This window comes from Mauremys reevesii, linkage group 1 (genome assembly GCF_016161935.1).
Source record: "Mauremys reevesii isolate NIE-2019 linkage group 1, ASM1616193v1, whole genome shotgun sequence".
Lineage (NCBI taxonomy): Eukaryota > Metazoa > Chordata > Testudines > Geoemydidae > Mauremys > Mauremys reevesii.
The window spans coordinates 263,259,907-263,393,675 of NC_052623.1; the positions used below are offsets into that span (position 1 = coordinate 263,259,907).

General features: G+C 43.4%; 1 protein-coding gene and 1 long non-coding RNA gene across 3 annotated transcripts; both read left to right on the forward strand.

Annotated features, from left to right (window-relative positions):
* Positions 1-2,468: 2,468 nt before the first annotated feature.
* On the forward strand, positions 2,469-60,918 carry RIC8B (RIC8 guanine nucleotide exchange factor B). Of its 2 annotated transcripts, XM_039489354.1 has the most exons (10): positions 2,471-2,692; positions 7,928-7,975; positions 25,267-25,875; positions 31,488-31,582; positions 36,482-36,635; positions 38,001-38,096; positions 40,794-40,938; positions 44,702-44,846; positions 47,218-47,337; positions 60,595-60,918. In XM_039489354.1, exons 1-10 carry the CDS (start codon positions 2,606-2,608, stop codon positions 60,704-60,706), a joined length of 1,611 nt encoding a protein of 536 aa, XP_039345288.1. In that variant the 5' UTR covers positions 2,471-2,605; the 3' UTR covers positions 60,707-60,918. The 2 variants fall into 2 exon arrangements, with proteins under 2 accessions (XP_039345292.1, XP_039345288.1); XM_039489358.1 differs by lacking the exon at positions 25,267-25,875 and having other exon boundaries at positions 2,469-2,692; positions 60,595-60,729.
* A 7,209-nt stretch (positions 60,919-68,127) lies between these two features.
* LOC120383590 lies at positions 68,128-74,330 on the forward strand. Its single transcript, XR_005588492.1, has 2 exons — positions 68,128-68,343; positions 73,227-74,330. It is a non-coding gene; the product is annotated as an uncharacterized LOC120383590 (long non-coding RNA).
* Positions 74,331-133,769: the final 59,439 nt, after the last annotated feature.

Here is a 133,769-nt window from a genome sequence, read left to right on the forward strand (position 1 = left end):
ACCCTGCACTCTGCCCTGAGGCACCCCCTCCCGTGGCAGCTCCCCCCCAGGGGAGCCATGCGGCAGCTCCCCACTCCAGCTCACCTCTGCTCCACCCCCTCTCCGAGCCCTGCGGCAGCTTCCCGCCCCCCTGCCCTGAGGCACCTCCCCCATGGCAGCTCCCCACCCACCCCGCCCTGAGGTGCCCCCCGTGGCAGCTCCCCCCAGCCCAGGGAGTCGTGCTGCAGCTCCCCATCCCAGCTCACCCCTCCTCCACCTCCTCCCCAAGCACTCCGTCGCTGCTTCAGTTCTCCCACCTTGCGCACGCCTGGGAGGCGGGAGAAGTGAAGCAGCGACAGCGTGCTCGGGGAGGAGGCGGAGCAGGGGTGAGCTGGGGCGGGGAGTTCCCCTGTGTGCCGTCCCCCCCTTACTTGCTGCAGGCGGCCCTCTTCACACCCCCCGCTCCAGCTCCCTCCGCCTAAATGCTGGGGCGACCGGGGCAGCTGAAGATCTGGCCACCGCGGTCGCCGCCAAAGAAAAGGCCGCCCCCCCCCCAAATCCTAGTGCCCTAGGCGACCGCCTAGGTCGCCTAATAGGTTGCACTGGCCCTGAATGCTTCACAAAAAATATAGAAACACAAGATCTCTACCCTTGTGTTTTGAGAGCTCATCCTGCATTTTATGCTCACCCATAACTCCTGTTGATCTCAGATTGACCTCTTGCTCTTTTAATGCAGCACGTGACATAGTGGGCAGGGGAGTGGAGCGGGGAGCTGCTGGTTGTGACATGCTACCATTCCATGGACACTAATGCTAGTCAGGCCACTATAAACGCCCATCACATCATTAATCTATCTGCAAAAGTATTTACTGTGCATAGGCAATTTTGGAGAGCCAACCGTGTTATCACTTGAGAAGGAGAGCGTAATTTTTGTTTCTAAATGGAAGCTAAAATTCTCACATAATAATATGAGTCCAGGAGGTGAGACTTGAGGAAAAGGCACCGACTATACTGAACTCTTGATAGTCACAAGAGAAGGTAACACCACAAAGGTATCAGGCTTATCATTCACTGACAGTGACGCTGCTTTGCTTTCTTACTGTAGAGCTGTGGTTCTCAACCACGGGTATGTGTACCCCTGGGGGTACGCAGAGGCCTTCCAGAGGGTACATGAACTCATCTAGATATTTGCCTAGTTTTACAACAGGCTACATAAAAAGCAATTGTGAAGTCAGTACATACTAAAATTTCATACAGACAATGACTTGTGTATACTGCTCTATGTACACCTCTACCCCGCTATAACGCAACCCAATATAACACGGGTTCGTGTATAGCGCGGTAGCAGTGGGGCTCTGGCAGTGCTTTAAAGGGTCCAGGGCTCCGGCTGCTGCGGGGAGCCCCGGGCCCTTTAAATCACCGCTGGAGCCCTGCTGCCCCTACCCCAGGGCTGTGGCAGCAGGGCTCCACCGGCAATTTAAAGGGCCCGGGGCTCCCCGCAGCAGCTGGAGCCCTTTAAATCACCACCAGGGTCCTGCCGCCCCTACCCCAATATAATGGGGCTTCAGCTATAAGACGGTAGGGATTTTTTTTCTCCCCACGACTGCGTTATAGTGGGGTAGAGGTGTACTATACACTGAAATGTAAGTACAATATTTACATTCCAATTGATTTATTTTATAATTCTATGGTAAAAAATGAGAAAGTATGCATTTTTTCAGTAGTAGTGTGTGCTGTGACACTTTTGTGTTTTTATGTCTGATTCTGGAAGCAGGTAGTTTTTAAGTGAGGTGTAACTTGAGGGTATGCAAGACAAATCAGACTCCTGAAAGGGGTACAGTAGTCTGGCGAGGTTGAAGTGTGTAGAGTGTGCCACAGAATCCAAAGACTCTGTCCAATGGTGTGGTGTGCATACTTGCACAAGTGGTAAACCCCCTTGCGGGACCCATATTTGCAGCCTCCTGCAAAAAGACATAAATGTTCGAGAACCTGCAGCCGGGGCCCAATGCATGTTGTTATCAATTGTATTAGCCACCACGGTAGGGACATGTCATGATGGCCATCCGGCAGCTGGGGAAACTGAGGCACGAACGAGTGGGGGACAAAGCACACACAGCGCACGTCAGTGGAGACTGTGATAATTAAAGCTTCTCCGCCTTCCCGCCCCCGCTAACACCTCCATAGGCACAGCCCGTACGGACTACAATTCCCAGCACGCAACACATCACGAATAGGCGGCGGGTCCCGCCATGCAGGGCCGTTTTGCTGACGCACTGTACGCTGGGAAATGTAGTCTCTGTCAGCCTCGGCCTTGCCTGAGGGGGCGTCCGGGGCTTCTGCCCCGAATGCGGAGGGAAATAGAGCGCCGCCAATAGGAACGACTAAATGGGCAAGAGCCCGCCTCCTCCTGGCCCGCTCTAGCCAATAGCGATCGAACTCTCCCTTCGCCTCTTCGCCCCGCCTACCCAGCTGGGGCGGGGCGGGGCCAGGCCGTTGGTTTCCAGGGCAAACGTGGCGTCACTGGCGGTGAAGGGTGGAAGGTCGGGGCGCAGCTGGGTGGGTGTTGGCTGCCGCTGGCGGAGGAGCTGCGGCTGCGGTGCCCGCGGCTCGGGAGCGCCCCGCAGGCATGGAGTTGGAGACGGCGCTGGAGGCCGTGAGGGGGCGCGGCGGGGCCGAGGGCCTCGAGCGGGTCCTGGGCCGGTACAACGAGAAGGTAACGGCCCCCCCCCGGGAGTCCCGCCTCCCAGTCCTCGAAATAACCCACCGCCGCGGCCCTCGGTATAACCCCCCCCCCGTCACTCACACCCCCTCGTGTAACACCCTCGAGCCGCCCCGCCCCAATGTCGCTGTCACCCCCGCTCCCAGCTCCCTGGGCACAGCGCTGCCAGCAGCCTCCTCTGCCCTGACCCGCCCGCTCGCTGCCCTCCCTCCCTCGCCGCCCCGTGTTATAACCGCACTTACCCCCCAGCCCCGCCATAACCCTCACCAGCCCCCGCCCCTCGTTAAACTCTCCCACCGACACCGCCGCTCGGGGCTGCTCTGCATGCACCGCATAACCCCCCGTTACTCCCTGAACTGCCCGCTTCATGACTCCAAATGACGCCCCTCCATTGGTCACTGACACCTGTTATCTCTCCTTACTCCAGCTCCCCTTTAAACCCCTGCTTCCTGATTCCCCCTTCCCTTGTGCATCCCTGTTCCTGCCTCAGATACCTTAGTATATTCCCATTCTTTCCTATTTTCTCCCATAATTATTGTTCTTTGCTGGAGCCCCTCGTTACTGCCTCTAACCACCCCCTTTTTTTTTACCTTGTAAATTTCCACAAATTAACAAACACCAGTTATCTTTCTTAAGTGATCCCCAAATACACCTCACTGAAATATTGCCCTTTGCTCCTTCACCTGGTCTCTACTCCTCTCATTTCTCAGTCCATGTGCCTTCCACTGTCTCTACCACAAATACCACTTAGTTCCACATGAGAAGATATTTAATTACACAATGCTTATATGACTTACACATGCTCATACACACTCTCTCGTTTTCCAAGTGTGTGTGTATGTATGTGTGTATCTATATGACACCCATGCAAGAAATCAAATCAACCACAAGATCTTTATTACCCTCTCTCTCCACTCCAGTCAAAACCATGCAGTTACTGGTACCACAGGCTGATGGCAGAGTTGAAAAAAATCATGGTATTCTTATTTGTGATTGGGATTTTATTTTGTGAGGAGTCAGTAATGAGGCTATTTCAGGTCAGGTTAATATTTACAAATGTGTGGTGATTTATAGCTTCTCCTCTCTCTACCCCTCTCCCACCCATTTGTCATTCCTTAGGTTTAGAGTATGCCATGTTTGTTCAGTGCCTAGCATGAAGGGCTCTGATCTTGATTGGGACCGTTAAGCATTATCCTGATGTATAATTACAGTGTAAAATACTCTGACGTGAATGTCTTATCACCTTGCCTAGGCTATAAATCACCATGCACTGTATGAATTCTGTATGCCTATTAACCTTCCCTGTAATGTCCTTATTATTTACCCCTCACTAAATAACAGCCACATTCAGAAATAAGAATCTTAATTTTTTTTAGCTTTGCCATCAGCCTGTAGTAGTACCAGTGACTGCAAGGTTTTGATAATATGACTGCAGAGTTGGTGGGGGAGTGGTTGGGATTGTGCTTGAGTCATTCCATTCTTTTCTCCTGGAATATGATGTTGGGTAACTTCTTGGATAGAGTTATCTTGTTACTCATCCTGCTTGGTGTATATGTGAGGCCCCACTAGGTGATGTGGAGGCCAAGTGGTCTGTGTGACTGCTGTCAGTATGTGAATAACAAGGAGCTCTGTCACTTTCATAAAATCCAGGAGGCGTAGTTTATTAAATTTGCTTGTGTACCTGGCCAAGGTAAGGGCATAAGTGTGCAAGAAAGCCAGCTGAAGCTCAGTTCAGAAAAGGCTGAGCAGAGGATGCTGGCAAGAAGCATCTAGTGAGTGGTGGCAAAGGGCATGTCTGCTTCCGTTACCACAGGGGTATGCCCATGTGAAGTCAAGGGATTTGGGGATAATTTTGGATTTCCTAGTAGCATGAGATCCAGAAGTGTAGTTTTTCACTTGTTGCGCTAGATCAGGAGTTCTCAAACTTCATTGCACCATGACCCCCTTCTGGCAACAAAAATTACCACACAACCCCAGGAGGGGGGACCGAAGCCTGAGCCCTGCTGGGGGAGGGGGGACAGGCAAAGCCAAATCCCAAGTCCCTCTGCCTCAGGGGCGCGGGGGCAGGAGGGCAACATTGAAGCCCGAGGGCAAAGTTGAAGCCCAAAGGCTTCAGCCCTCGGGGGGGGGGGGGGCGCGGGAGGCAGCTGTAACCTGAGACTTGCCATCCAGGGATGAAGCCCTCAGGCTTCAACTTTGACCCCAGGGGTGGGGCTTGGGATTTGGCGATGGGGCTTCAGCTTTGGCCCCAGGCCCCAGCAAGTCTAATGCCAGCCCTGGCAACCCCATTAAAACGGAGTCGTGACCCACTTTGGGGTCCCAACCCACAATTTGAGAACTGCTGGGTTAGATGATTGGTTCTATTTTTGTCTGATGTGGACTTCATGACATCTAGATTGTTGTTGTGGTGTAAGAATGCCAACTGTCTAATCGCACAAACCAAGACAGCCTTGCCCCTCACTTCCTCTGAGGCCCTGCCCCCTGCTCACTTCATCTCTTCCCCTCCCATCTTTCACTGGGCTGAGGCAGGGGATTGGGGCTCAAGAGGTTGTGCAGGGGGTGGGGCTGAGGAGTTTGGAGTGTGGGAGGGGGCTCTGCTCTGAGCCTGGAGCAGGGGGTTAGGGTGCAGGAGGGTGTGCGGGGTGTGGGCTTTGGGAGGGAGTTTGGGTGTGGGAGGGGGCTCAGAGCTCGGGCAGCACGTACCTCAGGTGGCTCCCGGAAACGTTCGGTCAGGCTCAGGGGCAGCTCTGTGCGCTGCCCCTGCCTGCAGGTACCGCCCCTTCAGCTCCCATTGGCTGGGAAGCTCGACCAATGGGAGTTTTGGAGGCAGCACACAAACTCCCCTGGCCATCTCTGCTCCTAGGATGTGCTGGTCGCTTCCAGGAGCTGCATGGCGCCAGGGCAGATAGGGAGCCTGCCTTAGCCCAGCTGCGCCGCCGACTGGACTTTTAGTGGCCTATTAAAATCTCCCAGATTGCTTTCAATAGCCACCGGGAGCTCGAGGCCGATTCCAGGAAACTCCTAGCCACTCTGGGAGGGTTGGCAACCCTAGGTGGTGTGGTCTATCTTTGAAGATCATTTGACATAGAAAGTAGGTGCCTAAATCCTTATTCCATCAGACCACTTTACAGCTGTTCTCCAAAGTCTGAAGTATCTTCTAGCATGCTTTTGGATGCAGTTAAAGGCTTATTTTGAACTCTAAATCTGCTGGGTGCCATTACAAACTGATAGGTGTTTTTTTTCATGTGCCTTAAGAAATCTAGCTATTACTCTAGGCACACTTTTCAAATTTTTAAGAAAAGAAAACCCAGCAAATTCTAAAAGCAGCAGATAACTTTTGTTTTGTAGGAAGATAAGTTATTTCTTTAATAGAAGGACCCAGTTCTGTGTGTCTCTAACTTTTAAGAGCTGTTTCTTGGTGGTTGCAGATGGCTGTTTAAAAGAGCGTTTATTTAGATGCTCATTCCTTCTCCTTCCACTCCCTGGCCCCATCTGCAATGGGTACACCAAATGTGTGTTTTCTCTCTTGCTCAAAGATACCTTACCCCTACTAAAGGTTTCTCTAGTCTTTTCAAGGTGTCATATCAATAAAAAGATGCTGCCAAGGTCTGGGCCCCTTCCTTTCACTCGGATATCTATGATGAGACGGTGGTATTTGTTTGAACTCTTACCATCTAGCTCTAATAGATGTTGGGCTTAGGGGAGTCCCACTTAATACTGAGCCAGATTTTGTTTCCCTAAAGACACATATCCAAAGCCTGTCCTCTGCTTCTTTCTACCCAGAGACCTTCTGCTGGTACCTTCATGACCATTAAGTGTAGTTAAAAAAAGCTACCACTTCTTGCATTGTTGGGCAGGTCTGATGTGAGGGGAGTAAAAGGAATCATAATTTGACCTTGAGAGCATGTTGTTGCTTGAAGAGACTGATGCTGATAACTTTTGATAGTGAGTTAGACGTCCAGTTTTTGCCAACATAGGTGAATGCTTGGTGCCATGCTAGGGAGAGTGCCTGTAGACAAGCTATGTAAAGCAGTCATGCTTGTCCTTTGGATCATTTGTATGAAAGGTAGCAGCTTGTCATTTTTTCCTCTTATAGTGTTAAAGGACAGAGATAGTAAAGATTCAATATTCATTTTATTAGATAAAATTACATAGCTTAGCAAGAGTCTTACACTCTATTGCTTTCCATCTTGCTTTAGCATTCTTAAAGACCAAATATTGTTAAAATAACAAATCGGTGTTCTCAAGTTAAAAAAAAAATTCTAACAATATTTTTTGCCACTTGAGTGTTGATTAATTATTAATACAGTTCATAATATTCTAAAATAGAACTGGAGTACTTGCCACAAGTACTTCTGTTCTTGCGGATACAGACAAACACAGCTGTTGGTCTGAAACCTAAAATAGAACTAATGTCCATCACTAGCTCAAATTCTGTTAGATCACACCTTCCTCACACTTAGTTGTACCTATAACGAAAGAACACTAGGTAATGCATTTAGACAACCAGTAAAAATTAGAAATTGAAGACGTCCAGTTTTTGCCAACATAGGTGAATGCTTGGTGCCATGCTAGGGAGAGTGCCTGTAGACAAGCTATGTATGAAGAACATGTCAACAGATCTTGTACTGTACTCACTTTTATTTGAATCAGCATTTTCTGGGTGAATTATTTAAAAAATACCCCAAACTTGGAAAGTCTACCTAAAGCAAAATTTCCCAACCTACAAATGAGATGCACCACTTATGTTTGTAAAGCCCTGAGTAACTAGATAGCCTTGCTGTTTTACACATGTAACTAATCCTCAACACCTGTATAAGGTTAAAAGATGGAGATAATACCTACTTACACACAAGGGAAACTGCAGTTATCTCACTGGCCTGATTCCACTGCCTATTGAAGATTGTGACAAAAATATTCCTGATTTCAATGGGGTCAGTCTTTGGCCCTAAGTGACTTGGCCATGACCACAAAGGGAGTAAAGGTTAGAACTACTTAGCGCCTGGATCCAGGCTTATAGAACAACTATAGAGGTAATTGGGGAACAATTTAGAGGCACTTATTGCAAGCTTACTGTAGTCTCACAGTTGGATGCAGTGGGTTACATTACATGATTCAAGAAAGTCCCTTTGCACCCTATCAATTGAGATTCATGTTAAAACTGTGAAATTTGTTCTAATCATATTATGGCAATTATTTTACATTTAACTTATTTCTTTCTTTCTCCAGAATAGGGCCACTTTCAAATTTGATCCTGCAGATGAGGAGAAAAGAAAGGTAAGCAAAACAAACCTTTCTACTTGTGCATGCCCCCTTTCAGGCAGTCTTTCCTTTGCTCTGTGTTTACAGTCCGCTACCACTGAGGTGACACAACCGGCTGTAGTTTGTCACGCTTATGATATGCATGTTTTGCCTTGCTGTGCTTTCGGAAAAAGAAACTTAGAGTTCCAGAAGACCTGATGAAGAAAAATAACAAAAGAGCCAAGTAATCTTGTTGGAGGTTCTGATTAGGAAAAAAAACGAAGGGATCACTAACTCAACTGAGCAGGTAGAAGCAAATGGAATTCCCCCTTCTTGGAAGATTTGGGTTAGTAGAAAATTTTCCATTTCCCATTCGTCAAACAAGACATTTGCCTACTTAGTGAGTACACAATACCATTTTTCTCTCCCAGGAAGTGAAGAGCTGTCAGACTGTGCTTCTGAATACACCATTCTGAAAGTTTTGTGGCTTCTTGAATAAGATGGTCTGATCTCAGCCTCTGTCTGTATAATATGTGACTGTAAAATTGTCCATGAGAACTTGGATTGAAGAGTCCTTGATGACAAGCAGAAAGGTTTGCAAGCTAATCTCACTACTCTCAATTCTAGTATGTTTATGTGAATCACAGATTCTAGATGTGACCAGACGCCATGAGGACACAAGTAATATGTGCAACCCAGCCTATTTTGGATAAATCAGTTACCAGAGCTTCGGACATGACTGGAGAAGCAAATGGAATTCCCACACATATATTTCCCTTTGTCATCTATCATTCTATCAAGGCTCCAGGATTTGATCTGGAATCAGTACTTTTAATGACAAATCATGGAGTGTTGGTTTCTAAGCTGGCTTGATCCATGCTTGAAATGGTCCGACACACAATCTGGCGAATAGGCTTACAAAGGTATATGAATCAAAAGTTTGAAACTCTTTCTTCTTCTAGGCAGAGAGTAAGTACAGATGTGAAGGATACAATTGTTTTATTTGAAATATGTTCAATAGAAAGAATGCTCTCACTGCTACTCAATCTAGAATTCGTCAGAGTTCTCTTGTAGATCGGGACAGATCCAGATTTTACTTCATGTTGATCCCCAAACCCAGGGATGAAAATAAATTAATCACTTTGCTTGCCACTGCAATGACTTGCATTTGTGACTTCCCCTTTACAAGCCAGTTGTCCAGATAAAAGTAAATGTGCAATGCTTGTATGCATAAATGAACTGCTAGCCCTGGCAGGCGCTTCATAAACACGCACAGTGTCAATGACATTCTGAAAGGAAGTGCCAGAATGGATAACTCCCTAGAGCCATAAAACTTGGCATTTGTGAGTACACTTGCACCATCAAAAAAAATGTCCTGTAAGTTGAGGGTAATGAATTAATCCATGGTTTTTAGTGCTGGGATAATTGAAGCGAGAGTTACCATGCAGAACTTGGTGTGTTGAATATATTTGATGTTCCTGAGATCTAAAACTGAATGCCAGACACTTTTTTTTTTTTTTTGGTATGAGGAAATAAAGAAAATAGAAGCCCTTCCGATGTACTAATTCTAATGCTCCTAACTTGATGAGGTCATCTTTCGTCTGGCATGTGGCATTCTCATGAGACTAGTCCCTGAAAAGGAACTGGGAAGTGGGGCAGGAAGGAAGAAAAGGTTTGAGATTGAATGGCATAACAATCCTTGCCTCCTTAAAGGACCCATCAATCTGTGGTGAATGGCATCCAAGCCTGCAGGAAAAAAGAGACAGGAATTAGTGTGACGTAAAAGGGCATAGATCTTTGTAGATTAGTACAAGATCCTTGACAGTTGCATCGAATCTGATGTCTCTGTGCCTGATCCAACTGAGTAGTACAGGAGAGGGTAATTGAGCTGACTTCTTTTAATATGTAGATCTTTCTTTAAATTGTTCAGAAGGCCTCTGTTGTTGAAAATATGAAAAAAGACTATTGAGCTTTCCTATATCTGGAGATGGAAGACTGAGGACAAAATTCCTTGGTTTTGGAGTTCTATAAAACAGGGCTTTGGAACTGTGCTCCGGCTCCAGGCAAAAACCTGCAGCTCCATCAATGTTATAACTGAACTGAACAGATTCTGACCATTTCAATAGCAAGTCTTCAATTGCTGGTTGAACTTCTTTTGGTAAAACTAAGGCAGATAACCATGACATGTGTCGCATTACAATACCTGTAACCATTGAACGAGCACCAGAATCAGCAGCATCTAATGCCGTTTGAAGAGAAATTTTAGCAATAAACTGTCCTTCTTCAGAAATAGCTTTAAATTAATCTCTATGCTCTGAGGATAATTTGTCCTTAAAATCTGAGTCTATCCCATTGCAGTTATCATGTCCTGATAACTTGCTATCCTGGCTTGTAAAGATGTTGAATACATTTTCTTTCTGAAAAAATGTAGTTTTTTTCTCCTTGGGAGTAGATTTTTCCAGTGTATTGCTTTCTCATTCTCTGCAGCAACAACCAGCGATGATGCTGCCAGATAAGTATAAAAATACTCAAATTTTCTGAATGGCATCTGATATCTCTCGCCATCATGAAGTGGTGAAAGTAGCTGAATGGAGGCACGGGTAGCCCAGATATCTTTTGGTGAATCCAATATCTCTTCATTATAGGTGTTGCAACTTTGACTTGGGCTGCTGATTGTAGAATATCAAATAATTTATATGCTTTTTCCTGAACTATATCCAAATGAACTGTGTGTACCCTATATGCTTCAAGAACAGAAGTACTTGTGGCACCTTAGAGACTAACAAATTTGTGAGCCAGGCTGCCAGTGCTGGGCGCCCATGGTGTCTGTCCAGCAAGTGCCACCCGCTCTACAACTAGGTGAAGGCAGATCGCCAAGTGTGCGCTACCCTGCCACAACCCCTACTTCAGCCCAGATGAGCACGCCTTCACCGCCTTTTGGATCGGCCTGTGGTCTATGCTCTGCTTCCTCTCCACCTTCGCCACAGTCTCCACCTTCCCCATTGACATGGAGCGGTTCAAGTACTCGGATCGCCTGTTTTTGCAAATACTGACTAATGTGGCTGCTACTCTGAAACTATATGCTTCAGTAATTCCTGAAAAGTTTTTAAATCTCCAGCTGAAAGTGGAGTAGCCTGTGCAATGATTTCATCAGGTAAGAAAGAAGAATCAGGTATAGGATCAGATTGATTGTCCCGATGAGCAGGTATTTCATCATCACTTTAAAATTTGTTGTTCCTTTGCATCTTGAACTAGACAAGGAAAATTATTAGAATTGAGAGTCTGTAAACTGAGAGTCACAAATAGATCCCGTATATTGTGGGAGAACTTGCTCCTGAAATTATGAGTATTGAGGCCATATGTGAAAGAGATGTGGCCAGTTCAGAGGAAACCAAGGTGCATAGTGAGAATGAGCATCCTTAGATGTAATAGGAAGCTGCTTCTCATTATTTTCTCTGTTGATATTTCTTTTTAATGGAAGACTCCTATCAGAGGCTGCAGAGGATTTGGTGTCGTTGGCTGAAGAAAACTCTGAAGCAGGAACCATGACAGTAGACTGAAAAATAAAAGTGGGACTTGCATCCTTAATTTTATTGAAGTGTTTCAAAGAAGTTTTCGTAACTGGTACCCTTGTTTATTTTTGTGGCGAAGATGTGGAAGGTACTTGAACCAGGGAAATCTCCAAGACTGGTGATTCAGATTCTGAAGTGACCTTGAGGTTTGGTGAAAAGACACACAGAATTACTTGGAACTGCAAAGTTATTTGTAAAAGACATCTTCACTGGGGATGTTGCAGATGTCTCTTCCCTCATTGAATATCCCTCAGTAGTTGAAACCTTTGGTGCAGAGGCAGGACTTGACTGAAGTTGCCAGTGCCAACAGAGGAGGCACTGCAGAGAATTGTCTTGAGCACTCCAATGCCAAGCGGGATGATGATGATGCAGTTGGTGACAGAGGAGTAAGTTTAGATGACCTTTAGAACTCTTCTTCCCTTAAGCTCTTTTTGTAGAGGAGGCAGACATCTGCATTGACTCTCTGCTGTGGCGTAATACTGAGGATTCCAGTCCCGCTCCTTTCCCATGGGTAGTAGCGGTTCCTTTTGAAAACCCTGTTCATGCTCGGTACAGGTAATAATGCATTCTTTGAAAAGCTCAGCTGGTCTCAAACTGTGGGTTGGGACCCCAAAGTGGGTCACAGCCTTGTCTCAGTGAGGTTGCCAGGGCTGGCGTTAAACTTGCTGGAGTCCGAGACTGAAGCCGAAGCCTGAGGGCTTCACCCCTGGGCTGTGGGGCCAAGGCTTCAGCTTATGCCCTGGGCAGCAGGGCTCAAGTTACAGCCCCCTCTCCCGGGGCTGAAACCCTCAGGCTTTGGCCCCTTCTGCCCAGGGCAGCAAGACTCTGGCTTTGGGCTCAGGGTGGCAGGGCTCAGGCTTTGGTGTGTCCCCTGCTGCACTCTCCTTTTTTTTTTTTTCCCTGATCTGCCACTAACTGAAACAGTAATAAGTAACCAACTATAAACAAACTGTTAACTTCCAGCCTAAAGACTCTGTATAATACAGATGGACACTGTTGTTCCAACTCATTACCTAAAGCAGTTCAAAGGAACTGAATGGAGGTCGAGGTTGCTGTACCCTTTATTCCCTGGGGATGGGGGGGGGGATGGTGGGAGCACATGCATGACCCCTATTGGGCATTGCTAGAGAAAACATTCTGAACTGCTATTCTGGGAGATGTGGACACCATAAGTGGGTTCAGTTCTTCAAATAACTTCACATAGCAACTGGTTCTTTGAATAACAAGAACATTCAAGAAAATTAGGATTATCTAGACCAGGGGTTCTCAAACTTCATTGCATTGTGACCCCCTTCTGACAAGAGAAATTACTACATGACCCCAGGGCAGGGGCAGGGGGTGAAGCCTGAGCCCCACTGCCCAGCATGGAGGGCCAAAGCAGAAGCCCAAGGGCTTCAGCCCCAGGCAGGGGGCCTATAACCTGAGGCCCACCACCGGGCTGTGGGGCTTGGGCTTCAGCCCTAGGACCCAGCAAGTCTAATGCCAGCCCTGGCGAACCCATTAAAATGAGGTCCCGACCCACAGTTTGAGAACCACTGAGCTAGACCACTTATACAGGAACAATCTGTCTTCATGAGTCAAGCGCAGAAATGGATTCCAAGGTAATATGTGAATTTACCCAATACACAAAAGCTAGAAAAAAAGTATTTTTAGTATCAATATATGGGAATGTTTGAGGGTACAGTGGGTTTAATATCCAACATACTTCCAGTGAAAACTAGATATGGTACCTGAAGATGTTAGTTTCTAGCTATCAAAGTAGTTAATATATATTGCAATCTTAATCATAGATTTTTATTTATATAATTTAGAACTAACAAAAACAAAATGGCTAAGATGACTTGACATAGCTATGAATAAATAATAGTTCTATTGAAAATGTTTTAAATATATTGTTACTACTATGTACACTGACATTCTATGCCTCTATATAAACCCAACTAAAAATAAAGAACTTTAAATAATGCACAAGTCCCTCTGTATATTAGTTCTCGAATTCCCTTCCTGTTGACTTGGCTTCTGTTCCATGCTCTCAGTAATTTTCTGGTGGTGTCTCGCCTTCCTTCGTTCTTGACATCTTATTCAACACCCTTCCTATAAACTGCGAAACTTGTTTCCAGCTGTTCATCTAAAAACTCCTAAATTGTAAGGATTCCGATATTCTTGGTTACTTGTGGTAGCACTGCATGGGTTTGACACTGTAACCTGTAGTCCTGTGGAAGGGGTTAAGTGTATTAAGTGATTGCATATTCAAATATAAGCATCAGTGTTCTTGGCACCAAAATACAAACATACTTGCAGTTATTTGAATTGATTATCCAACTGTTCAGCTCATATAACTTTATAAGTGTGTGTAACTGGATCATGTCTTCAAGTTTTTTAATGTGCTTTGTTGGCATCATGCTATATGCTGCAGGGTTGTCCGATTGCTTTACAGCTTTTTTTTGCAGTCCATTCTCTTTACTACTACACTGCTTTAAGCAAAATGGTGTTTACTCAGGGCCATTATTTAAGATTTTCTGTCAGAGAACCATCTTTGAATCCTCTTAACAGACAAGGTCTTGAAAGCTTTTGAAGGGAACATAATCTTTAAACTTGGGGCTGGTCTACACTAATGCTGTAAGTCGACCTAAATTACATAACTGAAGTCGACCTAACTTAGGTCAACTTATAGGGTGTCTACACCGTGCTATGTCAACAGGAGATGCTCTCCCACTGACTTACCTTCTGCATCTTGGGAAGGTAGAGATCACCTCTATGGGAGAACGTTCTGCCATCGACTTAGCTTGTCTCACCAGACCCACCAAATCAACGCCGCTGCATTGATCACAGCAGTGCCGATTTATCAGGAAGTATAGACAAGCCCTTAATGTTGTAAACATGACCACAGTGAGGCATGATTGGGCTCACTGATTTAATATGCAAATTCCTTAGTATGTATTTGAAGTATTTTTGCTGTCTCCATGAATCTTTTCTCTCTCTCCCTCCAGTCTAGATGTGTCTGTGCACATGATTGGAGACCGTATGAACTAGGGCTTCTAGGAGCAAAGTTTCCTTGGAAATCAAGCTTCTGGAAAACATGCACTCACTACTTTCAGTTGTGGCCATTAACTTAAACTGAAAAAATCATAATTTGCCTTCATGTTTTGTGATCTTTGGACTTGTCCTACAAAATCTTGTGAGTAGTCCTTATGCTAAGTGATTATCCTTGAGGAAGGCTCGGCAGGATTGGACCCTTTATTTATATATATTTTCTTTCTTCTGTATGCAGAGTTTAAAAGGTGACCTGGCGGATGGCAGGGGGGGGGGATAGGCACTGCGTTTTCATTGGCTAAGCGGTTGAAGGTGCATTGCATGACAAGTGGATAAAAATCAGTTGAGAGATTTGGAAATACTATATGTACATATTTACCATTTTTTCCACAGTGGGGTCCATCTGTCTAAAAAAAAAAAATAGAAACATGATAGCTTGATTTTTTTTCAAGTTTTCAGCTGTTTTTCTTGCCTTTTTTTCTTGAAATCATCCCAAGCGCACAAGATTTTTTTTTTAACAATAAAATATATAGACTATCAAACAAGAATGGCATAGAAACATGGGACTCATCTGAGTCAATTTGGTTTTATTAACTCTTTAAAATCTAATCATTACTGCACTCTGATGTATATCGCTATCTTATAGTACTTGGGAGCTAGAGGCACTTGACTTCATCTCATGAAGTGTACTCAGTGCATACTGATATTGCAGAATTACACATACTTGTGAATGGAAATAAAAAAATAAAGCATATCTATAAGGTTCTTACAATATCTGCTTAAAGGATGATCGGACCCCGAGGTAATGCCACACCTCAATTAAAAAAAAAAAAAAAAAAGCAATGTTAGCATAACCGAACTTAAAATGAAAATTTGATTTTCTGGGATCATGTCTTACCTGTTGTGCCTAAGTATTATAGGACCGTCCAGCCAGAGGATGACTTTACAGTCTCCTAGTGGCTGCAGAACCTAGGCCTGCAGTCTCTTACTGAACCATGTTTTTCTTGTGTGGGGCAGTGAACTGAATCAGGCTGGAATTGTAGAATCATTCTATTGAATATTTCAGTAAAACAAATAACCAGCCTGATAACCTAGTGTGGTTCTTAACTTGTAGTGGGCCTGGAACCCTCTCATGAGGTAGCAATCTAATTTTTTTTGTTGTTGTTGACAGTGACATTTTTTAAAGTTGGGGAAATGGCGGCATTTTTGTTACTAGAGCTGTGGTTTCCTAATACGTTGTGATATTTCTCTCAGTGACTTTTCACAGCCAGAAGTAGTCTATAAGCTTAACAATACTTTTGCTGTAACAAAGGAAGTAAATTTGTCCAAGATACTAAGGAAAACTGTTTATATTAAAAGGGAAAAAATTGAGCTTAAATAATCAAGGAGCAGCAGCCAAATGCAAAAAGAGCTCCAATAAGTTAGTTTCTTGTGGTCCCAAAACTTCCGCAGGGGAGTAATTTCTATTTTTCTCTTGATTCTTTTATGATCAGCTGTTTAAACTTTGGTAGCATTGTTTCTCTAACCATGGATTTCTCTCTTCCTTTGCTTTACTTTTTTTTGTGCCTTATCAGCTGACTCTTGTATGTGATGGTTTAGTAGCATTTAATTTTTTCTACATGATTATCACATTTGTGTAAAAACAACCCCCCCACACACACACACACACCTCTTTAAACCATAACCCCTGTGCTTCCTTAACCCTTGCTGTCATTCACTCCATGGTAGAAATGACCCTCTTTCTCTCTGCATTTTAATTCTAAATTTTTTTTTCTTGCTTCTCCATCTCTAGGCTCCCTATTTTCCCCTTACTTTGTTAGAACTATTGCCTGCACAGCCTCCAGACAGTAGTACCTCCCCTTCCTCTGTCGTCTTTGTGTGCCAGCCCCACGTGGCCTGTCAGGTCCCCAGGTCACTGCAGAGTCTTGCCCTCTCTGCTGTCTGGGGGGCAGGGGTGGGTCATTGCAAGCACAGTGGGGAAGAACCGTCATGTCAGTGTGCTTTTGGGGCTATAAATGTGCCACTAGCACCTGCCAACTACCTGTTAACACAATCCCCTCTAACCACACACTCCCATGAATCTACTAACTTCGCCAACAGCTCAGCAGTTCTATATTCTGTTCAGCATCTTCCATTTCAGAACCAATTTGAGTTTTACTTTAATTCAGAGTGTAGTTAATTCTCAGAAACTCTCAAGAAATCTAGAATGCTGTATCTCTATAGCAGTAGTTCTTAACCAGGGGTATGTAGAGGTCTTCCAGGGGGTACATCAACTCATCTATAAATTTGCCTAGTTTTACAACAAGCTACATAAAAAGCTCTAGCAAAGTCAGTACAAACTATAATTTTATACAGACAATGACTCGTTTATACTGCTGTATATACTAAACACTGAAATGTAAGTACAATATTTATATTCCAATTGATTTATTTTATAATTGTATGGTAAAAATGAGTGAACAATTTTTCAGTAATAGTGGCTATGACACTTTTGTATTTTCGTCTTATTTTTGTAAGCGAGTAGTCTTTAAATGAGGTGAAACTTGGGATACACGAGAGAAATCAGACTCCTGCAAAGAGGTACAGATATCTGGAAAGATTGAGAGCCACTGCTCTAGATATACACTATGATTGACTTACTTATATGGAAGCTGGCACCATTGAGAAAACATACACGAAAATACAAAAAAAATAGGTGTACATGAAGAACTCATGCTGACTGAATTAGCTGCTACCACGACACTTAAGACATAATGCTCCGTGTAAGTGGATTTACAGAAATAAACTGAAACTATTGTTAAACATTTTAAAAACAACAAGAAGTTGGGGCCTCTGTATTCTGCGACTCTGCAACCACAGAATTTGCTGTGAACGCTAGCCACTGTTACAAAATTGTGCTCCAGAATCTAAGCTTTCATGTATCATTTTTGACAGTGTTATGAAAATAACTTGCACTGAAAAGAAACCAATGCAGTACTGACATCTTGAGAATACACTGAGCTTGAAATAGTACGTGTAAAGAGCATTCACTTTCTCACTCAGCCCAATAGTTGCTTCACTCTAAAACCTAATGCCATAAAATGCTGATCATTTTAGCAGAAATAGCCAGCTATTCCACTTATACAGCAATCCCAAACAACCTTGTTTGGTGTTGAAATCCCTAGCTGTCTCCTAGTTGATTGCCAGAAACTCCTAACTTCTTTCTTTGACAAATTCTATAATCCATTATGCATGGTCAATGCAAAACGGGGGGGGGGGGCATATATAGAATGAGGGCTACTGTACTTATTTCACTGTTCATCTTTATTTTTAATTCACTAGCCTGTCCCCTCACCATACCCCCTTTAAAATAACTTTTTATGGGCCCTAGTTTTGCATCTGTTTTGTGTGTGGGAGATCCTATTGACTTCATTAACATTCTACCCTCTGAGCAGCTGCTAAAGTAGATTGTATTAAATAAATTAAAAACTTGCCCATCTCATGAACCCCCTACTGAGAGCTTAATTAAAATCAACTGAGAATTTAAAACTATGAAAAACCTTGGTTAGAAGACACAATGAACTACAGAGACTTAAGCCAGTCCAGGAGAAGGCAGAATGACTTTATGCCAGTTACCGTTTATTCAAGTGACTGGGAACATCATGTGCTCTGGCACATAATCTCTGAGGCCAAAGATGCGGGTGCTGCCAGTGCTCTCATACTATAAAGCACATGAAACTTCATAGCAAACCTGTGATGTGACTGATTTCCTCACCATCACTGCTCTCGCCCTCCCCTTTCCAAAAACCAATGTGGACCATGATTTAACTATTTGAGGCCTTTTTAAAATGGGACATTTTCTTAAAAAAAAAAAAAAAAAGCCATATAACTGTAGAATTGTTAAGAATATTTTTTTAAAGGAGGTGGATGTTCCATCACTCTCCCGAGTCAAATCCTCTGGCTCCACAATGCTGCATTAAAATCATAAAGCTTTACAATTGAGCCAATATCGATTTAGCTTTAAAGCAGAAGACCTGACATTTGAGGTTACTGATAATCTAGATTAAAAATTCAACAAAGGCATATGGCTAAGTATGAGTTTGGGAGTTTTTCACACAACCTACCAGGACCCTGAACTGCATTCCTTGGGCACTCTGAACTTCCACTGAAATTTGTGGAATTTAGGATGTGCAAAAGAATGCAGGGTCAGTCCCAACTGCATTGCTTATCAGAGGCAAGATAAGTGAAGATGGTTTAAAAACACACTACTTTAGGGTAATATTTAATTACTACTTTTTGCTGGATTTTCCTGCATTTTTGACAGTGTCTGCTCTGGTACAGGAAAATAGGATCCGCATGCAGTTCAGAGCGACATAGTTGTAGAGGCAAATTATTTTCTTTAATCTCGCATTAAAGAGGAATAAACATCTATATATTATTTGAAAAGGGTGCTTCTATATGCTTTAGGCCCCTTTGACATAGCTCAAAAATGCAAGTAGATCAAATATAAGAGAACCTAGCAAACTTTGGAAGTAGATACTTATTTTTAGCAAAACTCTTACTGTTAACCCTTAAATTTCAGTTGGTTCCTATAACTGTAAACCATCCATAGTCACGCTGTTCTACTCGGTAGGCTAGTCATGTTCAGCTACTGGTTTCTATATTGCAGTAATGGTAAGTATATTTTTCAAGTTCCTGATATCCAAATGGAAAGAGTGATTCACTAAGGGGAACAACAAAAAAGCCCGATCCCCATGTGGCTCATTACGTTTTTTTGTTCTTAGCATGATTGTAAACTAGCTACAACAAAGCAAACTGAGTTTGCATAGATCAGAAAATGCCGGTAGTGAGGGGAAAGTTGGAGAGGGAACGCATTGAATGGATCAGCAACATGTTGGAAGATGTGCTAAAGCAGGGCTAGTGGAGCCTAGCTGATGTGTGGGGAGTGGGCTAGCGGGTATTCAGATTGTGACATAATATATACAACTGCCTAAATGACTACTTACATATATTTTTCCTATTTGAAAAACTAGGAAATTCAATGGCAAACTGTTAATGCAGAGATAAGGTTGCTGGTAGTCTCTCCTTGCAGAACATTGAGTTGAGCAAAGCTCAAATTTCTGAAAGCCAGGAAATGCACAGTTTAGGTTGCCCATGCAACCTTAACTCTGCCATCTTTCAGCAATGCCCCAATATGTCTTGTTAACACCCAGACACTTGCTCTGTCAGTCCCACAGTTGCTGAAATTGCTGTTCACCTCTTTTTGCAACCCATTTATTCTCATCCACGGGATTCCATCTACCACTATTAAAGAACAAAAAAGAAAAGAAAAATTACCCACTTGGTTATCTCAGAGACCACCTCTCCTACAACAATGTTTCACAGTGTCAGTTTAGATCAATAAGCAGTCTTTCTGCCACTGTGGATTACAGTACTGTGTCAGCAGAGACAGAACTTTCTTGATTGAATCACTCTAGCAGAAAAAGGGTCAATTTATTCTGTTCCTGCTATTAGCAAGTTTCTGTTTGTAGTCCCCAGTGCTGCCCGCTCTTGCTTGTCTGGATTATTTATCAAAATATAGCAGATTCAGTAACTGCTCCTTCTGATTTATAAGCAAAGATAATTATACAGAAAACTTTTTAATTACATTAAAATATTCGTGAAAAGTCAGTTGAGCTGTAGAGGTTGATTTGACCATTACTTCCGAACTATGATCATTTTTGTTTTTGTTAAAAATTTGAAGGGTGAGATCTTCAAAGTCTTCAGCATTGGCCAACTTTTCCCACTGAAGTCAGAGTTTTATCACTAACCTCAGTGAAAGCAGTTAGGCCAATGTTGAGTGCTTTTGAAAATCGCACTCTTAAGCTTCCTTTTTTGTATGTCTTGCTGATTTCTCGATATTTCATAGACATGGTTTAACAATACTAAGTATTTCAGAGAGAATAAAATTGTGTTTTAGTGACTGTCTATTTTGGTGTTCATGATGTAAATATAACCCCATCTGTGCTGATCAAAAATGATTTCCAGATATTCTTTTAGAGGCAAAGAATGCCGCAAACTGGTAGGTCTTTAAACCAAAACATTCCAAGTGTACTAAGTAGCTATGTGTGACAGTCAATAATAAATTTGTCTCACGTTTTGATTATAATATCATATGCTTTCCTGTTTAACAACTTGGTGTATCACGCAGCATTGTACCACAGTTTGACCTGCCTAATTTAGTTGAATAATACATTGTTGCAACATGACTCTTCATTCCCTTAATCGTTACTGTAACGAAACTCCCTCTAGTGCATCATCTTTATCTCTCGGTCTGGGTGACGAGCATTTATTTTAGTGCTGAAAAATCCAATTCCTGTGACATTTCCTTAAAGTAGGAAACTGTTACAATATATTAGTATTCATAAGAAACTGAGAAGTGTGTGTGTACATGGCATATATTTCTGGTAATAAACTGATTCATACTGCACCAGTAAAGTTTTTTTTTATTGCCACTTCTGTGGGAAGACTTTCATAACTAGACTCGTGACTCTGCCACCCATGAGTAAGGTTGTCATCCTGAGTTTGTGGCAATAAAAAATTTATGGCGCCCTGTTCCATCATGCAGTCTCTTCTATTCTCTTTCCTCTCTCTTGGTTGATTTGTCTGAGTTTGTAGAAAATAATCAGAATAATGTGTTTAAATCTTTCTGTAAGTGAAATGTTGTTTTTCTGACCTTCTGATTCTTAAATCACTTGTATTTTTCTAAACAGCAATGCAAATTAACTGCCTGTAACATAGAATACTATACTTATCTTTTGATCACTGGACAATCTTTAAGTGTCTTGATCAGGATGGCCTAAGGCGGCTGGGGGGTTCTCTCTGGGAGTGTCCCCATCCCCTCTCCTTATGACCCTTTGACCCCCCTCCCTCCCCTGTTCTTTTTTTATTTGTCCCCCCACTTGTAGGTTTTTCGTGTGGCCCTGTGGATCCTCCCCTTAGGCTGGGGGGGGATCCGTTAGCATGGGGCGGGCTTCCGCCCGCCCCCTCTCCCGGATAACCCAATAGTACTATGTTTTGCAGGTATTATTGAAACTCTCCTAGCTATGACTGCGTATTCGTTACCTTGTTACTAAAAGTCTACATTTCACTGTCTCATCTTGCTAGTTTTAATATGCCCTCTTTTGTCTGTTAGCATACAGACCATTAAATACCAGTTTGAGTTTCCCTCAACTTTGACTGGGTCATTAAATCTCAAATAAGGGAGGTGTATGCACATGAAAAACCATTTAGCTACAAGCTTAGCAGGAGAGGTATGTAGTATATTCCAAATGTTTAAGACTACTAAAACAGTATTTCTTTTTTTAAACTAAAAATATAATGGTCTATTATAAGGACCTCTCTGCTTCCGTAAAAGTAACCAAAGTCTTGCTGTGACACAATAGGATTAATGTGTAGAACCCAGGTATTGGTGAAACTGCACCTTGCTTGTGACTGGGAGATGTGCTGTCATCTGTAGCTGTATCTATTTATTTTGGTTGTATGTATAAGAAAAACCTTTAATGATAGTCTCTGAATGTTTTTGTAGTACACCTCTACCCCAACATAACAGGACCGGATAGAATGCAGTAAAGCAGCACTCTGGGGGACAGGTCTGCACGCTCCGGTGTATCAGCGTGTCAGCATGTCTGGCTCTGACATGCTGCTCTGAGCAGCGTGTTAAAGGTGCCAGGCCAGGGATAAGGGGCAGATAGTCTCGGGGGATGGTCGGGACAGGGAATGGGGGTGGTGGATGGTTTGGGGGTTTTGGGGGTGGGGAACGGGGGCATTGGATAGGGCATGGGAGTCCTGGGGGGTGATTAGGGATGGGGGGGAGTCTCTGGAGGGGGTAGTCGGGACAAGGAGTGGGGGGGGGTTGAATGGGTTGGGGGTTCTGAGGGGTCAGTCGGGGGTGGGAAGTAGATGGAGGTCAGATGGGGGTGGGGCAAGGCTGCTTGGAGAGGCACAGCCTTCCCTACCTGGCCCTCCATACAATTTTGAATCCTGATGTGGCCCTCGGGCCAAAAAATTTGCCCACCCCTGCATTAGACGTTCTCATCCCTCCCGCCTATTTTAATCTCGTTTCTAAATTGTGTGCAGTATAGACTAAGCTTAAGTTGTCTCACTAGTTGTATTTTGGAAACATTGTAACTCTGCGCTGACATTTTCTAAACAATTAAAAAAAATTGTTAGCATTAATACAATGTTAAAATACCATTGACGTGATGGCAAATAGTTCACAGCCATGGAAATGAAAGGCATGGACAGTCAAAGAAAAATTGGAAGCTTTGGACAGACTGAAATCAGGAATGAGCCAAGCGAAGGTCTCAAAAGAACTAGGAGTGGGGGAATCAACATTAAGAGGGTGGATCAAAGATGAGGAAAAATTACGATCAATGCTAGTTGAACTGGATGAAAATGAAGGCCTGGAAAGGAAGTGCCTAAAAACTGACCAGGGTAACCAACTAGATAGACCACTATTTACGTGGTTTACCCAAGAATGTGCTGACGGCACGCCAATTTCTGGTGACATTATAAGGAAACAAGTGGAGAAATTGAAGAAGGATTTCGATTTTAGACTCTTGGGCGAGGACGTTTCTGGACATCAAGGTAACAAATTTAAAGCTAGCAGTGGATGGCCTAATCATTTTTAAAAATGTCATGGCATTTGCCAAGTTGCAATTTCAGGAGAGATGCGCTCCGCAGATATAAAAGCTTGCAACAAATACCCACTAAAGTTACAAGAGATCATCATTGAGGGTGGCTATGCTCTGGAGCAAATCTGTAACGTTGATGAAACCGGCTTATGTTACCGTATGCTGCCAGATAGAACACTTGCTTCTAGGACTGAAGACCAAAAGGCCTAAGGTTTTAAGGTGATGATAGAGAGAGTGACAATACTTTTCTGCGTGAATAAAACTGGTTCACATAAACTTAAACCTCTGTGCATAGGCAGATCCAGATCACCTAGGGCTTTCCACTATAAGAATATGGATTCGCTTTCATTCATTTATTGCCATTCAAAAAATGCCTGGATGATATGGGATATTTTCGAGGAATGGTTTAAGAAACATTTTGTATCAGCTGTCCGGAGCCACCTACGCAGACAAAACCTGAAGCCAAAGGCATTTCTCCTACTTGACAACTGTCCCTCCCACCCCCCAGTTGAGACCTTAACCAGCAAAGATGGGAAGATAAAGGTGAGTTACCTTCCTAAGAACACGACATCCAAAATACAGTCCCTCAATGAAGGCATTATAGCCACATTTAAAATGAACTATCATAAAGCCTTAGTAAAGAAAATGGTTGAGGACAACAGTAGCATAATAGATGTAATCAAGAAATTGAATTTGCTGGATATATTTAACTTAGGCAAGACAGCCTGGCTAGGAATCACTCAGTCAATGATAGAGAAATGTTGGCATCATGGTCTCAAAAGTGCTTTTGTCACTGAAAGCGACGACAGCCAAGATGAGGAAGAAGATGAAGATGAGAACAACTTTGAAGGTTTTATGGAAGAAGAGGCCATGGAGGCAGAAGGAGTCTACATGGAACTAATGACTCAAAGTAGGATAGCTGATGTTCAAGAGTGGATGGAGGTGGATGCTATGTGTCCAACCTATGAATGACTTACAGATGTAGATATAATTCATAATGTTACCCCTCAACCACCTGGTGCCTCAGAAAATGTGTCTAACCCTGAGGATGGTGACGAAGAACCCTCAGAGCCACCGCCCAAAGCTGCTGATGCAGTTATAGGGTTAGAGATTGGTTTTAAGTGGCTAGAAAGCCAGGATGTGGATAGACTGCAAATACTGCAGTTAAAATCCATAACTGACCTGGCAAAGAAGGCGGCTTGCAGTAGGATGAAGCAACAAAGTATAACAAGTTTTTTTCTTAAATTAAAGAAATGTTATGGGGTACATCTTAAATAAGAAAGCATCTTGTACCCCCAAAAAAGGTATTTACCATGTTATCAATGTCTCTAAAACTTGATTACTTTACCTTTTTAGCTTCATTTTAACCTTTTCTATAAGTAAAAACTCCCATCTCCAAAATGTTTTCAAACTATTTAATAGTTAACAGTTCATATTACTTAACAATCTAGGTATAAAATACAGTAGTTGGCTAAGTGATAAAGTGGCCCATGCTCCTATTTGCTAAAATACCAAAATCCTTTTTTACAACAATTTGTAAGGATGTGTAATTAAAAGCATTGTCTGATATTTTATGTGAATTTTGCATTTTCCTAATCATTACACGCAGACGAAACCTAGCATTTAGCAGTTTAGTACCTGTGTTGTTAATACTGTATCTTTTAAGTAAACTTATAAAATAAGTGTTTGTAATTAAAGGAAGGAGATACAGTTTAACCATTGTAGAACAGATTTATTTACTGCATACACCGTGTTAGTTCTAACAAAAATGATTTGCTGTCTATTAATAATGGAAATGCTTGAGGCCAAAGCAAGTTCAATATAACGCAGTTTCACCTATAACGCGGTAAGATTTTTTTTGGCTCCCGAGGACCGCGTTATATCAGGGTAGAGGTGTAGTCATATTTTGAAAAGCTAATAATAACCTAAATAAAATAAGACCAAAAGCAAGTTCCTTGAAGAAAGTGTCTGAAGTTTTATGATTTGATTGATGGCAGTAGTAAGATTTTTTGCATTCAAAATTTACAATGATTAACATTTTGTGGGTTGTTTTTGTATGTGTCCACAGAAGCTGTGTGAAGGAATATTAAACATCCTCGAAAAAGACACCAAAACGTCATGTCAAGTTGCCTGTCTCGAAGCCCTTCGGATTCTCTCCAGAGATAAGAAGGTTTTAGTGCCTGTGACAACAAAGGAAAACATGCAGATCCTGATGAGGCTGGCAAAGCTAGACATGACAGAAGACTCTTTGGAGGATGTGTCCAATTTCCCTGTTATAGTGGAAGCTTTAAAATGCCTCTGTAACATAGTTTTTAATAGTGCCATTGCACAAAAGCTCAGTTTGGAACTGAACCTTGCAGCTATGCTTTGCAATCTACTGAAAAAATGCAAGGACCAACAGTTTGTTGATGACATTAAATGTTTTGATTTGCGCCTTCTCTTCCTCCTGTCACTTCTGCACACAGATATTAGATCACAGTTGCATCATGAGCTACAAGGGTTGCAGGTTTTGACTCAAGCCTTGGAAAGTTCATTTAGCATAAGATGGACAGACAAGTACAAAGCTGCTGAAGAGCATGATGGATCTCCTTTATCACTGCAAGAAACAGATTGTGCCATTGAGGCACTCAAAGCTCTCTTTAATGTGACACTCGACAGTTGGAATGTCCACAGTGAGGTAAGGTCTGAGCTGAAATTCTTTAATCGGGCTTATTTTGTCTGCAAGAACCATAGCCACCACATAGGTACATTGGAGAAGCAGTTGCCCAGTCATCAGAGCAGGTCATTCCCTTGTTTAGGACAGTACTTAAAAGTTAAGCATATGCTTAAGTGCCCATCTGAACTAAGGCCTCAAAACGGTGATGAATCCTTAATGTTAGGAAGACGCTTTGAGGTCCTCAGAGGAAAGTAGCTATACAGTGGAGATTGGATGGTTGGTATAATACAATTTTTTTTTTAAGTTTTTAAATATAAATTCAAACATGCAGTTGAATGTCTAATGAGAATGAGGCTGGATGAGAGCTTGAGGTTTCCAAAGGAAAATAAGCACTAGTTAAGCACATTAAAATATATATTGTTGGTTAGGATAACTTTTTCTTACTTTAAATGTGTGTTGTCAGATGACCATCTCTCTGGATTACTGCCAGCAATTGTTAGGGCTGTGGAACAATGACTTGATTTGTTTTTCTCTGGGCACAATTACAAACAGAGCACCTTTTTTGAAGAAGCAGCAAAGAATCCTGTGGCACCTTATAGACTAACAGACATTTTGCAGCATGAGCTTTCGTGGGTGAATACCCACTTCTTCAGATGCAAAACGTCTGTTAGTCTATAAGGTGCCACAGGATTCTTTGCTGCTTCTACAGAACCAGACTAACACGGCTACCCCTCTGATACTTTTTTGAAGAAGTAATTCTGTTTGTTCGAGGGAAAGAGGTGTTTTTTCCTAAGGATGTTAAATGATGAGAAGCAATACATGCACCTTGTTGGTGTAATTTTTAAATAGGATTTACCTTTTCTTTTTATGAATATCAAACCAGTTGCCTTGAGAGAGCCTACGGCACCTGGAATATGACACATCAGCCTTCCTCATCCTCCCCTCTTTTTTTTTTTTTTTGTTAACCCCACTCATGTCACAGCCTAAAATTATATTGTAAGTTCTTTGGAATCAAGCACTGTAAATATGATTACAATGCTAAGTCTAGTGTAAACACCTTCTCTTTATAGTAATTTTGCCAGTATAGTTAAACCTCTAAACAAATGTCTTATTTATCAAGCAGAGATTCTTTTGTGTAAGGTCAGTGTGTTAGACTAACCTACAGAGAGATTAACGATCCTAAGAACATGAGAGCTTGGATATGAATTATTCACCTGGGAATGTGGGGCTTGAAAAGAGTTTTGAAATTAACAATTTAGTTGCATTTTTCTTCAGGGCCTCATAATTTTGGGAAATTTTTAAGTCCCAAAATAGAAAAGCTTAGGTCTAAATGTCACAGTAGATAGTGTAGTCTTCATATGGTTGGATAGTCCAAAAGAAAGCGAGGGACTTCTGTCTTGCTTTTGCTTTTGACTTACAACCTCAATACCTTAAAGAAGGTCTCTATCTTGACGTGAGAAGATGCCTTACCTTTGCCTAGACAAACAATAGCATTAAATGTGTGCGCTCAGGGGTGGAAAATATGACCTCCTGAGTGTGTGAAAAAAGTTGGGTGAAAAGAAATGATTTTATTTCCCTCACACAGAATTACCTGGTCATAAACTGTAGACTCAAGCCATGTTATGTTTTTTACTTCATGGGTAGCAACTCCTTCTTCTGAAACCTAAGTCTTGATGCTGATTAAATTCTACTTTTCCATCTAAGGGTTTCCAGTAGCATTAGATGAATGTTCTGTCTCCTGACCAAGGGACTGCAAAGGGAAATGTGGCTATGTAACATCCTTTGCTTACTGCATGTAAAGCAACTACCTCTCATGGCCCTGGGCTCCTTGCTTAAAAATATCTAAAACATGCAGGCTTAATGTGAGGTGTCATCTAAGACCTGATCATACTGGAATTGGTTGACTTGCAGGGAACTGCAGCTATCACAAAATGGGGGTGTCTATTATAATTTTGATCACCAGATCTTTCAATATATTTTCAAGACAGGATAGACCACATACTCCTGGGTCTTGCCCATCTGTTAAAATGTAGAGCAGAATTCACTGGAGCTATTGCTTGCCCTGATAAGATCAATTTGTAGCCTTAAGCCTTTTTCCCTGTCCAATGTTTCTTGGTTTTCAAAGTAGCCTAAAATAATAGTGACTTGGGCAGCAAGTTGGGCTTCCCATGTTTTTTGAAAGGAGAGTAGCCCTTCACTGTCGTCTTCCTTGAGAACATAAAGATTGAAGTTTAATATGGTATCTCCTAGCAGTCACAGTGCACTAATATCTGCTCCTGTATCTTTTTAGCTAGGCAGTCTGTAATTAGGGACTTATCGCATGAAAAGTAGTTTTAGCTCTGATCTAGTCCACTGAACTGAGCTTTTAGAAACTGTTCATTGCTTGAATTTTTCCAACATGAGCCCAATTAATAGTCCACAGGACTTTCAGAAGGCTGTTGCAATATCAAGTGAAACCATGGTCTGGCTGAACTATAGGGAAGGATCAGCAGTTAGCTGTCTTGCTAAACTCTTGGTTATTTTGTCTTCATTTTCTGGCACCTGAAAGGAAGAGTCTGAGTACAGATACTGTGGACTTGTCAAGAAGGTTGAGACTGCATCTTTCCCAATGCTCTCTTGCACTGAAACCTCAAAAATGATGTAGTTTTGTGCATGTGGGAACTGGCAGTCTCAGCAATGGCATTTCCTACTGATTCATTTGGGGGAATATCTTTAAAAAAGTGGAGGTTTCATCTCAGAACTTTGCCCCGAAGAAGCCAGTCTGAACTGAAGAAACAGCTTGTGCTGAGGGAGCATAATGAGGAAAGGGAAGTACTGTTGCATTGGATCACTCTATTTTATATCACATGAGTGTTGGGTCTCTTCTAGGCTTAGAAATTTTATTTTGTGTTTTCGAGATAAAGCTTTTATAGTAACTTATTTGCTAAAGGTTTCCAGAGTCAAATAGCACTTCAGTAAAAACTATTCTCTCTAGTTCTAAACTTTAACATTCCCAAAAGGATCCTTGTTAGGCAAAGTGCTGTTTAACATCCTTTTTAATGATCTGGAAGAAGAGGTAAACAATACGTTAATTAAGTGTGCTGGAGTTGCAGAATTAGGAGATGTTGCAAACATCAGGTAGGATGGAAAAATATAAAGGGATCTAAAGAGTTTATTCCTATGAGCACAAAATGAGATTCAACCTGGAAAAAACCCCTATCTGAAACACCAGTATTCAGTGGCAGGAGATAATTTCAAAGTAGCAATGCCAGAATAGAGTTGATATTGAGTATCAACTTGGAGGTGGTGGTGGTGGTCCAACATTTATATTACAGTAGCACCCTAGGGCCCAATCAGAATTGGATCCCATTGTGTTAGGTGCTATACAAACACTTAAGAGACATTCAGTGCCAACAGGAACTAACAGTCAAAAAGAAAATAGACATAGAGAAGGGGACGGGGTAACACACACAACTAAATGATTGTGATGGTTGTTGGCACACTTTAATTATGTATTTTCTTGCTGCTGTTTAGGGCTTTTTGGGAAGGGATCAGTAGGGGAGGTCATTTAAAAGAAATAGGGTAAAGATAGGGTGAGTGGGAATGGAAAGAGTAGACAAATTTAAATAAGGGCAAGGAAAAGGGCTGAAGGGCAAAGGAAGAGAGTAAGGAGGAATATGGAGGACAGCAGACTGAGATGTTTAAAAAGACCGAGGGAAGGGGAATAGGATTGGGAGGAGTTTGGCTGTTTGTCCCAGTTAGACTGAAGAATGTATGTAGACCAAATTTTCAAAAGCAGAGTCAGTGACATCTCTGATGCCCAGGAGTCATGAAGGAATGTTACTGCCACTGTCCCCAATTACTACAAGGGACAAGTCTCTGGCACCAAGGACTGGCTCTTCTGGGAATTTTGGCTTTGCCTCACCTTCCAGCTATGCGGGCTTCCAGGTGGAATAGATCTAGTGCCCCTAGAATGAGATTTCCACCCCACCCCCCCAACCTGCAGTGAGATACAGGAGTGTAAAAAATGGCAGTGACATTCTGGATAGCCTACAGAGAAGTGACACTTCACGGAATGAGGCTGGCTAAGGGTAATATAACACATACCAAAATTTGGTGGTTGTAAATGGCAGGGAAAGGGAGCAGATAGTTGAGGAATAAATTGGAGTTGAAATTGAGCTAAGGATAACTTAGTCTGACTATCAAGATAAATTTCCTAATTATGAAATCTATTGGACAGGAAGGGCTAGATGCACAAAAGGACTTGCGTGCCTAACTAACACTTTAGGTACCTAAATCACAGAATCTAGCCCCAGTGGGATTTACAAAACCCCCACTCCGCTGCTGCCAAAACATGTAAGCACCTAAACTTCCTCTGCTCCTAAATTTTTGCTATAAATGGTCCCTATGCCTATGTGTTTACATCGTAGCATGCTGAGTGTAGCCCCACGCTGGGCATCCAGACATCTAAGCCCTAGTGCAATTTGGACCCTGCATGCATTCCTCTGTCTAACTTGCCTGTGGGGCCTGATCCACTATGCGTGTTCAGAGCTCACCTCTCAGATTGCCCCCCCTAGATGAGTTTAGACAAAACAGGTAGAGGAGGAGGACCTTCAAACTTACTTTTAGCCCAGTGGTCTAAATGTAGGAGACCCCGTGCTCAAGTTCCCCCTCCACCTGAGGACGAAAAGAGATTTGAACAGGGATCTGCCATTTTTTCAGGTGAGTGCCCTAACCACTGGGCAATGGGATAGTCTGATGTGGGGTCCCTCATTCTCTCTTTCTCTCCTGCTGAAACTGTTCCACTGTATATAAATAATTAGTCATTGGATCCTGGATCTCCCACTGTCCAAGTGAGTTCTCGAACCACCATACTACAAAGTCATTCTAGTGCTTGTTCTCTCTCCAGCCCAATGATGCTTTCATTATTTATCCACAATACAACAGCTTCAACACCAGAGACTGAGAGAACCCCACCTCAGAATATCTCCCCCTCAGGAGAAGGGGGGAGTACAGTCACCAGTCTCCCACATCCCAGGTGAGTACTCTAACCGTTGAGGGAGATTCTCCTCCTCCCCACAGTTTCTTGCAAAAATGGCATACTCTACATTCCTATGCTAAGAGGAGAGACACCTTTTTTGTAACTGCCAGCCCTGCAAAGGGAGGAACCTCCCTGCAATCTGGACTTAGAGCCAAACCTTTTAAGAGCGGCAGGGGCTTAGGAGAAATCCCTTGTCTTGGTATTTCCCATTGGCTAACTTAAGTGGAAAGCCGCTCCGTGTAGTGGCTTTTGTGAATCCCATTGTGAGGCATCTGTCTGTCCTCATTCATTGTATAGGGAGGCTAGGTGCCTAACTCAGGCTTCGTGAATCCCTGTGTGTGTGTGTGTGTGTGTGTTTTTTTTAAAGGTGCATAAAGTTTGTGAATCTAGCCCAAATAATCTCCCAGAGGAAATAATGGATCTAGAGTAACTTAAAACTAGACTGCCCCAAGCATTCAAATGAATTCTGAAAGAGCAGTCCTGTATTGGTAGGAAATAGATTATATGATCTAATGGGTGTTTTCCATCTTTAATTTTTATTATTCTAGTGACCTGAAACCCTCATTTGCAATCGTCAAAATGAAAAATATCTTCATAATTTATATTTATATAGAATGAATCTCATCAATTTCGCTATATGGCTGCCATCCTTCGCCACTGCTTATTAACCATGGGCCCTACTGAAGACAAAACTGAAGAATTGCACAGGTTGGTAGAATTAACAGAAACAATATATTTTTGAAGGATAACTTTTTTTAGTTGGAGCACTAAATAATATTTCTCTTTAGATATTAGCAGATCAAAATAATCTCTAAAAATAATGTCCACTGTCCAAAAAATAGATAAAAGGTAATCCCTGAACTGCATAACCCTTATTAAGGCTGTTGAGAGAATATACTGAAATGTAAAAATGTACTTTTTGCAAATTTTGGGGATAAAATTATTTACAGGAATTCTAGCTGCAGCACTCCTTGAAGTTATCTTTAACTGTAATTGTCTCAGATAAATATCAGTAGAGAAATAAGTTAAAAATATTGTGTATAATTTCTGCAACTTCGATGCACTAGTCTGGAACTGTTCAGTTGGTGTTTTAAGTCACCATTAGCCCAGCATTTCTATACGGGCATACTAGTGGTGCAAGTGTAATTTACATGTATAATTTCTAATTTGCCAAAAGGTGAATCAGTTGCAATAAATTCATGCTGTTGGATCTGTGCTCCTGCATATGACTGGGTTTGGAATAGTTAAAATTCTAAATTGCCTTCCCACTGTCCTACCTATTATTTATGTATAAATGTCATTAAGCTGCCTTAGTTATCAGGTCATTTTCCTGTGCTATTTGGGGAATCTGCAGCTTCCTTGAATGTTGCTTTTGATCTCGTAAGGAATTTGTTCTATAAAGTGTTTTTTTTCTTTTCTTTCACCAAATTCTCTTGAACTGTTTGCAGGTTAAGCACACACAAAAATAAATTTATTTTGATAAGAGTCCCACTCTTGTGCATTTAGAATGTATAGTTTTTTTTATTTGGGATATTTATTTTTTATTTTTGTCTTCCTCAATGTAACAGACACACATGAGCCTAGTAGATACAAACACTTCCCCTAAGTTGTCCCCACTAGTGTTGTCTATTTCAACTTGGAAAGGCCATAGTTTTAACTACAAAATCTTCTGGAGATGATGCTTTGAGCCAACAGTTCTCAGATGAATGCTATAGGTTTCACCCCCTTAATGCTGTCAGTAAATTTGACTGAAAGTTATCAAAAGCTACAGGGTTGGTGGGGTTACTTGGTGGGAATCTACACTTTGCATCAGAGCTGCGCTCAATTGGTGCAGATTAGTCTGAGACTATTTAAGGCATATCTGCAAAATGGCCAAAGTACCATGTAATGAAATATAGTGCTGTGTGTGCCCTAAACAGCAGTATTCTCCCTCTCCCTCGTTTTTGTGTTTTGCTTTCATCCTCCCCTGAAGTGTGTGGTAGAGGAGGGAATTAGTGGGTTGTTGGGAGCTACTACTACTGGAGGAAGGCATTATTAAAGAGATGGGTCTTTGCATTTAGACCAGTGCATTGGTAGGGGCAGGTCTGGAAATACCACACTTAAGACTGCCTGCAGGATATCAGTTCTGTCCCCTTGTACTTATGCATTATGATGCAGTCTTTAATTATATGATTACATGCTTCTCCCCCCCACCCCCAATAGGGCCCCCATCTCATTCAATGCACAAACTGGACACACAAGGGGACAAAATTAAAACTTCATAAGCAACCATGAATGTGGCATTTCAAATGTTTGGCTAATATAACGTCTTCATGTGTAATAAGGCAATTTTTGAATGGGGTGGCTTTAGCCCAGTGGGATTTCCCTTATAAACCTCTGGGGGGTTTGAATACTCCATTAGTCCCCTATGGGCGTAGTTGTAAGTAAACACAAATGTTACTTTCCAGATCAGAGTTTCCGTGTGTTTGTTTACTCCTCTTTAACTTCTGATAGCACTGCTGAGCCAGTTTAGGTATAAAAAGAAAAGTATGAACTGGATTATTTTCAGGTTTATGTTTCAGCAACAGAACTCTGAACTACAATAGACTCTAATTGTAGAATCTTTATTGCTGGAGATGAGGCACAAACAAGACAGAATAGAGCTTGACTTTTAGAATCCAGATTTCAGATGGAGTCTGAAGGGCTGGCAGTTACAAAAAGTATCTCTTTACTTAAATACTGAGCACATTTTTATGGCATCTTTGAGACACAAACATATTTTTATAGTCACTCTTCAGAGTATAAACAACACTTTCAACCGAGAGTCCCCCTTTTCAACAGTGGTTATTTTTAAAAGGTTGTGTAAATCCCACATTTGGATGCTTAGATCAGTACCTACTGTCAGCATGTAAGTTTGAATCTTACACCCCTAAATGCTAGTTTTTAGTGTCCAAATGCAGGACTTGGACAGTCTGTTAAGGAGCCCTTAGTATAAAATAAGTTTATTTTGAGCTCAACATCAAATGTTGGATGCATGCCCTGAAATACAGTTTGGTTTGCTCCCGCATCATAAGCGCTAACTACAATTTGATTTTTTTTTATTTTTTACCAATAAGTGAAAGTTTTCCTATAGAAGATGCCTTAACTAATGTAGTACCTATATCGTTGTTACTATTAATGCAATTCTGTAGTAGTGTTGCTTAACACTTGAATGTGAGAAGCTTAAAGCACCACATATTAGAGCGAGTGTCATTTTTGCTCACTAACAAGGTTTTAATCAAGGCATTCAGCCATGCTAAATAGTCCTTTGCTTTTGAATTTGCATATCAGGAGGGGGCTGGGAGTCTGAGTGGGTGGACGTCATGTCCCAGTGATTAATGATCTCTAGGAAGCTAGAAAGGGGAGAGTAATATACGCAGTATTTCTACCCCCTGGAGTAGGAATGCAAACGCTATTGTGCAGATCTGTGCATAGTCACTGACTTCCTGGTAGCTGGAGAATTTCATACACTCCTCTACCACAAATAAAACTGTCAGTGAAGTGACAAAGATCAGAAAGCTGGGCTTCATTTATTGAAAAGAATAGCTCAGGCACAGTGATCCAGAAAATTAATTTTGTAGGTGTTTGGGAACTCAGTTGTTTAATAAGAAACCAGTAAAAAGGGGACTTTCTATGAAAAGGCTGAAGCTACCAAATATTTGTTGAATTGAGTTCTGTTTTATTTCTTGCTGTATGAGTGGCTAGAAACTGGATACTTTTACTTTCCTTTAAAGCATCTCTCTCTTTTAAGCAAAGTAAAATAATACAAAGACTATCAAAATTTGTTTCTTTTTTTAGAGAGGGAGCTAATATTGTGGGGAGGAAAGGTCATCACATCTACTGTTTTTTGAAACAAAAATAAAATTTCTAATACAAATTCACAACAATATTATCGTGTTATTTGAAAAGTCTTACATAATAGACTTTTCACTAGAACCACGATATCAAGTAGTAAGATACTACAGGGATGGGGGGCAATAATAATACCGAGCTAGATTTTTGTGTTTATTTTTAACTTCAGTAGAGAGACTTCTGAAAGCTTTGAGGACTTTGAGGCCAAGATTATTTACTACTTTTTGTGATTCACTATATTTGTGATTAGCAAGGCTATAAGGGTACAACTACACAGCAAAAAAAACATCCTTGCCTGGGCTGAGACTCAGCGTCCTACAGACTCGGGCTTGTGCTACAGCGCTAAAAATAACCATGTAGACATTCCTGCTTGGGCTCTGAAACTCTCCTTCTTCCCTAGGCTTCAGAGCCTCGGCAAGAACATCTGCGCTATCTTTAGCGCCTTAGAGCAAGCTCCTTGCGCTCAAGTCTGTAGACCCAGACTCTGACGCTCACTGCCATGGTTGTTTTTTGCAGTGTAGACTTACCCAAAGATGCCACTTCAGAGTCTAAATGTACAACCTGAAACGTGTTCTACAGTATTTCTTAACTGTTTTCCAGATTTATCTGTTATCTTTGCTAAATGCTGGTTAGTCATCAGTCAGTAAATATAGAGAGGGTGCTTCTCTTTCAGCACCTACCTATATAGCAATGCATTAGGGAAGTTTATAAATACAATCTAACTTTTGTTGTTCTGTCAAGAGAGCAGAATAAGGCTCTCTGATTGAAAAGATAAATAAACCAGACCATAAAGCAGAAATTCATGAAGTAAAACTCTAATATTTATTTAATTAAAGATAAACTATATAGCAGGTTCCTTTTGTTATGGGAAACCATGTTAGTCTCCATTAACTGACTTAAATATGGTTTAAAGATCAAGACACGGTCCAGTTCACTTGTATCGAATAGTACCTTCCACCATGAGTAGTCTGCTTGAAGTCAATGGGGCTATTTGTGAAGTAAGTTACTACTCAGCATGAGTAAGGGTATTGTAGTCTGACCCTCACTGTTTTGGGGATTCTAAAACTATCACTTTTTAAAATCCAGCACTTGATGACATGAATTCCAGTTTGTTTTTTAAAAAAGCCTTAAATATCTCCCGTCCGTGAGAAGTAAAGGTGCTAATATATGAAGATATATGAACAGCATTTAAGACTCCTCCCCCCCCCCAAGGATTAAATAACTGTTTTTAAAATACTCTAATACAGTCGTTACTGTAACATTTAAGTATTGTAAAACTAAAACATGTAAATTTCAAGAAACATTTTGTGACCTCCTGAAAACCAATGTGTGGGTTCCCCCTACTGGGTGAAGCATCAATTAATATAATAAACACAGTTGTTCTAGCTATGCATATACAGTACCTGCTGACATCAGTGATTCTGAAGCAGCCAGAAGTAATGAAAAGCAGCTATATTGGCCTCTCCTCCTTTAGAAATGCAAGATGGGTAGTCTTGTAAGAAATTACAAAGAATAGAGAATTAAGAACTAATGTTAAGAAGTATCTTAAGTTGTAGCTGTTTATGCATAGTTAGTACTCTGCTTTACATTTTCAGTTCTGTACACTTTTTTTTAAGCACATAAACAGTGTTGGTAATGGCATATACTTTTCAGTCAGTGTTAAAATAATCTATATATGATTTGGGTACAGCATTTAATATGTTACTAAAGCACTAACTAAATAAAAATTTCTTTCAGTAATGCAATCAACCTTTTAAGCAATATTCCAGTTTCTTGTTTGGATGTTCTCATTAGTCCATCAACCCAGGAAGAAACAGTTTTGAAATATAATGGTATGAATATGGATGCCATTCAAGTGTTGCTGGATTTCATGGAAAAAAGAATAGACAAGGTACGTGTGACACTGAAGGACTTCACAAAAGGAATGCCTCTTAGTAAGAGTAGAAATGAGCTTGAATCAGAACTCCAGATCCATACACCTTCGTCCCCTACTCCAGAACTTTAAAATGTCAAGGGGTGGGAATGATGTGAAGTTCAGTAATTTTGCAGATCAGACTCATTCTGGAATTTGAAAGTTCATGTGATAACTATATTAATATAGAACTCTTCATAAATTTATGAAAATTGTCGAGGCATGTGATGTATGACAGTAAAGCACGTGTCTCTCATTACACCAATATTAAAATAACAAGGAAAATCAAAGCTCAGAGAATATCCGACTCAATCATAGAATATATTTACAGATGATTTACAGATGATAAAACCATACTGATTTCCAATCCAGTTTCTAATGTGATGTTGATTCTGGATCCCTTGAACACAGTAAAGTTTAAAACATGGTTGTGGTTATAAAAAGTGACAACTGTGCGTGGGCAATAGATGGGAACATTATGCCTCTTGAGGTTGAGATGTCTTATTTTGTTGACACAACTTTTTATTTCTGTAAGCACTGCAGAGAATAACAACTACGTATAGAAGAGCAAGGTCAGCAAAACTTGACCTGGGCCGAGTTCAGCAGATAATTTAAATGTATGCTTAAAGTTCTGATCCAATGCTCCCTGGGTTTTGGATTAAGCCTAAATCCTTTGCTGAACATAATGTGTTGAAGTAAAGTGAATCCAAAACACAAAGAAAATTGAAGGCTGAAACTCCACCATTTAAATTGTACATTGCACCTAATGTTCAAAATACAAAGCAGTTGTAAATATTTTTGACTCCAAAGGAACTAGGTTGTCTTAAAAGCCAATTTTAGTCTGAACATTTGCAGTTTATATAACAGTCCCTTTTGAATTACTGAATAGAGCATCTGAAATTATGGATTTCGGGGAGAATTTCGGTCGTGTGTTTACGTAATTGTTTTTTCAAATTGTGTGTAGTAGTATATTTTCATGATGAGATTTTCTGTGCAAAGATTTAATTTAGAGAAACTTTATGTAAGATTATTATAAACCCCGGAAAGAAAAGATTTTAATGAAAATGCTGTCTCTGCAGTGAGTGGTGAGACCATCAACATATAATCTGTTGCTAACATTTTTAAGAATTGTTTATTATACTGAGAAGGAAAAATTTTTTTGTCATTGCAAACATAAGAATTCTTTTCCACTTGACTGCATACTAAATTAGCCACATTAATTATTTATTGTAAAGTTTCAAGCAAAGCACACCCATACTGAATGCATATAATATATAAAATATAATCTTGTCTGACTCTTGTAATTCAGCCAGTGTTTGGGTTGTTTTTATAATTCCACTTTAGGGAAGCAGCTACAGAGAAGGTCTGACTCCAGTTCTCAGTTTACTAACAGAATGTTGCCGAGCTCATCGGAACATCAGGAAGTTTATCAAAGCTCAGGTAAGATTCAGATGTAAATTTAGAAGTCTGAAAATAAAACATGCAGCAAGATCTTTCAGGCTTCTAGAGCACAGAGAAACTTATGCTTGAATATAAAGCAACTTGTATTTTAACATTTCTCTTAAAGTTGTCTATATCCATAAGCAACTGCAAGGTCTGTTACCTTCTGTCAGCTCAATGACAAAAACACTTTACATTTAAGTGTTTTCTGTGCAATGTCATTATTTGATTTCAAAGTAATATAAAGGGAATGAACATTAATATCACCTTATAAATGCAGGATAATGACTTAAATCATTAAATCGCTACATTCATCTGACGAAGTGGATATTCACCCATGAAAGCTTAAGCTCCAATACGTCTGTTAGTCTGTAAGGTGCTCTTTGTCGACTTAAATAATTGTATCAGCAAATAAAAATCCAACAATAAAATATTTGACCAGACTGAACTTTAAATTCTCCTTCAAATTAAAAATACTAAATGTAAGACTTGGGATGTAACCTCAAGGCACCTCTGTAATGATAAAATATACAGAGGGGGACTGGACAAATTGTTCAATTACAAGCTGATGCCTGGGTCCGTAGCTTAATTCGATTGCATGGGCCCAACTTCCATGGTTTATGCCACAGAGCCTTCAATTCAGCAACATTAGGGCAGAGTCTGAGGCTGTAGTGTATGAGATAGGAGGACTTTTTCAAAAGAACCTAATGGGACTTGTGCACCTAAATCCATTAGTCACTTCTGAAAAATTGCCCCATAATTAATAAAATAGCACTACAACTGTATGGAAGCCAGTCAATGCATCAGTGTTTTGGTGCCCTTCTGCTGAGCTTTAGTCCTAAATTACAGTACATCCAGCAGAAATGAATCCATAGTGTTGGAGCTTTAAGACTTAACTGCTGTATGTAAATTGTATTCCCAAGGTGAAATTCATCCCTATGCAGAGGGCTAGCTCAAGGCTTGTGCACCATTTAAGCCCTTAAAATAGGTCTTCTTCAGTGGAGCATGAGCCCCATGCTGATCCTCTGCATGGGGGTGAATTTCATCCCCATGTCTAAAAATTCAAGATTTTTTTGGTAACTTCTGCAATTTTAACTTTAACTATCTGCTGAAGTGCAATGGAAAAACTTTCAAAATGCTCCCCTGCCAAGTAAGGAGGAAGCAGAATAGAAATTGAGTCCCAGCTGCATCACTATCTCCTGTGGCTACTCCTAGGATGATGCAGCTTCCAAATTACACCCTCCTCAGAGCTGTGCCTGAAATCATAGTCTAGGTCTTTATATTCTACCACATATCTTCTCTGTATCTTTTCTTCTCCCCTCGTCCCCTCCCTCCCTCCTTTTTTTTTTCCCCTTTTCCCTTAGGGGCCCTTAAATGAAAGCCTGGTCTTTTACTTTCAAGAAATTGGCATTTGCTGCATATTCCCCACCTGAACCCATGTTCATTTGTTTGACAATCATTTCCCTAGGAACATGTTCTGATTATTACACACATTACATTAAAAGTACACTACTGAGGTTGTGAAGTCAAGCACTCAAAAGTTAGGAAATGTCAGGATTAAGATTGCCTAATTACATGATCATAATGCATAAGCCCAAAAGGGCCAAATTAAGAGTGCACAGGCAACCTTTATTATGGCATTTCTCAACTTTTGAGTGCTTGACTTTGCATCCTTAGTCATGCTCTTTTAATGCAGTTTTTTGTGTGTAATTCCCATGGTTTTTAAAAGAAGCAAACAGGGGAAAAAAACAAATTCCATCATGTGGAATCATATTGACACCCACGTGACTCATCAGCAGGGTTGGAACCTTTGGATCCACTGTGCACATCTCTGCTACTTGAGGTAAGAGAGTAACTGATCTGAATAGTAAGTTGTCGTCCTTCATGTGGATTAGCACTGGAGGGGGATGAGATGCACACTTTTTGCCATTGAGTTTCACAGATATTTGCTGATAGCAGAAGGATGGTGAGACTCAGGAATCTTGGATTCCATTCCAAGGTCTGGAAGAGTGTTCGCTTGTTCTAGTGGGCACAAGCTCTTCTGCCCATTTCCCCCTCAGCCCCATCCCCTTCAACCTTTTGTTGTCTGTGCTGTCTTCCCATTCCCTGACATCTTCTGCTAGTCCCATTTTCCTTGCCTTTTCCTTGCCTTCCCAGTCCCTGTCTCCTCTCCTCGGGCATCTCACCCCTGTCCCAGTCTCCTTTTTCAGCTCCTCATCCAATCAGTCTCTCTCTCTTCTTCCCCCCCCCCCCCCACACCTTACTGGCTCCCGGTTCTAGTCTCCCTCCCTGATCTCCTCATTCAATCTCATTGTTCCCCTTCTCTGGCTCTTTTTGGAAAGAAAACTGCTGGAGACATAGGCTAGAGCCCTGACATTATTTAGAATAAAGATGGAAGAAGAGGGGGAAACAAATGTATTCTAAGGCAGGAGTCTTGTTCAGTCGTCTGTGGAGGTCCTACAAAACCCATGCAGCTAGCTGGGCTCTAGTCACCTTTTGGAAGATAGGATATCTGCAATATAAAGTCTAGTTATAAACTTGCCACTGCTTTGCTCGGGTAGGATTTAAGCTTGTTCCATATATATATAATATTTTTCCCAATAAATCAACATTTTCAATGTTTTTCCTTTCCATGTACTGTGTTAACTTCTGCCAGGAATGTATGGTGTTTTCACTTTTTTCTTTTCATGACACTAGGTATTGCCCCCATTAAGAGATGTATCAAATCGTCCTGAAGTTGGCACAACAGTGAGAAACAAACTTGTGCGCCTTATGACACATGTCGACCTTGGAGTAAAGCAAATTGCTGCAGAATTCCTTTTTGTCCTTTGTAAGGAGAGAGGTATAAATCAATTTTGTTCCTTTCATTTTATTCTAATTACAGCAAGACTTTAGGAAGAACTTCTTATTTCTGTAACCCTCCCAATTCCAGATATGTCCTTTAGTTTAAAAGTACTTCAGAGTGGTAGCCGTGTTAGTCTGTATCAGCAAAAACAAAGAGGAGTCCTTGTGGCACCTTAGTACTGCTTGTGATACTGCTAAAATCATGCCTAATGTTTTTCATAGTTAATCAAATACACCTCTACCCCGATATAACGCTGTCCTCAGGAGCCAAAAAATCTTACTGCATTATAGGTGAAACCGCGTTATAGCGAACTTGCTTTGATCTGCCGGATTTCTCCTTTTTAAATGAAACTAACACCTTTTTAATGGCCTAGTTAATTCTGTGTTGGTGGAAGTTTTTCCCTCAAATATCTTCTTTAAAAAAGACAGAAAATCAAATTTTAATTGCTTTCCAGAGATCTGCGGCTTCAGGTAAGAAGAACGGGAGCCCTAGTTGACAAGATTATTTAGTACCAAAAATGTGCTGGGTGCTTCTGAGACCAACAGGAAGACAGCAGTCAGTGCCTCAAAGATGTAACATAATTTACTGGAAATAAATTCAGTTCAGACTAAATACCTTGATTATCCAAACTCTTTCCTGACACACATTTAATGGTTATTTTCTTTTTCGGCAATATGCTTTATGAACTCTTCAAACCGTAAAACAAATGTGTTTTCAAAGTTTGACATCTAATGAAAAATCTAGTACCAATCCAGTAAATAATGTTAAAGTATGACTGTAATTACACAGCTAGTCTATAATACAGCAACCTACGGTAAAAAATTACTTTAAGAGCTTTTCTCATCATATATAAAAATAATTTATAAATCTATAATCTCTTAATATGATAAATTTACCCAAAATTACAAGACCAGTGACTAGAATTTTTGGTTTATCATGGAATTAATTGATAGTGGCAGAACAAGCTTCTTTACACTGCCCTGCTAATCTGCTTGAACCTAGGTGTAAAAGTTTAGGTTGTGTGCCTTTTTCTGTCTTTGGCCCCTCATCTAAGAATGCCAATGGCACCAGCTTAAGTAATTCTATCTGTAAGCTTTTTGATGTAGCTGTTCAGTGCCCAAAACTCTCATTGACTTCAAGCAAAGTATATTATTTCATTTCAGTGGGAGTTCCATGTTCAGAGCAGCTGCAAAACCAGGTTCCAGGAACTGGACTGAGCAAACTAATTCTTTTTTCTTGCCACTAGGCCCCAAAATATTAATATGTAAATTACTTCTCATCACTACCAAGTTGGATTGGATTTTACCCCAGTGCAGAGGAAATGTGCAAGGCCCTTCATGCAACTTAAACTTTGTGAAAAGGGCTTAAGTAGGGGAGGAGAGGGCCCCTGTACTGGTGTAAATTTTACCCTTGATGAGTATAAATTGAGAGATACTTATTTCAAGATATAACCACCATCTTGGAATTTCTGTTGCTTAGAGCATGCCAGCAATTGCTTTTATAGCTTAAGTTCTTGTTTAATACTGGATTTGGGCATAAGCATGCTTGTGGATTACCTTTGTAAGGTATAGGGACAATCACTTTTGTAATTCTGCGTTCAGAGAAGGTGATTCTTGGAATTGCTGTTTGAAAAAATAATTTTTTTTTGCACAACCATGCAGAGTCTAGGCCTTTGCCCTTGTAGAAGTGTCCTACTTTTTCTCCTGGGAATATACCGTGGCATCTCTCTTGCTCTTTCTTTTTAATGCTCATTCTCCCTTAAGACACTACTTTTTGGTGACCTTATTTTGAATAAAGAAGGCTGAATGGACTCCATTAGGAGAACATCAGGATCTGTTCTATTGCATATTAGCCAAAGGGGTCACTGCATAGCAATGCAGCATAGTCCCTGTAAGGGCTGAGTAGACTGTATTTGCACTTCTCCAAGCCCTGTATTTTTCTTTTTAGTCTTTAATAAATTCTTTTCTATTAAAAAAAAAAAAAAGCCCCTACTGGCCTGATATGCAGGAGAATGGATTTGGAAACTGGCTTCTTATAAGAGCCCTACATTTCAAGTGCTGATTCTGTGTTGATAAAGCTTAGAAACGGACTTTGTCTCTCTCATCAAGTTCTCATTCTACTAATGTCACACACGCAGAATTTGTGGAGAAAAGTAACAATCTGCTGTAGGTTTAAAACACCACTTTTTTTCTAAAAAAATAAAATAAAAAATCCTTATGTTTGAAAAATGCTTTGTGCCATGTGCCCTTTCTTTCAGATGGCTGTACTGAGAAAAGTGACTGTCGTTTTTTCTCATATACTGGTTTTTCCCCCTTCTAACAATGGCCAGCCTTAATACTACAGAAGGAGAGGCTAAACTCTTCTGCTGTAACTAATAGGATGACCTTGTTTCCAGAACGTTAAGCGTGATGCGTTCTGCCATTGCTGAACTATGCGCTCTATAAATAATATATGCATAGTGCTGCGTACCAGAAACTTTTTTTTCAATAAAATGTTGTGCTTTCACTGTCACTGTGGATAGTATAGGTAAGTTACAGAAGCATTGGAGCCAAATCCTGCTGTCATTAGTCACTTGACTATTCACACTCAAGTCACTGGGATTAGCGTATGTCAGTCGAGCAGAATTTTGCCCATAGCTGTGAATCTCAGATTAAAAAGAGATCACATTTCTCAAGGAAGATAATCATTTTCAAGAAATTATTTCCACATCACATGGAAATACGTAAAAGTTTAAGTACTAATATTGAAAACAAAATTGAAAAACATGAAATTTTTGCCAATGGTACCAACCAAGAATTTTCTAGTTAGCTGCCATAAATAACAGTAGCACAAATACAAAAAATGAAGATCACTGTCTGTGGAGGTGGGGGTTGGAAAACCACAGAAAGTTGACCAAATATGAAAGGATTCAGTGAACTTTCTAGACCATTTAGGAAAATGTTGCTGGTAAGTTTTATCTTTGGTCAGTAGATGTTAAAAAGCTATTTGGGTTTTCATAGAAAATAAAACAAGGTGTTCTAATAGTGGCTGGAGTAATAATACTTAGCACTTATAGTCAAGATTTCCAGAGGAGTCTAAAGAAGTTAGGTGACCCAATCCCAATGATTTTCGGTGGGAGTTGGGGAACCCAACACTCTTAAGCACCTTTGAAAATCCCAGCCTACATTATTTCTCAAACCAACTAAAGCACTGTTGTTGGTTGGTTTGGTGTGTTGGGTTTTTTTGGGGGTCGGAGGTGAAAGCACTTCACAATCATTGGTTTAACTCTCTTCAGACCTCCTGTTAAGTAGTTTTATTAGCCTCTTCGTTGTGCAGATGAGGCAACTGAGATGAAATGGTAATTACTGCATGAACCACAAAAAGAGCAGAGTTTAGCGCCAGGATTAGAATTTTGGGAGTTCCTGGGTCCCAATCCTGATTCGTACCACTGGACCCCACCTTCCTGTCAAGAGTTAGAATACACACTTTCACTTATCACCACTTCTTCAGCCTCCTGAAAATTTGCCTGTTTTGTATCATTTTGTCAGACAAAACTTAAATTTGCCATCTTTATGGCTTATTAAAAAGTCAAAAGCGACTGACCTCGGGACAGATTTTAAAATGTAGTACCTCACCTCTGCCTTTTTCAGCTATTTCATAGAGCACACTGGTCACCATATAAAGACATTAGATTTTAAAACCCATTTTAAAGATACTAATATTGCACTTTGTACAGTAATTTAACTTTTAGCTGAATAAATTGATCTTTGTCTCTTTGCAGTTGACAACTTATTGAAGTATACAGGCTATGGTAATGCAGCAGGACTGCTGGCAGCAAGGGGCCTGTTAGCAGGAGGAAGGGGAGATCATTGGTACTCCGATGATGAAGATACAGACACTGAAGAATATAAATCTGCAAAGCCAAAGTACAGTACTATTTTTCCTTCCTGTTCAAGTGTAACTTTGTCTGTTGTTCATCCTTGAATGCTGCCTCCATAACTTCATCAATTGCAACAAATTTGATAAGTGATAGAGAACTGACTAGCTGTAGGCTGGGATGTTTCTGTATTAACCAGTTTTAGATATATGATGGGTAGGGCCCTACCAAATTCACGGTTCGCTCTGGTCAATTTCACAGCCACAGCGTCTTAAAATTGGTCAATTTCAGATATTTACATCTGAAATTTCATGGGGGTGTAACTGGGGGTCCTGATCCAAAAGTGGATCATGCAGGGAGAGGGGCATTCTAAAGCTGTTGTGTGGGGGTTGCAGGATTGCCATACTCACTTCTTTGCTGCCTTCAGAACTTGGCTCTGAAGGCAGCAGCTGCGGAGTTGCCTGCAGCTGGAGGAGGCTCCTGGAGCTGGAGGTAGGTCCCATCTCCCCAGTGCTGCTAGGAGCGGCCCAGCAAGGGATTCCTAACTGCTAGTCAGGGCCAGTGGTGGATTAACACCTGGGCCCATGGGGCCTGTGCCTAGGGGCCTCCCACAATTTGAAAAATGGGTGCCCCAGCCCTGGCAGGAGCCACGGAGGGGAGCCCTAAGCATAGGCGGCCCAGAGCCCTGGCAAGAGCAGTCAGGGACAACAGCTCTGATCCCCAAGGGGGTGGCTTCCCTGAGCCTGGGCAGGAGCTGCAGGAGGTGGCAGTCCCAAGTCGCGGTTGGAGCCAGGGTGAGCCCCAGCCCTGCAGGAGCCATGGGGAGGGGTGGGAGCAACAGCCCTGGAGCTTGGGCGTCCTGAGCCCCAGCAGTAGCCATACATGGGCAGGGTAGAAGCCCTGGAATTAGGGTGCCCTGAGCCCAGGCAGGAACTGCGGGGACAGCAGCCCCGAGCCCTGGCAAAAGCCATAGGGGGAGGTAGTCCAGAACTCAGCTCTGAAGTTGCTGCAGCGCATTCCTCTCACTTCTGCACTGCCTGTGGCAGTGAGTCTGGTCCTTCCCCTACACAGCTGTTATGGGGAGAGATATGTCCTGTCCCTCCCGAGCCCAGCTGATTTTAGCGAGATGAGATTTCACAGGGCAGGGCTTATTTCACGGTCCATGACATGTTTTTCACAGCCGTGAAATTAGTAGGGCCCTAATGATGGGATACCGTTTCAGTAGGCTTAGTTATTTCAAATGCCCATTGTAGTGCTTGAGTAGGATTTACTTGTTATATGGCTTTGCTCTGTCTTGCGTTAAGACACTAAATCTTCTTGATGGAAGAAAGATGTATAAATATATGTAGGGTTATTTCATTTTATTTTCAGACTCTCAAACACATTTAAAAATGTGCAGATTCCGGTCTCTTCTGGACCTTCTATTGTAAAATCTCCTTGAGTTCAGTAGGTTACAGCAACACATTTTTCCCCCCTAAATCAACATATTCCATTAAGAGAAGAAGAGAGATGGAAGACTTCAATCTCCCCATATTTTGGGGACATCTTTATAGCCACTTCCTCTTGGTCTCTTTTTCAATAACCTGACCTGAAAAGAAGTCCTGTCATCTCCAGATAATAAATTATGGGCATCTTGAATTTAAAATATATTTGTGGGCATGTAGTCTGGGATTTGCCATTTTGTTTATGTGAAACTTCCTCTACTACTTTTATTTAATATTATTTTTCATTATTTCATTTTTGGAAGTGTGATTCTGCTCTGAAAAGACATACTCTTTTAAAATATATAAAAAAATATGCTTTGTGGTATTCTGTATTTTGTGTCTTTGATTTCCATATTAAATTGACTCTGTTTTCAGGTTAAAAAAATGAGTGGGGGAAGGGGGTTCCTAGCAGCCAGTACTGTAAATTCAGCCTCTGATCTTAGTAAAGCTTGGTTCAGTAAAGATGAGTGTGAGAAGGAAATAAAAGAAGTGGTGATGCCATTTTAAGGTACCCCCGCCACATATTTAATTTGAGGATAAAGTGCACCATCAGAACTGGGCCATATGTGCCAAAAGTAATAGTTCCAGAAAATTAACTCAGAATGCCTACCTTGAATAGAATTCCTCTTTTGAATCTTGACCCATAGGCATAATGAGTACTAGTGAAACTTGGGTATTTGAGCACTTAACATGGAGCTAATATAATAAATTTAAAAGCCAACAAAATGAATATAAAACTATATGGAGAAAGACCATCTATGAAAAGAACTGCAGAATTGTACTTGCAATTCTGTCTGAAGGAGTTAAACAATTTTACAATGCTACCAGGGAGCATTAACTTAAAAACGTTATCTGTCAAAATCCAAAAAGAGACATTTTGTTTGTATGTATTTATAGATGTAAATGCTACAGTATCTTTTTTCCCCCCCCTTACAGCATTAATCTTATCACTGGTCATGTAGAGGAGCCAATGCCCAACCCTATGGATGAAATGACAGAAGAACAAAAAGAATATGAAGCCATGAAACTTGTCAACATGTTTGATAAACTTTCCAGGTAATCTAACACTATCCAAAATACTACAATCAAACAAAAAAAGCGGATGGTTTTTAATCATAGATCTTCTTAAGAGAGGTTTAGGCCCCGATTCTTCACTGTCAGAGGTGCATATTAATTTCAGTGGGACAATTTGCTTGCTTTTTAGTTATCCACATACTTGAGTGTTTGGGTTTTTGTTTGGGTTTTTTCCCCCCTGTTTTGGCCACTTTCACTGGACAGGAAAATGATGCTTACATTTTGACAGATAGCAAGAACTTGTATTTAACACAGTTCCATCTAACTCTGTTTAAACTCTAATGTGGAGAGGACCTTTGGAAACGGATGGTTCCCTGCAATAAAGCAAAGGAGCCAGGATGGAGAGACAGGTGCACTTCAAGTTGCTTCAGAAATCTGGTTTAAAATATTGACCAACATAATAAAACACCCTGAAAAACCAAGAGTCTCTAAAACCTACCTGCTTTTTGACAGGTTTACTGTTTTCCAGTCTGTCTCACTGCTGTTACTTTTAAGTAGCAGTGATGATTGTAGACAGTCTCTCTTTCTTGATATAATGTGAGTGTGCTGTTTGCACTTCCGGACCCTGGAGGGGAGAGCAAGAGTCAGGGACAGAATGGCAGGGATTGTGTTCAGAACAGATTAGGAGGAAACTGGTGTGATGAACAGAAGAAATCAAAGGTTGTGTGGAGAAAGGAGTATCATAGAATCATAGAATTCAAGATCAGAAGGGACCATTATGATCATCTAGTCTGACCTCCTGCTAGATGCAGGCCACATAAGCCGATCCACCCACTCCTTTAGCAAGCGACCCCTGCCCCATGCTTCGGAGGAAGGCGAAAAACCTCCAGGGCCACTGCCAATCTTCCCTGGAGGAAAATTCCTTCCCGACCCCAAATATGGTGGTCAGCTGAACCCCGAGCATGCGGGCAAGACTCTCCAGCCATACCCTCTGGAAAAAGGTTATATCATATCATTGACCCGTTGTACTATTTACCAGTGTGGCACTTAATTGACCTATTGACTAAGCCCGTTATCCTATCATACCATCTCCTCCATAAACTTATCTAGCTTAATCTTAAAGTCGTGGAGGTCCTTCGCCCCCACTGTTTCCCTCGGTAGGCTGTTCCAGTATTGCACTCCTGATGGTTAGAAACCTTCGTCTAATTTCAAGCCTGAATTTCCTGACTGACAATTTATATCCGTTTGTCCTCGTGTCCACATTAGCACTGAGCTGAAATAATTCCTCTCCTTCCCTGGTATTTATCCCTCTGATATATTTAAAGAGTGCAATCATATCTCCTCTTATCCTTCTTTTGGTTAAGGAAAACAAACCGAGCTCCTCAAGTCTCCTTTCATACGACAGGCCTTCCATTCCTCGGATCATTCTAGTGGCCCTTCTTTGTACCCGTTCCAGTTTGAATTCATCCTTCTTAAACATGGGAGACCAAAACTGCACACAATACTCCAAATGAGGTCTCACCAACGCCTTATATAACGGGACTAGCACCTCCTTATCCCTACTAGAAATACCTCGCCTAATGCATCCCAAGACCGCATTAGCTTTTTAACAGCCACATCACATTGCCTACTCATAGTCATCCTACGATCAACCAGGACTCCTAGGTCCTTCTCCTCCTCCGTTACTTCCAACTGGTGCGTCCCCAGCTTATAACTAAAATTCTTGTTAGTCATCCCTAAATGCATAACCTTACACTTCTCACTATTGAATTTCATCCTGTTACTAATACTCCAGTTTACAAGGTCATCCAAATCTCCCTGGAGGATATCCCGATCCTTTTCCGAATTGGCAATACCTCCCAACTTGGTGTCATCCGCAAACTTTATCAGCCCACTCCTACTCTTGGTTCCCAGGTCAGCAATAAATAGATTAAATAAAATCGGACCCAAAACCGAACCTTGAGGAACTCCACTGGTAACCCCCCTCCAACCTGACAGTTCCCCCTTCAACTACCCTCTGAAGTCTCCCCTTTAACCAGCTCCTTATCCACCTCTGGATTTTCATTTCAATCCCCATCTTTTCCAATTTAACCAGTAATTCTTCATGCGGTACCGTATCAAACGCCTTACTGAAATCCAGATATATTAGATCCACCGCATTTCCCTTGTCTAAAAAATCTGTTTCCTTCTCAAAGAAGGAGATCAGGTTGGTTTGGCACGATCTACCTTTCGTAAATCCATGCTGTAATCTATCCCAGTTGCCATCGGCCTCATGCTCCGGAACCACTCTCTCTTTTAAGATTTTTTCCATGACTTTGCATACTACAGATGTTAAACTAACAGGCCTGTAGCTACCCGGGTCACTTTTTTTCCCCTTCTTGAATATAGGAACTACATTAGCTAATCTCCAGTCAAACGGTACAACCCCCGAATTTAGAGACTTATTAAAAATTATCGCTAATGGGCTAGCAATATCACTCGCCAATTCCCTTAATATTCTAGGATGAAGATTATCCGGGCCCCCCGATTTACTTCCGTTAAGTTGTTCAAGTTTGGCTTCTACCTCAGATACCGTAATGTCTATCCCCATATCTTCATTCCCATCGGTCCCTCTATCACTATTCCTTAGCCCTTCATTAGCCTCATTAAAGACCGAGGCAAAATATTCGTTTAGATATTGTGCCATTCCAAGATTATCCCTAATCTCCACTCCGTTTAAAGTTTTAAGCGGTCCCACTTCTTCTTTCTTGGTTTTCTTCCTATTTATATGGCTAAAAAACCGTTTGCTATTGGTTTTAATCCCCTTCGCTAGGTCCATCTCCACCCGTCGCTTTGCCTTTCTCACTGCTTCCCTACACCCTCTGACCTCAATAAGGTAGGTTTCTTTGCTGATCCCTCCCATTTTCCACTCCTGGTACGCTTTCTGTTTTTTCTTAATAACCCCTCTAAGACGCTTGCTCATCCAGCTCGGTCTAAAACTGCTACCTACGAGCCGTTTTCCCCTTCTCGGGATACATGCCTCTGACAACTCTTGCAACTTCAACCTGAAGTAACCCCAGGCGTCATCTGCCTTTAGATCCCTAAATATGTTAGTCCAGTCCACTTCCCTAACTAGTCGCCTTAATTTAGTAAAGTTAGCCCTTTTGAAATCGTAAACCCTAGTCTCAGATGCACTATTGATTATCCTCCCATTTATTTTGAAACGAATTAGCTCATGATCACTCGAGCCAAGGTTGTCCCCTACAACAATTTCCTCAACAAGGTCCTCGTTACTCACCAAAATCAAATCTAAAATGGCATCCCCCCTCGTCGGTTCAGCAACCACTTGATGAAGGAATTCATTAGCTATCACGTCTAGGAAAAGCTGAGCCCTCTTATTATTACTAGCATTTGTTTCCCAGTCTATATCCGGGAAGTTAAAGTCCCCCATGATCAAGCAGTTCCTATTAGTATTTACCTCCTTAAAAACATTAAAGAGCTCTCTATCTGTCTCCAAGCTAGATCCCGGCGGTCTATAGCACACCCCAATCACTATCCCGGGTGAGGCTCTGGTAGTTTTTTTCCCCAATGTGACCATTGCCCAGACAGATTCTGTATTATCCATTGCATTGCTAGTTATCTCATTACATTTCACCTCATTATTGATATACAATGCTACTCCCCCACCTTTACCTTTGCATCGGTCTTTCCTAAACAGCACATACCCTTCCATACCTGTACTCCAGTCATGGCTACCGTTCCACCATGTTTCGGTTATTCCTACGATATCCGGTTTCAATTCTCGGACCAGGAGCTCCAGTTCCTCCATTTTGTTACCTAAGCTTCTTGCATTGGTGAACAAACATCCTAATTTTTCCTGTTGGGCTCCTCTCACTCTTTTCACCCAACTCGGTAGGGACACAGTACTTCCAGTATGACTTGTAGATCTAGTATCCGTCCCCCCCCTCTTCCTTACACCTAACCGTCCCCCTCTGGCTATATCTGTTGTTATCTTGTTGTTCTCACTCCCAATGTATAAATTTGGCGTGGAGAGCACCAGGACCTCTCCCAACCATCTCCCCAGTAGTGGGAGGGTTGGGGAGTGTATGGACAGAACGTAAGAGACTGTTAGTCTGGAATGAATAGGAGTGGAGAAAAGGTGGGGCGTATACAGTGTTTGGGGAGTAAAATTCACCAGCAACTAAGGATCAAGATGAGACACAGCAGTGGAAGACACCCTACTTCACTAGATGGGTTGGCAGACTGGCAATGACGTTTGTTATTTCTAAGTTGCTGGATAAAATTCATGCAGCAGGTGTCGATTTAGCTGATCTAGTGAAGCATCTCCTGTCGACGCAGCACAGTGAAGACACCGCAGTAAGTCATCCTAAGCTATGTCGACGCCAGCTATCTTATTCACGTAGCTGAAGTAGCGTAACTTAGCTCGACTTACCCCGGTAGTGTAGACAAGGCCTTAGGTTGTAACCTCTTCAGGGCAGGAACTGTCTTGGTGTTACATGTGTGTACGGTGCCCACTGCAACGAGACCCTGAGTCATGTTTTGACCCCCTAGGCACTACTGAATTACAAATTAAAACAAAAACCACACACTTGAGGCTGTTCTTCCCTTTTTTTTATTTATTGAAAAAAAATTATGTAAAAAGATGCCACCAGGGAGAGAACTAAAGGAAATGAAGCTTGTTTACAGGAGACTGGAGTGGTGGTGGTGTTTTTAACCAAATGTAACTTACTGCAGTTGGTCAGTTTGTAGAGATACTAAATGGAAACAGGAAGCTGCCAGTCTTGCATTCAAGAAGAGAGGAACTAATTTTAAAAGTAGTTGGATTTTCTCTTTTTTTTTTTTTGTTTTTTTTTTTTTTTGGAACTGCACACATGTGCCTGCAGTCTGAGCCTTTCAATACAGAGACTTTATGAAAAAAGTTAATGCTACCAGTTGACTACAGGGGGTCCCTGGTATATGTCTTTCCCTTACCCGTTGTTTCATATATTCATCGCTCATCAATAGAGGAATGTGTTCCAATTCACATCAGTCCTGATCCGCATATCCACTGTTTGCAGTACTGTACTGTAAGTTGCAAACGACGGATATGCTCACCGATGTGAATCAGAACACATTCCCCTATTGATGAATGACGGATATGCAACAGATATGGGTAGCCCCACTTAATATCCTGGCCCACCCCAGTCCCAGCTCTGCTCCCATTCCAGCACTTGCCCCACCTGGCACTCCAGCCACGGAGCAGGGGTTGGGAGCTCGCCTGGTGCTCCAGCCACTGAGCCCCAGATGGGCAGAGCAGGGCAAGCCCCGAGCACCTGGAGGGAGTGAGAGTGCACATTTTTCTGGGAGCCCTTGGCCAGATTGTCTATCACGCCCCCCCACCACAAGGCCATCTGGAGGGGGGAGAGGCCGTCAGATCGCTTTTAACCATCTGCTCCCTGTCACTGCCCACTCAAGTGTCCCCACCTGCCTATGCCACAACTGTACCAGCGGGTCCCCGGTATATGTCATTTTGGTATCAGTGGCCCTTTTCAACAACATAACTTCTTGTATACCGGGGACCCTCTGTAATGTTTTGTGGTTGTTTGTAACTTGCAAATTTAAACTGAAAGCTGCTTTTCTACGATTCTTGAAAATTAACCAGAAGTTTTATAAAGTCTAATTTTCTTCTATGCTGGAATTACACTTCTAGGACCACAATCTCTTAGATTCTTGGTTCTGAAGCTTATGGCCTTGAAGCAGATCACTAATGGCAGGTATACTTCCTCCTAGATGGACTGCAAATCCTATTGTCATTATAGGAAGTAACACATCAGGAAGCTGGTAGTGGAAATATTGCCATACTGAAAAGTTATAAATCAAAAGTGGCAGAAATGCCATTGCAGTCTTAACTATAGTCTAATGTCGATTGTATTTCCCTTCTCTGCTAGTGTTAATCACTTTAAAGATGCCAATAAATGATTATCACCACCTTCCAGCACCAGCATGCTTTCCATCATTTAGGGCGAGAGGTTTTAAAAAGGGAAAGAAATTCCACAGGAAAATGTGGGGAGGGGCATATAACTCCTTAAGAACTAGCATTCTCATATATATGTATATATATGGATTGATAAGTCCCTGACTGAAAATGGCAAAATCATCCCATCTGATTACAGACCATTCTAGATCTGATTTTTTTTTTTATTATTTATTGTTTTTAAAATGTGTTATCTGATTGATTGCACTCGTAGGAAATAAAAACATGGCACCTTTTTTTTTTTTTTTTTAAAGGGCATAAACTTTTACAAGCAGTCATGTGTTTGGACACAAATGTAGTGAGCTGTAAAGCTGTCCATTTTTTGACTACTTTAGTATTTTGTGTCATATTAATATTGAAAAGTGCCTGTTGTAGGAGATAATTGCATGCAACAAGGAAACATTTGAACCCATTTTATGGCATTTAGTAACGCTAAATGATGACAAGCATGATGGAGCTGAAAGGAGGTGATAAGGATTTATTGGCATCTTTAAAGTTATTAACTCTCTAGTGGAGGAGAGAAATGCAATGGATATTAGACTAGAGGTAAGGTTGTAATGGCATATCCTCTATTTTCAGTTACTTATAATTTTTCATTACGGCAGTTGTTCTTGAAGGAATCTTTTCATGATAACACTGATCAAAGTTGATTATGTGAGAGAACGCATGATTATTGCCAAGTTTGGGGAAAAAATTAATCCAGTTTTACTTCATCTAAATATAGGTAGTGTGAAGGGGAAGAGTGAATATACACATTTGTGATGTTTCAGATGGTTTTTTTTGCACCTAACTGAAAAACTGCTTTGTACAGACTGAGGGTTTTTAAAAGTATTTTTGAGTTTTTATGGTTAAATTGCAGTTTTTACAAATGAAGTGTTATCTGGAGTTTTGTTTTCCATGAAAAGGGAAAGTGGCATACAGAATGTGAGCTCATTACTCGTCAGAAGTTGGAATACATACAAGGATAGCACTCATAAAATATATAGGAATGAAGTATTAAAAAAAAATATAACCATAACAACCTATCCTAAACATAAATCGTCTTTTGATTTTTAAATAAAGTGTGTTGGTCTTGGTTTTATAAAAACTCTGTTCCGTTCACAAAAACTAAACTTTGGTACAAATTTGGCCTGACAAGGATGCGTCGTTATTGTAATGTATGTATTTCTAATGTTTTTAAATGCAAGGGGAAGGGAAGGCCTTGAAATCTCTACAGCACTGGGGAACTTTCAACACTACTTGGGCAAGGTGTTGGATAGGCTTTTGGGTGGCTGGAGTTAGCCCTGAATTTGTTTCAAATAAAACCTATTTGTAAGTAAATAGTACAAATCATCTTATGACAGCAATGAGAATTATTGGTTGCAAATCAGTTTACTCTCCATAGTAAGTCATGTGATTGAGCTTCCAAAACCACCTCCAAGCTGTGCAAAAAGATTTAACATAACCTTTCGGTGTTGCAAAAGACTAAATTTAGCCAAATTAAATCATTGTTGTGCAATTTTCCATCTGTTTATATCCTACAGTACTGGAAATATTCCATGTTAATTAAAATGTCTGATAAATATACTAACACTTTCTCCATTATAAATGATGGGAGAATTATATATTAATTGACTAATTTAAAATGTCAGGGTGTTTTTTTCCAAGCCAACCTTGTATTAATAGCAGGAATTCTTTTGGTGATGAAATGGTCCCCAATTATCACAGCTTGGGTTTTGTTGTACATTGAACAGAAGTCAACAAAACAAGTATGTAACAGAACCTGCCTAAATAGCAGCCACACTCATTAAAAACACAGCATTAATCAGGGGGTGAATGAAGAAGGCAATGGTATATAGATTCCCCCCCCCTCCTTTTCTAATCATAGAACAAAATAATGTTACATGAAAGGATCGGAACTATTATGTAGTACTCAATTATAGGGAGGTGAATAGGTCCCAAACATGCCATGTTATCAAAGGAGCAGACTGGTGTTTGCATGACGGTTGTTTCATACAGACACTGTCATTAATTCCATGTGTCAATACTTCCCAGTCATACACAGACAGACAAGAAAGAAGTACCCTTGAAAATAAGGGAATGATTTTTTTGAATTGTTATCAAGCTAAGTGGCAAGCAGGAAGCTGAAAATTGTATAGGTAAATTTGAAGGGACACTTGGGAGATCTGCAAGTGGGAGAAAAGAATGCATTTTACCAACTGCTTAATTAGGGTGTGTTTTCTATTTTGTATACTTGAATAGAATGCTTTGTGTTAGGAACATGTGTAGTACAGCAGAGTCTTTGATCTCGTTAGGGGATGTGACAGGGATGTTTACACCCATTTAAACAAATTATATTAATATGTACATTCATATATTTGCATTTATAACATATATTTAGTGGATACAGCAAAATTCACACCGCCACCCACTGCATGCGGGAAGTAACATCTCTTTCCTGTAATGTGGAGTGATCACACTTCATAGATGTGAAATTATTTTCTTTGAAGTGTGTGCATTTGTAAGGAGAACCCCAAGATGACTTTTACCTTACTTCAAACACAAGGGTACAGGTCCTCAACTGGCATAAATTGTCATAGCTCCATTGAGGTCTCTAAGCAACCAGTGCTAAATTGGTGACTCGTTGTTGTTAATGGACCTAGGACAGTTTACATGAGCTGAGGATCTGCATGAGGACTGTTGTATGCAAATGTCAGTCAGTTTTATTTCAATTGGTGGAGTTACTCCTCTTGCAAACCTACCCAACGAGTTTTGTTGTTTTGAGTAATGCACTTATTCCAGACTCATAAAGTTAGCTTTGTGGCATCCAAACATCACATATTTTGTTTGCTAATTATTCTCTTTACTTTTATTTCTTTTTTTCCTTTCCCTTCTCATTTTACCCTTTCGAAGTACACAAGTTACCGTGGGGTGGTTTGGAACTTTGCAAATCAGCCCAGCTGAGAGGAAGCACATAGTTGTGCTGGCCCTGATTCTGGGATAGAACCAGATTGACTTGGAGACTGTTGCAAACTGGTCCCATCTTCCCCTTGGAGCAAAAAGTAATAAGTTGTGCCAGCTCTCTTGTTGGCACAGCTTACTTCCTCCATGCCAGCTTAGCTGCACTGACTGGCCCATGTAATGTTGAGGGGAGAGTATGGCCCCAAAGCTCCACCCACCTCAATGAGAAGGGGAGTAGCAACCTGATAGTGGTTTCTTCCCCTCCTTCGTAATGTCTGGTAATACAGGAAGCCTGTGCAGGAGAACAAAGGGTACTCAGCAGGATTCACAATTAAGCCCTGTGGGATGAGCATTCTTGGAATGACACCCACCAGTGCAGTATGGTATACAGCCAATATAGTGGCTTGAAGGGGGTATACCATGATATGAAAAATACATGAGTTTGATCATCATAATCTCATTCATTCATATATATTATAAAATTAAAAAAAATAAAATCGGGAGGCTTTGGAGCAGAGCCCGGAGCTGGAGCGCACGGCAGCTCCAGAGCAGTGGAGCTGCAGGTTTTTGCCTGGAGCTGGAGCGGAGCCGGAGCACAGCTCCAAAGCCCTGGGAGGGGCAGGGGGGGAGTGTTTAAGGGGGTGCGTCAATCTCTTAGTTTGAGTTACACTCAAAATAGTTCACTGAGAGCATATTTAAACTTTTTTTTTAAAAAAGCTAATATGAATGCACATCTTGTTTGCATGGTGTCTTGACAGATTTTACAGTATAAGTTTTGAAAATGATTCCTTTTAGTGAGAGCAAGTTCATCTCAGGTATTATGAATGTATATTTCTGTGCAGTATGTAGAAATGAAATAGTCAGATCTACAAGGTAAATCACACAGGAAATACAAATCTTATTTTTGATAGTTTTATGCCATTTCAATTAAAGTTTCTTGTGACACTATACTTACACCCAGATATTGCCTCAGTTGCCCCAGTGGGCTAGAAAAATATGTAGATTTCTGTAAGGTTTTGTAGATTACTTACCCCCAATTGCATTTTATTTGGAAGGTTAAAAGTCAGAAAATTAGCTTGGGAAGCAAATGTCCTGCACTGCAAGCATGGTAGAAGATGGGTACTGACAGTCTTCTGAGGAAATTGTAATAAAAATACTGGGTTTTCAATATACTACATGCATCAAGGTAGATTCCTGCTGTCTAAGTTTCCCTTACCTTTCAGCCCTGGCACCGAGGAGCTGCATCAAAGCTGTTACAGCCTCATGTGTAACTGATGCATTAATCCATTTCCTTTAGATTCATTCTACAGTATTAGAATTGTAATTCTATTTTATAGATGGATATTGACAAGTCAGATCAAATAAAGATGTCCCAGATCCACTGTACCTTAAGGAGCCTGAAAATTTGGAGGACTCTCCAGACCCTGTTCTTACTTCTTGAGGAAAAGCTAGACTATTTGCCAAGATACAAGCTCCCTAGGCTTCGTAGATAGGAAGGATAGCCTTCCTTCCTACAATCTGTGTTAGAAATTGATAACTCCAGAGAAATCCAAGAGTTCTTGAAGCCTGTCAGGATCTAATGATGCTATCTGTCCAAGAGATCTTGAACCAGGAGGAAATTGGTGGTGATGCATGCTCATACAACCTTAGCTGCCAAGAACTCTGAGATCTTCAGTTTCCTTTCCTGCAACCATTATGAGTTGTCTGGAGGGCTGCTATTGCTAAAGCATATCCAGTTCAAATTATTATTTGGCTATGTAAAGTCCTTAATCCACAGTAGAGATGAGCTACTTGAGCAGCCATCACTCCCCCTAGGTCCCTTTAAAACTCCTGTGGTTGGCCGGGTTTCCCTTGTTTTTTTTCCTCTGGTTTCATATGAGTAAGACCAGGGGTATCAGGACCTTCTTATTTCATCAATAAGGGGTGAAATCATGGATCCATTGAAGTCAATGGCAAAACTGCCATTCACTTCAGGGTAGCATGGATTTTTACCCTGTGTCTATGGGACTTCTTGAGCAGACACACTGAAGTCCTACTGTAACTGTTAGTCTGGTGTATTCAGGTCTCTCATGACTGCTTTGTTTTCCCCTTTTACCACCATTTTTATTTATTTGGTCCTTTTGGCAGTGTGGCCCTTTAATATTTTTAATGTGCCCAGATACATGGTGACTTATGACCAAATGGTTAGTAAGCGACATGATTCTGTGGCTTTTGACATCTGTTTCAGATGTTGTGATGTAAAAGTGTTTTGGAAGAAAGCCTAGGAATTTCCAACAAGTATAAAGAATCAGGAATTTAAAAACTTACTCAACAAAGAACTGTGGACTTCAAGCAATGGGTGAGGGAAGCTTTTAGTATGCATGACAGAAAAGCAAATGTGTCCTTAACTGAAGCTTGACTATGAGTTACTAAGACTTAAATTCACCTGGGACTTGAACTGTAATAAGGCTGAATTGTGGGATTCAAAGGATCTTGTTACCTACTAGAGGCTTCTGACTCTTGTGCTGCATCTTTCTAGTCATCCAAATGCCTTTGAAAAGACTCCAAAGCACTTCACCAGCCGGACTTTACTTGATTTGTTGGCGGGCCTAATGGCAGGAGGGAAAACACAGGCCCTGTGCTTTCAGTACTAGATATGTGGCTCCTCACCATTGTTTGTGCCTATGAAATCAGATTTTGAAAATATTTTTGATACTCTTCCCCTCTCCCAGAATACATGGTAGAGCTTAAGAAGCTGGAAGAATTTTCTCAGGATATTCTCAGATGGTCAGGAGAGTCCTAGAACCCATATTGCCAACGTGAGAAGAGGAGGAAGAATCAGTCCTAGAACCCCTGGCTAGTTATTTCCCCTCCATGAGGAGAATAGCCAGTGGATGTACAAAACTTCACATTCCCTCCCCCTGGAGACTGAGGTGTGCAAAGAAGCCATACTGTTACTTGTCTGCATGCAAGGGTTGCAGACCTCTTGCAGAAATACCTAGAAGTCTGCCCAGCCCAGCGTGGCAAAACCACACTCGTTTCCTTGAGTTCAAGGTGTCTCAAGCCACATAGTGCAGCAAATACGTGCTTTCTCCTCTGGCATTTTAGAAAAATGATCTGTTGAGTTTGTGTCTGGTGCAAATAATCACTGTGGTTTGAGTGCCTCACCAATTCAAATAGTTTCCCTTTCTCTATTGAGCGGAACGAAACTCTTCAAAACTAGGGTTTCTGGTATCGTGTTTAAACATTGCTCATCTTTATAATATCTGGCTTATTGTTCATACCCTGCAACTTGTGTGTTGCTTTTCTAGCTGCTTCTGTAACAGCCTTTATTGGGATTGTTGACTCTCTGTACAAAGCCCTTCTCTTTTGTCCTAAAGAGAGAGTGAGGAACAGGCAGAATGTTGGAGGAAATAAAGCATTTCCCCACTGAGAGTAACTAAATTCTGCTCTTTACATTATGGCTGTCTTTGGAGACAACAAACAAGTTCCAAGGGATTCCCTTTCAAATCTGAGGTAAATTGGGGTCTGGCATCCACACCATTTAAATGAAATCATGAAAATTAAAAATAAGGGCTTTATAGTAGAAAATCAAAATGTTATATTTGACCTTACAGCCTTTGCCATAATCCACATACAATAAATGTGGTGATAAAATGTGAGGATTAAATAAATCTTTGCTAATACTTTTTGATTGGCTTTAATCAATAATTAATCATCTTTAGATGAGGCTGTGGCTTGTGGAGTAGATATAATTGGATTAGCTGTGGAGAGGCTTTTGGAGCTTTGAAGAGATTAAAATGGCTGTCAATCCTGTAATTAAACTGCTACAAACAAAAGCAATAGTGTTTTTAAAAAAAAAAAAAAAAAGCAGCTGACTGTTTCAAAATGGATCAACAAGTACTTAAGCACCACTAGAGGTTGTGTAGGCAGAATGTTCTGAATGATTTATTTCATTGAATGAGATGAATATGTATCAAATCATCTATTTTAATTGTGTGTGTTGCCGAGAATGGCAGATGAAACTTTGGCAACCATTTTTTCTTAAAGAACTCAAAGAAGAAAAGCTAGTGTATGTATTTAAAACAGTGAACCTGCTCCTTGTCCTGAGTCTGTTGGGCATTGACTTTTCCTGTATCTTTTAATTGGCTTAATAGGTTGGCCTACATGAATGAAGTCTTTATCTGTCCTCCCCACCCCCAGTTTTGATTTGTTTTGTTCCCCTTTCTTGTTCAAAATGGAGATCTTCATTAAAAATTATTGTAAAGACTATAAAAACATAGTTTGTGTGTGTGTATATCTCTATATAATAAAACAGTGGATTGATGCATGTGTGCATATGCTAAGACTTTTAAAAAATCTTACAGGGATGAGGTTATAAAACCAATGGGAGTTCGACCGGATGGCACGATGACTCCTTTGGAAGAGACAATCTGCCAGTACCAAACCAATGAGCAAGACAGTTCAGATTCAGACTAAAGCATCACCTGCTTCGCTGTCAATATCTCCTTTGATCAGCATCTTCCCTCAGAGCCACAACATCTTTTATCTACACATTGTACCCTCTCATTAGCCAGCATCACTTTAAGTCTTCTTATTGGGATATTTGAATGATGGATTTTGTGGTGTAATCTCTGCATTTTTATTAATCCATTTATATAGGAACAAATGATCAGTTTATTAATTGTAAAGCAAATTGTATTTCAGTGAGATGAAAATAAAAGATTGCAATGCAAAAAAAGTAAATATTTATTAAAACTTGCTAGATTCGTCTCTCCCATTTCAATAGGTTTTTTCCCTTTTTTGCTTTTGTTTATGGTATCTTACCCCAACCCCTTCCTAAAATACAATTTCAGCTAAAGAAGCAGAATGACTTAATTGCCCTAGGAATGAAGGATGTTAAATGTGACATGACTGACCTAATCAAGCCATAAGTTTGCTTACATAGTTGCTCAATGATTCTACAACTGCTTTAGGGGAAAAAACATGTTAACCATCAAATTTTATCTCACCATTCATTACCATGGTTAACCAATTTGTTTCAAAATTTAACCTCTGTGTCAGTCCGCTGCTGATTACTGCTAAATCTATTTTTATTTTCTTTTTAAAATAAGCTGTATTTGATTGTTCCCTGAATCAGGGCCACGGAAGTAAACCCAGGAAGCCTATACTACTTGACACCCCTGATCAAGGCCATGAGTTGTATGAGAGCACAGGAGCCTGGCTTCACCAAAGTTTGGGGCTGGGTCTCTCCCTTGGCCTTGCCTGCTGCCCCCACGTGCCTCCCCCAGATTGTCCCCTGCCTGCTGCCCCCGGGCAATTTAAAAGGGCCCGGGGCCCCTGCCGCCACCACCAGCATCACAACAGGGTTAAGGTGCACCCTGCCCGCCCACTCTACTTCCGGAAGCAACAGGAAGCTGCTGGCATGTCTCTGCAGCCCCTGGTGGGGAGGGCGGTGTCTCTGCATGCTGCCCTAGCCCCGAGTGCCAACTCTGCCAACTGCAGCCAATGGGAGCTGCAGGGACGGTGCCTGTGGGCAGCGGTGCATGGAGTGTCCTGCCCGCCACCTAGGAGCTGCTGCCAGAGGGGGGTGTGGATCGCTTTCGGGAGCCGCCTGAGGTAAGCGCTGCACCCCTCACCCTCTCCTGCACCCAAATGCCCTCTGAGCTGGTCCCCTGTACCCCAACTCCCTGCCCCAGCCAACTCCCAGAACCTGCACCATGCACCCCCTTCCCCCAACCCTCTGCCCCAGCTCGGAGCCTGCACCCTAATTCCCTCCCGGAGCCTGCTCTTGCACCCCTGCCCCAACCCACAGCCCACATCCAAACTCCCTCCTGCACCCGAACTCCCTCCCAGAGCCTTAGGCAGGTGGGGGGACGGGACTTGGACCTATTCTGGGCACCATAAAAAATTATACAAAGCTGCTGCCCCTGGCCTTGATTCAGGAAAATATCCCTATTCACAACAGTGCTTGTGTGTTCTAAATTGTTGCCAGGGATGGACTTCAGTGCATATTTAAGCGCTTTCCTGAATCAGGTGCTACTTGTTGAAAATTAACATGTGTAAATTGAGGGGAAGTCAAGAAAGGGGGAGGGATTTTTTAATTTAACTTGGTGGAGTTGTGGGACAGACTATAATGTCCATATGCTCTGCTAAAAACAAAGTGTGCACACTTCTGTCCACATGGCTCCCTAAGCTGAGTGATTTTTGTGTAGCAGGGGAAATGGAACTTGATTTCATAGAGATGTGTTACCCGAAGGTGTTTCCCTAGCATCCCTTATACTTCCTAAAGGACTGGGAAGGAAAAGCCCACTGATGGTATCTTAGGGTACGTCTACACTACGGGATTATTCCGAATTTGCATAAACCGGTTTTGTAAAACAGAATTTATAAAATCGGGTGGAGCGCGGCCATACTAAGCACATTAAATCGGTGGTGTGTGTCCATGGTCCGTGGCTAGCGTCGATTTCTGGAGCGTTGCACTGTGGGTAGCTATTCCCTAGCTATCCCATAGTTCCTGCAGCCTCCCCCGCCCCTTGGAACTTCTGGGTTGAGATCCCAGTGCCTGATGGGGCAAAAATCATTGTCGCGGGTGGTTCTGGGTAAATGTCGTCAGTCACTCCTTCGTCTGGGAAAGCAACGGCAGACAAGCATTTTGCGCCTTTTTCCCCTGGATTGCCCTGGCAGATGCCATAGCATGGCAATCATGGAGCTTATTTTGCCGTTTGTGACTCTCACCGTATGTGTACTAGATGCCGCTCACAGAGGCGATTCAGCAGCGCTACACAGAAGCATGCTTTTGCTTTTGCATGACAGCAGAGATGGTTACTAGCCATATTGCACCATCCAAACCCTTCCATAAATTGGAACTGAGGATGATCATGGCTACCAGTCCTTTTGTACCATTTGCTGCTAGTGCCCCTGGCCGATCAGCCAGGGGCGCAAAAGCCAAGATTGGTTACTAGCCATATTGCACCTTCCATCGTTTTGTACCATTTGCTGCTGTCATAAGTGCCCCTGGCCGATCATCCAGGGGCGCAAAAGCAAAAATTGGGAATGACTCCCTGAGTCAATCCCTCCTTTTTGGTATCTAAAAATAGAATCAGTGCTGCCTAATATAGGCAAGTGTACTAGAGAACCACCGTATCATAGAACCAGAGAGCACAGCTGCTCTGTGTCAGAGCCTGCAGAAATTATGATCTGTATGCTATTCACAGGGGGTGCTCCTGTAACAACCCCACCTGTTGATTCCGTTCTTCCCCCAGCCTTTCTTGGCTACCGTAGCATTGTCCCCCCACTTGTGTGATGAATTAATAAAGAATGCAGGAATAAGAGACACTGACTTGTTAGTGAGAAATGAGTGGAAGGCAGCCTCCAGCTGCTATGATAGTCCAGACAGGACATTAAGCAGTGTGTAGGAGAGAAGCCCAGCATCCCACTGCTTTTCCAGGGGCAACTGAATCTTTTCTTTACACATGAAGGGTGGGGGCTGATGGAGCTCAGCCCCCTGTTGCTATGATGAGGATGGTTACCAGCCATATTGCACCATCCATCCACCAGAAAAAATTAGGGCCAATAGGCTGATGACGAGGACGGTTACCAGTCCTTTTGTACCATCAGCTGAGGCTGATGATGAGGATGGATTTCCATCGTATTGTACCATCAGCCACCCATGGCGGGGGGGGGGGAGCAAGGATGTTGGTGTTGAGTGCTGCACTATCACGTCTATCTGCAGCATTCAGTAAAGATAGGGTGACATGTAAAAGAGTCAGAGGATTGTTTTACCTTTCGCTTCTGGGGGTGGGTGGGGGGTGGGTGAGTAGATTGCCAAGCTATGCCCTGACCCGCGGACACTGTGTTTGACCCTAGAAGCATTTGGAGCTCAGCCAAGAATGCAAATACTTTTCGGAGGCTGCAGGAACTGTGGGATAGCTTCAGTCCTCCAGTCCATGAGCATCCATTTGATTCTTTGGCTTTCCGTTACGCTTGTCACGCTGCAGTGCGCTGAGTCCCTGCTATGGCGTCTGTCTGGAGATTTTTAAAAAAGGATTCTGAATTTCATCTTCTGTAATGGAGCGCTGATAGAACGGATTTGCCTGCCCTTACAGCGATCACATCCGCATGGTCCATGCGGGAGCTCTTTTTTTATTTTGATTTCGGACTGCATCGCCACCCGTGCTGATCAGAGCTCCACGCTGGGCAAACAGGAAATATTCAAAAGTTCGCGGGGCTTTTCCTGTTTACCTGACCACTGCATCCGAGTTCAGATTGCGGTCCAGAGCGGTCACTGGTGCACTGTGGGATAGCTCCCGGAGGCCAATACCGTCGATCAGCGTCCACACTAACCCTAATCCGATATGTTAATACCGATACTAGTGTTACTCCTCTCGTTAGGGAGGAGTACAGAAACCGGTTTAAAGAGCCATTAAAATCGATATAAGGTGCCTCCTAGTGTGGACGGTTTTGGCGTTAAATCGGTTTTACGCTCCTAAAACCGATTTAAACGCCTAGTGTAGACCAGGCTTTAGAAGGTGTGAGTTCCACTCATTTCAGGGAGAGATTAGTCAGGAGCCTGCCCTTTTATTTTTAAAGAGCACCAGGGATATCAAAATTAATATTAAAGAATTTTTTAAGCTGAGACCACTACAAATGTGTTATGCTAATCCATGCAATTCTAGATTGCCTGATGAATCTGTCTACATCATACTGCATCAAGTATCAGAGGGGTAGCCGTGTTAATCTGGATCTGGATGCTGCATCAAAACAAGTGGAGTTCAAGCCACCTTGCAGAAATGAAGCCAGCCACTGCTCTCGCCCTGAGTTGGAGGAAGAAGGCAACTGGCCAAAGCAAACACATTTCTAATGCACCAATAATATCTAGGTGCCATGTACAAAAGTAAGAATGGCCCCATTTCTGCCACTACAGGACCCCACTCCTCCATCTTGCGCAAGTTTCCCTAATGAGGTGGTTTTTGGTAGTTGCGTTCTCCCAGATAGTTACTTCTAGACTGATTTGTGTTTTTTCTCCAATAATGGGAGTCTGACTGTGGAAGAGTCTGACTGTGGGCAGTGCTTGCGCTACACAAATTGTCATCAGCCCTCCATAGACAATAAGGTTAATGGTGTAGAAGATGACAACTGGAGAATTCACAAATTCTCTCCCTCAGGAGCAACAGCTCATGAGCTTCATTAATGAGGATTTGACGGTCTCTTGGTATCTGCTCTGCATGTTCTTTCCTACAGGGGCAGGAGCTGTTATCTCAGGAGTGGATTCCCATAAAACATACACAGATTAGGATTTTGGACACCAATCAATGGTGTAGCAAGACCTCCTGCAAAGTGGAAGGGATCAACACAAGGTAATTTTGACTAAACAGATCACACTTTGCTCCCTGAGTGTATTCTACCAACTCTAAAATGATCTTTCCCAGAAGGCCAGAGGGAGGAACATAAATTATATTGGGTCAAGGGACCTCAGTATAGACAGCACAACACTGGGCTTCTGCCAGTCTGAATAACACAACCATTTGTTTTCCTGTTTAAAGTTTTATTTTGCAAAATAAGAGTATATATTCTTCAGACACCCACTGGACGCTGCTTAAAGTGACAGGCAGGAATGAAAGACTCAGTACCTGAATCTGGCTGATGTTCCAGCTCTGAGGTAATTCATGTAAATTCACTCCTCCTTAGTAGATTGCAACATGGTCTCGTTAAGTGTATGGAGTAACTTTCTACTAGGGCAATGTCCCAAAACCTCACTCCATTATTCCATTAACTTTACACAGCAAGATTATGGGGAGTGGGGGTGAAGGTTACTGCAGACCTGGCAGCTCCTCCACAAGGCTCTTCTCACTCCCCACATGCTCTCTCTCCTTTCTTTGAGATGGCTTTTCGTCCTGTCTCACCATTTCATCCCTCTGCAGCATGGATACAAAACACTGTCTGCAGGCTATCTGCAACTCACACTGTGTATCAATCTGGCTTAGGGTGACCAGACAGCAAATGTGAAAAATCGGGACCAGCAGTGGGGGGTAATAGGAGCCTATATAAGAAAAAGTCCCCAAAATCAGGACTGTCCCTATAAAATTGGGACATCTGGTCACCCTAATCTGGCTCCCCTGACAAGTTCAGGTTCTGTGGAATTTAAGCTTGGGGTGGGGGAAAGGTGGTATGTAGCCTTTTAAGTTTGAAAGAAAACGTGCACATGCTGGGATGCAGTGCTGTCTTCCTCAGTCTGCAGGAACAGCACCACAGAGACTGCAGCAGGAAGAGATCTGCTCCTTACTCTCCCTAAGGAAGACCTGAGGTAAGGAGGAGATAGGAGTCTAGGTCAGAGAAGGATGGTTGTGAATAACTGGTGGGTTCTAAGTTTAAGCCCCCTTAAATTTCAAGCAACTGCACTGCTCAAGCCAACTGCTCACAAAGAAGGAAAAAGGCCCACAGGCACTAGCCCACGTAGAACCCAACACTGAGATGGGGAAAGACATGGGGGAGGTGAGGAATAAAATAGCCATTACAGTGGCCCTAAAGAGGCAATAGCTAATTTATTAAGGGCCTGAGTGAGGCTAGCACCCCCAGTTCTCCTTGACCTATGGCTTTGCAGTTGCTCAGCACTTCAGGGCATAATATTGGTTATTGTGGCCAGTCATAGTCTAACTTCAGTTATCCCAAACTCCCATTGATACGTCTGCTGTCTGCTGCAAATGCATATAGGGCCCTTCATGACTTCATAGCTCTGCCCCATGGGCTCTAATTAAAATTAAAGTCAGCCATGTCTCCCTAATGAGTTTGACATTCCTCCCGTTGCTTCCCAGTGCTGCACCTCTCTCAGCTGCTGCATGCTGCATTTTGGTGTGATTCACAGAATATTGTTAAATGAGCCTGGAGGCTGTGCTTCCCTTTTTGAGTTAATTTGTATGACAATAGCTCCTACAGGCCCCAATGGGGATCAGGGCCCCATTGTGCCAGGTGCTGTGTACACACACCCACAACACAATCCTTGTCTGGAAGAGCTTATAGTCCAAGTGAAGTGAGGCTTTTCTAAGTTTAAGAAAAAATGTATCTGGTTTCAGTGAAAACTGGACATTTAGCAGTAGCTTCTGTCACTTTTTAAGACAGATCTTCTCATGAACACCTGCATGCCCCCTGTGCTGAGCCCAGCCTACAGCAATTGAATATATGAGAAAATATTAGGACAATATTAAGGAATCAAGATGAAAATACACTTGATTCAGCAGAGTGCTGCAGCTGCTTGGTTGTTCTCTCTCTCTGGGTGTAGGAATGCACAAGTAGCGATCGGTAATCTCGTGGGAATGTAAGCAGTATTGTAGTTGTGTTGGTCCCAGCCTTCTAGAGAGAGAAGGTGGGTGAGGTAATATCTTTTACTGGAGAGTCATGACTGAGGAGAGCTGTAAAACACGTTAGGGTGACTATAGCATGTGCTAGTAGAACAGGATTATTTTAGCATATTTTATCATCCCATGGCCTAGTTTTTGCTTCTGCTAAAAGTCTTGAGGCAGGCATTGGACATTATTCAAACCATCAGCCTGCTTCTGCATTTAATAAGCTTTAGTTCTACTGTATGTAATTGTATTGGATAATAATGGTGGGCTCAGTCAATCTTCGCATCCAATGGAAGTTACTGGATCTATCACTTTCTGATGCTGGGTAAAACTTTCAAAAGCACCTAAGTACCATTTTCAAAAGTGACTTAGGAGCTCAAATCTCACTGAAAATCAAGGGACTTAGGAACCTGTCACTTCTGAAAATGTTACCCATTGTCCTTTGTGACGGGGCAAGACCAGATGGCCATAGGAAAGTAGTGAGAAACAGGTATGTTAGCCCCAGGCTAAACAAATCCCTGTTACCATGGTAACCAAATGGCAGTTGCTCCAGTTTAATCAAGACACCTGGGGGCAATTAAGATCCTTCCAGAAAGCAGTGGGGGACAGGTAGGTTGATTGGGACACCTGAAGCCGATCGGGCTGGCAGAAACTAGTTAAAAACCTCCCAGTTAGTCAGGTGGGCCTGCATGTCAGGAGCTGTGGGAGGAAGTTGTGCTGTTGGAGAGACTGAGCAGTACACACCATATCAGACACAAGGAAGGAGCCCCTGAGGTAAGGGTGAAGTGGAGTTTGAGGGGCTGCTGTGGGGAAGTAGCCCAGGGAATTGTACGTATCCTGTTCCTAAAAGGTCAACTACCATAGCTGATACTATTAGGGTCCCTGGGCTGGAGCCTGGAGTAGAGAATGGACCCGGGCTCTGCTCTTTGCCCCCCTGATTAATCACTGAGACTGGGAGACAACGAAGACCGTCCAAGGGAGGATAGCTTCTCCTCACCTCCCTCATTGGCTTATGATGAAAATGGCTCAGTAGGCTGTGACTCTGGCCTCTAGAGAGAGAATGGCTACATGGAGGGTCACAGTGAGCCTCTGAGGCTAGTGAAATCCACCAGGAAACACGGGACCCACAGAGACAAGGACAGAGATTTGTCACAATTTATAGTGAATGGAACATAGACAATAAGGGGTGATTTCCCTATTGGCAATCCTGTGACACTGGATTCTTAGTGGTATTTTGCCATGATCTAAGTATCTTCTCCACTGTGACCTAGGATACTTTGCATATTCCCTATGTAAAACTTGCTCTCTGTATTACTAATTTCCCCATGATTCCTCTGGGACAGAAGAGAAGTTGTTTCCCTGATTTTTCTCAGCTAACATGAAGAACATTGTGTGGTTTCTGGTTATTCAGCTGATAAGCTGATGAAACCAGAGAATCATCACTGTTAGTTTACGCGCAAAGCTCTTGCTCCAATTGTTGCTGTACCTGTGCATCAGTTCTTGATGCAGCTCCCAAAAGCAGGTGCTGATTAGACCTGAACGGTATTTTGGATTAAGTCCTATGGATTCCCCAGGCCCTGCCACTGTCTTGGGTTTCACTGACATTTTATATATACACACATACACTCGCTCCCTGACTACTTAGCTTGTCAGCTATTCTTTCAGACATGCTTCCCTCAGAGGCTCCATATAGCACTTTTCAGTTTGACAAATGAACATGGACAGCTACCTCTTCCTTATATTTTCTACCCAATTTGTCTAACATCGGGCTCTGACCTGCAGAAAGCACTTCCTTTGTGCAGGTAGGAAGAAGGAGACGTTCCTTGCTAGTAGTAGAGCTGGGCAGGACAGCTAGGGAGACTCCTATGACCTAACTTTGCTGTTCGGGAGCTCTGAAGTCTACCTCTTGTCTATTGATTATACATTTTTGGAAATGCATCTAGCACACTCAGTTGTGCAGGACACAGTCCTGTAGCCTTAAAGGGCCGGTAACCTGTTGCATGAACAAAAAGCTATTTTTCATTCAAAAATAACCTTTAGATTTCTAAAACAAATTTTCATGGGAAATTGTTGACACTATCTAAATATTCTGGTTTTTTGCACGGAAATCTCATGCTTTATTCTGCTGGGAGGATTTAAAAATTTTAATTGAAAGCATTTTGGCAAATATTTTTAAACGGCTGTTAAAATTTTACATTAACTGAAAACCAGGTTTTTGGCAAGGGAAAGTTTTGAAAAGATGCTTTTGGAGGAGGGGTGACTTGCTAAAAAAAAATTCACAAAAACCTTCAAAAAGATGAAAAAGGGTTCGATTAGAATATCTTGACTTTTTTTAAGAATAGACTTTTTTTAAAAAATCAGATCTTATTTGTATTAAGAAATTACCTCCTTCTGGACTGTCAATGCACTTAATATTAAATCTCCTTAAAATGTGAGTCCCTTTCCCCGGAACATTCTAAAAAAGTGGTGAATGGGCAGTATTATCTGGGTTTTCTTCCTTGATATCATGCTTTTGAAAGAAGCTTTGGCTTATCTAGGTGAAGTAGTTGTCAGAGAGAGCTTCAAGGTAGGGAATGTTACAATACAGCAAGCTGACATATTAGTCCATTGCCAGGCATCCTATTCAGAAAGAGAAAAGTAAACTCCAAAGTATACAGGAATTCAAGAGCTTCCAAAGGAGCATTCCACTACATTCTCCTTAGTCTTATTAACCCAAAACAGCTAATAAAATCCAGCACTTTAATAAGGTTGGCTGTAAAAAGACTGTTCCACTGTTCAAATAATTGAAAACCAGACTTTTTAGATCTTTGATGAGCAACAAGTTAAACAGTTAGCTGGCCAGGAAAGAGTTTTTTTTTCTGATCCATGTGTATAAAATGCTAATTAAAGTAGTACAAAGGCACAGCAGATCTGAGGAACAAGTATAAGCACCGTGTAATCTCGCAAGTGAAAATCATTGGCTGTGTTAACATCTTAATTACCTGGTGTGTTCAGCGCTGTTAGAAAGGTATCACAAAATGATAGCAAACATTATGCTAGTTTAACTGAAAGCATATATACAATAAGACAAAACAAATCAATCTTTCCTATGTTGTTTTGTGCGGCCTTTGCTACTCCTGAAGTCAGATATCTCCACAGAATGCAGCTTCTGGCTTCAGGGACCATGCAATGTTTAGCTCAGCAATCTCTGACCTGTCAATTTGTCTTGAGTGCTGGGTCCTTTGACTTCTGCTAAATGTCCACTGATACTGAGCTACCTGAGTGCCATTTAAAAAGTAATGTATCGTTAGGCCATTCTGTGTTAGGCAAAGTTTATGGGGGTGGCAGAGGGGTACAGGAAGATGCTTTTAAATCCCATTGTGCTTCCTGAAGCCAGCTGGAGACCAGTCTGGACCTTGGCATAATGTAATGCAACCTCAAGGCTGCTTTAAGTTGTACCTGGCTGCCAGTTGTACCTGTCGATTGCCAACAGCCCCCAGAAGCTATGCAGGCACATCTCCTTTCCCTTGCCCTTTACAAGACCCAAGCAGGGGGTGTGTGTGTGTGTGTACTTCAGAAGATCACATTGCAGTAAAGGATTCCATTCACTTTACTACCCAGTGAATGAGGCAGGGATGTGGGGATTTCATCCTTCACTATGTCATTTCCTGAGCTGAGTGCTACACTTTGCAACCCTGCCATCCTTTAATGTAGTGTTTTAATATAATGTGGACGGGCTCGGTATGAGCTACCTTTGACCTGCAGAACTTTTTTTTTAAAACAAAAGGAAAGCTAATATCAGAATATGGTCTTTTCTACCAATATTTAGCACCAGACGGTCTGATGAAAAGGATAAAGGATGAAATTGCAGATTTAATTCATCATGGAAAGGTTTGCTGTCCCTGCTCTAACCTGAGTAACTGGCAGCAGCCCCAAGACATTTTCTGTGAGTGAAATAAATGCAATGGCACTTCACTAGTAAGCGCCAAGAAAATATGATCCTGTTATGACCCCCCCTTTGCCTTGGGAAAGCAGTGCTAATGGTCATTTAGTTGCTGCTGCTGTTAAAAAGCCATTCTTCCTGTAGTATATAAATCTATATGGTGTTACCAAATAGGGATTTATAACTTAATGAGATTTACACTAGGATTGTAAGGTATTTGGGGCAAGACACCCTCTCTGTGATATGTTTGTACAATGCCTAACACAATGGGGTCATGGCCTCTAGGTATTATCACAATACTAACAACAATAATTGTGTTTAACTATTTTCTCCAGGATTTTATCTATCATTATTTAATTAGATCTTTTCAAGAAGTTGTGCCTTTGGAAGGCTGTTTGGACGACTGAGCCTACCAAATGTTCATATCACATTGCTAAGGTTGACACATGCTTTTAAATTTTAAAAAGCAAAAGCAAACCTCAGGGAAAGAATTGTGAATAGGAGGCTACAACTAACATGAGGGAAAAAACGAGTGCAAACTTTCTTCTGATGTTCTCCTAAATGATGAGCAAGTTGATGTCAGAATCCATTGTTAATTACAAGCTTTTTTCCTCCTGCTTGATGCACAGTGATTGCAGTTTAAAATGAAAATGATTGGATTATACATACTTCAGCACATCCATAAATCCCCTTTTACCTTTAAAGTGCAGATTAGATGCCAACCACAGACAGTGGGTCACTGGAAATAGTGAAAAGGTTGCCCTCTCTCCCCCATTCTGCACTCTGACAAAAACTGTATTGTAGTAACTTAAAAATATATAAACAAAATTCATAGCATATGCAGAGATTTGAGAGTCCTACCTTGAACCTAATATGCTAGGAAACACTTCACACTGATTTTATTTCTTAAAATTCATCTTGACGAGTAAATTCTCAGAGCCATATTACATCTCCGTTCCACAGGCATTTGGGAAAAAGAATACTTTACTATTTTGAAAACAGAAGACTGGCTGTTTTCCCCTCTTTATTTCTTAAAGTCCAAACATTCATAACACCCTGTTTGGGGAGGAAAAATTCCCATCCATGTTGTAAAACACATTTATAAGTAAATGGAAATACATGAACAGAGTTGTACTGAAAACAAAACCTCCAGGAAAAAGATCTTAGTTTGCATGCTTCTCACTGTTGTATTTTTCTCCAATTTGCATATTTTAAAGACAAGCCTTTTTTAAAAAAAAAAAAAAAAATTCTGATATCAGCCTGAACTATTCTCAGGCTTTGAACTTTTCCATCCTTTCTCCTGATTATGGCCAAGTGACCCATATTTAAAAAGCATTTACAATAAAATTATAGCACTTTCTTTTGTGTTGCTAGCTTTCTCAGTGAAAAGCCGAAATGTTTTAAAATTGTCACTTTTTGACAGAGGTAATGGCTGTAATATATTTAGTCTCTTCCCCCTTGTTGTGTTTAGAATGGCTATGCTAATAAAGGGCACAGCTGTCGATACTTTATGGCCTGCTGGGGGGGAAAAGGGGAAGGAAGGCAAAAAACAGATTGACTGTGTGTCAACAAATGCAGCTGGGAAAGAAAAAAAGGAGCCCCTTGAAGGCCTCTGCAACTTAAAGTCCAAGATAAATGATGTTCCTATGTTTAAAAAAAAAATGGAGGTTGGAATTCAATAAGGGGAGGCTGAAAAGAGAACTGCTTAAAACTAAAAGCCTTTCTCTGCTTCTAGACAGCCTACAAGAGAAATGAGCAAAACTGACCACAGAAGAGGGTGAGCAGCCAAGAGAGAAAACAAAAAGCCTATCCTGGAAAATATATTGCATCAATGAATGATCTGAAGTGCATTATCACCGGCAGGCGGAGAGAATACAGTTTTTAATGGAGATGCGATGACAAACTTTTACACACTGTTGCGGTTTGGGGATAGGCTTGTGTATGGGGAATAGGGGGTGTCAGAAGGCACTATAATTATAACAAATAAATGAAAATTAGCCATTTGGAATAAAATATGCACATGGTGCCTATTAAAGCTACTGATGGTGAGCAGGGCCTGGCTGCATTCAAGGCTTACTTTCTGAGCACTGTTTTGCTGTGTGTTCTGCCCTCACACGACCAACCTCTTATGGTTTTCACCCTTGGGTCTGAAGTCAGCAGGTGATCATGTATTTGCTGCAGTGGGCTACAGGGTGTGGGACATCCTCTTTGCAATCTGATTGTGCCTCTCTTCTTTCCCCGCCCCACTCCCATCCTCTCACTCAAACCTACCTTCAGGAAAAAAAAATTATTTTTAATGTTGAGTCCATATGTAGAACCTTTCTCCTTCCTTTTAAATAGGACCCCTGGGTACATGTGTTCTTAATGAAGGTGGCATTTTTACCTGTTTGTAATTTGTCAAAATTAGTATTAATACTATTAACATTATAATAGAGCAATCTGAAAGGCAAGAAACAGATCCCTGGTTGATGTAAATTAGCACAGCTCCATTGATTGGAATGTAGCTATGCTGGCTGATTCACCTCAGGCTTGGGTCTGCTCCTCTTTCTTTCCTGGGAATCTGTCTTGTCATTGAAAAGCAGGCACTTCTCCCCTTACATTGGCTTTTTTGGTGAGCCTGATGACCAGCTTCAGGAGAAAACTTCATCTTCTAAGCCACCTGTTTTCAGCCACCATCATCGTCCTGTAATTAAATGGGACACAGTGAATGAGCTTGGGAGAGTGCGTTGCTCTCCGGGGCTTTGTTTGACAATGTTAATGCAAGAAACAGCTGTTATGTTTAAGAAATGTGAGTGATTATAGTGTAACAATTAAAATGGAGATACGGCACCATTTTTAATATATGGTTCAAGGAGATGAGCTATAGAATTAAGACTGTGAAATTAAGATATTGCATGTATTCCAATATCCATTGAAGTCAATTGCTATCTTTTCCCTGACTCCAATGGCCTTAAGTGATGTAACCACATGCAGTAAAACTGTATAACATCTCTTGGGAAACAGGCGGGTGATTTCACTGCAAGTGGTGGTGTGACCATATGCGTGGCTGGATTACCCAATAGGCAGACTAAACACGTGCTTAGGGCACCAGAAAAGCAGGGGGCACCAAAAACATGATTTTTTTAAAAAAAAATTGATATTTGATATTTCAAAAAAAGCATCAAAGGAGTCATCATGGGAAAAATCAGAAATTTGTTAGAATTCCTTACACTCCACTACATACTTTCCCCACATTTTTCTGTTCTCTTTTTATTACTTATCCCCACCTAAACCAGGGGGGCGTCATACTAACGTAGATCAAAATAATGCAAGGAAATCAGATCCTGTCATGTATTGCAATAAATTTGTTTTATTATTGATATATTCTTCTGAGTTATACGTACTTGATTTGTTTTTTGTCATATATATATATATATGAATGGAAAAAAAAGTGTGTTGTGTAATTTGGTGTTTTTTGGGTTTTTTTAAGTTCAGATAACTGAGATAAGGGACAGGATGAAACGTAACCAACTGAGTGGAGCACAGAAATGTAAACTGGCGGAAGAAAAGAAACAAAAAACTAGTGAAATTTTCCAAAATCCATCAGAAGCAACATCTTCTCTAGCACAGATGTAGGTGTTTCAGAGACCGACGCTTCTTCTATTGGTGAAACAAACACCATTCCAGAATATGTGGATGTGTCAGAGACTGAACCTGCTCATGCTGTAAATAATAGGAGAAAAGATCCTGGTATGTGTGTTGTCTTCAGTACCAATGATGTAGCTTACTGGATAGATCATGGACCAAATGACTGTCAGCATCACACTGTGCCATTTGAGAAATCACGTCGGATTTTTACCAATGGCAAACAAACAAGATATTGTCCACAAAAAATATTTTTTGGCATGAAAGCAAATGGTGAGAAATACACTCGAGAATGGCTACTGTATTCACCATCAACAGGGTCTGTGTACTGTTTTCTTTGCAAACTTTTTGCATATAAACCTTCAACATCCCGGTTTGCTGCAGATGGATTTAGTGACTGGCGGAATACTGTTTTAATTGAACAACATGAAAATTGCACTACTCACAGAGATTCAATGTTGACATATTTAAATCGAAGACAGGGCTTTGAATTGACACACAAATTGGAAGAACAAATTAAAGGGGAGCATGAATACTGGCAACACATCTTGCAGCGTGTTATAGCTGATATTCAAACATTAGCTGAACGTTGTCTGCCTTTCTGGGGATCAAATGACACATTTGGATCATTGCAGAATGGAAGTTTCTTGGGATTGTTGGAGCTTGTGGCTCAGTTTGACCCATTTTTAGCAGGCCATATCTCAAAATATGGGAATGCTGGCAAACGTAACCCATCATACTTATCCAAGACAATATGTGATGAACTCATTAGTCTAATGAGTGACAAAGTTCATTCAGCTATTGTGGATGAAATAATTACTACTGGGTACTTCAGTTTCTGTCGACGCTACCCCTGATCTTTCACATATTGATCAATTGAGTATTGTACTAAGATGTGTCTCCCACAGATGGAAAACCAGTTGAACGATTTATAACATTCCTCAATTTGAAAAGCCAGACTGGTGAAGAAATGGCAAATCAAGTACTGCATTATCTGTGCCAAGTTGGCAAAATAGATTTCTCAAAGTGCAGAGGTCAATCTTATGACAATGTTGCCAACATGTCAGGGGGTTATCAAGGAATGCAGAAGAAGCTTTTATAACAGAACAAATATGCAATATTCAAACTATGTGCTGCACATTCTCTCTCAATCTTGTTGGCCGCAGTGCTGTTGATTATTGTCCGATGGCAGTAAGGTTTTTTCTCAACAGTCCAGTTACTTTATACATTTTTCTCTGCCTCAACACACCGATGGGCAGTTCTTAAAACATATTTGGGCCATGATCATGTGTTGAAATCTTTCTAATACTTGCTGGGAGGCACATGCAGATGCAGTGGCAACAAGTGCAATTCTGGAGTCCTACTCAAAGACTGTGGCTGCATTAGAAAGTATAGCTGAAGACCAGTCACAAAGGGGAGAAACTATACGAGAGGCAGAAAACATTGAAAACAAGATGCAAGAACTAGAGTTTTGTATTCATGTTGACCATGTGGAATGAAGTTTTACAACTTTTTTTTTTTTTAACCACACAAGTCAAGCTCTCCAAGAAAAAGAACTGGATTTGAAAACATGTGCAGACCTCAATCATTAGCAGACAACTTACAAACTTTGAGGAATGATTTCGAAAGATCTGAAGACGTATCAAAAAATATCTTGCCTGATACTAACTACAAAAGCCCAGTCCCACAAGCGAATCAGGAAAAAACAAGCAAATGATAGCAGTGTGTAGTAGGGTGGTCTCCTGCTCCTGCCCTGAAGGGCTTGAAACAGCCCAAGAGAGGGCTGTGACTAGAGCAAGAAGCCTGGGCTGATTGGGGAAAGTAGTCTCAGCTGTGGCCATGCCCCAATCAGGCCCAGCTGGCCCCTATAAAAGCCAGAAGGATGAGTCTCCCTCTGCCTGTAGAGGGAGAAGGGCCTGGCTGCAGGGAGATAGAGACAGGGTACCTGAGTGAAGCAGGGCTGGGGAAAGGCAGAGGAGCTGCGGAGCTCCAGCCTGGAAAGCCCCAGGCTGTGGCCTAGCATTGGGCCAACTTGGTACTGGGGGTTGCAGAGGGCATCCCAGGGGTAGGCAAAGGCAGCAGGTCCAAACCCAACCTTGCCAGTGATGAGTAGGCTGATACTGCAGTCTGCCCTAGGGTGTGGGGCTAGACAACGACTGGCAGTAGCCTTATACTGAGGCGAGGTGGGAATAGTGGGGCAGCACCCTAGGTAAAAGGGCACCTGGTCCAGGGAAGGACATGGGGGCCAGAGGGCAAGTGGATCACTGGCCTGCAGAGGGCGCTCCAGAGGCTGGAACGAGCTAATTCCCTGAGAGACCAGCAGGAGGCACCGCAGGGGTGAGTCCACACATCTACACAGTGCGACAGAAACAGCATTGAATCCTAGAGACAAATTTTGCGTCTCTACTTACTACAATATAATTGATAGACTTGAAGCTCATGTGAAGAGGAGAGGTGAAGTGTACAAAGAAGTATAGAGTAGATTTTCTTTTCTAAACTATGTGGACTTATCTGACGAACAATATTCACAAGGTTCCCAAAAGCTAGTTGACTCATACCCTGTTGACTTGAACATGAATCTCTGTGGAGAAGTACGGCAGTTCCACTGTTATATGCGTGCAAAGTTTAATGGAACAGGAAAAATGAAATTCAGTCACATTGATCTTCATGATACAATATTGAAAGATGGAATACAATGTGTATTTCCAAATGTAGAGCTCGCACTATGTATTTTTCTAACATTGATTGCTAACTGCCCCGCAGAACGCTCTTTCTCAGCTGAAAAGAATAAAAAAAAAAATCCTCAGAACAACAATGTGTGAGGACAGACTTGATTCACTTTCCCTATTGTGTATGGAAGCGGACATGCTTCGTCGAGTCAGCTTCAATGAACTTATCCAGAATTTTGTAATCAGAGAATCTAGAAAGAATCTATTTTAATTTCAGCATACGTGTAAGTTTTGTGTCATTTCGAAAAATAAAATTTTATTTTACGGTATAATATTGTTTTTATTTTGAATTACATATGGGGAGGGACCATAATCTTTTCCATGCTTAGGGCCTCTAAAGGTCTTAATCCAGCCCTGACCATATGTGAACAAAGTCAGGACATAATGTTGCTTTGCTATATGGCATATTGACCTGACTTGCTGCTAACAACCTTGTGCTCACTCCCTGAAGTTGAAGACCGCTTCTTCCTGTGCCTGGCTTGCAGTGCACAACAGTCAAGTGAGCTCCCAGAGCAGAAAGGAAGAGGAAAACAGCAATGCGACACTGCAGTCACACATGCCACAGGATGCTCAAATGAGCTCCCATATGAGGAGAGATTAATAAAACTAGGACGTTTCAGCTTGGAAAAGAGCCAGCTAAGGGGGGATATGATAGAGGACTATAAAATCATGACTGGTGTGGAGAAAGTAAATAAGGAAGTGTTATTTACTCCTCTTAACGCAAGAACTAGGGGTCACCAAATGAAATGAATAGACAGCAGGTTTAAAATAAACAAAAGGAAGTATTTCTTCACACAATGCAGAGTCGAGCTGAGGAACTTATTGCCAGAGGATGCTGTGAAGGCCAAGGCTATAACAGCAGGGGTGAAAGTAAAATGTATCTCTTACTGGTGCAGGGGCTGGCTTGGGGGGGGGGGAAGGGGCGGCGGCAGGGCCGGGGGGTCAGCGTCCCCCAGCCAGCCTATCTGCGCTGCCTGGTCCTCCGGCCCTTTTAAATTGCCGGTCCCTGGGCAGCTGCCTCTTTTGCCCACCACCACCCCCTGCCCCCATCAGCAGCCCGGGGAGGGGGCGCGAAAGGAGCAATGACATTAAAGCGCTGCCGTGGCAGTGCTTTAAAGTCAGCTGTATGGGCCAGTACCAGCGGCCACTTTTTACTGGTACACTGTACCGGCCCATACTGCCTTACTTTCACCCCTATGTAATAGGGTTCAAAAAAGAACTAGATAAGTTCATGGAGGATAGGTCCATCAATGGCTATTAGCCAGGATGGGCAGGGATGCAAAACCATGCTCTGAAGTGTCCCTAGCCTCTGTTTGCCAGAAGCTGGGAGTGAACAATGAGAGAGAGCACTTGATGATTACCTGTTCTGTTCATTTTCCCTCTGAAACACCTGCCATTGGCCACTGTTGGAAGACAAGATACTGGGCAAGATGGACTGTTGGTCTGACCCGGTATAGCCATTCTTATGTAATGAGGCTTACAAATGTACGGGCAATACTAAAATTAAATGCAGAACAATTAACGAGGAATAACATAACTGGAATTGAAAGGTTTAGGTGATGGTCCAATAGATGGCAAATGCAGTTAATCAGAGACCAGTGTGTATGAGCCATGAATCCGTCTAGCAGACGTGCTGAACCACCTTTTGGTCATTCTCAAACTTACTGGGCTCAGTGTTTCCATTGCACCTGAGCTCTGCTTGGACAGAGTGGAAATGGGGATGGGCAAAGAGCTACCTAGAGTTGCCTGATCTGAAAGCAGCTGTTCCAATGAGAGTTACAGTTGCACAGGTTAGAACTGCTGAGCCCCCTAAATTTCCCTTTATGCTGTGGGTTGAGGTGGCACTGGGCTCAGGAGGAGGTTACCCCAGCAGACTGTTTCCCCCCAAAAGGGGAATTTTCTGAGGGCATGTCAAGCTGCTTTAAGTCTGTTTTGTGCCACAAAGTGGCATTAGCAAACTGGAGAATCTAGCCCCGTTTCCAGATAAATTATCCTCATTCGGTATTTTATTTCCTCTTCCCAGGTGTATGTATTTACATGTATTTCTATCAATTCTCACTTCACTGGATGTGAGCCTCCATTACAATGTCTCCTGGCTCAGCTGCAGTTTGCTTCTGTCCCCCCCTGTATTTTATATCTTTCCAGTTTTGATGCTGTCAACAGATTTGTTCATGCTTACATTTACGTCATCTTCTCAATCCATAACACACGGTTCTCAGGATCTTAAAATCAAGTTGGTCTTTGGGTAGAAGCCTAGAGAGACACAAAATATTCACAGTGCAACATCTTGACAATGTACTACCGTATCTGCATCACCCAAGAATGCATGGATGAGAGTGCGAATGCTGAACATTTGCCCAATATTACTTTGTGCCACACACACTTGACTATAGTTGCTACATTAGCTCCTCACTCCCCTCTTGACTGCTGAGAGTGGGGACAGAAATTCTTTGTCGTTTCTTTTCTGCCTGAGTGGGGTGATAGTGAGCAAACATACATCATCACTCCTTGTTGGGGGGTAAAAGTTGGAAACAAGTCACAAGTCCACCCAATTTAGACTTAGGCCTGGTCTACACTAAGGAGGGGGGTCGAACTAAGGTACGCAACTTCAGCTATGCGAATAGCGTAGCTGAAGTCGAACTACCTTAGTTCGAGCTACTCACCCGTCCAGACGCCGCGGGATCGAAGTCCACGGCTCCCCCGTCGACTCCGCCACCGCCGTTCGCGGTGGTGGAGTTCCGGAGTCGACGGGAGCGCGTCTGGAGTTCGAACTATCGCGTCTAGATTAGACGTGATAGTTCAAACTCCGAGAAGTCGAACTCTACCCGTCGACCTGGCGGGTAAGTATAGACCTACCCTTAATCAATTTTCCCCTTTATTTATACAATTTAAGACAGAATTATTATCACTTACGGTGTCAGGACATACATTTATGCCAGACAAACAACAACAGACAAGACAGAATTGGTAAATGGGCCCAAGTTGTCACATTCTGGGCTACCAAGAAGTTCTTTCATCTTCCATGATACTCATTGCCTTCTCTAGTCCTTTGGTCCCATTCTTTAGTTTCTGGTCCAGAGTTTCTCAAGTTTGGACCCACATTCACTTAGGTCTTTTATACATTTCTGCATTTCAGATTAAGTAATCTTTATCCAATCATCTTTTAGCACATCAGCCCTTTGGATTTTAGGTAACCCATACATTATGCAAGTGCAAGCTTCATTTACCCCACTTCTGTATTTTTCCTACTCATTTTGCAGCTTCTGGGTCATGTTGTTTTGTGTCACCCTGCCCAGAAAAAGGAGTTTTTTACTTACCTTCCATGTTTGTGTATCTCTTACTTACATCTTCCACCACGTTACCGTTGTTCTGTGAGCAATGACATTTTAAGCAGATTAGCAATTCTGTGTAAAAGAAGAATTGGCAAAGCCACACTTACGCCAGCAAAGCCATAGTCTTAGTGTTTCATTCACTATACATAATTACATATTGTTAATAACATAGGCTATCAAAGCTCTTAATCTTACCATTAACAAGTCTTCAGTTTATATTTCAGTGTTATATAGTGTCATACGTTATTCTGGGCTACCCTTAATCTATTAGGAAGGGTAGGGGAGTTTTGGAAAACTTGATTTTTTTTTAATTTTTCTTATCCTTTTTTAAGCATGGGTTTTTCATTCAAAGTTGGGGGGGCTGTTTTTGTTTTTTGGGAATCATTAATAAAAACTGCATTAGAAATGTTCCTATGAATGCATTTTGAGGGGTGTCTCAATGTTAGGGCCTTTATATTTAGTTGTTTGGTACCCCAATACTCTTCATGCTGCATGCTTGTGTCAGACAGGCCATGGAGTGCTCCTACAATTGATCTTTTGCTTGCCCTGCTTTAAGACACAGGCGGAACAAGTGTCACTGCTCTATATCATTAATTCAGTTGTAGAACTGTGTCCACTACTGACCCCTGTGGTGTCCCATTTGGTACCGTTCCCCAGGCAGAAATCTTACCATTATAAATTACTCTCCACTCCTGATTACACCAGCCAATCGGGAGTCCATGCTGTGTTTTGTTTTTGTTTTGTTTTCCCAGTATAGAAAACTGACCAAGTTTTTGGAAATGTAGGCCCATATTTTGGGATGCTTAAAGTTGGGCTCCTATATCCATATCTAGACTTTAAATAAAAGTGAGCTAATGTGCATATATCCATATGCACAATATACAATTGCTACTTACATAACACTATCAGTAACCAAACATTAACCAGCACCACGCACCTATCGGGTTGGGGGATGTTTTTTTTGTTTTTTGAGAAATGCCAGTTACTAAAAGGACAGAATTTAAATATAATCAGCATAATATTGTAAACTTAATTTTTAACAGATTTATTAAGTATCAAAACTGACTAATGACAGTAGTCATTACTAATCTCATTTTTATTGTAATTTCTGGTGGTACTATGGAAGCTAAAGTATTTATTTCCACTGTGTTCCAATAAACTTTTGTAAACATCTTTTCAGGTTTCTTGGAAGCATGCTTTAGTAGTACCCATTGTATCATTACATTTATGGTGTCTGTAACAGGGCACACTCAGTATTGCCAATCTCAGCAGATCAAAAATCATTAGTCCCCTCTCCCCCAGTTCAGCACCCCAGCCTCACCTCTGCTACTCGAGGGGCTCTTTGCCCTCCTGCTCCTTTCCAGGCCAGATGTTGCAGGGGGGAAGGAACAGAGGTGCTGTCCTGTCTCCCTTGCTCACAGGAGAGGAGGGGTAAAGCTACCTAAGCAGCTGGGCTTATTCTGTTCCCACCTCCCCCACCCCTCCTGTGAGAATGGTGAGCAAAGGGGAAGGGAGTCCGCTGGCTTCTGGCAGGGCTGAATTGCACAAGGGAGCTGAAGCTTCTAGCATCCTCAGAAGATGAGCTCCAGAGCCCTCAGCAACCCTATCACTCATTAAAAAAAACACACCAGAGCTGGCACTACGACATGCTGGCTCTTCTTAGGCAGGCTATGAGGCCAGCACACCTCTGTGCTGATTTCAGCCCAGAATGGAGGCATTCTGGGGACTGTAGTTCCCAGTGAGCATTGGAATTGTAGGCCTGACAGCAAGGAATGCTGGGAAATGGGCCAGGACTACAAGTAATCTCTCTTTCCTCAGAGTGAGGGTGACTAAGTGAAACCTGTGGTAGGGCTTCTAGCTAGGAGGAAGATTTTCATTTAGATATTTTTTTCCCGTTTTGTTTTTCCACTTCCCTCACTGGAAATGTGTGAAAAAGTTTTTTTTTTTTTAAAGTTAAACAAAATGTAACTTTGTTATCCTTTAATGGTTTTTTTTGTTTTATTTTTATTTCCCCTCCACACACACATTTTTCTGGGAATGGGGGGAAACCAAAATGAAAATATCTGAAATCAAACAAGTTTAACTGCAGTTTTTTTAATCAAAATCAAAGAAATGCTTTAATGTTCAAATAAAGGGGGGTGGGGAAATTTTCATTTAAATATGCTTTTGATGTTGTGAAAAATAAAAATAAAAGAATTTCAACAAACCCTAGTAAACTGTTCATTTTGTGAGCCTTGGTTCAGCCTTGCCCCAACATGAAGGTTTCAGATTTGAGTTGAAATTACTTTTTTGGACTTTTATTATACCGGCAGTGACAGAGTTTGGTTTGGCCAGTGAACTGAACTACTCACAGCAAGAGAGAAAGTAAAACAACAGCTACTCCCAAGGATAGAAAGCAGGGCCAGCTCCAGGCACTAGTGCAGCAAGCTGGTGCTTGGGGCGGCCTTTGGAAAGGGGCAGCACGTCCGGGTCTTCAGCTGCAATTCGGCAGCGGGTCCCTCAGTCCCTCTTGGAGGGAAGGAGTGGCCACCGAATTGCGCCAAAGAATGAAGCGGCGCTGTAGAGCAGCCGCCGATAGCAGCTTTTTTTGCCACTTGGGGTGGCAAAAAAGCTGGAGCCGGCCCTGACAGAAAGGTAAGTCACTGTGACAGCAGCCACTATCTTGTAGCTATATTTTGATTTTAATGGAACATAACTCCTTTGCTTGTGAGTATGGTCCAGATCTCCAAAAGAATGTAGGCTCCTGACTTCCATTGAAATCTGTGGGAATTAGGGGTGTAGTGGGGTGGCTGCCCCACTCCCTGAGAGTGTGGGCTGTGGCAGGCCGGTGGGTCTGTGCAGACCGACAGCCAATAAGGAAAGGGCTTACAGGGGGGCAATCAGAGCCAAGATTGGAGACAGCCAATCAGGGCTCAGCTTGGCCCTATATAAAGGCTGCCGAGGAAAGAAGCAGGCAGTCTGTCCCAGACCTTTGGCAGAGGAAGGTCTGTCCCTAGAGCTGGGAGACTAGCATTGTGGACAGCGCAGTGCTGGCCAGGCTTAGGGAGCAGAAGGGTGCTCTAGCCCATAGCCTGCCAGGCTGCAAGCCCTGAAGGGAAGGGCCTAGCAGGTGCAAGGGGCTGTAGGGGAAGTGGCCCAGGGAAGTGGACAGATGAGGGGAGAGAAGGAGGACAGCGAGGCTGCTGCCAGAGGGTCCCTGGGCTGGGACCTAGAGTAAAGGGTGGGCCTGGGTCCCCCTCTTCTCCCCCCGCCCCCTTGCAGTAAACCTAGCCATTGGCCGTGGGGCATGGCCATCATAGACTATGCTAGATCCCTGATGGGAGGGATTAGACTTCGAGAGCGTGGTTGGGGTGTAGAAAGACTGCTGATCACACACACACACACACACACACACCGGAAGGGGGTGTGGATGGACTAAGGGGCACTGCTGGAGAGCAGTGGTCCAGAAGAGGACACCGCGAGCTGGTGAGTGACATGGACTCAGACGCCAACTAAGGGCGAGACAGCAGGCAGGACACCACCAGGAGAGGGCGCTCCCCTCGACTGAGCTAATTTCTGGAAACAACCAGGAGGAGGCGCTGCGGTGGTGAGTCCCAACCCTGTCACAAGGGGCTTTAAATACCTTTCAGGATCTGGGTCTATATGCATCTCTGTGTGCAAATCACATGAATCTTTTGTAATTGATGGTTGACAAAACAAATGAGGTCCACTATATAGTTTGGGAATGTGAAGCATAGCAGAATTACAATGATCAACCCCATTCCCCTTCCTCACCCCAATCATTATATCTCCCTGGGTATCCTGCAGTCCTTAAACCCACAATGTCTTTTCTCCCTTGCCCACATTCCATGACCCTGCCCCCTGAAGCCTCATCTATCTTCCTTCCTTCCTTCCTCACTCCTTCTACCTTCCTCACTCCTTCTACACTTTCCCACCACTGGAGCTTCCCACTCTGCTCCATGTCTCTTCTCCTCTTGCCTCCCCTAGAAACTCCACCTTTTCCTAGGCACTGGCCTCAACACACTCCCTCCTAGTCTCTTACTCCAATCCTCCAGCAGTAGCACCTTTGCCTCAGCCCAGCCATGCACATCAGAAGAGTATTAGTTTGTGAATAATTATACTATAAGCATTATTCTTTATAAATGTAAAATCAGCTCTTCCCTTGTTAATCACCATCATAAAAAATTAAGAACAACAATATAATGTCAATCAATATGGATTTATGGAAAAAAGGTTGTCAATCTTTCTCAATTTTTTTGATGGGACTACAAGCTTGGGTTGATAAAAGTAACAAATGTAGACTTCTGTAAGACATTTGATTTATAAAATACAATGTTCTAAAGAAAATTGATACAATATAAAATCAATGCAGCATGTATTAAATCAACTAAAAACTGGCTAACTGATAGATTTCAAAATTGTAATTGCTAATGAAGAATTATCCTCCAGTGGGTATGTTTCCAGGGGGTCCTGCAGGGATTAGTTCTTTCTTGGCCCAATGTTATTCAATATCTTTATCAATGGTCTGGTAGAAAATATAAAGTCATTGCTGATAAAGTTTCCAGATCATATAATTTGGTCAGGTGTAAATAAAGGTAAGGACAGGTCAGTTTTACAGAGCAATCAGAATTTCTTAATAAGCTGGATGCAATCAATCAATATGCAGGATCATACATCTAGGGAAAAAGGGGTGTAGGCCAAACTTACTAGATAGGGAGCTGTGTCTTTGAAATCTGTGACTCTGAAAATGATGTAGGGGTCTTGGTGGGCAAACAGCTAAACATGAGCTCCCAGTCTGATGCTGTGGCTAAAAGGGATAATGTAATACTTGGATTGGTTGGATGTATGAACAATGAAATATTTTATAGGAGTAAGGAGGTAGTTTTATCTCCATATAGTATTGGTAAGGCCATTGTTAGAATACTGTGTCCAGTCCAGACAAGGTTGAAAAATTGAAGTAGCTTCCACAAAGTGCCATAAGAATGATTTGAGGGCTGCCTTACATGTCTTTGAGTTCCTTATCCAAGCCGGCCCCAGCGTTTTTGCCGCCCCAAGCGGCGGAAAAAAACACAAACCCACGATCGGCGGCACTTTGTCGGCAGTTCTACCACCGCCGCTTCATTCTTCAGCGGCAATTCAGCGGCAGGTCCTTCCCTCGAGGAGGGAGCGAGGGACCCGCCGCCGAATTGCTGCCGAAGACCTGGATTTGCCACCCCTTTGTGTTGGCCGCCCCAAGCACCTGCTTGCTGTGCTGGTGCCTGGAACCGGCCCTGTTCCTTATGTCTTTCACTGAATCTAGCTTACAAAAGAGAAGGTTAAAAGGCGACTTGGTGATGGTCTATCTACACAGGGAGAATGTATGCAAAAGTAGAGGGATCTTTAATCTAGCCAGCAAAGGTATCACAAGATCGAGTGGCTTGAAGCAGCAATGTTCAAATTGGAAATAAAACACATTTTAACAGTGAGGCTATTTAACCATTGGAGCAACTTGTCAAGAGATGTTGTGGATTTTCTGTCACTTGAAGTCTTTATATCAAGAGGGGATGTCTTTCTAAAAGATCTGCTGTACTTCAACCACAAGCTCTTTGGTTTGACTGCGTGAAATTCTATGGCCTCTGTTATGTCAGACTTGCTGCAGCTTTGCGCTGTTCATTGGTTTTATGTTGTGCTGCTTTTAACATTTAATGCCCAAAATATACCGGGTCTCAACTAGAGCTGGGCAAATAATTCATAGCAAATAACTTGACACATTTGGCACCTTTTTATTAGAATTGCCCATGAACAATCACAATTTCTCAAATTTATTCAAAACTATTTGTCAAATAATTTCTCTGACTTGGCCTTCTCTGCATTGGGATTTCGGCCATTGGTGGCCAACCTCAGATGTAGCTGGACTCATGCAGACTCCAACAGGAGACCCAGGAAAGAAACAATTTGCACCAGTGGAACTTACTCCTGCTTGAAGCTGGAATATTACAGAGAGTTTCTTGTTAATTTGCCCTATTTTTTTTAATCTGGGTTTCTTAATCTTTTTCATAGCGTGGATCACATCTTAATGTAGAGGCTGATTTTTTTTGGACCACCTCCCATTCACGAGTGCATGGACCATCTCCCCTCTCTTTCATGATCACACAACATCTCTATAGCAACAGCAACTGCATAAATGAAAAAATATTAGGAATTATCTGTTTCACAGCTGTCCTTATTTGACAAGTGTTCTGTCCTTTTTTGAAAAAGTTAATCACATGGTCTACTTTTGCTGTTTTCATCTACTCCCATCTCTCTCTCTCTCTCTCTCTCTCTTTCAGCTGGAAATGAACAGACCCAGCATCACAGACCAACTAAAAGACATGCATCAAGCTCGTAACTTCATTTCATCTATAGCAAGAATTACTGGGGAAGGGTCTAAGGCCTGTGTTATGCAGGAGGTCAGAGTAGATTATCATAATAGTCCCTTCTGGACTTAAAATGTATGCATCTACAGGTAAAATTTAATTCAGTGAAGGTCAGGATATAAGGCCAATGCATAAGTCCCACTTAAACCCTATTTCTGAGGGCTTAAGTGGGACTTATGTGATTCATTGGGTTTGTGCTGTCCCCATGTGACTAGGCAGCTCTCCAGGGATCACTGGGTGTCCACAAACTCTTTAGATCAGGGTCAGCAACCTTTGGGATGCAGCTCACCAGGGTAAGCACCCTGGCAGGCCTAGGGTGACCAGACAGCAAATGTGAAAAATCGGGGTGGGGATAATAGGAGCCTATATAAGAAAAGGACCCCAAAAACTGGGACTGTCCCTATAAAATTGGGACATCTGGTCACCCTAGGCGAGCCGGGCTGGTTTGTTTACCTGCCGCATCTGCAGGTTCGGCCAATCGCGGCTCCCACGGGCTCCAGTTTGCCGCTCCAGGCCAATGGGGGCGGTGGGAAATGGTGCAGGCCAAGGGATGTGCTGGCCACAGCTTCCCAGCGCAGCCAGTGGGAGCTGTGATCGGCCGAACCTGTGGACGCAGCAGGTAAACAAACCGCCCGGCATGCCAGGGTGCTTACTCTGGCAAGCCGCGTGCCAAAAGTTGCCGACCCCTGCTTTAGATTAAATTGTTGATTCAGCTGCAGAAGCACCTAAGTATAAACTTGTCATCGTGAACAATGGCTTCTGATTTTTTTTCTCTGTTTTGTACTTTGTACGTTTCTTACTATTCTGCAGTTTAGTATTAGGTGTTATGGTGTGGGTCTTGCTCTGAAATGTGACTATATACAAATGACACATCTTTGTCCATTAGATCTGTATTTCCAGTTCAACTTGCTGAGATTTCTTTTACCATTAACAACAATTCAGAGTGTGTAGTGAGACTACTGTTACGAGATATAGAGAGGAATTTTATTCAGGCTCGTGCATCAATAATAAAACCATTATTCAAGTTCCTACAAAGGAGCTGCACAGGTGGAACAGAGGGCAGAATCTTTATGAACCTTTTTGCTCTTTGTTAGAGATGGAATAGGTAGCAGTCCGATCAATGCACAGTAGAAGTCAGCATCAGAAATATGCACCATTCACAGAGCCCTGCAAAACCCCCAAATAAATTGGAGCAACTTCCCAGGGCATAATGGTACAAGGTGGTATCTGGTAGCAGTGAAATAATTTCAGTTGAACCCCTAAAATAGAGACCAAAAGCCAGTTGGAGATTAAAAAGAGGGACATTGGTATAAAGCCACTGCTAGATTTTGCTGTTCCTAGGCATTTTATTGGAAGCCCTGATAGGACCAGGCATTATAAGTAAATATATACAAGTAACGCAATAAAATATTCAAGACCTCACAGAGGACTTGCAAATCCAAGCAAGGGGTTTATGTAAAAAAGGGACAGCTTCTTTGAGCAGAAATCTAAACTTGGCGCTCAGTTAAACCTCCACGACCCTTGTCTGATTCCTCCCCCCCTACTCTCCATCCCCGCCCCCTGGGTTTTCAATACAGCCAACAATGAAAGTGAAATCCAATCCCATCCAATTAGAGGAAAATGAATGGCTCATCTACAATAAATGGGCTCTGAATAACAATAAGCCAACAAAAGAGCAATGAACTGGAGACCGAGTACAATCTTCCTGAATGTTAATCGGCAACTAACTCCACAAGCTTCTTAGATGTGGAAAGAATTGGGGGAAAATAGATTAAGGAAACCTTTAGAACACATTGCCTTTTAACTACTTGGGCTTCACATTTTTACCTAAATACCAGAATGTCTTTAATTCTGCCTTTTACAGGAGGACGTGTATGTTCTCTAAGTTACTTGTTTTGAGTTTATTTTTGAAACGGTAGGTCCTAGAGTACATACTCAGATCTGGGTTTTTTTGCACAGCTAAATCTATTTTAAAGGAGCTTTTTAAAACCACCGAGCTCAAGTAAAGTACTGGAAACCACAGCGAATATTTTTAGCTCGCAGAATTAAGTAGGCCCAGGAATCTTGGAGAAGAGGCAGTTGCCTTCAGAAGGCATTATGAGCCTAAAGAAAGACTTGAGACAAAGGACAAATCATAAAGAAACTATAGAAGAAATCTGTAATTAGGGATCTGAACATGGGCAACGCTTTCTACATCTTGGCGTACCCAGAGGAAGTGACAGTTTTATGGCTCTAACTGTACCCATCCCCCTCTTATATTCCTTTTCACATTAGCCTGAATGATGCCTGAAATACTTACACAGTGACCCAGATGTTATTTGCTCTGTCCTTAGTCACAGACGTGATCTTTGGAAAGCAAGGACAAGCTGCAGTGTTACTGACCTAGTCAGAATTAAACCCTTCACTAAAGCCTCACCTGGTGTGAGCATATTACCAAATCTGAAAACATGGGCCACCAACCTGAGCTGTATTGCTACCCAGTCCACTTCCTTAGCACTTTTCTGCCCCAGGCAGGCAGAGGTCATCTATCTGAACCATCACAGAAGCCATCTTGGGCTGCCATCCCCTACTGCCTACTTTAATCCATGCAGTATGGGGCTAATCCAAAGCCCACTGAAGTCACTGACTTCAGTTGGCATCAGATCAGACCCCAGAAGATCACCACTTCACTTTATTTTTTTAAAAATGTAATGTAATTTATTTTTTCAAATGAAAGCTAAGGGCTTGTCTACACTGGCACTTTACAGCGCGGCAACTTTCTCACCCAGGGATGTGACAAAACATCCCCCTGAGTGCTGCAAGTTCCAGCGCTGTAAGGTGCCAGTGTAGACAGTGCACCAGCGCTGGGAGCTACGCCCCTCATGGGGGTGGTTTTCTTAGAGTGCTGGGAGAGCTCTCTCCCAGCGCTATGCCATGAATTGACAAGCCACGTTAAAGCTTGTGCACTTGAACATTGCCAGTGAAGATGTGCCCTAAGTCTCTAGCTGTTATGGCTGTGAAGAAAATCTGGCAAATATGATCCTGTGTAAAGTATGCAGTGATGTTTGTCTGAGTTTGCAGACAGCCGGAGTGTGAACTGCCTCATTTTTTTTCAATGGGCGCTAACTCAGGTGACAATGAATATACTATAAATGCCATTGTTAACTATTTCACTGCTCAACGAACATGAGAAACGAGAGGGAGGATCATATTACAAAATCTACACACCGCTCACTTTGGGTAGGGCCTTTAACAATACATGGCCAGGCTGCAGGGGATGCACAATTGGTTTTATTTTCCTGAGGTTGAGAGCTCAGCTTTCACAAGTTTGGGAGACACTGCTGTGGTCCTTACTCACTTGGACTCCATAATCTACTCATATGTGTAAGGCCCCAATCCTGCAGCCCTTAAAAAGTTAACCACTGAATCTCACCAACACTAACTGCTTAAAGACATAAAACAAAAGAAGAAACTGAATAATTTAAAAAGTCAAATTATATGAAATAATATTGAAATTATATGTCAAACAGTTTATAATAGAAATATCTTTCTAGTGCCTGATCCACAACACAAATGTTCAGATAATCCTATTCCTAGCGATGATCCCAAACATCATAATATCTCTGTCCAGATAAAGCAGCCAAGTTTACCTATATAAAACCTATGTTACATGTTTTCATTGTATATATGGAAAAATGAGAGTAAAGAGAAAAGGCCTAGCCCGCGCTCCCGCCCCCACCCCGCTAATCTGATATACAAGCAAAGGTTTAGTCTTGTATGCTTTGAGAGGAGCAAGAATTTGGCAGGCATACAGATAAACTATTAAGTAATATCTGTGATTAGCTAAAGGGGATTTGGAGAAGAGTTGTTCATTTTTTAAAATTAAATAACAATTTTGGTCTCAGCAGCATTAAAATAAATTTTCAAAGGCCATTGTTTGAACAAAGAGGGGAAAGGAGCTGTTAGAAGCAGTTTACAGAGTGCAAATAAGGGCACAAATATGAAGGGGCATGTATGTTAATGAGCCGGGGGTTGGGTTTCAGCATGGAGTTGCAAGCGCAAAACCCACTTTCAATCTAGTGTAGTGTACGGCCATTGGCAATAACTTCGAAACACAATATTGCACCCTGCAGAAACGTAGAAGCTTAAGCAAGAGGTCCTCTAAAGAACTCCAAATGTTTATATATGTCTAACGTGCACTTTCTGGAAAATCTAACCCTGAATGTCAGGCAAGAACAGGGTAATCTCAGTGCCTGACAGCTGCACCCATCCCCCTCCACTGGGAGTAGTGTTAGTGCTTCTGTAACCCACACACCACCTGGGTGTGGTGTTCTATCCCATCTAGTGGCACCGAGACCACTTAGAGAAGAGGTGGGCAAACTACGGCCCACAGGCCACATCCAGCCTGTGGGACCCTCCTGCCCAGCCCCCGGCCTCTCCCCCGCTTTTCCCCTCTCCCGCAGCCTCAGCTCACTGCACCACCAGCGCAATGCTCTGTGCAGTGGGGCTGCGAGCTCCTGGGGCAGCGCAGCTGCAGAGCCCGGCCTGACCCTGTGCTGTGCTGTGGCTGGCTCCAGCCGGGCGGTGCGGCTGCCTGTCCTGGTGCTCTGGATGGTGCGGCTGTAGCACCGCCAGCCACCAGTGCTCCATGCAGCACGGTCAGGGGGCAGGGAGCAGGGGGGTTGGATAGGGGTCAGGGCAGTCAGAGGGTGGGGAACGGGGGTTGAATGGGGGCAGGGGTCCCCAGGGGCAGTCAGGAAGGGGGGGGTTGATGGGGCAGTGGGGGGCAGGCAGGGGTTCTGGGGGCAGTCAGGGGACAGGAAGAAGGGTGGTTGGATGGGGCAGGGGTCCCCAGGGGGCAGTCAGGAATGAGAGGAGGGCTTGGATGGGGCAGCAGGAGGAAGTCGGGGGGCAGTCAGGGGACAGGGACCACAGGGGGGTGGATGGGGCAGGAGTCCCGGGGGGGGCCATCAGGGGACAGGGGTGTTGGATGGGGCATAAGTCCCAGGGGGGCCATCAGGGGGCGAAAAGTGGGGCGGCTGGATAGGGGGTGGGGGCTGGGCCATGCCTGGCTGTTTAGGGAGCCACAGCCTTCCCTAACCAGCCCTCGATACAATTTTGGAAACCCGATGTGGCCCTCTGGCCAAAAAGTTTGCCTGCCCTTAACTTAGAGAGATTAATGAGTCTGCTACATCCTTAGTTAAGGACCTTGTGGCTTTTCGCTCATGCAGTAGAGGCTCATGCATTTAGCTTCAGAGGTCCCAGGTTTGATCACAACCGGGATCTGTTGCAGGGGTAGGTTTACCGTGAAACATACCGTGCCCTGGCATGGGCCGCCCAATGACAGGGGGCCCCTGGGCCAGGCACTCAGGCAGCCTGCTCTGCAGGGGGGAGGCTGCGGGGGTAGAAGCTGTTGGGGGCAGGAGAACAGGGAGGGAGGCTCACCCGCAGCCTCAGGCAAGCACTGCGAACGTGGGCCAGAGGATGCAGGAGGTGCACAGGGTGGCCGCACAGCCAGCTGGAGAGAAGCAGCGATTTGAAGGGGAAAACACCGCTTCTCTCCAGCTGCGTGGCTGCCTCGGCTCTTCCTGAGTCGTCCGGCCTGCGTCCAGGCCGTTCGTTGCTGCTTGGTGAACGGCAGCTGGGTGCAGCCCACGAGGCGGCCAGGGGATGGGTGATGTTTTGGCTGTCCTCCCCACCAGCCAGGAGAGCTGACAAAACACGAAAGTGGCGGCGGGGAGGAGGGAATTTGCACTCTTTCAAAGGCTGCAGTAAATGACTTCCCTCCAAATTTGTGGGCAAGAAAGCAATGAGAATCTGAGTCCAACTCAGGGCTCATCATGGGTCGGTACAGCTGCATGCTGCCTGTTACTCAGAGATAAATGCACCATCACAAGCTAGCCTCTTGCTAGATGGTAAGCTCTTTTGGCACAAGGATGTAGGCTGCTTATATTTTTGTGAAGTGCCATGTTCTGTATGGCACTTTATAACTAATGAACATGAACTATATGATGCATGTATCCCACTTTTAAGCAAACATAGCGATTTAGGTAATTGGAGCATTAAAATCCTGAGCTAAAAGGTTCTGATCTGGAATTTCCCAAAGCATGGCATGGAGTCAGTTAATATGATGTTTTCTTCTAAGTTCTGGCCCTTCAGTTGTGGTGTAGTCTTTTTGTGCTCTGCTAAATAGCTGCTGTGTTCTACCACAGAGGTAGCTACCTTCAGCAGTGGCAGAAGTGATTTCTATATACTCCTTAGCCACCTCACAAGACTATTCAGAGTAGGGTGACCAGACAGCAAGTGTGAAAAATCGGGCCAGGGGTGGGGGGTAATAGGAGCCTATATAGGAAAAAGACCCCAAAATCGGGACAGTCCCTATAAAATTGGGACATCTGGTCACCCTAATTCAGAGGACTGATTTAGTTAATCTTAGTTTAAAGCACTTTTTGATCCTCAGAGGATAAATATTTTGAAAAAAAACTTCCCCTTGGAGTCTGACACGATTATAAGGACAGTCAGTTTACAGTTAACCTTAAACTTCTGGGGAAAAAAAGAATGAAACGAGAGATGGGGGAGATAAGAGAGAATGTTCTTTTTCTTGGCTGGGTCCCGTGGTGGGGCCCCAAAAATGAAGCTGAGCACAGGGCCCCACTAACTCTAAATCCTCCACTGGCCTGTTGGTGTTACACTTCTATAGCACTTTCCCTCCAACAAACTCAAAGTCTACAAACCTTTAGGCATCCTTATGAAGGATGCAAGTACTATTAGCCCTGTTTTACAGATGGAGAAAAGCAGGCACAGTAGGCAAGTGACTACCCCAGAGTTTCACAGGGCCAATTTTGACACGCTTACTCACCTTGATTAGTACCTTACTCCACAAATGATTCCGTTGTAGTCAGTGGTACCACTCAAGGAGTAAGTTGCTACTCACCAAAAGTAAAGGCATCAGCGAGGCCTGGGTGAAAATTGTCAGTCAAAACTTTTTTTTCATGGAAAACTGGGTTTATGACAAAATTAATTGTTGTGCAAAAAGCATCTGCTTTCTTTGAAAAATCTTAATTTTTTTAAATCAAAAACCCAAATGTCCAAAAGCCAGAAAGTTTTTAGTTCTTGGCTGAAAACAAAAATATTTCTATTTGGATATGATTCCATAAGGCCTCATGGGATTTGTAATCTGGTTGGCTCATGTCCCCCTGCTCGTCTATGGGCTGGACTCCGCAGCTGTACTATATGTCCCTTGACACACCACAGCCACTCCATGATGTACTGCTTCCCCTCCCCATGACACAGGAGATATTGATGCATCAAGGGAGAAGTAACCCAACCAGTGAGCTCAGTCTACAGGAGAGATTGGGAGCATGAGGTACTGAACTGCAACTCCCATAGGGCACCATGATGGCATTTCCAAATGACCCTGGAGCCATTTGTGGAGTAAGGCCCTATTCAATGTGAGTAAAGGGTGTCAGAATCTGGCTGTGACCCTAACAACATCCCAATACAAGAGGGCGAGGAACTCACTGGTATCTGACACCAAGTTTCAGCTGGTCTGGCCAGTTCAGTGTGCCCCAATTAATTCAATTAATTATTTAATTAAAATATAAACAGTATCTGATGTGTGTCATGTAAGGTATCTTTGGAAAACTAACAACACACAGATCATTAATATTCTTTCATGGTGTATGTATGGTAAATGCCCAAGGGACCATTCAAATATGAGGGAAATGTGGAACTATATTGTGTTTACTACACAAGTCTGGGGTAAACAAGCTTCTCCCAGGAAAAGGACAGGCCAATGCCTCCAGCCAGGTGTCCTCAGAGTTGATTAGCAATCACATGTCAAGTGGCCATTCATTTGCATTTTTGCAGACACTAGTGAGGGAATAAACCAGCATGGAATTTCCTTTACCAGCAGATTCCATGTCTCCTTCCTCACAGCTTGAATGAACTTTATTATGGTGTGTGTGTGGCCGGGGGGAACCTTCAGAAGAATCCATTTCAAAGTTTCACTGGCCTATAAAAGAGAGGGGAAAAGAACTCTAAGCCATTTTTCACTTAAGAAAACAAAGGAACTTGAGTATGATGGACCTTGTAGGAGATGCTGAGAAGAAGGGTGGTCAGCCATGTTGCTGGAAGGCAGTGGGATAAGAATCTTACCTTGAACCAAGACTAATTTCATTAAGTATTCTAGAAAGTGATTCACTTTTATTTGTTTGTAACCATTTCTAACGCTATCCTTTATACTTGGACTTACTTAAAATCCTATCTATTTGTTCATAAACATATATTACTTTTAATCTAAACCAACCCAGTGCTGTGTTTGAATGGAGGTGATAGTTAATGCTAGTTAAAGTGACAAGCTGTATGGCTTGTCTCTTTAGAGGTGAAAACAAACCTTATCATTCCTCTGAATGATCCAGGACAGGGCTGGGCATTATGGAGCACATGAGTTTGGGACTGGGGGCGGCTGGGGTCATCTTACCAGGTGTAACCAAGGTAGGTGGAGCCCAGAGTGTGGCTGTGGTATGACAAGCAGGCTGCTGGAGTCAGAGCCGCTGGTCCAGGATTACTGATCACACAGACATTCAGTGCAGGCTTGTGTGCAGGTTGGGATCATCCAGACAAGGGAGCTACAGAAGCAGAGCATTTCAAGGCACCTATGGTTATGGGGCAGGTGATAACACAGCCCCTCAGTAGTCTGGATTGTACCACAAAATATGACAGTGGCCTTGTGAAACTATGGGCTAGTTACTTAACTTCTCTGTGCCTCCTTTGCTCTGTCTGTAAAATGGGGCTAAAATACTTATCTCGTTCATATGGATTCTAGAAGGCTTAGTTAAGTTTTCAGGGTTTAGGGTTTTGTTTTTCAAAAAAGTTGACATTTTTTGCAGGGGGGGGGGGGGAAAACCCATATTCTAACCAGATCTAGTATCCAGTGAGTCAGCAGCAGAGTAGCAGCAAAGAGTCTTGTGGCACCTTATAGACTAACAGACGTTTGGGAGCATGAGCTTTCGTGGGTGAATACCCACTTCGTCGGATGCATGTCGTGGAAATTTCCAGGGGCAGGTATATATAAGCAAGCAAGAAGCAGGCTAGAGATAACAAGGTTAGTTCAATCAGGGAGGATGAGGCCCTGTTCTAGCAGCTGAGGTGTGAAAACCAAGGGAGGAGAAACTGGAGAAACAGCAGCAGAGTAGGGAATAGAGCTCCCGATTCAGCAAACACTTTAGCACATGCTTACGTCTCATTGTCTTTGATTTGCTTCCAGTTAAGCATATGTTTGCGAGCTTTGTTGTATCAGGGCCAGAATCCAGAGGTGAAATCCTGGCTCCATAGAAGTCAATGGCAAAACTCTCTTTGAATTCAATGAGACCAGGATTTCACCCCAAATCTCCTGGATCCCGGGCCTGTGCTATAACCACTAGACAGTGCTCTCTAAAACCCAACACATTCCATCCTGGTGGTTTTATGTCTCACCATCAAATCGCTTGCTAACTCCACAAAATCAATGGTTTCTTTGTTTACCTCTTTCCTGCCCAGTGCTATGACATAGATTAGATTATCTGCTAGAATCATGTCAGAACAGACCATCTCTGTCCTTGGAAAGATTTCCTGTAAATACTGTCTTCTTTATTGCTCGTGATTAGTTCAACTGTTGTGTACTCTCCCAGGGTCTCTTTCCCCAGCTATATTAATCAAAAGATCTGCTACTAGAAAAACCCATTTTGAATGCAGCACAGTTGGAGTCAACTGGCGCCATTAACTGCCTCTAAACACACTTTTTTCCATTACAGTCATGCTCAGGTTTGTAAGATTGTAAAGCTCTAACCTGATTTAATTCTTAATGGTCTCTGCTTGCCCACCAGTCTCATTTCATTTGCACTGACACATCCCAAAACAGGCAGCTGAAGTGACCAGCCCGGCCTAGAAGGGGAATACATACAGCGATTGCTCCCATGATGTCCTACACCCTTAGTGCCTTAGAAATTTCAATCTTGACAAAAGATTGTCATCTGGTGCCCCAAGAGTAAAGTGATTAATCAACCTTCTCATTCAGGAGCATTCTCACTGCTACCTTTGGGCACAACCATTCTGGTCCAGCCCTCTGCCAGCTGGCCTAATACCTCCCCTTTTCCTTTCTAGTCTGTCTAATCAATAGCCTACAACTATCTGACCCATCCTGAACACTACTGCACATGCTCCTTCAATGGATAGGGGTCATTTGAGACTGCTAAGATTGGCTACTAGCCCATTAACTCTAGCTTCCCTCAAAATGTCCACAAAACTGAGGGGGGAGGGTGGTTATACAGGGGCTGTAGCGGCACTCTGTGATCCTGCTGCCATTCCTGAAGCTCCACCAGACGCTGGAGCATGTCAGTTTGATCACGCAGCAGCCCCAGCGTTGCATCCCGCCACCGCTGATCTTCCTGCCGCCACCTCTTATCTCGAGCTTCCCTCCTCTAATCACGTTCGTCCCTCCTCTCCTCACTGGCATCTTTCCTGTACTTTGATACCACGTCCTTCCACTCATTCAGATGAGCTCTTTCATTGCGGGTCACTTCCATGATTTCCAAGAACATTTCATCTCGGATCTTTTTTTTTCCGCCACCTTATCTGAGATAGCCTTTGGGATGGAGGAGGGAGGCTTGAAAAGTTTGCAGCTGCAGGAGGGAGGGGAAAAAAAGAGAGGGAGAGAAGTATTTAAAAAGATACATTTTACAGAACAATGGTTATACTCTTTCACGATGAACAACACTCTTTACCTTACATAGCACATGTGATTTCAGTACAAGGTAGCATTTTGCATCTTAATATTGAGTGCCTGCGGCTTTGGTGTTAGAGATCACAGACGCAGGTCAGGGCAGCAGAATTTGGCTTGCATGCGGCCATGGTAAGCCATTGTCTTTCAGGTTCTGCAGCCTTCATATATCCAGTGCCCTCCTTTCCCAAATACCAAGCAAAGCCCATTGAGTGCTATGTCTTTCCTGTTAATGTGCAGCAGCAGAAACCACCCCCCGCATCCAATTCTCTGGGATGATCGCTTTACCCCTCTACCCTCCCCCCCCCCCCCGCGTGGCTGGTAGCAAGGAAGATCCTTGCTAGCCAAACGCGAAAAAGCTCAGCATCAATCAACCCTCCCTCCCCCCCCGCGTGGCTAACTGCAGGGAAGGATTTCTTTTCAGCCACAGGCAAACAGCCCAGTAGGAATGGCCATCTATGTCCCCTTTAAACGAGAGTGACTTTATTTCCTTAGAAAGCAAGCTGTAATCGAAGGGGGAGGGTGGGTTGCTTACAGGGAATGAGTCAATCAAGGGGTTTCATCAAGGATAAACAAACACAACAGTCACACCGTACCCTGGCCAGTGATGAAACTGGTTTTCAAAGCTTCTCTGATGCGCACCGCTTCCTGGTGTGCTCTTCTAATTGCCCTGGTGTCTAGCTGCGCATAATCAGTGGCCAAGTGATTTTCCTCAGCCTCCCACCCCACCATAAAGGTCTCCCCCTTACTCTCACAGAGATTGTGGAGCACACAGCAAGCAGCAATAACAATGGGGATATTCGTTTGGCTGAGGTCTGAGCAAGTCAGTAATGTGCGCCAGCGTGCCTTTAAACATCCAAATGCACATTCTACCACCATTCTGCACTTGCTCAGCCTGTAGTTGAACAGCTCCTGACTCCTGTCCAAGCTGCCTGTGTATGGCTTCGTGAACCATGGCATCAAGGAGTAGGCTGGGTTCCCCAGGATAACTATAGACATTTCAACATCCTAAACTGTTATTTTCTGGTCTGGGAAGTAATTCCCTTGCTGCAGCTTTTGAAACAGAGTAGTGTTCCTGAAGACGTGAGCATCATGAACCCTTCCTGGCCATCCCACGTGGATGTTGGTGAAACATCCCTTGTGATCCACCAGTGCTTGCAGCACCACGGAAAAGTACCCCTTGCGGTTTATGTACTGGGTGCCCTGGTGCTCCGGTGCCAAGATAGGGATATGGGTTCCATCTATCACCCCATCACAGTTAGGGAATCCCATTGCAGCAAAGCCATCCACTATGACCTGCACATTTCCCAGAGTCACAACCTTTCGTAGCAGCAGGTTAGCGATTGCTTTGGCTACTTGCATGACAGCAGCCCCCACAGTAGATTTGCCCACTCCAAATTGATTCTCGACTGACCGGTAGCTGTCTGGCATTGCAGGCTTCCAGAGGGCTATCACCACTCGCTTCTCAACTGTGAGGCCTGCTCTCATCTTGGTATTCTGGCGTTTCAGGGCAGGGGAAAGCAAGTCACAAAGTTCCATGAAAGTGCCCTTAGGCATGGGAAAGTTTCGCAGCCACTGGGAATCATCCCACACCTGCAACACTATGCGGTCCCACAGTCTGTGCTTGTTTCCCGGGCCCAAAATCGGCTTTCCACGGCATGAACCTACCCCATTACCAGCATGATCTCCAACGCGCCGGGGCCCGCAGTTTGAGAGAATTCTGTGTCCATGTCCTCATCACTCTTGTCGCCGCTCTGCCGTAGCCGCCGCCTCCTCGCCTGGTTTTGCAGGTCCTGGTTTAGCATAGACTGCACGAGAATGCGCGAGGTGTTCAAAACGTCCATGATTGCTGTCTTGAGCTGAGCAGGGTCCATGCTTGCTGTGCTATGGCGTCTGTACAGTTCACCCAGGAAAAAAGGCGCGAAACGGTTGTCTGCCACTGCTTTCACGGAGGGAGGGGTGAGGCTGTACCCAGAAGCACCAGTGACAATGTTTATTGCCCCATCAGGCACTGGGATCTCAACCCAGCATTCCAATGGGCGGGGGAGACTGCGGGAACTATGGGATAGCTATGGGATAGCTACCCACAGTGCAATGCTCCAGAAATCGAAGCTAGCCTCGGTACATGGATGCACACCGCTGAATTAATGTGCTTAGTGTGGCCGCGTGCACTCGACTTTATACAATCTGTTTAAAAAAAATGGTTTCTGTAAAATCGGTATATCCCATAGTGTAGACATACCCATAGTGACGACAGATGGTCTGACATTTTCCTGTATCAGAGGGGTAGCCGTGTTAGTCTGGATCTGTAAAAGCAACAAAGAATCCTGTGGCACCTTATAGACTAACAGACGTTTTGCAGCATGAGCTTTCGTGGGTGAATACCCACTTCTTCGGATGCAAGAGTACCCACTTCTTGCATCCGAAGAAGTGGGTATTCACCCACGAAAGCTCATGCTGCAAAACGTCTGTTAGTCTATAAGGTGCCACAGGATTCTTTGTTGCTTTGACATTTTCCTGTAGCTCCGCCCCCACCTGTTCTCCCTGGCCTCCCTGCTTTTCCTTTTTCATATGAACTTTTTTTTTTTTAAGAAACGTAGTTGTTTTTTGAAAATGAAAATTTTTGCCAAAACATTTAGCTTTTTCTCAACATGTTCCCTTTTACGGCAAATTCCCAACAAACTTGTGGGGGGGGGGGTTGTCTGTTGAGCAGCTGCCAGTATGGGTTGACAGTATCGTCCCATGGTGGAAAGTCTTTCAAAACAGAATTATTTTTTTTTTATTTTGAAACTGAAAAAGTAGCTGAGGAGCATGCAGGAGCCAGGTGTGGCCCTCAGTAGCCACTGTTTTGAAATTCAAACTTGTACACATAACATTAGTATTTGTTATTTGTATTAGCATAGCACATAGCCCTTCTTCTGGACCAGGACCACATTGTGCTGGGGTATGAAACAGCTTCCATATGAGGAGAGATTAATAAGACTGAGACTTTTCAGTTTGGAAAAGAGACAACTAAGGGGGGATATGATAGAGGTCTATAAAATCATGACTGGTGTGGAGAAAGTAAATAAGGAAGTGTTATTTATTGCTTCTCTTAATACACGAACTAGGGGTCACCAAATAAAATTAATAGGCACCAGATTTAAAACGAAAGGAAGTATTTTTTTTTTCCACACAACACACGGTCAATCTGTGGAACTCCTAGTCAGAGGATGTTGTGAAGGCCAAGACTATAACAGGGTTCAAAAAAGAGCTAGATAAGTTCATGGAGGAAGGTCCATTGATGGCAATTAGCCACGATGGGCAGGGATGGTGTCCCTAGCCTCTGTTTGCCAGAAGCTGGGAATGGGCAACAGGGAATGGCTCACTTGATGATTATCTGTTCTGTTCATTCCCTCTGGGGCACCTGGCACTGGCCACTGTCAGAAGACAGGATAGTGGGCTAGATGGACCTTTGGTCTGACCCAGTATGGCTGTTCTTATGTTTTTATGTTCTAGCTGCTGTACAAACACAGAACATCAAAAAGTGGCCCCTGCCTCAGGGAGCTTACAATCTAAGCATAAGACGAGACAACAGATGGATACAGACAGACAGGAGAGTACAAGGCAACAATGAGACAATATTGGTCAGCATGATAGGCTGAGGTCTCAGCACACAAGCAGTGCATAACAGTGGGATCTATACAGACAAATACATGAAGAAGAACTGTCTATTTAAAAAGAAAAAAAACCAATAAAACAGCCTCTGACACGTTTGTCCATGTAAGGGTGTTTTGTTTACCAGCTTTTTCTGTCTGGTCAATTCACAGAAATGAAGTCAGCCTAAGTGTTCAATAACATAGCTCCATATGCCAGCTCCCTTAGGCACCTCATCTGTTTTGTCTTCCATGGACTCATGGTTCTGGGAACTTCCCTAGTTGGTCAGCAGCCTCCACTGCTAGCAACCTGAAAATGGCACAAAACCGCAGCACTGGGTCCAGTGCGTGTTTAACTTGGTGACATGTTAACAACTAGGCACTCAGCACTAAGAAGTCTTTAAAAATAGCACATAATTTGTTGACTGGCAGCTACCCATCTGCTCCATCACTTCTCTTACCAGATAGCCACAGCCAGGGAAAATGAGCGATGGGAAGCAACTATACTAGTGCTCTACTCTTCAGGCTATTTAATTAACCAAGAAACTAGCCCTTCTTGGAATGGTTGGAAGCCCCTGTTTCTTCAGTCTAGCTATCCATGCAGGCATCCTATAACAGGCTCATCACAGTGGTATTTGCTGGCTGGCTGGAAGATCTTGGCAAAAAGCTCTTATTAAATTGTATAATAATGAATGAATGAATTAAATATTAAATATTAATGTATTGATTAAATTAATTAAATTTAATTAAATATTGATGTATGTATTAAATAATATGTATTTACATAAATGCTATTTTATATTGTGCTTTTCGTCTAAATCTCAGCTCACTTTTAAATGTAGGCAGGCATTATTATTTCCATTTTACAGATGGCAAAACTGAGGCACGGGCAACTAAATCATTTGCGAATTGTCATACAGTCAGTCAGTACCACCACCATCAAAGTAGTGCTGAACTGTTTTCTGGCTGCTTTCTTAGGCTCAGTCCCAAAAGCTCATGGTCTTGGACAGGCCTGCACTCAAAAAAGCCCAGCTGAAGTCAGTGGAGTCTTTTGGTGTATCTCAATGTGTAGGATTGGGGAAATAATTGTAAAAAATGTACACCTTTTCTGCTCTGCATGGTGTATGTATGTGCTCTGATCATTGCTCCAGCATACCAATATAGCCTCAGCTCTTAAACCGAGGTTCCAAAGTTGAAAATGGCTATATAGAAATGGCATCTTAAGTGATCTGCTTCCTCTGTGTGTGTGTTCAGTAACATCTGCTAACTTTAGTGTTACAAATGTTTCCACTCGTTTTTACTCCTGTTTGCACAACACACTGAGCATGCTCATGGAAGAGCGAGCTGGCTTCTACTGCTTCTCACGCACTAACAGAATTGTTGACTAAATTCCACTTGCAAGGCCAAATTCTACCTCAACTGTGAAACCCAGCAAGTTAAAACATTTCAGGTGCACTGGGTGCATATTCCTTAGGGCTTGCTTACACAATGCTCTAGTCTGTACCAGAGGGGTGTAAATTCTAGTGCGCATTACCTATAATGTGTTATGCACAAATTGGTCAGCATGGACCTACGGGCATGCACTAAAAGTTCCCTAGTCCATGTTAACTTAGTGCCATTTAAAACTGAACTACATTAATGTGCAGTAAGAAACTTTTAGTGTGCATCAGCAGGGTCCACAAGGGTCAATTAGTGCGCAACATGCTAGTGTGCACTGGAATTTATACCCGCCTGGTGGGGACTAATGCACTGGATAGACAAGCCCTTGCTTAGGAAGTGTTCTTGTTGCTCTCCCTGAGCATATAAATGATCTGACCAAGTGGAACACCATTCAGGATCGAGCATTCTCAGACTTTCCACCTCAGAAGGACAGATCTGAGTCAACCTGAATTTACTAGTCCTCTTCCATTAGGTTTGACACCCTGCAGGAAAAAAAAAGCATGGCCAGATTTGGGGATGCAATATATGTCTAGTCTGTGCCATGCTGAGAACAGAATTAGACTGTAGACCTACTCTGTAGCACAGCCTCAAAGCCATCATCATTGGAGCTAAATATCAGAACCAACTTCTCCAAAAACATAGACCTCGGCTACTTGAGCTAAGGGAAAATATTTATAAGCTGTAATATTTATAAGCTAGAGTGAATGGCTCAGATCTTCAGGGGTGCCCAACAGTGGCATGCCGTGATGTTTTTTAGTAAGGCACACAATGGTTCAGTTCAAAACTTGAATGGCTCAAGTGGTCCAACCCTTTTAGTGACGTTCCACAAAATGGCGTTCTCCATGTGGCATGACCTTGTACATAGGGTGCATACAAGGTAACACTGTGCGGAGGATGCCATTTTATTCTATAAAATAGCATCCTCCGTGTGTGTTTGGGGGCTGGGTGGAATCTTCCTGTAGGCTGGATCTGGCCCATGGGCCACCAGTTGGACCATGTTTTTGAATTCTGGGGCATGGAATTCCCCACTAATACCCAAGTTCTACTTGATGCACCTGAGAGGAAGGTGGACTTCAAAATTAGGTTAAACTTTCCTTATCCTTGTGGCAACCAGCCAGGGACTGGTTTGTCAGCCTCAGGCCTTCTGTAACTTGCTCTGGCTTGTATGGGACTGCTATGTGCTGTAACGTATCTGCGGGTGCCCAAGAACAGTGCACACTACCTACCTCAGAAATGCCCTTGCGCTGTGGGGGAGAGGAAGAGGTGTAGAGCTGATCCTGCTGGCCCCTCTCTCCCAGTTGAAAATGTCACTATGCAAGGGGAATCTCCAGCTTGCCTGTTAAGGCAGCTTTCTGGCCCCAGTGCACTGTTGTTTCAGGGGAGTTTTTACTTTCATCACTGAAGTCCATTTGAATCTAAAATTAAAAGCAAAGTTCAAGGAGGGCAAACGCAGATGAATTCGAACAACAGAGAAAGTTCACATCAAGCACTGCAAACAGAACCCGCCAAGTTTTGCACATCTCCACTTATATCCTCTGGAAACCAGGCATTAGACAATGAATTCTCAGTGAAACATGGTGCACAAATCATAGCTGATTGCAATAATTTTGTCAAAAGGTTTTGTTGATGAAAAATGGCTTTTGGGTCAAAATTTTTCCCCTTTTTTATTCAACCAAATTTATTTTTGGTAAAAATGTTTGGGTTTGGGGCAAATGTTTAAGCGTCTGGTTTTTAAAAATTGGGTTTGGTTTTTTTTCCAAAACCCACATTTTTTTTAACCAAAAGCAAGTGTTTTGAAAACTTTGGAGAGTTTCATATTTTTCATTGAAAAACAAAAAATTTCACTAGAAATTTTGTAAAAAATGAGGGTTATTTCATAATTTCCTGTGGAAAAATTTGGCATTTTTGACCATACCATTTCAAATCCCTTTGACCATAAGAGTAAACAAAAGAAAAAATTCTCCTTGTCTTAATCTTCACAATTTTGCCCCTCCCTGCATAGCTGCTTGTGTCCTGTGTCGTGTCATGCTCAGACACTCCCTCTCCCTTCCCTCTCCGCACAGCCAATGATGCCAGCCTCCATCGTCCTACCTGTTCACTTCTCACACAACCATCTGTTTTCTTCCGCATGGCCCCTTACGTCCTGACTGCTCTTTTGAACTGCTCTGTAAAGCCACTACCCTCCGTTGTCTCCCTCTTTCAGCCCCATTTCTGCCACAAAGCCTACAAGAAATCAGCCAACATTTAATAGCTAGGCTGAGCAGTAGTTGGGAAGAGTCAATATTTATATAATTGCCAGACTACAAAATATAGCCAATGGATCTGTTTGTCTCCCACAGCTCCAGCCTTCATCTGCCACTCCTCTCCTTGGGCAGTAAGCTCTTCAGGGTAGGAACTCTGTCTCCCTCTGTACAGTGCCTGCCATCCAGTCCTCTGTAATATAAATATTAACTAACAATCAAAACTGCCTTCAAATGAATTCAAAATGAGGTGTTCTCTCTAAAAGAGTTCATTCATCTTCTACTGAACTCAGTGGGAGTCTCTCCATTGGCTTTAGTAATAAATAATAGCTAGTGCTTTTACAGCACTTCTCAGCAGCAGCAGCTCTCAAAGCACTTTACCATGGAGGCCAGTATCGTGATTCCCCATTTTACAGATGGGGGAAAGTGAGGCACAAAGTAGGGCAGTGATTAGCGCAAGGTCACCCAGCAGGTCCATGGCAGAGCTAGGAATTAGAACCCAGGACTCCCCGATCTGACTTCAGTAGGTGTTAGATCGGGCTCCAAATAAGCAAGACTTGCTAAGTGATCCTCCTCCACTGGAGAGCTCCTGGAAAGAGGTCAAACCAAACCAGGCACAGTATAAGCAACAATTAGAGCTGTTTTCTCAGTAGATAATTACTATCTTTCAACCCCTCTTGCAGGCATTATCATACACAAGAATGAGGTATTAATTTCTATTACTGTCAGCTCATTCCTGGGCCCTCCTGTACATGCAATAGTGGAGTTTTCGAAAGATGAGGCTCTGCTAGGGTGACCAGACATCTCAATAAAATCGGGACTGTCCCGATTTTGAGGAGTATGTCCCCTGACCAGAGTATGGTTGGGACGCCATTTGTTTCCTGGTCTTCAGCGGTAATTCGGCAGAGAGTCCTTCAGTCACAGACGGTCTTCGGCGGTATTTTGGCAGCGGGTGCTTGTGTCTTTGGTGGCAAGGTTTATTACCCGCTGCCGAAATACCATCGAAGACCGTCCATGACTGAAGGGCTCTCAGCCAAATTGCTGCCAAACTCCCGGACAGGTGAGTGTAAAAGAAAAAAAAACGCCCCCCCCCCTACAGCCGTCCTGATATTTTCCCCTTAACATCCGGTCACCCTATCTGCACTCAGGCCAGATCATCAGCAGGTGTAAACTGGCACAACTCTGACTGCAATGAAACCATACTGATTTTTCACCAGCTGTGGATTTAGCCAGTAACACTTCCTAGGAACAGAGTTGGACTGTTCTAATTCTTCACCCTTGTTCTGCCCAATTTTAGTTCTAAGAATAAAACCACCACTCAAAGGCTACATTCAAAAAATGCTAGAACTATTTATACTTATACTACTTAATTTTAAGCTCTTTGTAATGACACCTTCTGGTATTTGTGCCCCTTTCTTGTACATGCTTAAAACTGACTTGCAAAATCGCCTTGTATTTCTTTGAGATCCCTAGGGAAGTTTTAGAAAGTGCTCAGGCTAACACTCCCCCATTTCATTTTAAAGGTCAGGCTTAGAGTTGGCAGTTGTATAGGAGCTGTCTTCTGTAAAGAAAGTCTTAACTAGCCAGGCAGAGTCTTAACCCCACCATCGAAAAACTAACATTGTCACTAGGATATGGAGAAACCATGGTGAAGAACTAGCAACAGCTAGACCACGGCAGAATGAGCAGTCGGCATCTACTCGGTGGGCCTTTATCATGCAGTGTTGTATGTACGATTCAAAATTCACAGAACGATTGTTGAAATGATGTAGACAAATTGACTCAAATTAGTTTAGCATGGGCCATGCAAAGTTTAAGCTTGTTGAGCCCAGACACATAGCAACAGACCATAGCACTTTTGGAGGACAGTATATTGGAAGTGCTAAAAGAAAAAATTTATTTGGACCCAACTTAGTAGGATTTTTTTTAAATTACTGGCTCTAGAAGACCTTTGCAGAAATTATGATCCTTGCTATTAGAATAAATAAATGTTATAGAAATACTTGAGTGCTTTAATGTCATTTTATATTCCCTTCAGCTTTTGACTGTTATTTAATGACAAACAAATCCCCAAAGAACTGCAAAAAGATTTAAAGGATTTTGAGATTGTGTTCTCTGCTTTCAATCAAACTGTCCCAAATCCTGCCAATACATCCTTAGTGCCCCATGACACCTATGGACCACCACGAGTGAGCTTCTTATTGTATTTACAGTAATCTAATTACACCAGGTCTTCAATTCACAGCCAGCTTTGGTATACAGGCTTTAGTGAGAACTTTACTTTCAGAGCAGATTGCAAACTTTAATCTTTTAAACTAACATACTCCTGGAAAAACCTCAAAACAGAGAAGTTTTGAAACTCCTGTAACCTTTGAGTTTTTTCTTCCCCCTCAAAGTTACTCTGAGTATTTTTGGAGAGCTGTTGGGTTTTGGTTTTTGGTTTGTCCTCTCTAACTACCTTAAGGTAATTTTTGAGATCCCGAGAAAGCATTTCATGTAAGGTTATAAACTGATAATCAACAACTAATGGCCAATTTAAAAAAAAATTTAAATACTTCTGAATGAATAGATTCACACAAACACTTTTGAATGCCTAGCTTCACTTCTGCCATCGAGGAAACAGAAATATATTGTGGAAGTAAAGACTAGACTAAATATTTTATTTAAAAATTAAATATGAGAATAAAATTTGCTTTGCTCATACTTAGTGGACACAAAGCTTCAAAGTGGGGAACTTGTCATGCAATGAGAACTACATGACAAACACCATGGATCTCTATCTACATATCAGTACTGTACACAGACAGGCAAAACTGAAAATATGGCACGCTAAAAAGGAAACGTCCCAGCTTTAATGTATGTAAGAAAAATATAAATCAAAAGCAGAACCATCAATAAATTAACAAATCTAGACATTCTTAGTGTGTCATTACTGCCATCTAGCAGTAGGCAGTGGTATTAGACTATTCCCATTTCATTTTCTGCTTCGGTTTTGCCGTTTGAACCTTCTCAAATTGCACTGTGTTTACCAGTACAATTCTTGTGCTAGATTAAGAGAGAAATTCTCTTATCCAAGTTGCACTATGAATATTAAAGGACATACTGCTAGGGTTCAATGCTTGGAAATCCAAGCGACATCAGCGGAGGTCTGCTCACAAATGGCCTGATCTAAAATACATTGAAATCAGTGGGATTTTATCCCAGAACATCAGGGTTGATAAATTTGGATCCAGCATTACTATAAATATGTAACACAGATCCCCCCATCACTGCATCTTTTATAGCTGTGCACCAATCAGATAGAAATAGTTATAAAATCATATTTCATGTGATAGCACTAAACATCCATATGTGGACTTTTAATACTGCATATGATTCACAAATCATTTTGTATTTTAAATAGAAACACTTGTCTGCCATGTTAAAAATCAGTCAATATTTTTTGCCATTGAGATTTATAGCTATGTAAAATTAGATAGTCAAACCTCATGCTTCATATTATCAGCTGAGAGCCTGGAAAAATCTGGAAATATTCCTCAGAGCTCCTGTCTCATGTTTACCCTGGAACCATTTGTTAGGATGCATCTTATATTGTTTTCCTCCAAACAAACCATCCATCCGACTGGATTAATGATCTGATTCAATGTGTTAAATTTTATGTTCCTATGCAATGGCCTGTGCTATGCAGAAGGTCAGACTAGATGAGCACAGTGGTCTCTTCTGGCCTTATTATCCCTGAAGCTATGTGTATGCTGTATTCAGCATGAAATTTTGCAGCATATTAAAATGCCTTCTAAAAGGACATACAAAAAAGTTCCATTGCCACCTATAAAAAGACTACATTTAATGTTTTAAAATTCAAGTGAGAGCTCACAGAACTAATCTCCGGTGAAATAATTTTAATCCTCAAAGTTAAATCACTTACAATCCTGTACATCATACAGGAAATATTCCTACTTTTAAAAAAACCATGGGCTACTTTTCTGGAACATGGACATTTGCAGAGATAGTCAGTCTCAACTAATAAAATGAAAATGTGACTAGGTCCCTGTAAAACATATTAATCGTTGGTCCAGTGAAGGCTAAAGGGTAAGAATGCCATCTGCTGGTTTGTTAAAAATATAACCTCTTAGCAAATATCCCTGCTGTCATTCAGCATGAAGTCAGAGGGCCCAATTCTGATTTTACACACTAATACAAGACAATTAAGTTATTCCAGCTATACACTAGTATTTGGCTAGCTTGTGTGAACGATACCTGTGTTTTACTTGTACAACATCCATATTGATATATAAAATAGCTTAGTTTATTCGTTGTTTTTTGCCAGCGGGACTCACTTGGTTGCTTCCAGTTTTGCCCTCAAACTGAGAAAAGACAAGGTGAGAGAAAACGGATTTGCACTTGCAGTTTGAAAGACTGCTTTTGCTGAATAGTCTCTATATTTGTGTTGGTACCAATGTGGGTCTGTACCCCTTAGTCTATTTGTAGTTGAGACATGCAATGCTATGTAACAAGAGCTCTTACTGTTAAATATACCAATGCCACCAGTGTAAAGTTTTATTTTTTAAAGTGACCCCCTTAAACAAGGAGTGGCTAAGAGTGCCTTAATTCTGTGCAGCATATTTTTAAACATTACTAGTTTGGAATGTATGTTACCAGATGTCACCAGTTTCACATCTGAAAATGTTTGTGGACAGGAGTGGGGTCTGATGTTTCAGCCTGAGAGCCAAAAGCATTATTTCCAAAGGGCCAGGGGGGTTACAATCAATACACTGGGGCAGATTCTCTGCCCTCTTCCACACTCTTTGCACAGAGCTGGTGCATATTGGTGCATCCCCTAGGCTGCTCTAACCTGCTCCAAGGCTGAGCCAGAGAATCAGGGAACCTTATGGTTCTGGTTGTTGGTTTTTATCTTCTCTTTTTCCCATCTTTTGGGCTGCCCTGGATGGCTGCAGTGGGAGGGGAGGCATTCTTTTCTCGGTGCTCCCCTGTGGTCAGGCAGAGCCAGTTGAGTTCTGATCCTGCTCTCTCTGGGCTTCCTGTGGTCCATCAGGGAAACAGGCAATGGAGCAGTGAGAGCTACTCCTTCCTTCCTTGTGATGCAGAAGGGGAGAGACAGCAGCCTGGCATGCTCCCACCTCTCATCAGAGCTGCTCCTGGGGAAGTGGTGGGAGGCAGTTGAGGAGACATGTCCCCTTCTTCAGTATTGATAATCCCAAACATTCAACATCCTGAGATTGGCTTAAAAATCACAAGGTCTTTTTAAAAAATAATGTGTCTCTGGTTTCTGAGCATTTAGGGTGCATGCAGGTCACTTTTTAAGCTTTTCTCCACAATCAGGAAGGTTAGAAACTTACTATGTTAATTTCACATAATGACCTGACCCCAGAAGCTGATGATTTTAACACCCCCCCACACACACATACCCAAATAGTGTGAAATAAAGTAGTGAGAGTTGATGACACAGTTACCTCACCCTCTAGAGCTGAGACTTATTCAAACACATCAGTTTAAAAATCGCACAGCATGATCCAGGGAGCACACTTACAATTCACAATCAAATACACAGTTTCTTCTTGACACAGGTGACCTTGAGAGATACATTATAGAGCCCAGCAGGCAACCAGTTGGGTGCTACTGATGTAGAGGAATGGTGAAAAAGCAAAGTATTACTGTTATCTTCACGGCCAGCAGTGCTCGCCCTAATATGTACCTCACAAAACGTAATTCAGCTGAACACTGTTCAGACCGTTAAAAGGCCTTATTAGTTCTCTTGAACATTTTCTCTTTTATAATATATGGGTCCCCCTCCTGGAAACAGAGAGATGAAGAAACTTGGGGGGAAATGGAGCTGCCAAGGAGGGGAGCCAGAAGCAAGGAAGGGTGGGGGAGATTTGAAGAACACACATAGCCTCCTTTTCACTCCCTAACTGCGATGATGACTTGAGCCAAGCTCAGAATCCTCCTTTCCATCGTCCTCCGCCAGCTGAACTCCTGTGAGGGATCCTGCAGTGCCAGTGCAGCTGGATAAAGCTATCGACAGCAGAGCAAAGTATATTGATTTTCAAAACTGGGGCAGGTGAAAAATAACCAGATAGTTGGTGGAGGTGTTGAGGAAGCTTGGGTAAATTAAGGAAACTGTGCAAATGTCTGAGATGCTTTGTCAGAGTGTCTTGGGAAAAACTAGGGTTGGTAAATGATTATTTAAATCATGTTTGTACTAAACTTGGGCCAAATTCTTTGTTCTTCCTTTTTTGTGTGAAAAGGGCTGGCAAAGGCAGCTTTAAAGCGATCTGTCTGCCTCCTGCATTCTGGTCCTGCCAAGTAACAACCCTAAGTAGGCTTTGATGCTGACTAAAGACTAGCTACAGTGCAGCATTCACACCACCTCTCATTCCCAGTATGCCGCTATGCCAGGGGCCACAAGCGACAGCTGAGTATGACTAGGGTCACCATATTTACCTATGGTGACTACAGGACACCTGGTAAAATTACTCGCATTCAAGCGAGTTCAACAGCAATCAATCAGAACTATGCAGTACAAACATTCAAATTCACATTTAGTTGACTGAGCCCCTATTAAAAAGAAATACTGCGTTGGATTCTTTTTATTTTACCTTCTTATCTTTAAGGCTTTAGGATTCACATGGGGAGGGGTGACACACACACACTCCTACCCCCTCCCCACACATACACACGAGGAGAGGTGACATAGACACACTTCCATACACCTCTCTCACATTGGGGCGGGGGGTGACCGACTGACTAACCCTCCATGCCCAGTGCTCTCCACCTTCCATGCCAGGCTGGGCCCCCAGGATGAACTCGCCTCTCCTGCTACCTGGCACTGCATTTTTCCAAGGCCTCCCCCGCCCCCGATTTCTGCCAGCGTTCACACCAGAATGTGGCCAGTAGCAGCCTTTCGGCACTGTGCAGGAGGGAGGGGACGGGAGCTACTTCCAGCCGCAAGGGAGAAGGAGCAATAGAAGGGATGACCTGGCCCATGTCTTTGCAAAGCTCATCTCTTCTCCCCCCACCCACCCCAGGGCTGGAAGCAGCTTGTCCCTTCCTGTCCACACAGTGTTGAAAGGCAGCTAACACCTCCAGGCTGCTGCTGGCCACTGACATAACCCAGCTGCCTCTTGTCCCCCAACTCCAAAGCCAGCACACAGTGGGGTCTGCACTGACAGACCGGCAGGGGGAAAAGGCCTGGACCCGCATGCTGCAGCTTTGTCCCGCCACCAGCCTTGCACACCCACCCCCCTCGTGGGCCATTGGACCACCCCACTCACCGCTGGTGGGCAGGCATCTTGTGAGCAGGGATCCAGCCAGCAGCATTACCTCCTGGTACTGATGTGGGGGGAGAAAGGCAGAAAATACAGGACAATTTGCCCATTTTAAAGAAGTCAGGACACTTGCAGCAGGGCTTAAATATGGGACTGTCCCATTAAAAAATGGGATGTCTGGTCACCCTATGTATGACTGTTACACTTGGCTTTATGCAAGCAGAGAAATCCCTCCTAGAAGAGACCTGGGGCTAGTTTTGCACTTTCTAAGACCCTTTTATGCTGCAAGAGTGGCATAAAATAGCTGCATTACAGGGGAGAATCAGCACCATAAAATGTAGGTGTGACATTTAAAATAATTAACAGTTCTGCTCCTTTTTAATTTCCCTGAAGAAAAAAGGAAACTTCATGGAGGTGCAGGGCCTGCTCACAGCCCAAAGGAAGGCGGGAGATGAGACGGAAGGGAAACGTTGGGTAAATGATCAAGCTGGTAGGTGAGAAGGAAGCCTAACAATTGACCACAGCATATATTTTAGGACTGGATTCTGCAACTGCTTATTCTCATAACTTCCAGGGGATTACACTCACTAGTGTTTTCAGGATTACGCCCAGGATTTGCAACACTGATAGATTCCCTTTACTTTTTAATACTGCCCTTTCTTGCTCTCAGTGTGTGTCAGCTATTAGTAGGAGGGCCTCTGAGAAACAAGAGCTCCTAGAAAGCCATACCATCTCCTAGCAATGTTAAGGTCAGTTTAATTTACTTTTGACTATTTTCTTCAACCATGTCCTCATGTGTGTCCTGGATTTTAAAAAAAATATTTTTCATATGAATGTTTTTTCTTTTGAACGCAATACCTTATTATTACAGTCGGATGCTCCAGGGTATTGTAACAATGTGTGTGTGTTGTAATCACGACACGCCTTGGTGGTTCATGGCAATCAGTCTTTGGTCTTTTGCCTCAGTGAATATATCATTACTACACCATAATACAAACCCTTGAGTGTCTTATTGTCTAATTATATCTATCTATCTAAGGTACCTATACAGCACTCTTCACACTGCTCTTTAGGTAGCTGTGACAGGATATGGAGGCACCAATCTAGTTTTCCCCAAGCTTCAACCTCTCAAAGGTTGTGTAATGATGAGGCAGGACTAGGGACTGAACAGCCAGTCAGACTGTCATGGGTGTAGAAGAAGCTCTCTAACTGCTGTTTGGTAGTCAAAAGAAGGGAAAGGAGAGTGACACTGAGTTTTGCCTTTGGTTGGTTTCACTTATAACCTACAGACTCTCTAACCTCAAAATGTACAGGGACTTCCCATCTCGTGTGTCTGCACACATAGGTGCTAAAAGTAATTTCTCTTTATAATAGGCTGGAGACCTGGTAGAGGTTTAATCATGGTGTGTTATCACAATGCTGAACACTGCTTTTCCTGGCCTACATAGGTCAGCTAACCCAACTTTTCACAATCATGTTTGAACACAACAACGTTTTGTACAGTAGACAAGCCCTCAAAGGGCAAACACAGTAAGAAAAGCTAAAGAGTCTGTAACTCAATCGTTAGGGCTCAGTCCAATAGTGAGGGTGAAACGATAGTCTTCCCCATGGAGTGCCTCAGCTAGTAGCCCTATCATTATTGTTGCTATTTCTATTGTGGTAGCACTTGCAAGTCTCAGTCCTGGATGAAGACTCCATTATTAATCTCAGCTACCATTAGTGGTGCCTATGGGCAGCGGGTATAATAGGCCAGGGAACACCTTGCCTTCCCTGGCGCTTCCGCCAACCCGCTGCCAGACACCCGGGCCATGGTGGCCCCAGCCCTGCCCCAAGACTCCCACTGCCTCCTCCACTCCACACCCCATTCCGCCCCCCTGCTCACCATGTCCCTCCTCCTCAGGACGAGGGAATGAGAAAGGAAATGGAGAGGCAGCAGCTGGCGGTCTGAGCAAGCTCAGCTGGGCACTAAGGCTGGCGGCTTGGTGGGGAGGCAGGGCCTTCAGGGGCGAGAGGAGCTGGCGCTAGCAGGATGGTGGCTCGGCCTGGCTCGACTTTGTTGGGGAGGCCGATGACTCGGCCCTGGCAGGCACTCAAGGGCTGGGGGAGTGGGAGCGTGGGTGGCTTGGCCCGGTGCTGTGGGAGGCCAGCAGCTCGACCCGGCCCACCGCTGCGGGAGGCCGGCAGCTCGGCCCAACTCTGCCTTGGGGGAGCCATCTGGGCAGTGGCTCAGCCTGGCACTCAGGGGGCCAGTGGCAGCGGCTCGGCCCTATGTGGCTGGGATGGGCAGGCCGGGGCTCCTCCAGTCACAGGGGCCCCTCAGAGTCAGGGCTTCTCCTTTTACAAGATAGGAGGGGGGTTTCGGGGCTCTGGCATGTGGGGCAGTGGAGCCTTGGGCAGAAGGGGCGGGACCGGCAGGCTTGCCTCCCCATATCAGGGGTGCCCCTTGAGGTCCTCCAAACCTCTTTTGGAGAGCAAATACGTCTTTGAGCCTTAGATTTCACCAAAGGTCACACCTTTTAGGGGAGGGAAATTAGAGCCCAGATTGGGGGCCACATTTTCAATATTTAGGTGCTAGGGGTTAAGTGCCTGGGCACTTCTGAAAATCCTACCAGGTGTCTAAATGCCTTTGAAAATCTGGCCTTTGGTTACTACTGTGTGAAAAATATGCAAAATAGTCATGAAGGTTATTTGTATATTTGCATATACAAATTGAGGATAGGTCCATCAATGGCTATTAGCCAAGCTGGGCAAGGATGCAACCCCATGCTCTGAGTGTCCCTAACCTCTGTTTGCCAGAAGCTGTGAGTGGATGACTGGAGATGGGTAATTCAATGATTGCCTGTTCTGTTCATTCCCTCGGAAGCACCTGGTATTGGTCACCGTTGGACGACCGAATACTGGGCTAGATGGACCATTGATCAGTGTGCCCATTCTTATGTTTTAATAATCAAACTTCAGTTTTTACAAAGATTGTGTGAAGGCATCTGCTTGACAGCCCTGGTGAACTAAGTCCTCTATTCACAAGCTGGGCAAGCTTCAGTCCTGAACCTGAGGCTCATCCTGCAGAAGCAATAGAGTAGTTCATGCTCTGTGGTCTGTGCAGTTCTTGGGCTCCCTGCATAGTCTGCCACTTAATTCAAAGCATAGTAGTGCGTTTGTAATGAGGGAGCTGGAACTGAGCCCACCCTCCCCCCCCCCCGAAACTTTCATTCAATGGGAAGAGTCCCCAGCTTGATTCAAAGTGGTGACATACAGGTGAAAAACTCTGTTGTCCATTAGCAACCTCCTGAGGCAGCCAGTCCCCCAGTAAGTGCTAATTTAGAGGAGGTCAGATATATATAATAACATACAGAAACACTACATTAAGGTTGCAAAGTCAAGTATTCCTATATTAAGATATGTCAGAATTAATGTTACCCGTGCAACCTCACTTTGTCAAACTAATGCTCCTTGTATGTGTGCATTATGATACAGTCTTTGATTAATTACATGAGCACATACTCATTTTTCTCCTGCACAATTTTAACCCCGGATCTTCAATGTGTCAGTTGCTGTTTTTAATTTTCAGTCATTTTTGTATGTCCGTTCTTGTGCCAGTAATATTTTTCAGAAGCTAGAGGCTATGTAAAGGAGCAAAACTAGACCCAGACTTTGCGCTTAGTCAATTTTCTGCCTTAAAAAACCCCAGCAACAAACCAAAAAATAAAACAATTTAATTCCAGTAGACAGTCAGAGAATGGCAGAAATAACTGCTCAGATAGGACAGCAGGAAACCACAGCAGCTGCTATATTTTTATGCAGCACACCACACCTTGAAAATTAAACAACATTATCATTCCTCGGTATTTACAAGGCAGGAATCTAATCCTGCAGCTCTTACTTATGTCAGCAGCCCTGGCTCTTTTTAGTAGTCCCATTGACCACTCACATTAATAATGGTTGTGGGTTTGGGATGCAGAGTGATTGGGTAGCTATCATTTACAAAGGTTGCACTATGTGGAGCAATAATGTCTCCTACTATCATGTCAGCCTATTTTATCTTAAAGAAGTGAATTTCTACTTTGCTTATTTTGAACATCTTCCTACTGAAGGTCGTAAAAGGGCGAGCCTGTCCTCTAGCACTTCCTGCTGGTCAAGTGTGGCTCTGTCTGAGTTTCCCCTTCTCTCAGGACTCTTAGGAATTCCACGCAGGTTAAAAGGTCTCAGACAAAAATCCCCTGCTGGGGTTCTACTTTATTACGTCCAAATAAACTTGAAATAAAGCATGTCGCACCCAGACGCAAAATAAAGTCTCCCTGGCCGGTAGTATTTCCCCTCAGGTTCAGATGGTTGCACAGCCCTTCTTCCTGGGACTGTGTTTCTGGGCTCTCAGCAGCTCCACCAGCAGATTCCCCAAAGCTGCTTTCTTCAGGAACCTTTCCAGAAGCTCTCTATGGAGTTCCCTGGGAGTTATCTTCCTGGACTGAGGTTTACGGGTAGGAGAGCAGCAGAGGGAGTTGCCTGCTTACTTCCAAGCTGGAGGACCAGAGCTGAGGGCCAGAGAGGTCTGAAGGTGGGGGAGTAGCAGAGGGGTGTACTCCGGTGACACCTCCATGCTGGAGAGCTGGAGCCAGATGGCAGGAGAGGGATGAGGGCCAAGGGAACAGTGAAGGGGCCTATCTGAGGTAAGAGAGGTTAATGGAACAGGGGACGTGATGGATGCTCCCCTGATGACGATGAACTTCCAGCACAGAGGCTGGGGCAGTTTCCATTGGGAAGAGGTTGCACGCCACTGGAAGGGCTAGGGTGGCTGACCTGGCAGAAGAATAGAAGAGGACTGACAAAGCGCCCAGGTGTGGTGAAAGACATTGGGGTGTGGTATGTGGGGTGTCGAGGGACTAGATGTTGTGGGATTTTAAGGACTACATGCACTGGGGGTGTTTGGGGACTTTTGTTATGGACTGTTTACACTGTTTTTTGTAAGAAACTGGCCCTAGAGGGAGAATTATTGAAGCAAGAGAGCCTGATGTGGAGTTACTGGAGTCTCTGAAAGAGGGGAATTGAGGCAGGTGTGACTGTTCAGCTGCAGCCTGCCATGAGAGGGTATTCTAAGTGAGGTCACCCTATCCCAAAGGTATACTTTGGAACACACAAAATAGCAAAAAACTACTTTTACAAACCAAATATTATGGGTCTTTTGAGATCTTTCCCACCAATCTTCCCTGATTAGCCTAATTAGGAAATGAATCGTCTTATGAAATAGTATTGTTGAACTCCATTTGTTCCAAACGTACTGCCGTTGATTTCCATGGGAGCTCGGCAGCTAAATACCTTTGAGGACAGTGGTGCTGGAACTAGGCATACTGGGGGTGCTGCTGCACTCCCCCCAACCAACACCCCCAGTTTGAGGTAATAATAACAAACACCAAATACATGGTTTCCATCAGCAGCATCCCCACTATAAAAATTGTCCCAGCACCCTTGTTTGAGGATATGTTTGCTGTGTTGGTGTAGCCGTGTTGGTCCCAGGATATGAGAGAGACAAGGTGACTGAGGTACTATCTTTTATTGGACCAACTTCTGTTGGTGAAAGAGACAAGCTTTTGAGCCACACAGAGCTCCTCTTCAGAGCCTACGTGTATGGGCAAGAGAAAAGACGGTCAGTCCCTGCCCCAAAGAACTTACAATGTAAGTGAGAGTTAAAATCTACTCTCACTGTCTTTTGATTTAGACCACAGTAATTCTAAAGTCATTGATTGTCTCAGGAGAATTAGGCCGACCTCATTTCTGGCCTCCAACACAGCAGCAGTACCTCATTTTTCTACCTGTTACTTTGTGCACCATCTTTGGAAATCCTACATAGCCAGTCTATCTCCCTTCCCAATGTCCCAATGCATTTTGAAATGGTCTCCCAATTCTTCTTCCAGCATACGGATAGCTATATTTGGTTTCAATTTCTATGAAACAAGCTGGATCTGAAGGTAGGAGAGAGGAGTAGGATACATATTTCCTTTCATGTGCAGCAAATCAAGATATTCTGGACATCTGAGTAGCTCTCGCCCAGTCTTTCACGCCCAGCTGTTCTCCAGGCTTTTCACTCCAGTGCCTTTTCACTTCTTATTAAAATATTGTTGACCAGTGGTGTCATTAACTAAATTCTTGTAAAATTTGGAAATAAATTTAGCTCTTATCTTCTTGCAGTAAAATATTGGAATATCTGTCCAGGGAACCAACCTCTAGACCCCAAGTGGATATACGTTTTTAACTTGCAAATAGTAATATGGAAATACAGAGTCTAGTCTAATCTTTTTGCAAGTTCCTCAGAGATGTGTATCTACAATGGGACTTTATTCATATTTTGGTGTACTTTATTCACTTGAAGATTTCACTCCATCACACCCAGAAGTGACTATGGCTATTTATGCAACTGTAACCTCCAGGGTTGAGCATGCAAATGATGTCTAGACATGAAGTTGTATGCTCTGAAAAAGCTCCAAGAGTTACAAAACATAGAAGCTAGTCCACTTAACACAGGACTGAGCACACCCCCTCAGTACATGTCTCTCTGCTCTGATTTCCTGTTCAACAGAGAGTCCAATCCAAGTTATCTGTCCTGACTAATGAGCTCCTCTAGGCCTGTCAACACCAACAAGGTACACCTGCAAGCCTTGCTCTGCCTTGGGGGGTGGGGAGGGCATAAAATGGAAAACCTGCCACAGGCAGGGGTGGTGAATTGGAAGAAGGTTGCCCTGCCTCGGACAGCTGGAACAGGCTCATGGAGAGGGAGACAGCAACAAGCCTCATCGCCCCCGAAGCTGCAAGACCCAGCCTCAGAGCAGTATGTCTCATGAGGAGGGGCTGGAAGTGGACCCCATTTAGGTCCACCCAAAGGGCTGACCCTGGGTTCCACATCACCCTTACCTCTCTCTGTTTTCCCATGGACTCTCTGTGACGCTCTGTACCTCGGGGGAACACTCTAGACCCCCCATGTTCATCTTTATAAAATGACTGAGCAGTATCCAATGCAAAGTTTGTCATGTTGGGTGTCTTCGGAAGGCTCATAATGCACTGAGCATGGTTTTTTATAGTGATGTTATAGTAATTGTTACAGCAATGTTATAGTAAGGTTAATTTCATGTAAATAGTTATGAGGCTAAAAATGTATCCTCGTGGCTTAAAGCAAACCCATGCAAAAACTCTCCAAGAACAGAGAGGCAGTTCATACCTCATCGGGGCATGGATGGGACAAACCCAGCCCAACCTCACAGGAACAATGGACACTGGCTTAGGCAGCAACAGAAGAATCTGTTAGACCCTCGGGGGAGTCACCTCCTTCCTTTGGGCAGTTTGGGACTGCGATGAGGTAATGCTCACCTGATTCTGAAGGGCGGAGCAGGGGGCAAAACCAGGAGGAAAGAAAGGCCATCATAAAAGGGAGAGACATTTTGCCATGCTCTCTCTCATCCACCTACATCTACAGACACCACCACCACCACCACCACCAAGCAACGGAACCACTGATCAAAGGGGAGAGCCTGGCTAAAGAGCCAGCCTGTGGTGAGAAGCATCTAAGTTTGTAAGGGCATTGAAAGTGTTAAGATCAGCTTAGAATGCGTTTTGCTTTTATTTCCTTTGACCAAATCTGACTTGTTATGCTTTGACACTTTAAATCGATCTTTATAGTTAATAAATCTGTTTGTTTATTCTACCTGAAGCAGTGCATTTGGTTTGCAGTGTGTCAGAGGCTCCCCTTGGGATAACAAGCCTGGTACATATCAATTTATTTGTTCAATTGATGAACTTATATAAGCTTGCAGTATCCAGTAGGCATAACTAGACACTGCAAGACAGAGGTTCCTAGAGTTGTGTCTGGGACTGGAGATATTGGTTAGTGTCATTCGCTGCAAGTAGCTGGGAGCAGCTTACATGCCAGAGGCTGTGTGTGAACAGCCCAGGAGTGGGGGTCCTCACAGCAGAGCAGGGTAAGGCTGGCTCCCAGGCCTGGTCTACACTAGGAGTTTATGTCGAATTTAGCAGCGTTAATTCGAATTAACCCTGCACCCGTCCACACAATGAAGCTATTTAGTTCGACTTAGAGGTCTCTTTAGTTCGATTTCTGTACTCCTCCCTGACGAGGGGAGTAGTGCTAAATTCGACATGGCCATGTCGAATTAGGCTAGGTGTGGATGGAATTTGACGCTAATAGCTCCGGGAGCTATCCCACAGTGCACCACTCTGTTGACACTCTGGACAGCAGTCCGAGCTCTGATGCTCTGACCAGCCACACAGGAAAAGCCCCGGGAAAATTTGAATTCCTTTTCCTGTCTGGCCAGTTTGAATCTCAATTCCTGGTTGGACATCGGGGTGAGCTCAGCAGCCCTGGCAGCGATGCAGAGCTCTCCAGCAGAGGTGTCCATGCAATCTCAGAATAGAAAGAGGGCCCCAGCATGGACTGACCAGGAAGTCTTGGATCTGATCGCTGTGTGGGGCGATGAGTCTGTGCTTTCGGAGCTGCGCTCCAAAAAACGGAATGCAAAGACCTACGATAAGGTCTCCAAAGCCATGGCAGACAGAGGATACAGCCGGGATACAACGCAGTGCCGCCTGAAAATCAAGGACCTGAGACAAGGCTACCAAAAAATCAAAGCGGCAAACAGATGCTCCGGATCCCAGCCCCAGACATGCCGCTTCTACGAGGCACTGCATGCCATTCTCGGTGGGTCTGCCACCACTGCCCCACCAGTGTGCGTGGACTCTGACGATGGGATAGCGTCGACGGCCGGTTCCTCGGAGATGTTCACGGACGGGGAAGATGAGGAAGGAGATGAGGAGGATGAGGCAGTCGACAGCGCTTACAGCGTTGATTTCCCCGACAGCCAGGATCTCTTCATCACCCTCATGGAGATCCCCTACCAACCCTCCCCAGCCGTTACCACGGACCCTGAATCAGGAGAAGGATCAGTCGGTAAGTGCTTTAAACACGTAAACATTTATTTCTAACAGAACAGGAATATTATGCGAAAAGAAGGTCAATATATCTGGGGATAGAACAGAAATCCTCCTGGGAGATCTCCACAAAGCTCTCCTGGAGGTAATCGAAAAGCCTACACATGAGGTTCCTGGGGAGAGCTGCCTTATTGGGTGCTCTGTGGTAGGACACTTTTCCGCACCAGGCTATCATCAGGTACTCCGGGAGCATTGCCTCCACGAGCATGGCAGCATAGGCCCCTGGTTTGTGCTGGCTTTCACGCAGCATGCGCTTTCTATCTCTCTCAGTGATCCTCTTCAGGGTGATCTCGCTCGGCGACTCCTGCATTGAATTAGGGTAATTAGGGTAATGTTAGTATTGGGAATGCTTCAATGTTCCTTTACATAACAATAAGCGGTGGTTTACAGCCACGTGGTGGAGGCTGCAGAGGGGCAGCATACAGGGATCTTTCCTGGGGACAGCCGCGAGGGGGTGGAACAGGGGCAGAGTTCAAGCTTTCCGGATTGCCTGCAGCAGGAGGGCACTGCTATACATTAAGTTTTAAGCAGCCAAAAGTCTACAGCTTACCATGTGTGCCTGCTCCACGGATTCTGCTGTCCTGCCCCGCTTGTCTGATCTCCAGTGCAAGACCCCAGGCAATGAATGCGAAGGCCGAAAATTCGAACTTGTCCTGAGTGCGCATGAGATAGGTGCTGTGCATGGTCTTGTTCACAGAGACAGACTAGACTATGTTCATTGTTCGCAAAAATGTATCTTTGTAAGGAATTCACTCCCTTTTTCCCCTCACACAGCTGAGACTGTCTCCCGACCTGCCCCAGCATCCCCCTCACAGAGGCTGGCGCAGATTAGGCGGCAAAAGAAAAGGACACGGGACGAGATGTTCGCTGAACTTATGGGCTGCTCCCGAGCAGAGGCGGCCCAGCAGAGCCAGTGGAGGGAGAACCTCTCTCAGTACCAGCGCTCACACAGCGAACGGGAGGACAGGTGGCATCAAGAAGACCAGCAGGCGACTCAAACGCTGCTTGGACTAATGAGGGAGCAAACGGACACGCTCCGGCGCCTTGTGGATGTTCTGCAGGACCGCAGGCAGGAGGACAGAGCTCCCCTGCAGTGTATCTGCAACTGCCCTCCCCCGCCACAAAGTCCCATACCCCCCTCACCCAAAGTAACAAGAAGGAGGGGCGCCAGGGGCCATGAAAACTGTCACTCCACCCCAGCAGAGTGCTCAATTACCAAAAAGCTCTCATTCCCTAAATTTTGAGAAGTCCTTCCCTTCCTGACTCACCCAAGCCCCAATCCCAGTTTCATCCCCTAACTGTCTAGTTGATTATTAAAAATACTTTGCTGTTAATTACTGTTTCCGTCATGTTCTTGTACAGAAGACTGTGTTTGAAGGGGCGGGGGAAGGGGGTTGGTAATTGCATAGGACAGTCACCTTTACCAGGGTACAGACACGGGGGCAGGATCAGCAGCAGGTCACACACACAGTGCAGTCAGTAAGCACCCTGGTTGGTCTGGGAGGTGGTTTTCATGTTCTGTGTGGGTGGGGGGTACGTGACTTTGTGGCGGGGGAGGGCGGTTACAGATCTTATGCAGCGGTCCTTGTCCTGGACCACAGAGCCATGCAGCAGGGGAATCTGTAACCGTTTTCACCCTGCCACAAGGTCACATAGCCCCCGCACACAGAATCCCGAAAAGGAGGGATGGCAGGCTCCGTTGAAACAACCAAACCGGCACTGCAGACTGCTCTAGGAGCAGGAGTCTGTCATTCCTCCAGTTTAGAAGCGGTCTTTACATCACTACACACCCTACCCAGCACAGTCTGCGTCCCAGTTTCAACCCTTTAACGCAAAGTCATTAATAGAAACAACGTTGTTAATTAACAATGTTCCATGTATTTTATTTTTAAACGTGTGTTGGAAGGGGGAAACGGGGTGAATGGGGTATGTAACTGCAGAGGATAGTCAACAGTAACTGGGTAAAGAAACAGGGGCAGGTTCAGCTTCTCTGTAAAGAAACTGAACAGTCACAGGTCACGCTGCTCGCTGAGGAACCTAGCTTTCAAAGCCTCCCGGATGCACAGCGCTTCCCGCTGGGCTCTTCTAATCACACGGCTGTCTGGCTGAGCGTAATCAGCAGCCAGGCGATTTGCCTCAACCTCCCATCCCGCCATAAAGGTCTCCTCCTTGCTCTCACAGAGATTGTGGAGCACACAGCAAGCTGCAATAACAATGGGGATATTGGTTTCGCTGAGATCCGAGCGAGTCAGTAAGCTTCGCCATCTCCCCTTGAGACGTCCGAAAGCACACTCCACCACCATTCTGCACTTGCTCAGCCGGTAGTTGAAGAGTTCCTTGTCACTGTCCAAGGCGCCTGTATAGGGCTTCATGAGCCAGGGCATTAGCGGATAGGCTGGGTCCCCGAGGATCACTATAGGCATCTGCACATCCCCAACAGTTATTTTGTGGTCCGGGAAGAAACTACCTTCCTGCAGGCGTCTAAACAGACCAGAGTTCCTGAAAACACGCGCGTCATGAACCTTGCCCGGCCACCCGACGTTGATGTTGGTAAAACGTCCCCTATGGTCCACCAGTGCTTGCAGCACCATTGAAAAGTAGCCCTTTCTGTTAATATACTGGCTGGCCTGGTGGTCCGGTCCGAGGATAGGGATGTGAGTTCCATCTATAGCCCCACCGCAGTTTGGGAATCCCATCGCGGCGAAGCCATCTATGACGACCTGGACGTTTCCCAGGGTCACTACCTTTGAGAGCAGTAGGTCAATGATTGCGTGGGCTACTTGCATCACAGCAACCCTCACGGTAGATTTGCCCACGCCAAAGTGGTTCGCTACTGACCGGTAGCTGTCTGGCGTTGCAAGTTTCCAGAGGGCTATGGCCACTCGCTTCTGCACACTCAGGGCTGCTCGCATCCGGGTGTCCTTGCGCTTCAGGGCAGGGGACAGCAACTCACAGAGTTCAAGGAAAGTGCCCTTACGCATGCGAAAGTTTTGCAGCCACTGTGATTCATCCCAGACCTGCAGCACTATGCGGTCCCACCAGTCCGTGCTTGTTTCCTGGGCCCAGAATCGCCGTTCCACAGCATGAAGATGACCCATTGCCACCATGATGTCCACGGCGCGGGGTCCCGTGCTTTGTGAGAGGTCTGTGCCACTCTCACACTTCATGTCCTCACCGCGCTGCCGGAGCCTCCTCGCCCGATTTCTCAGCATCTGACTGTGGAAGAGGTGGACGATAAGGTGCGAGGAGTTGACAACGGCCATAAGTGCAGCGATGATCTCAGCAGGCTCCATGCTCGCAGTGCTCTGGCGTCCGCGCTGTCACTCACCAGAAAAGTGCGTGAACTGATTGCCCGCCGGCGGGAGTGACGGTTGAATGACGACAATTACCCAAAACCACCCTCAACACATTTTTCCCCCAGCAGGCATTGGGGGCTCGCCCCAGAATTCCAATGGGCAGCGGGGACTGCGGGAACTGTGGGATAGCTTCCCACAGTGCACCGCTTCCAATGTCGACGCTTGCCCCGTTAGTGTGGACTCACAAAGTCGAATTACTGTCCTTAGTGTGGATACACACGTTCGACTTTGTAAGGTCGATTCCACAATTTCGACTTAAGTTAAATCGAACTACTCTGGTAGTGTAGACATACCCCCAGAGTCAAGGATTGGAGTGGCCTAGCAGATCACTGGTCTAGACAACACCAGAGGGGAACGTCACACTCCCCTCTCCCAGAAGGGAAGAAAGAGGGGAGAGAACTTTTGTTCTGTTTTGCTCCAAGAACCCCGTGGGTGTCCGCCAGGAGGTGGGGCGGGGGGAGAGAAGGACAGACAGTATAAGGATCTGAAGTGGGGTCTGGAGGGAACCCCTGCCCCCCACAACAGCTACCTTCCACTGGAAAAATGAAACTGTCAGCCAGAAGGGGAAGGCTCAGAGGTCCAGGAGAGGAACTTTCATTGTTGAACTCCATTTATGTAAGGAGAGAAGAATGACCATCTTTAGCATAGGTGCACTGTCTGTTACTCAGTGTTTGTACCGCACCCAGTGCAATGAAGCCCTGATCCTGACTGAAAAGCCTGGAGTGGTACTGTAATATATTTTTTTTAAAAAAAATCACAGAATGTGCTGCTTACAGAACTAATACAAAACTTCTTTCTTTGACTTGGCTTTCCTTCAGTTATTTCTTCACACACAGACTCAAATGACCTCTAAATTAGTCACACTGTACCTCCTACATGCTTAGAAGGGGAAGAGAAAGAGTGTTTCTATTTTTAAATTCTTGGCAAGGTGCTCATATACTACTACAGTGATGGAAGGTCATGCAGTTAGCACACAGATTAGATAAATCTTTACTGAAAGGTTTCATCATGGAAGAAGTGTGTTTTAAGGAGGCATTTGAAGGCCGGGAAGAAAGTAGATTAGTGCATGGAAAAAAAGGAGCTGATTACAATGAGAGAAAATAAGAATCAACTTGCATGTTCACCCAAATTGAAACTTTTTGATGCGCAAAAAACGTTTGACTACCTTTTTAACCCCCCCCTTTAAAAGTGCTGCATAGAAAGATTAAAGGGACACTGTCAATTTGTAATCTAGTCAATTTGTAAACGCAGTTACAGTTACTACACCTGTTTCTGAGGCCTACCTGCCAAATTTTGTGGTTTTACAAGCACTTTTCCCCTCCTTTTTGCTGTGTGAAAAAAGAACACAACCGTGGGACTCTGACAGTAAGTTTCTTTTTTACAGTGAAACCAGATGTTTAAAAATAACTGAAAAAAGTGATTTTTTTCCCTGTATTGACTTAAATTTATAAAAGCAGCAAAGAGTCCTGTAGCACCTTATAGACTAACAGACGTATTGGAGCATGAGCTTTCGTGTGTGAATACCCACTTTGTTGGATGCATGTAGTGGAAATTTCCAGGGGCAGGTATATATATGCAAGCAAGAATATTAAAGTGTTATATGTAACAATAGTAGGCAAAACATTTGTAGACAGCCCTTATCCTAAAGCCTATCGACAATTAAAGGCTTCAAGTGGAACATTGCTCGGCTTCTCTCAGAGCTTCAGGCTTACCTATCCCACAGAAGCTGAGCAATGTATCTAAATAATCTGTTATATTCACCTCAGTTTAAAGGCTCAGAATGGACAGAAAAAAATTATTTATCTCAAACAATTGAAAAGGAATTCACCAATAAAGGATGCAGCGGAGCAGTTGAAAGGCAGATTCCTGAAGAGCTGGAGCAGCAATGGATGCAGCCCAGCGCACAGTTCCTGGGGAGCGCTCCTTCATTGACTCTGGTCAGAGAGGGACTGATGGAGAAGGCTGTAGACTGAGGGAGCTGTAGCAGTTGGAATGGGATACGGAAAGGGGCTTTCTCCCAACTGCCAACACATGCTAACAGCCAGGAGAGTTCCTGACCTGTCTCACTTTAGGGAGGTGAGACTTCAGAGTGGGAATCCTGTGTGTTTGGCATCTTTAAAGAATAATAATAATTTGCATCTCTGATACCTTTTAAATCCGGAAGGGTCTCAAATTGTTTTACAAACTAGGGGCCTTATTCTGCCCTAGCTGGGATTTTCCCATGCAGGGGACCAGAAATGCTATGAGTTTCCCTTCTCAAAGCCAAGCTACCTTGAAGGACAGAGTTTGTCTCCTCCCATGCAGTGGGCAGGGATTTTAGCTCTTTAAGCCACCAGGCGTATTGACACCCAGGCAAGCCCGTGCTTATGCACAGCTACTCCACCACTGACTCCCACTACAGCTTCACAAGAGCAGCCACGGAGGGAAGTCTCTGATTCTAGCAACAGTCTGTGGCACTAGCAGTCTAGTCTGACTGGATTTCACATAAAAAAATCTGAGCGGTAGTGGAGAGGAGCATTTTGCAAGAGATTAGATTCTCACCAGCTTAACCCCCATCTGCACTATGTCCCCCTGCAAATCCAGGGGTAAGCTAATGGAGCTGCAGTGGAGAAGTGTATGGAAGGAGGCCTCAAGCATTCACTTCTACACTCTTCTATATACTTAGCCAGGAGCTAGTGGTTTTGGCTCTCCTTTGTTTTCAGAAACAGGGGGAAGAATATTGCCCTACCTAGGTAAAGCATAACTGAAATGCAACCCCTTTGGAGTGGAGGGTGACAACCAGCACTCACACAACAGTGGAAACCTAACAAAAAGTCGTGGGGTTTATTTAATTTTCTTGCAGGCAGACAGAATCCCTATTTCTAAACATGTGTTCAAAGCTGCATGCTACTCAGCTCTTCATTTTTAGCCAGCATTCAGAACAGGGATTTGCCCTGGTGGTGTTGGCTAACAAATTCTCACTTCCTGAGCCCTGTGCTAATTGGCTGCCACTGTCCTCCGTACAAGTGACATTTCAGGCGTGCTGCACATACATACCATAGCTGGGATAAAAGGCACGATATGAATGTCAGCTTGCACATTGCAGGTGTAGAGCTGGTCTAAAGAGGATCAGCACTGTACTCTGGGGCTGGAAAGGCTCCTGTGCTTCCCTTGGACAGTACCGGTGGTGTGGCTGGAGGAAATGTGACCCGGCTAGGACCCTACTAACCTGCACCATTCCATCACTTTGGTTTTGGCCTTTTGGGGCTGTTAGCAGCCCAACTAAGGGCGAACTGTCCTTGGGCTCAACAGAAGTGAGACCAGGCCTGCACACAGGAAAGGGGCTGTCCTAGGCCTCTGATTTCAGTCTCCTGCTTGTTAGGGTATGACCTGGTCTACACTACAAAGTTAGGTCATTGTAAGCTGCCTAGCATCTACCTATCTGCGCATATGGCTACGTTTAAATGAGTCTCCCATCGATGTATGTGACCCATTACAGCAATGCAGTAACATCTCCTCCCTGAGCAGCACTGAGCCATGGTCGGTGTATTGAGGTCAATGCAGCACAAGTGTAGACACAGAGTTACTCATGTTAACCCTAACAGTTCTCCAGCAACTGTCCCACAATGCCTAACACTGACTGCTCTGGTCATAATTGTGTACAATACTGCCCAGGGTTCACAGAGATCAGAAGGCCTCCTTACCCCTTTAAAGCCCCACACATTTGAAATGCTTTTTCCTGATTATCCACCTTGGCAAGCACACCTAGCAGCTGTCCATTGTTGTGCACAACTGTCTAGCAGACCATGCCAGCAACATGCTCCAGATATGCTCCAGCTTGGAGTAGTTGGGAGATATTGGATCTTCTGGGCTTCTGAAGAGGAGAGGCTGTGCAGGCAGCACTATGGACCAGCCACAGAAACATGGATGTCTACAAGCAGATTGCAGGGGGGGGATGCAGGAGAAGGGATACAACAGGGATCACCAGCTCTGCCACATGAAAGTGAAGGAGCTGCATCAGGCACACAGAAGGCCAGAGAGGCAAACAACTGATCCTGTGCAGAGCTGCAGAGCAGCTTTTACAAAGAGCTGCATGCCATAGAGCGGCAAAGAGCAGCATGCACCTCTCCACCACTGTGCACACCACTGTGGATACCTGAGTCACAGGCCCTTGGCATGAACAGCAAGAAAGTGGAGGAGGAAGATGGGGGCATGCAGCCAGCTATGCCACAAGGAGGGACCTGTTTGAGACTGCACCGCAGTCTCAGCAGTCAAGCTCAGGAAAGCGTGATCAGAGGAAGGAACTCCAGGTAAGTGTGTAATTGTATTTCCCACTACAATAATGCACTGATTGGCACCCCCAACTTAACAGGACACAGCTATTGACTTTTAATTAATTTACTTAGAAGATGTAATGATACAACAGAGAGAGCTAGAGTTGGTAATTTTTCATTCCCCTGTAGAGTCAGGCAGGTTGGGATATGCAGAGCAGGTTGCATGTGTATGCAGTGGTGTCCCTTGAATCCTCCTGAGAGATCTCAATGAAACTTTCATGGAGCTATTCTGCAACCCTCTTGTGAAGGTTTCTAGGATGGCAGCCTTGTTTCTTTCTCCACGGTAGGACACTTTCCCAAGCCAGTCAGCAATAACTTAAGCAGGCACCATTGCAATACACAGGCTAGTAGCATATGGGCCAGGAAGACTTCAGCCACCAGCAGCAGCTGTGCTCTGTGTTTTTGCTACCATCATGAGTGAGATAACAGCTAAATTCACCACTACCAGTGGAAAATGGTGCCCGTGTTCAGTGCCATTGCCTTATACTCAAAGCTTCATGCAACTGAGGAATTCCCTCCTCATTACCTTCCCCCCGGAAGGCCATACTCACCATGCCTGGTGCTGTGAGTGGTGCCGTGCACGAGCACTCCAAAACAGAAGTGTCAATGAGCGTGTCTTGTTTAAAACTTTAGGGGGCGCAAGGGAAGGGAGTTCTGAATCTTAACGTTCGCTTTCCATTGTGACTATACTGACAATGCTATCTCTGTGTGTTTTATCTGTAGCTGTTGCAGCCTTGAGGGGTCTGCTGTCCACATCCATCGAACACCTGAGCCAGGTCAGGAGGAGAAAGAAGAGGACTTGGGATGACAAGTTCAGCGAGATCCTGCAAGCAAGTGCTGCATCAGACCGTGAGCAAGGGGCCTAGAGGGTGAATATTGCAAACAGCCTGGAAAAGGAAAGAGAAGACAGGAGTAAGGCCCAGGAGTCCCCGCAGGAAAAGGAGAGGGAGCTGCACCAGGACATAATGGGGCTTCTTTGGCAGCAAATGTAGATGGTGCAGTCTCTTGTGGACCTATAGGTTCAACAATCATGGGTTCACCTCCCTATGCAGTGCATGGAGAACTCCAGTACAGCAGCTCCCTATATCCCTCCTCAACATTCCATGTGGCATCAGGGGCTGCATGCCTACCCCTACCTCCACACTGGGGGACAATAAGGACAACCACAGCTTCACCATACACTGACCTGTGAGAGCCATGGTTGCTGTATGTGCAGGTAAAAGGGACATGAATGTTCTTTCTCCTTGCTAAATTCTGTTCCATTAATTTATTAATGTATTTGCTTTTAAATTACACAGATTTTTCTTTGCACTGGTTTTGTTACTGAATAAAATTCTATTATTTGAAAAATAATTCATCTTTAATAATTCACAGTATATGCTGCAGAACACCTAGCAGCTCTGAGAGCACCCACTTACTTGTTATTGTACAGTGTGACACAACTCATAGGATCAGTGACACAATGTAATAATTACAACAGTACATTATGCACCACAAAATTAATAGGTGCATTGACAGTGCTATATTCACTGGTGGGCACCAAGCACCACAGATTTCCTAATAGGCCCCAAAACAGCAGGGCCATGTAGAGCACAGTACACTGCAACGCATTACTGTGGGTCACTGCTAAAGTGCTCTTTCAAACCTTCCCTGAGCCGGATAGCTCTGCATTGAGCTCTTCTAATCGCCATGTGTTGCGTTGTTCAAATGCAACATACAGCTGCTTCATCGCTGCACTCCACCCCATCAGCAACTTTTTTTACCCTTTGCTTCACAGATATTTTGCAGGACACAGCAGGCAACTATAATCATTGAGATTTTTTTTTCACTGAGATCCAGTCTTGTGAGTAAACAACACCAGCATCTACCGAAAGCACATTCAACTGTCATTCTGCACCTGCTGAGCCAGTAGTTGGATTTTTTCTTGATGCTGTTAAGGTGGCCAGTGTACAGCTTCATGAGCCAGAGGAGTAAGGGGCATTTCAACATCACCAATGGTAATCCACTGGTTGGGAAAGAAAGACCCTGCTTGCAGATTTCTGAACAACCCTGGGTTCTTAAAGATGTGAGCGTCATGTACCTTCCCTGACCAGTCCACACTATTGTCAGCTAAGTGTCCTGTGTGATCCACAATGCTTGCATAGAAAAATTTCTCTTTCTATTCATGTACTTTGTGGCAAAGAGGGTCTGGTGCCAAAATAGGGATATGTGTCCTGTCTATTGCTCCACCACAGTTCAGGAAGCTCACTGCTTCAAATCTGTCCATTATGTCCTGCACATTGCTGAGAGTCACAGTCCTGAGTAACAGGAGACAGTAAAGGACCTGCACATTTGCATGACAACAGCCTCCGCAGTGGATTTTCCAACTCAAAAATGATTTCTCACTAACCAGTAGCAATCCAGCATTGCAAGTTTCCACAGTGTGATTGCCACTCACTTCTTCATTTTCATTGCAGCTCTTCTTCTGGTGTCCCTGTGCTGGACTGAGCAAACTCAGCACACAGATCCAGAAATAACAAAAAGGAATCCTTGTGGCACCTTAGAGACTAACAAATAAACCAGCACTCCACCATCTGCAACTACTCTGTGAATGCCACCTACAGTCTTGAATTTGTTCTCGCTATGTCCCGCAGCAATCTGTCCTCCAAGAAATTGTCATGTTCGATGCTGATTTGGTTCTTCTTGCGGCTCTGCAAATAATGAAGGATAGTGTGTCCTGTGCTTCCAACATTCATGACATAGTGCAGGGCTGTACAGAGGCCATACTTCTGTCAGAAATGGCAGACAGCGAGAAGGGCCATGCAGGTTCATGGGATTATTTTAAAAAGGTGCAAAAATTATGGGATATAGATGATATTATGGAATGGAGATAATTGCACGCTGGAAGTTGACCTCTTGCTACCAGTCACCCTTGCGTAAATTGTTTCTCCCCCACCATGTAGTGCCAAAAGTTCCCACAAGACAGGGCGCTGGACGGTCACAGGTTGCACACTGGGATATCTACCCATTAAACCATGGTGCACCACACCGGGCATTGACACAAGTATTCCTGGTGAGTATGTGCAGCACCAATGCAAGGAGCCAAGTGTGCACATGCACAAGCAATATACTAAGGGCTTGTCTTCAGGTAGAGCGCTATAGCGCGGCAGCTATGCCACTGTAGTGCTTTAGTAAAGATGCTGCTACACTGATGAAAGACTTCTCCCATCGACATAGTTAATCCGCTCCCTGAGAGGCAGCAGCTATGTCAATGGGAGGCGCTGCCTACACAGGGGATTAGGTCAGTATAACTATGTCACTCAGGGTATGAGAGTTTTTGTACTGTAAGCAGGGCTGGCTCCAGGCACCAGCGGAGGAAGCACGTGCCTGGGGCGGCACATGCTAAGGGGCAGCATTCTGTCTATTCTTGGGGCAGCACAGTCTGAACAGCTTTTTTTGTTTGTTTGTTTCAGTAGTTCGGAGGGCAGTCTGAGCGGGTTTTTTTTGTTTGTTTTGTTTTGTTTTGGCTTGGGGTGGCAAAAATGGTAGAGCTGGCCCTGACTGTAAGTTTCACCAGTGAAAGTAAAGTGCTGGTTTGTGTACTCACTTCATTCCTCTGGTGTCAGAGAGTGTTTACATTAGCAGCACTTCCATCACAGATGAGAGCAGCGCTCTAGGGCAGCTATCCCATAGTGCAGCTCTTTCCAGTTTGACCATGGGTCTTGTGGGGGGTGGTGATCGCAGGGCATCCTGGGTCCCTGCACAGCCTCCTCTTCCCAAACGCTGACAAGCTCCAGTAGCTCGGCATTGCTCGAAGCAGGGGATCATTTGCTCCATGGAGTAGGCATTGTCACCTGGCCAGATAAGTGAGCAAAAGTTTGTAGTGTACTCATGACTTATGTCTACACAGTGACGTGGCTGAAGTGCTGCAGCTATGCCATTGCAGTGAGGACACTTACTACAGCAATGGAAGGGGGTTTTCTGTCACTGTAGTAAATCTGTGCCATCATGAGGTGGTAGGTAGCATGGTTGATAGAAGAATTCTTCTGTTCATTGAGCTCTGTCTAGAGTGGGGATTAGGTTGATCTAATTCCCTCAGGCAGGGAGTGAAATTCTTAGCAGCCCTGAGTGATGTAGCTAGGTGCACCTACATTTTAAGCTATATCTACACTAGAAATGTGACAGCTGCAGCTGTACCACTGGAACATAGACACCGACTACAGGGG

Coding starts and splice junctions, on each gene's coding strand:
- RIC8B (XM_039489354.1), top strand. CDS start 2,606: ATGGAGTTGGAGACGGCGCTGGAGGCCGTGAGGGGGCGCGGCGGGGCC. Junction 2,693..7,927: donor TGGGCCGGTACAACGAGAAG/GTAACGGCCCCC, acceptor TTCTTTCTCCAG/AATAGGGCCACTTTCAAATT. Junction 36,636..38,000: donor TGGAAAAAAGAATAGACAAG/GTACGTGTGACA, acceptor ATTCCACTTTAG/GGAAGCAGCTACAGAGAAGG.